The sequence below is a fragment of the Sander lucioperca genome, chromosome 4 (assembly GCF_008315115.2).
Source record: "Sander lucioperca isolate FBNREF2018 chromosome 4, SLUC_FBN_1.2, whole genome shotgun sequence".
NCBI classification, from domain to species: Eukaryota; Metazoa; Chordata; class Actinopteri; order Perciformes; family Percidae; genus Sander; species Sander lucioperca.
Window position 1 is genome coordinate 18,204,857 of NC_050176.1, and position 144,179 is coordinate 18,349,035.

A 144,179-nucleotide genomic window follows, 5' to 3' on the forward strand; every position below is an offset into this window, starting at 1 on the left:
AAAAGGTATTATATTTTACATGTTTACAACATAAATATATTATTCTGTGTAGCAGAATGCACAATTTTGTAAGGGGAGATAAATGTACCAGGGCAAAGTTGGAGATTAAAATTCTAGGGACATTTCGTCTAACTTCTGTCCCAGAACTCCTATTTTCTGCACTGATATTAAAGTCCAAGACAAGTGACAAAAAGTTATGTTCACAGCCCTGGTTCAAAGTAGTATTAACTTGTGGCGAAGGAGGAAGGGGCATAAGGGGATAGGAAGAGGAATGCTTCTGGGTTTACACCTGCAAGTGTGAAGCCAGCCTCTATCTAAACAGTGTTTCAATGTTTACAGCATTAAAACAAAATCCCTGTTTCCAATGCAGACCTTTTTATATGGATTCAAAAGTTGAATTATACAGGAGCAAAGAGACCTCACTGCCATTCCCAGGGAACCATTGCAAGTCTACCGTTTCTCTGCCAGAGGTTTGCATTGAGAGCAACTACAACTCCAAAGGGAGGCAATCGAGAGGGTTGTTCCATAATTTTACATTACTATTAATTTGTGTTATTCAACAAGCCCAATCTTCAAAAACTTATAAAACTGAAATGAGAAACCAAACTTGTGTAGCAATGAGTCCCCAAGGCAGCCACCAATATTGTCTAGAACAGTGAAAAAAACCCATGAATTAGTTTGTGGCGTATAGAAACTATCTAGAACTAGTTCTTAGATTATTAAAAAGCTTGTTGCCTATTCACCAAAGCTGTTCTGCCCAAAGACCCCGTTAATCACAAAGACTATAATCTTAACGTTAACTCAGATATCTCTGCACTTAGACTCTCTGTGACCCCAACTTGGGAAAACAAGAGGCCCAGTAAATGGTTTTTATTATTATTTTGTCCAGAGCAGAGACCATGCCTGATTACCAGTTCCAATGTACTTCTGGGATTCACAGCTCTGGACAGAGAGGGTTTGACACTACTCCTCAGAGACTGCCACAAGTTGTTCCATCTCAATTGTTTCCTGGAGTTTTTTTTTCTGGAAGCCTGAGACTTTCAGGGATTCCTCCACATTGATTCATAATTTTTGTTAATTGGCCAGACTGGAGATAAGACACACAGGCAATCCCTAAGGTACCGTATCTGTACATCCGTCAGTCTCAATTTGTGGCCACTGAGGACTGGAGTCAGACACCCTTCATTGTAAGGAGATCAAAAACCTTGCTGTCAAGTGAAAATAACGTAGATGATTCAACTGTGGATGAATACATTCTTAAGGAAATATATCAACTGAGGAAGAGGAGCAAGGCTTGGCTGTATGTTCTGAAATGTATTATATTAGTGATATGTGCATTTACACAAACAGGGCAGAGCAAAATAAAATCTATTTGAAAAGCAAGTGAATTAAAGAGTAAGTGTAAATAATTAAATAAAAGCATGAGGGTTCAAATAAGAAAAATGGACCATTGGACAGAATGATTAATGATATCAAGCAAATTATGACAATTGGACACTGTGCTTATGAATAACTGAGCTAGTTATTCTTTACATCCAGGGAAAAGCCTTGAGGCTATATGTAGGTAACCTCAGCTCTATTCCGCCCATTCTTCCAAATGAAGCCATTATTTTTAAAAAGCTTCCACCTCTACATAGCCTGTGGTACTAATCTAAAATTAATTGATTGGTGATTCCTTCGACCTAAAACATAGGGGAGCTGCAAGTGGAATTTGAACAATAGGCCAAAATAGAAAACTGGGCTCTTTATAAAAATGGAAGCTGTCCTACTGAGTGCCAAAGGGAATTTGCTCTGTTTTGTTATGTGGTCCCACCCAACCAAATTAAGTTCTATTGATCTGATAGCAGAGTAATGACGCGCCTTGGACATCCCATTGTGAATGCTAGTGGGTCTATCGGATTGGCTGCCACACATGACATAGAGAGCAGAGGGAAAGTCATTATTCATATGAAACACAATGGAATATCAAAAGCAAAAACAGTGGGTAGATCACTACAGCATAATTAAATAGTTGGTTCACCCAAAGTACAAAACATATTTTCTCATTTCTCATTCTCAATTTGTTTTTAGTGCTCACAGCATTGATATACCACAATTTAAAAATGATCCTGGTTACATACGGTAACATACATTGTTGTGGTCAGTTTTTTGCTAGAACTACTTTCTACTTAAGCAATAGAGTGTACTATTTAGGTAAAAGGTCCAATGTGCATGCACTTTATACACATGAATCGTCTTCTGTTACTTCACAACAGATTTATCTTCTAACTTCTGAATAGAGCCCAATTCTGTAGACAGAGATCTTCATAGGTCAAAGCATAAATGCCACCCATCGCTTTCCCTTTCCTCATCAAACTCACACCTTGAACAGCGGGAGAATTCTAGACCTGTCAAAACGATGATATCAAAGTTAACCCAGTGGAAAATCAAATAGAAATGCATTACCTCCAGGCTTGATAGACTGGTCCTTCTTGACCGATCGGACTCAAAAGACAAATAATAACGGCACAGGAGGTTATATCACCTTACCTTGGCCTAATCATACCCTGCACAGTCATGGTGAAGCATAAATCCTACCTTAGTTTTTTTTAGAGTGTCTTACTGAGGACCGTTCCTGGTTAAGCATCTGATGAGGGAGGCAGGGATAGAAGAAAGATAGGCAGACCAAGAAAGCCGTCATTAATTTCAATCAGGCTCCCAGTCTGGCAGAGTTAATAATATCAGCACGCTCTTCTGACCTCTGACGATGGTACGACATCAACCTCTGCAAATTACTCATTAATTTACCCCCATTAAGTTAGACAGAGGTGGCGGGCAGGGGAAAAACATGGAGGAGAATGAATTAATTAGACATTTTAAAACAGAATTAATACCTTTTCAATTGAGATGTATCACAGTAGAGAAAGAGAGGTCAGGATGGCAGTGGTGAGGATAGTAAGAATGGGCAGAAAAAGGAATTCTGACTATATAGTCCAGCTGACATTAATATTTTCACAGAATGGATGTCAATGCAAAGGTAGGGCATAAAGATAATTTATATGGATGAGAAGTAGCCTACTTTTGTAAATTCCAAAGCATTTGTACGGATAGAGTCATCAGCATTTTTGTCTCTTGTGTATGAGAATGTTCTGTGCATAATGTGAGTGAGATAAACATTTGTCTCATAACAAAGTCTCTTTGTTTGGTCTGTAATAATACCAAGCCTTGCTCCTATTTGTTTCAACAGATTTCATTGTAACACCCATAAAGTCAAACCCAAATCTTAAATAATAAACCAAATTAAATCCTTGGGGCTACATTATTCCCTATTAACCATATTTAAAAGGAAAAGCAAATATAATAAATATAATTAAAAAGTTGTGAAATCATACCTCACTTTGGGCACTTTGGTTCATAGCAAGCTCCAGCCCAGAGCAAAGCAGGGTCATATATAGTGAGTGGACGGCCATCTAAGCAGAGTATCCTTTGGGCCTTCACTCTGCTTATCATCCATTGTATCTCACTGTGTAGTGCAGGGAGCATATGACATATTTATCGACTTGAGCTGATATAAGGACCGTATTTTGTCTCTTCAACGTTGGCATGTTCAAAATGAGATGCTGCAAACCTCTAACCTGCTCTCAATCTGCCTCTATTCCTAAATGTGATTACAGGGTTCTTTAATATAGGAGCTAACACCTGTCTTGCCAACCTGCACAACCCACCCTAAAGTAATTTCTGCATGACTTGCACTATTGAAATGTAAATTTCCAACCTCATAGCTTCCCTTCTCAAAAGAAATACGCTACAGCTGTAAATAAGAAATGGGCTAGGAGACAAAAGTGCCTGCCGATCTTGAAGGGGTTTAATTCACGTCATCTAGATCGACAGACAGGCTGGGCCACACACATTCATGTACACACACAACTCCCCAAATGGGAGGGTATCTATATGCAAAACATCTCCACTAAGCAATCCACTTTACTACCGTAGAGGAGGCTGAGAATAATGGACGACTCAGCCTCAACCCAAACCCTATTCTCCCACCCACACACAGACACTCACCCCAGCATGCACATACTGTATACATGCCCACACACCGTTGAACATATGTAGTTAGGTGTTTCGAATCGATAAGCATGCTCAACACACATCCTCCCCGACCTATTCTTACACTGGCTAAATGCCAGGAAGAACAATTAGCCCAATAAGTACCATCGAATGTCCTCCCCCAAAGAGGGATATTCAGGCTACTCTAAAACAAATGCACCTAATTCCTCATCCTGCTCCCTCCCTCATTATCTCCCTAAATGATGCTTCTATAGGAGAACAGGTGTTGGAGGTGCAGTGGAATGATTGTTGTGTGAATGGAGGTTTGATGGGAATAGAAGCTGGGGGGGGGGGGTAAATCATGAATGGAGCTGCTTCTGGTGAGATAACCGAGCTACAGTGTACCAGTATTGAGGTAAAAGGCAGGTAAAAGAAGAGGTGCTGGTTACCACCTCTTTTTTGCTCATTAGTAGGGATTCAGCAGGTCTACGGAAGCTTGCGAGGACCAAGGTGCCCAGTATAAGGTAGCCTGGTGAACAGCTTGATTCTTGTCAATTACTACTTAGTATTGTGGTGAAAACAGACAACCTCTTAAAATGCCAATAGATTGTCATAGAATTGTCATAGAATCAATAAAAAAAAAAATCACCCAGGGAAACGACCCTTGTCACTTGACACCTCACAGGAAATATCATATATCTTGCTACATTAACATCTATTCTCCTTTATTAGTCTGCTGTTGGAATCCAACTTCAGAATCTTCCTAAGAACATTCGACTTAGCTTCCTCTGCTTACAGCTTCTGCTGGGCAGAAACCCCCTTCCAGTAGTCCAAAATATCGTGAAGGTCCTCGTCCTTGGCAAACTGAACCTTCTTACGCAGGGCGTGGCCTGCTGCTATATAGGAGGCCTCCTCTCTGGGGCTTTTCTTGTAAGGCCGGAATCGCTCCCAGATCCGCAGTGTGCTCTCAGACGAATACTCTGGACTGGAGGAGTAGCCAGAGTTGTAGTTGTGGTGACGAGAAGGTGAGAGCTGGGAGTAGGTGGATGTGGCATCCCTCTTGGTGCGGCCCAGTGGCTTCAGGAATGAGGCCTTTTGGGCCTGTGAGGGTGAGTCGTTGCCGCCCTCATAGTAGAGTGCAGGAAAAGAGTGGCGGTGCTCGGAGCTGTGGTAGTCTGGCTGAACTTCCAAGTGGTGCTGCTGCTGTCCAGGGCCAACTACCGCACCTCCACTCCCCTTGTTACACCCCATCCCACCCCCATTCACACTCACCCCACCACCATTTATGTTTCCCATCCCATTCCCGTTGCAGCCTCCTATTCCGCCAGCTCCTCCACTTCCACCCCCTCCACCACAACCCACAGGGCTGCCTTTTTCTGTTGGGTACTTGGGAGGATCGCTGCGCTGCTCAGGGATATCCACACTGAACACTCTGTTGCTCTTGACAGATCCCACAGCGGGGGCACCGCAACGGTTCTTCACTACAGCAGTGTCAGCGCTCAACTGCCTCTGAAGGGGCCGCACTGCATTGGCTGGGGGTGGGTCACGGTAAGGAGGGGAGAGGAACCCCCCACCACTGATACCTGGCCGCTCAGACAGGGGCATGACCAGGGGCACTGGGGCCATAGAAGGCGGGTGAGGCAGCTGATGTAGCTGAGGATGAGGATGAGGCTGAGGATGTGGCTGAGGATGGGGCTGAGGATGAGGCTGGGGGTGAGACTTTAGATGCACCTTTGGAGAGGAGGCCATGATCTGATCTCCAGGGTGGCCTGGAGAGAGGGGCAGGAGGTTGCGGGGGAGGGACGCAATGCAAGTTGGTGGCTGGGAGGAGGAAACAGAGTTGCCGTTGTCAGCCGTGGTTACAACATTAGCAGAGGCATCCAGCTTCAGAGCATCAATGCAGTTGTTGATGATCTGGTTCACCTTGTCCACCTCCTTGGCAATGGTGGAGATCTCTGATGCTGAGCCACGGCCATCGTCATCCGAATCCTCCCCAGCCTCTATCCCATTCTCAGCCCCGCCTCGCCTATCCACAACTACCTCCCCTGCTATCACTGCTCCTCCAGCTCCCACCCCTCCCTCTCTGCCTTCCCCTGCCACTCCCGCCGTCCTCACATCCATGTAGTTGCCCTTGCTGCCCATTGCCTCAGAGAAGGCAGTGGCCATTTTTTCCACCTGCGGCAGGGTGGAGAGGCGAGAAGAACTGGTGTTGGCGGAGCCATGGAGCATGCCTGTGCTAGAGGAGGCAGACGGGGGCAGCTTGCCGCCTGCTCCTCCTGAATGGTGGTGCTGGTGGTGAGCCTGCTCCTGGAGACGCTGCATGGCACCTGGGTCATTGGCCACTGCCGCAGCCGCCTCTGGGCCATACCTGAAGAATAACAGATTCACTTTAACACAGCCAATACATATAGTTTCATTATCTGATCTCATATTATGTACATCATGCACATTATACTAACAGCATGATTGCAAAATGCAGTTGTACCTAATACTTTTTTTAAAGTTCATTTGATTTAATATGTCCTCTCAGTGATGCCATGGGGTGACAGAATATTGCTGTTTTAATTAAAGAAACTATGAAAAATAACAAGGCCCAAAGCCTCAATAAAGAGTATGGTCGGGGAAAATGTTTGTAGTTAGAATAAATGAGACTTTTCAGGGCTTTGAATCAAAACATCTAATGAACTGATGCCTTTAGCAGAACTTGTTCCAAAGAAATCAATTTTACCCAAGGGACACACAGTAGTGTTCATTTCTGTTGTGGCTAAACATCTCAGATGTAGTCACTATCTCTATAGTGGCTCTTCAACAATTCATTGTCATGAAAAAGGGTTATAATGTGGCCCTTAAGACTTCCATTAACATAAAAAATTGTCTAGTACCTCATCTCCAAAATAGTTTTCTTCACGCTTATAGCTTTCTTCTTCTCTTCCTCGATGCGTCGTCGTCTGAGACAGTAATAGACTAATCCAAGCACAATGACCATGCCAAACAGACATCCCAAGATGGTCATGATGTAGTGGGTAGTTGTGGATGGATCGGTTCGCTGGTCCTCTGACCCCATAGCTCGTGTAGAAAAGGTCAGACACGTGTGGTTGTAGCGCTGAGTTTTGCTTGCAGAAGCCACACAATAAGTGTAATTTGTGTGAGGTTTCAGTTTGTCCAAAATGAGTACCTCCTTTTTGTTTTTAAGGGGCTTGATGTCTTCAAAAAACGTGTGGTTGTACTTGGAGAGGATGTACATCTTACTGTATGGTCGTGGGATTTGCACCATTAGAGAAGCGGTGTAGAGGGAGACAGTTTGAAGCTTCATGGAAATCTGATGATTATAGGTAGGGTCTGCAGTGGACGATATGGTTGGTTGGTGGTACAGACCTTGGTCTGGGATGTCCAAACCCATACCTGATCCATCTTGATCTGGTGTCTGGGAGGTCATCCCTGGAATAATCACACCATCGCGACACATTGATAAAAGAGCGTAACGGGCATTTTTTCCGTGTCCGGGCAGCGGGCTCAGAAGTGGATAACCAGTCATTTCCAGAGGGGTTTCGCATTGGAGGCGGTCATAAGTGTGGGTTACATTGTTAAACGCCTCCAGCCAGGTGAGGAAGCTGTAGAGCTCACAGCCACAGTGGAACGGGTTTCCTGCTAGTTCACACACCAGCAGCCTGTTGAGGACAGTGAAGGTAGATGGGTCAAGACGAGCCAACTTATTGGAAGATAAGTCCAGGCTGCTGAGGCTGGGGCACTCCCAGAAGGCATTGGTGGCAATGACCTCAATAAGGTTGTGTTGCAAAAAGAGGCACTGCATTCGACCCAGACCTCTCAACATGCCCTCAGTCAGGTTTGTCAGCTTGTTGTAGCCCAGCTGGAGAACCTGAGACAGAAAAAGAGAGTAGCCCCTTGACATCTTTAATTAACATGACAACAAATCTAATTGCTAATCATTTGGTGGGGGATGTTTTTAAGGAATGCAGTTTACATCAATACGATATGTTTTATTAGAACTAGACACATCATTGAGACGCTTTTCTGCTTTCTACAAGTTAGAAAGTTTTCAACAGCCACCTATGAACAGGTTGAGAGAACTAGAGTTTGTAGTTGAATGATTTCAGAATACAGTATATTCCTAGCTCAACTTGTTCTAACAGATTGCACTGCATTGTTTAAGAAAAACTGCTGTATTAATAAATCCAGTCTCCACTTAATGGTGGTTTGGGGGGGGGTGCTCTCATTCAGATCAGTTTACATTTCCATGACCACCCTCATTTAGCATAGACTTCTAAATGGGATTTCTATTATAAAGGCAACACAAATTATTCAACCACATTTGTAGAAATGTATGAGCATTAAAAATAATATTTTCATGATTTTAAGTTAGAGATAAACAAATACATGCAAACAGTTGTGTTCTTGGCTGCAGACCTGTAGGTTGGCCTGTCCAGCAAAGGCCCCATCCTCGATGTAACTGATCTCGTTCTTGGTAAGATTGAGGTCAGTAAGGTTTGTGAAGCGGTACATGGAGGTAAATAGCACAGCCTTAAGTTTGTTCTCATTCAGCCTCAGGTCATGAACCTACGGGAGACAAGAGAGTGGATGACTTTCAGTTGATGTGTTGTACCCTCTGGCAGCCATAGAGGAGAACCGAAACGCTTTGCCAAAAATAGCTGCCAAGAGCATACACCTCCAAACATACAAGTTTGATGTCTAATGAGTCATTTTCCCAGTTATACATCTGGTCAAAATTTGTTCAGTTAATCACAGCCTGTTTGCAAGCACCTGAGCATCCAGCCTGAGATATCTAGCAGTGGTAAATGTTGATGCTAGAAATGGAATGTAGTTTCTTGTTAATATTAAAGCACCTAATTGTAATTTTTTCGGTTTTAATCAGTTATGCAGCAAATTGCAGATGGTAATTTAAAAACCTGAAACACTTAGTATATTTTAAAATGTCCCTCTGTTGCTTTTGTCCCAAGCACTGTCTTCTCTCTCTCTCTCTCTCTCTCTCTCTCTCTCTGTCTGTCTGTCTGTCTGTCTCCCTCTCCCTCTATCTATCTATCTATATATATATATATATATATATATATATATATATATATATATATATATATATCTTTCTCCCTCCCTCTCTCTTTTTACTCAGGCTTCTCTGTGCTGGACCATCGGCCATTCTGGGACCTCTTTCTCTCTCTCCTGGCGGTCGGTGCCTCATTCCACATGTTGGATCTGGAACTTGTTTCTCTCTGTCCCCCTGTGTATTTGTTTCATTCTCATATCTGTGTGAATGATGTGCTTCAGTTTTGCTTCTTGGATGTGTACAGTATGTGTAGCCTGTCCTACTTCCAGGTTACAGGGTGTAGAGGAGGTTGTGTGTCTCAGGCTCTAGCTGTTTGGTGACACAGAAGCGGCTTGACATCATCCATGATCCATCTTTTTCATATAAGTTCACATTCATAGTCTTTATTGTAATTCTATTATGTTCTATTCTGTACACATGACATCTGTCTGTCCTGGGAGAGGGATCCCCTCTTAGTTGCTCTTGAGATTGTGTAGTAGTTAGGTAGCCAACAATTCCACAAACAACAGCAACACAAAACAATTGGTTTATGTATCTCTTCTATGTCACCAACTTAACATATTTAGCAACTATTTGCTTTAATAATATCATCACAGCCACATCAAAATTTAGATATTATTGCTGCCATGGTCACTATCATTGGACAGATGAATATAACCTTGCACTTGATTAGGAAAATGCAACATGCATTTTTAGAATCTAAAAATTCTTAAATTACATTATGAATACTGTATTGCCATCACTGTCATAGTTGTCACCGCAATCAACATATTATCACAACCATCAGAATCACACAATAAACCACAAACATACTGACTGACCAGAAGATGAGATTTGACTTGCAGCAAAAAGCCATTATTATTAATTATTGTTAATAATGCCATGTGCATGAAGCCATACTGTTTAATAGAGGTGGCTGGGCTCCAGGCCGGTTATTGCAGCACAATGGTGGAAAGAACTTTAAGGGGTTTAAAGTGCCCATATTATGAAAAAATCACTTTTTCTGGGATTTGGGGTGTTATGTTGTGTCTCTGGTGCTTCCACATTCATACAAACTTTGAAAAAAATCCATCCATGGTGTTTAGAGTGAGATACGGTTTCTGAATGTGTCCTGCCTTCAGTCTCCTGGTGAGCTGTTCAAAATCTGCACGGCTTGTGACGTCACAGCCGAAACGAGCAGGCTAACCGCAACCATTAGCTCGTGGCTAGCGTTAGCGCTAATGCTAACGCTAATGCTAACGCTAGCATGCTAACGCTAGCATGCTACCTCGTTCTCAGTAGCAAAGCACTGCTACAACACACACAAGTTCACCATAATCTACAAAAGAACTACTTCCATGTGCGCCCTCATTTAGAAGTCTCCCAGCTAATCCTGCCTTGTAACTGACCGAAGTTGTAGAAACAGCCTTTCTTTTACTGTCTATGGAGCTAGCTAGCTGACATGATCTACATCTGAGCTACTGGGCATGTGCAGTGCAATCAAAGATAGTACAGAAGAAGAAGAAGAAAAGAGGTCTCACTCTGTAGCTAAAACAGAGACCAGCTGAAAAGAGGATCTGCAGCAGTGAGAGAGACCACTGCAGTACAACAACAATATGGTGTTTTTAGAAAATTAAACCATGTAAACCTATTCTGGTACAACCTTAAAATACAATTATGAACCTGAAAATGAGCATAATATGGCTGCTTTAAGTTTGCTAAAAAGGACTGGTCCTATAGCTCATCTTGTTATTATAGAAGATGGTTCCCAAGCTGTTGATAACTCAATGACTCTGTCTACATTCAACAACTACATTTTTGCAGATACAGCTGCACCTGTGAAAAAAAACTACTAGGCTCATGGCACAATGCTTATGAGAGTACTTATCAAGAGTACAACCATTTATGCAAAGGCTGTGTTTAACTATAACATACATACTAGAACATACATACTAGGGGTTTCTACTAGGGATGTAACGATACATTAATCTGGCTCGATATATTGATTCTATCCTCAACAATTCAATATTATCGATATTATTTAAGTATTGATACATCTTTACAATGCACCTTTATTTTGCAATTCCCACTTATATAATCATTATTTTGCATCAAAACGTGTAGTTTGTTTTTAATTTAAATGTCTGGAAGAGCTTAGTAATGAAATTGTCAAATCATATTTTAGGTGCTTTTTTGTAAATATATATAAATGTAACTGATTATGTTAAATGCGCGTATGTATTGTTGCATATCGGTTGCAGGCCTCTGAATCGAATCAAATCGAAATTGTATCGTGTCAGACTTTGTGATATCCGTAAATATTGTATCCTTGTCCAAAGAATCAAAATCATATTGTATCGTGATAAAATGTGTGATTTACACCCCTAGTTTCAACCACAGTATAAAAGGCCTACAGAAAGATAAGTTCATACTGACCGTGCTGTTGATGTGCTGGGGGATGGTCTCGTATGGAGGCTGGTTCTGACTGCAGATAGCCAGCCAAACATAGCCTTTGTCCCCCTCTATCAGCCAGCAGTCCCCTTTCACCATGCCAGGCAGGTGGAGGAGCAACAGTGCAGGGAGCAGGAGGGAGAGAACCAGGGAGGACAAACAAAGTCTGCTGGCCATGGTTTGGATTAGGAGTGTTTGAGAAAGGAGGGGCAAAAAATAGTAGTTGAAGGCGGAGCGGTAGCAAGTAGCAGTTTCAAATTAAAAAGGATTGCAGGTCAGGGGCAAGCAGGTTAAATCTATGTAGAGAGAAAGGTGAACGGAAGGGCGTCTTCACGGTGATTAGAGCTGAGCTTGCAGCATGGCAGCAAATCCTGTCCCCATTTTAGGTGTTCCACGTCAAAGGGTTTTGGAGACTGTCACCCCAGCAGCTACTCATGGCCCCTGCCAACCGTATGTCTCGACAACACAGATGAGGAAATACTCCCTCTCAGAGAAAGGCAGAAGGCCTATATAACAGACAGAGAGAGAGAGAGAGAGAGAGAGAGAGAGAGAGAGGGAGGGGGGGGATATTAACATTATTAGTGATAATGACAAAATGATTAAGACTATGCAGAAAATTGTAATACAGTTCACATATCCCCAGATGATTTTGAATTAATTGAGTTTAGGTCTGATTTCTAAAAGCACTGTGTAAAAAAAAGGTATATGAATCTAATACCCATGCTACCCAATCCCTTCAAGGTAATGCACCACAGTAATAAATCCATTAACTGCCATGATTATTTTCATAAGTCTTAATAAAGCCCAAATAAATATATTTTGACTTTTTAATTTAAACCAGGGTTTTAATGTTCTGTAATTATTCATGTTCATGAAAATAACAGCCTCATATGAGAACAAATTGCAGCTCTTCTGTTCATACATTAGCATATGATGCACCAATAAAAATGGAAATTGCCAAGACTATGAAAGCAACACCGCTTTTCTTTGGGTTTATCATTGTTTACAAGGTTCGCCAGCTTGCAGCTGTGGTTCTATTATTTCAACTTTGATGTACATAATAAAACAATAAAAAATGTAATAGCTGCAGTTATATAAGGGTGAAAACGGGAAGATGGGCTAAGTGGAAAACAGAGCAGGGCTGTTGTAATTTGCATGTTTTAACAGGATACTAGCTGACATTTAGCTATTTACCTTTCTCAGGGGATTAACTGTGGATTAGGCTCTAATCCAGCATAAAATAGCATGTATCTCATCACCCCAGCTCTGACGCTTTTAATTTGTTTTCAAAGTTTTGATTCCCTTCCCCAGGGAAAAGGTATCTGGCCACGACATGAATGACAGGGAATTGATAGGAAGAACAACAACTGGGTAACAGACTTTTCTTGAGTACTCCATCTCAATTCCAAATACATTTCCCTCTGTGCTTTATAGGTTGTCTCAGCCAGATGAAGAAAACATAACCTGCTGCAAGAAATGAAGCAATGACATGGTTCAACCTAGTCTCGCTTTGCCAGACCTTCCTCCACAGCGCTGTGGAGGAAGGTCTGGCGAGTACACACAGCATTCCGGGATGGGAGAAAAACATGATCTGGTTTATTGGCATTTTTTTTAAACTAATCACAATCGTCACTAAGCGCCGAACAGAGAACCGAACGGTGCCTCTGCCAAATAGCCTCGGGAAGGAACTTGTTTGGGTGGAACATGTGTACGTTCAAAAGTTCTTTTAGTCGTGCAACAGAAAACACAGATTGGACAGATAGTCTAGCTAGCTGTCTGGATTTACCCTGCAGAGTTCTGAGGAGCAGTTAACCATAGTCCTCACAAATCCACCAGAGTTCAAAATTCCAACACAAAGAAAGCGGAAGGTAACGTACATCTGGCCAAAAAGAGCGACATCTGGCGGAATTTCCGGCAGCACCAGAGCAATCCTGGAAGTGGAACATTGTTGATATAGACCAGGTTCAACCCAATCTACTCAGGTGTAATGGAAGCCAACTTTGGATACATTTGTTAAACTGGTCCTTCCCTAATAGCCTGTCCTCCTCCTTGCCTTCCTTCTCATCCACTGCCCCAACATGCACCTCAGTTAGCCTTCAAGTCACTTCTCATTTTTGCCGCACCACACCCCCAGCAGCTCTCAGTCCTCTCTTCAAATTGTTCCATGAAATTGATATTGACAATTCAATTCCTCCACCACAGGCCTTCAATTTGCCTTTGACCCAGCACCGTTGTCTTCCTTACGTGCGTCCACCCACAACACCCACAATTACAAAACAAAGCAATAACAGCTTTAGCTCAGTGGAACAACAGCTAAAGTAACCCCTTTCCACCTTGATAATTATGAAAGTCATTCATTAATCATTTGTTATGTACTCAGCTTTGAAGCAGATTTATTCCACTGATTTAACTGCTGCGTAGAGCCGTGTGTGTGTGTGTGTGTGTGTGTGTGTATGTGAGCATTAGTTCACTGCACGTTGTGATGAGAAGAAGCAAGCAAACTGAATTATATATCAAACAACAATTTGGACATTGATCATACTCATTCTTTTTTCATCCTATTTCTAAATTCCTTCTCTTCCCACACTTTGAAGACAACTCCAAGCCTAGTGTCATCGTGTAGTGATATATTCCTCACTATCTATTTTTTTTGTACTAGGGTTTAAGGGAATGTACACAGTCTCTGGCACACTTTAGCAATTTAAGATTTTGGAGACCACAAAAAAAATACTGTGTCGTTGTTGTGATTACCGTCAGGCTGTTTTCCCCCTGTCAGCAGCTCATATTTACATCATATCTAATACGAAATGAGTGCTACCCTGACATGGTATATACTGTGCTCTGCAAACATAAAAGACAAGTCAGTCAAGACTCATTTCAAAGCTAGTTTTTACTTCCGTGTCCAGTCACAACAGCTTAGACCAGCACTATATATATTTCTTTAATATAATTGCAATGCTGTAATGATCCAGACCACGCTCTTCCAGTCTATCTTAACATCTGGGTCAGTCTCCTGTCTCCCTCCATCTCTGTCTGTATTTCTTTTCATCCGCTTACTCCTTTTCCTCTTTACTGTCCCTTTCTTTATTCTGCTGACATTGTTTTAAGCCTGCTTATCTCTGCTGCCTTTTAACTAGAAACACAAATTAATATGCTTCATCGCCAAAACACAACCTGACACCTTTTGTGTGCTCTCACATCCCCTCCTCGCTGCTTTTATCACCCTTGCCATTGATTTAATTTTGACAAGAAGCCAGAGGAAGAGACAGCCTTATTTTCCCCCTCTGTTTCTTCTCCAAACCAGGCTCTCTTTGTGTTTAATTAATGTTCCTGATAGCTCGGCTTTAATTAAAGCTTTGCATCTGACAAACCCTAATGAAGTCAGGTCACAGAAACAAATGGAAAGTTCCCAAAGTAAGACCAATAGAGGATAAGGGCCCCTGGTTTCCTGGTGTTTGTCCTCATGGGAAAATACATATCTCAGATTTAGGTTGAAAGTAATTATCAGTAATTTGTAATGACTAAATGTGTTTTTCTACATTCTGTCAATTGTTGATTCAACCAGAGATACTACAGGGAGTCAGTGTGCATGGGTAATGAAAGCCTTTACAATCAAAACACTTTATATTTGCAATTGATGATAGGCTCCATGGTGGAATAGACACGCCCGCTCGCACATAAACTACAATATCATCTTTAGAAATGAATACTAAAACTCTCAAAGGCATTGTTTAATCAACATGAGTGTTGGAAAGTTCAGTGAATGGTTAGCATCATTTTTTTTTCTTTCTTTCTTCTGCAAAAAAAGGAGCTTAAAACTGTCAATCAAACAGTACTGTCTCGGTTAATTGCCAAAACAGACACACAACACAGATTGCCACTGTGTGTGTGTGTGTGTGTGTGTGTGTGTGTGTGTGTGGGAGGGGGGGGGGTATGTACCAGATATGTCTGATTGGCCATTCAAAAGTTGTTTAGACATTTCACTTAAAACCACAAACTAGACTTTGCTAAAGTCATTAGGATACATCTGCTGGAACCTTGAATATATTTACAAAACTTTGTGATAATCCATCACGGAACCTCTTAAATTAAACATCTAAGTTTCCCTTAAGCATGATTGGTCAGGTATTTATTTGCCATAATTACCTTCCAAATAATTAAAGAATCACTCATTTGTTTTGCATTAAACATTCAAATAATTGGATGCTCCATTTTCAGTCCAAGGGTGAATTATTTCAGCTAAGATTCATGAAGCATGGAGAAATAAAGCAGTGGAACAGAGTGACTGTCACCTGTACTCTAATACCTTTGTAGATATATGCTTGCTTTTTGCCACCATACTTTTCTTATCCATATTAACTCTATCCACCGGTTCCAATCATGACACAGCTATTGGGCCTGACTGATAGCACAGTCTGAAAACAGAAAATAGGAAAAACTTCATTAGGTTTCCAGAGAGTGTTTAAAAAGTAAAACCTGAAGAAAAATGGACAAAAAAAAAAAAAAAAAAAAATATATATATATATATATATATATATATATATACGTATATAAGAAGGAATTGCAGATTTTTCTATGAAGGTATTATTTTGATTGCCAGAAATACTTTCAGTACTGTAACAGTGAGGGAAATGTGTGGACTCTCATCAGAGGATACACATTGAATTCCTAAAAGGTTAACTATTGGGGGACCAGACCATTTAACCATGAGTCTTAAGTATTATAAAGATGTGTTTTTAAGGTTAAAGCTAGAATTGGGCTTAGATTGAAGTTAGGGTAATGGCGGCTTAAAATTCTGTTTCCGCCCAGTCTGAGCTGCAAGAGTTGAAGAAGAGCAACAACAATGAAGACAAGAGTAGCACAGCTACCCTGGAGGTCATGAACCTTTCTACTGAGTGAGAAAAAAGACAGATAGATAGACAGAAGGCAAAACAAACAGACAGCAGATAGAGGGAAGCGCGAAGCAACATGACACCCAAGCCGGTGATTCAGAAATCCAACAGACCATATAGGAAACCCGTCACCAGTCAGTCAGACAGACAGACAGACAGACAGACAGAAAGACAGCCTCCTAGTTTGCCAGCCAGACAATCAATCAATCAATCCAGTCCATCAGCAGGCCCAACAGCCACCCAATCAAATACATAGCCAGTCAGACAGACAGCGGGTCAATCTGTTGATTGGCTAACAAGCCAGTCAGTCGGCTAGTCAGTCATTGAGAATTAAGAAGTATGCCTAATAGTGCTATCTTTGCGTCCCAGCCTGCCAACCAGCCTGCCTGCCTGCTCTACCTTCAAAGCTGCTGCACTGTTCCTTCAAATCCATTTTCCTCACTCCTGTCTCTTCTCTCTCTTCCTTTCAAGCTTTCATGAAGCGGCTGCACGGTTCCTTCAAATCCTGTGCGTACAATATATCCCCTCTCTTCACATGTCTCGTTCTGATTCTCTCAGGTTCATTTATTTCATGTCTTTCTGTTGGTCTCCTGTTAGTCTCCATGTTAGTCATTACTTTATTTTTTGTGTCTCTAAATATGTGTCCCTGGCTTTCTTCCTTTTGCATTGTCACCCGTCTCTTTTGTTTCTGTTGCGATTACATGAATGAGTGGTCATCGGTCATTGCTTTTAAACGGTGCATGGAAAAACAGTTGTCCTTTTTATGAAAAAGAACACATACATGCTAATTACAATTAATGACAGTAAGTACATTGTTGCAGCATGAATACAAAATATTACAGGTTCATTTTGAAGAAACCCCTCCTCTAACAATACTCCAAAATAAAGGTTCTGAATTTTTCCACCATGGTGTCTTTGTGGCAATTAAAGTTTATTGAATTTAAAACCCAGTGAAACACTGATGTTTACAACTGATATATTAGCAACTTTGATCAATGTAATTCCTGCTTTTCTTCATTTCCTCTCTCTCCAACCCACTCTCTACTCCATCCCAGCTCAACATCTCCTGTCTCTCTTTCTCTAGTTTTTTTCCTGTACATTGAACTCTCTCCAGTTTTGTTCAAAGTGTATGTTACATCTGTTGGCTGTCTACCAGACAAACTCCCACAGGGAGAGCAGACCAGAAAGGAAGTTTTTAGCTGCTGAGTGCTTTCAGCCACTTGCTGTGTTTCTGTGAAAGCCTGGTGGATTTTACCAATACAAATTGGACAAGTGGAGCATCATGGGACACCACAGCGTTTGAGACAGTAACGTTTTAGGTCCAGCTGCATCAACAACTGAACATTTCTCCTGAAACCATCGCCCAGTCCTGTGGAAGGTCTACAAATCTCACTATGGAATATTTTCATTGGAACTAGATTCTACTGGAAAAAAGGTCCCGATGAACTGATGCTTTAAGTCCTTGGATGGACTATTAAACATCACCAATTTTGGCACAGATGTCCAATTTACGTAATTGACTTGCACGCTCGAACTTAACCTACTTCATTTACTTCAGTCAGTGATTTCCTAAATTTCCAAGAACAACTTTCAGCAGCCTCCAGAGGCAAGCATTAATGTTTAGCACAGCAAGTTATGTACATAGAGGTTATATACAAACGAGCTGAGAGAGCAGGGGGTTAATGAGGCTGTCTTTACACTGTTTGAGTAAAGAATGCCAGATCTGAGCTCTTGAGGCAAAGCCCTAACTAGTGCTGGGCTGCAGTTCTCCAGCTGCTTGTTCATTTATAATCAAAAATTCGGATGTTGTTTGGGCTTGTTAGATTAGCATGGCCCCAGTGGGGGTCTATAACTGTCTGATGTTCCTGCTATTTCTCTGGATGAGGCTCAGCCATGCTTAGTTGTGTTCTCATAAACTCAACCCAGAGGCATGCCCAAAGCTATTTTCCTCAATAACTTGTGAAAGACTGTGTGAGTCATAAAAGAACATATTGCAGACAGGGCTTTCTTCATCATACTGTACAATGTGTGTGTGTTCTTTTACTTCTATCTTTGTGATGACCAATTGAGATTTAGACTGTAATGGTGACAGCATTTTTGGAAAGGCATACCTTGGCCGGTTTTTACTGCTTCTAAGGGCTGTTTATGGGTTACTACTTGATTTACACATCTCCTAATAATGGCCTGTACCCAATAGGCATGCTGCATCAAAAACAGAAATGACTGTCAGATGCGACAAATGCTTGTTTTGTTCTGTGTGTGTGCGTGACAGTGGAAGGTGACTAATGCAGCAACTGGAATGCCTGACGACAATGCATGTTGGAATTTTTTCCCCTTCTCTCGCCAAGTTGGATAACTTCTACGTTGTGTTCCATGATGTTGACCCATTGGAGCGCAGAGCACCCTTAGTGCACGAACATGACATGATAAATCTAAATAGGAACGATGTTGGAGCTCTCTGGTAGCACAATGAAGTTAAGTCCCTGTCTCCTCCGCTCTGATGTATGTCATAAAAGTTGTGAAGGAAAGCAAGCTATGATTGGTCATAGTCCATCGACACAATGATGATCTCCAAAGATAAAAATAGAATGTAGTCTGATACTGGCATACGTTGTGAGGTACAGCATCTGTCTCTGACTTCGCTCACAGCATTGCAAAATGACTTAACGGAATCAACAGCATTTTGTCTTTTCTGAAAAAATGTCCTTGTTTCTCGAAATAATCCTCGGCCTTCACTCTGAACAGTTTTCATTGGAACTAATCAGAGGCCTATGTTCTGATTTCTTGTTAGAGCAGAGCTCCCAAGTGTAGAAAGAAGGTTGCAAAAGATGTGTGTGCAGATTCCTCGGTGCGGCAGTGAACGCGTTCAATCCAAACGTACACAGTTACCACCAACACTTCATTATAGTGACTTTCTGTGCTTGTGTGCGTACAGTATGTGCCCTTGTGCATGTGCGTGTACACGTCTGCTATACCTCTGTGTCTTAATTACTTTTAAAACCCATGCAGAAGCTCTCCCCTCCAGCTCCACTCAGCAGGTATATTGAAGTAACAGCCCTCTATGGGATCATCACTTCCTTGCCGGGAGGGAGGCAGCAAGAGGAAGACAAAGAAGGGGAGGGAGAGAGAGAGAGAGAGAAGCAGAAAGGGGATAGCAAACGACGAGGAAGGTGGAATAGAAGAGGGATTGTAGTGTGAAATAATTCATCAGTTTTAATTCCGCTTCTCAGTCATTCCAACAGGTTAACCCAACTGGGGTTTGAATCTCTTTTTCAAGGTTGACCTTTTCATGGAAATGAGAGATGAGGATAAGGGGGAAGTGGATGCTGAAGGGATGATGGAGAAGTTTTTAACCTTTATTTAATCAGGCAAGTTGAAGGAAACACACGTTTCCCCGAGACCCAAATCCGCTTCCATCTAGGGAGGAGAGGATAAGGAGATTTCTTAGGAGGTACAACAACACTCTGTTAAGATCAATAACTAATCCATTACGAAATGCTACTTCAGTCTTTTTTCACAGTGATACCAGAAGGAGGGAATGGTTGGACATATGCACACATTCACACATGGAAGCCGTCCAGTGTAAGTGCATCCTCTTCTTTTTTGGCAACTGGAGCAGCTCAGGGCCCAGTGACTGGCTCAGAAGTAGCTCATTTATGAGTAGAATGAAATGCTGCACAGTTTGGTGTTGACATACACTATGCTGACAACTGACATATTTACTTGATAGCTGCCAATTTAAAGGGTCAGTCCATCCAAATGACAGAAAAACACTGGTTGCCACTTATCCCCAGAGGTATTTAACCTCCAGTCACACAACAGATGCGCTCTCATTTTAATCTACACAGCAGTCATGGGCTCCCTGCAGGCTATATTTACATGGGCGTGAATGCAACCTGAAGCTTTTATTTATACTTCAAGTCTAGTCAAACACTGCTGCAGACTATTAGTATTTGCATGTATTCTTTCTAAGCCGCTGATTGCCCTGGATGGCAACATTACCGGTGTCTTTGCACACAGATGACCCATCACACAGAACCTTACTTCCTCTGTTAACTGAGCTGTATGCATTGCTTTTGTGTGATTGGTAAATGCGTATATTAACTGGATAATGTATTTTTTAAATACAAAAATAGAAAAAAGGGGGTAGGACAACTTCTTCCTACTCCTTTTTGAACATGTGAATCCTTATATGAATCATTTACAATAATTGTGGAAGATATGTTTTCTGGGGACTTTGTTTTTGTTGGTTTTCTTGCCTGTGCTGAAATGTAAAAGTTCTTATTTATCTTTTATTTTTTAACATGTTCAAAAAAAAATATTTACTATATCTTTTTTTCAGCTATCTAATCCATAGACTGTTAATATTAATGGACAGGGATGTGACGTCACCCACTGGTTTGTGGAGATCTGCTATGAGTCGTCGAGTTTGCCGTTACGGGCGCAGCCATCCTGGTTGCGGATGTGACGATTTTAGACGAGAGGGAGGAGTGAGGGAGGAGCTGCTTACACTCTACGTTATGTTACACACTTTCACTGGAAATCACATCATAGCCACGCCCTAAAACACCCCCTGCTTTATCGGCGATTTTAAAATCAACGAGACCATAATTAAAAAAATGAATATCATTCTGTATAGCAGAATACTTAAAACTAGCGATTGAGACCATAAACTCATTATGAAAATGTTTACTGAGGTAACGAATCAGGTTTTAGGCACTTCCGCATTTGCAGTACTTCGCCGAGCTGGGTGCTTTTCTTTCCTGTGGTGTTCTGCACCACATAAAATCCTTGTACCCATGTAATTGGTTAGTAAAGTCTGATTCTGTGTGAATGATGACTGTCCTCCCTTGGAAGCAAAGGGGCTCAAAAATGACATGTTTACATTTAAGTGACGAAGCCCTCCAGTGGCCCTATGACTCTTATCCAGCGGCAGCAATAGGGAAGCAGGGTGACGTTATTATATAGAGCCATAGAGAGAGGAGGACATGAATCAATGTTGGACTTTGACATGGTAGACCAGTGTTTGCTTCCTGTTTCTTACCAACAGTCAATGTTAGCTTCTCTTACAATCTTTCCCTGACCATAACTAACTCATTTTCTTGTAAACCTTCCTGTCACAACTGGAAATAGGTTTCTGTTTGTAACTGTAATTTCTAACGCTTTTGGAAGACATTGACGAGTGATCCTATCCTGCCTCAGAAAACACGTATGTATCACTCCGGAGGACAATTACAAACAATGTTTTTTGTTTAATTTTGAGGAATTGGTGTCATGTAATTTTTCTTTAATCCATTAAGGAAAACTTTCCTACACCTTAACCACACATGTTAAGCTCGCTACACTTAAACAGACCTCAATACCAGTTGTGGCCATGCCCGTATCCAGGATTTTAGCAATACAGAGGTCCACATTTTTTTATTTCCCTGATCTAAATATGCACGTTAAGACTTTTGGAGAGCAACTATTGTATAACAGTAACTTCAAATGTGAGACTAGTTGACACTATACCCAAAAACCACCGTGTTGACCAAAGATTGTATAGTTACGACAAAATAATCTACTTCACCGCCTACGCAATCACCCATCACCCACAAGCAATGACAGTGATGATGATCAGACAGAGGAACAAGTCAAATCTTGGTGTTGTACAAGTTTATTTTTGGCAGTTCTTTTTGGAAAAAATAATACCGAGGTCCGGACCTCTGTGTCCTCAATGGTAGATACGACCATGGTTGTGGCATATCAGTAAAAGCCATTATTTCTCCATTACAGTATGGGTAATTCAAAATATTACTTACTTTTTGTCGGTATAGCCATGCAGTTAGATTTACTTGAAAAATATCTGTGACAAGCTATTTTTCTAAAGCATCATAGAAAGAAAAAAGACAAGATAAAATATCTATAAAACTGTCTGCAAGTTTTGCGCCATTGTTATCTGACTACATACTGTGTAAGAACAGTATTCTGACAATTGTTCACAAGCATCAGCCTGTCAGCAAAATCATGTCCTTGACAGCAAACGAGGAGCTTGCACTGTAGAACTGAGTGTTCCCTACAAACTGTCACAAATCAAGTCATGCGGGGACAGAGCGATCGAAGTGATCGCTTTGGTCTGTCACGCAAGCGTAGATAACAATCGAAACCATCGGGAAAAAGTGGGCACATACAATCACATCAGCAGGGACTCGCACAGCTGCATATGCACTTCGACTTTTTCATACACACAGAAGCTCAGTGGAATACCTAGAAGTGGAGACACAGGCACGTGTAGATATATACTGGGAGACACTGATACACACAGCGACACGATGGGGTGCAGGTTGTGAGTCATCAGTCACAGTAATCACCTTTAAACAGACTGAGGTGTTTTGTCTTGTCCTGCTAAACGTGTGGCAGCGACAAATGCAAACACACCATTCTTCACCAGACCGCATCTGTCTGAGATGAATTACGAGGAAAGGCAGAGGCTTTATAGAGAGGAAGTGGAGGTCCTCCAAACCAAACGACGATATAGGTCGTTTATTCCTATTCTTACCTTCTAATACGACCCACAGGAGCGTTTCATAAATCATGTACAAAAAAAGTAAGTAAAAAGCTAGTAAGAAGTAGCTGTTCCCATTAGGGGTGGGAATCACCAGTATATTATTACGATACTTATGTCACATTGCGATATTATTGCGATTTTTGCGATATATTGCAATTTATAATTGTTTTTCCAACTTCAAATCTTGCCCCAAAGAAAAACTTTATCAACATCTGTTTAATCTAAAAAGACAAATTTTTGTTTTTGTTTATCTTCAACTTTTTTTTTTGCTTTTAATTGACAGGACAGCTATAGACAGGAAAGGGGGGGAGAGAGAGAGAGAGGGGGGGGGGGGGGATGACATGCAGCAAAGGTCTGCGGGTTGCAATCAAACCAGGGCCGCTAAGGTAAGGACTGGGCCTTGGTACATGGGGCGCACGCTCAACCAGGTGAGCTACCAGAGCGCCTCTCACAGTTAAATTCCCATGTGCAATATATATATATATATATATATATATATATGATAAAAGATTGATACCTAAGAAATACCGTGATACTATGCTGTATCGATTTTCAATCTTGTCCAATGCAATATTAAAATCTCTCATTTAGGGATCTGGTGAATGTTTTTCATGCTTTTATCTCTCCCTGTGTGGAATTTTCTGGCTCTCTCTATGAAGGACTTCAGTTCATATTCAGCTGCATCTCCCCGGCAGCTCCACCACAAGACTTCTCGCTTGTGCCAACAAAAGAGGCTTTACAGTGTGTCCTCCGTACTGGCCTCTGTTACCTGGCACAGCACTACAGACGCCCAGACATCTCTCACTAAGGCGACTTAAGTATGACTGGACTGCCTATGGGAAATAACCGAGGGTTTATCAAAATATGCTGAAGTGGAAGACCATTCTACGAAGCCCCTAAAGGGACATAGGACATTTTTAGAGATACTTTCTGTTGCGCACAAGAAACCAATCTGAGTAGCAGTGAAAATGGCTGCCGAGGAGGAGGTATTCATCTTCCTGAAAACGCATGAAATGTACCTGATAGTGTCATCAACAAACTCAAAGATGATACAGCAACTGTTAACAGATCTCATGCTGTGAATGTGAAATAATAACTTTAATGTGAAATAATGGAACTTTAGCCACATAACGTTAGCAGTACTTTGTTAGAATAATTTTCCTAGCCTTAGATTGGTTTCTCTTGAGCACGAGATACTTTTGCGTGCGCACCAGAAAGTATCTCGTTTTTAAACAATGCAAACTTTCTGGTGTACACACCAGAAACCTTCTCATGTGCACAAGAAAAAAAAAAAGTCATGTCCCCTTAGGGGCTCCGTACCATTTAAGCGAATTAGATCTTTGTTGTTTTTTTTAAGATTATTTTTGGGGCTTTTATAGCTTTCATTGACAGGATAGCTTGAAGACAGGAAAGGGGAGACAACATGCAGCAAATGGGTCTTAACTATTTTACTCTAATGCAGTCCTTTTATTTGTATGTGGTCTGTGTAATGTGCATTTCTATTAATTTAAACTTGAAAGCTTAAAATATATATTAAATATGATTTTTTGTTTTTGTTCTTTCCTCATCATGAATTGACACAACTTCACAAAAGAACAATGAACACTATCATTAACAAGAGAAAGACATCAAATTGAGAGAGAGCTGAGATGTGCCAAGGGAGTGAGTTCTGGAAAAAAACATGCATGCTGTTGCAGAGCAGGGTGGTCACACACTTTCCTGACATCACGCCTCATCACTGCTGTTGTGCAGGTCTAAAAGAGAATACAGGAGCCCCTTTTAGTTGTTCACAATACATTACAATGTAGCAGGGTCTTTCACACTCATTCGCCACTCAATAATCCTGTCAAGCTGCACTTGTGTTGATGATACATGAATTCAAAAGTGGTAGCTGTGAAGTGAAACTTTGCTATAAAAAAAAAAAACTTGGAAAAGTAATACATTTAATAGGTAATAATAAAAAGAGAATAAGAGAGTGACAGAACATAAAAGCTTATTGGTATTTTTGTTTTATAAGATCTCTTTAAGAGAATAGCTGGGCTCGGTGTGTGTGCGCGTGGGGAGTGTGTGGTAGAGCAAGTGAGAGGGTGACGCAGATTAGCTTCGGAGAGTATACCGACTGTGCTATCTGACCAGGGTGGGAAATCTGTAGCAGGACAAGTTAACCCTCTCCTTGATTTCATGTTGTTTATGGAGAAGGAGAACCCGGAAATGAGTCGGGGGAAATGCAACGCTACCAAGCCACGGCAGAGTCACGTGCGTAGTATTTAAAGACATTGGCAGCTTCTACTTAGATATAGTTTTCCGTCAGATTCCCATCTGCAACAGCGCCACCAGAATTATGGATGCTGGACTTTCTCTTTACAGTTAAGTAAAATTCGCACTGCACGAACCACTGTTAAATGTGCATCAGGTGTTTGACGATGACCAGCATTGAAATATTTTCTATTATCAATTCTCTGATCTTTTCTCTTCCTATTCAGAGTTGGACCATTTTCCAAGTGCGCAGTAAAGGTTACTAGCATACTTTCTCTTTCACAAAATCTAATTCAAAAACTTATCTGCGTCCTTCTCTTTGTGACGAGAATCTAGCTGATGCACTGCTTTCTCTTTTATTTGGTTTCTATTTGGAACATGGACTGGAGAAATTACCTTGCACTCACAAAGAATGGTATCAGCAAGATCTGAAAGGAGGTAGATTATCAGACTTTACGTCAGTAAATAGTGAATGAGATTTCTTTAATATCAGAAAATGATGTGATTCCCACTCTGACAAACTGACTCATTCTTTTACAAAAATAGTAATCATGCACCCGGCTCCCAGACCTGATCTCACAGAATTCTGTGAAATGAACATGGCCCCTTAACTCACAATCTGTGACAGTTTCACAGAATCGCCGAAAATTCCATGATCGGGCCACGGAATAGTTCCATGAAATGAACATGGCCCCTTAAGTTAAGGAAAAGGTTGTGGGTGGGCGGGACAACAACGGTTTGTGTTTAGGAAAAGAAGAACGGGATGGTCGTACAAGCGGACGGGTTGAGTTTAGGAAAAGAACAACGGGACGGTTGGGTTTAGGAATCCTGACACACGGGACACGATCCCCGGTCTCCTGGGTGAAAGTGTTGTTTGAGCATATAACGTGTGTGCACTAAATGTAGCCTGTTTCGTATGTCGTTTTTATATAATGTCGTTTTTATATATTTTAATTGTGTAACCACTTGAGCCACGGTGAAACATTGTTTCGTGTATATGGTTGACATGACAATAAAACACAGTTGAGTTGACCATCTCACTGTCTGTGTGTCTGTAAACGGTAGGCGTGGCTTGGGAGTGGACTCAGAGCAGCGAAGCAAGTGCATTCTGGGATTTGGTGTCTTTCATCCACTTGAGCCAAAAACACATTTCCTGTCTTTTCTCGGCCTAGAAGGCACCAATTTCAATTTCTTTTCACATTTATACTACATAAGTGACCCAATTTAAAGATATATTCAGCTTTCCAGTGGTGAAATATCCCTTTGCTACGTCATCTTCTCATTGACTTTACTTTGGCATTGTTTTCCGTGGTGGCCACACGGAATTTTTACACATTCCGTCCCACCACCACGTAATGCGCTGTTAACAGTTCATGATCATTTCACGGAATTCTGTGAGATCAGGCTGCCCAGACGGTCACATCCATACAAGAAAGCAACAAAATGGCATATCATATGTCATATTGTGTTCATATGTTTCTTCGTGTCTGCTCATTACCATTAAAAAAACGTAACCATCAGTGACCTTATTGGACTTAATACAAATTGTGTGTCCTTAGGGTTGGGTAACGAAGTCGGTACTTTTTTGGGTACCAACCGAATTACCTCAGTATTACCGAGGACTGATTCACGTTAAATCAAACGGTGCCAAATTTCAGTACCTAAGAGAGCATAAGCGCAAGTTTATCTGTCCTCTCTGCATCTTGACAGAGAGCGGGTCTCCGACACACAGACACACACACACACACACACACACACACACACACACACACACACACACACATGCGCAGAAGTGCGGACGGAGCAAACTCGTCTCTGCAGTTTTGTTTAAGTCACAGTGAGTCACAGCAATGCCGATAAAGTGGTTGCAAGTGTGCTTACAGTTTTCAAAACTTATGATATGACTTATGACTTATGATACAATGTACAGCTTGTCTCTGTATCCAACTATAACAAAACCGAGCAGAATAACGTCACACAGTGCCACAATCATTGATAACATTTTTACTAACATCATGGGGAATCAAATCACAAGTGGCCTATTTATATGTGATATCACTGACCACTTACCTGTTTTTACTTTGTATGACTGTAATCTCAAAAAAACAAAAGACGCTATGGTAAAAATCTCTAAACGAATAACAACTGAGGAAACGATCCGTGCCCTAAATAGTAGTTTGGCGCTCCAGGATTGGACTTCAGTATACAGAGAACCAAATGTGGACAGTGCTTATTGTAATTTTCTAGATATCTTCACTTCCCTGCATAATAAACACTGCCCGGTGAAAGAATATTTTGTAAAGGAAAAACATAAAAAAAGCCCTTGGATTACAAAAGGAATAATCAATGCCTGTAAAAAGAAAAACAATCTCTACAAATTGTTTATCAAAGTAAAAACAAAAGAAGTGGAGCAAAGATATAAGAAATACAAAAATAAATTAACTGATATCATAAGAACAAGCAAACGGTTATATTATCAAAAAAAACTATATGAAAATAAAAATAATATAAAAGGAACTTGGGATGCTTTGAATAGCCTAATCAAACAAGGCTCTTCAAAGTTGAAATATCCCGATTACTTCATTGATGAAAATGGTGAAGATTATAATATGAACAATGTAGTAAATAAGTTCAACAATTTTTTGTTAATGTTGGCCCTGAGTTGGCTGCTGATATTCCAGACCATGGAGTTGTAAAATCATCTATTGAACGGAATCCCCTGTCTTTCTTCCTCTCACCTACAAATGAGCAGGAAGTAACAAAAACTGTGCGGATGTGTAAAAGTAAGTTCTCCACTGATTGTCATGATATCAACATGGCATTAGTTAAAAAAGTTATACTGAATATTGTAAAACCCCTAACTTATATTTGTAACTTGTCATTCCAGACTGGCTGCTTTCCAAGTAAAATGAAAATCGCTAAAGTAATTCCACTCTTCAAAAATGAAAACAAACACGCTTTTACAAACTACAGACCAATCTCTCTTTTGCCTCAGTTCTCAAAAATTTTAGAGAAGCTTTTCAATTCTCGACTTGAAAAGTTTCTTGAAAAACATCATATAATTAATGAAGGCCAGTATGGTTTTAGGTCTAAAAGAACTACCTCAATGGCAATAACTGAAGCTATTGAAGAAATTACTAATGCACTGGAGCATAAAAAGTATGCAGTTGGTGTCTTTATTGATCTAAAAAAAGCCTTTGATACGATTAATCACTCAATTCTACTAAATAAGATGGAAAGATATGGACTTAGGGGGCTGGCTGGGGATTGGTTAAAAAGTTATTTAACAGAGAGAGTACAGTTTGTTAAAATGGGTCAGTATTTATCAGATACTCTTGGTGTTGCTTGTGGTGTCCCCCAGGGGTCAGTGTTGGGGCCAAAACTGTTTAATGTGTATATAAATGATATTTTTAATACGTCCAAAGATCTGAAACTCATACTATTTGCAGATGACACTAATATATTCTACTGTAGTGATGATTATAATGACCTTGTACATATGGTAAACAGGGAACTAAATATAATAAAAAAGTGGTTAGACAATAATAAATTATCCTTGAATATAAACAAAACTAAGATAATGATGTTTGGTAATCGCAATGCTATGTCTGAACAGAAAATAAGTATTAATGGTACCCAGGTTGAAATCGTAAGTGAGACTAAATTTTTGGGCGTAATAATTGACAGTAAATTGTCATGGAAACCCCATGTCAGACACATTAAAACAAAAATTTCAAAAAGCCTCTCAATTATAAATAAAGCAAAATTATACCTTGATGGAAATGCACTCCGTACTCTATACTGCACCTTGGTACTCCCATACCTTACGTATTGTGTTGAAGTATGGGGGAATACTTACAAGAACACAATTAATCCTATGATTATATTACAGAAAAGAGCAGTGCGGATCATTCACAAGGTTGGTTTTTTAGACCATACTCATAATCTGTTTATGCAGTCAAAGTTGTTAAAATTTGATGACCTTGTAAAATATAGTACAGCAATAGTCTTATACAAAGCATTCAACAATTTATTACCGCCTAACCTACAACGTTTTTTTATAACTCCAGTGCGAGCTTATGACTTGAGAGGTTTTGGATATTTTTCATTGCCGAGAGCTCAAAACACTCGTAAACGTTTCTGTGTGTCTGTATGTGGAGTGAAACTCTGGAACAAACTGGACTTACAACACAAGCAATGCCAAACTGTCAATCGATTCAAACTGTTATATAAACATCGGGTCTGGTCAAAATATAGAGATGAGGGTCTTTAATTTAAATTGCTGTTGTCTCATAGTGTTAATAAGTGCTCAATGTTTCCTTACCATTGTTGGTTTAATTTGTCTTTTACCATTATTGGTATATTGTCCATTACCATTGTTGGTTTTGTTCATTTTCTTTATATTGTTGGTATACAGTTTGTTGTAATGTAATAATTATTGTTACCTGTGGTAACGCCACCATGATCTTTCATTTGTAAAATAATCCTTGAACAAGTAACAGTGAAGCTGAATGTAGTAAGCTCTGAATGGGGAACTGGGGGTGGGATTAAATAAGTTTTCTTCTTCCCACTCCCTTTCAGGTAGAAATTGATCATTTTATTTATATATTGTATAATTTTCTTTTGTTACTATTGTCTGCCTGAAATAAATGAATAAATGAAAAAAAAAAAATGAAATATGATATTAATGGCGAGGCGAAAGCGGTCGCAGTGCTGTTGACGTTACACTTCCTCTGAGACAGGCAGGCACAACAGTGGTTTCTATGCCCTTGTGACTGACTGACAGGCTGAGGTTTTAAGGCAGAGCAACTTTATTTCTATAGATTTCAGGTACCGGTACCGATAAAAATGTGAATGGTACCCAACGCTATGTTTCCCTCTGATTAAAACAGCAAGAATGTGTGCTGTGCAAATCATTGTTTAAATACCAGATGCCCTGGGTATTACACTGAACACATTCAAATGATTTCTTGTCATCTTTTGCCAAGCCCTGTTTGCTCCCATCTGCTTTGATGATCCCTTCAGACCTTGTGCAAATAAATCATATGACTCATCTCAGTTATTTTCTTGTGAAGTTCTGTAAATTTGCAACACCATTCTAAAGATTCAGGGTGCAGCACTTTCTTGCAAATCCTTATAACAATTCATGTTCTGTTGAATGAATGAATGAATGAATGAATGAATGAACAATATCTTTGTTCCGAACGATCTAAAAACACACGTATATATATTGAATAAAATAATGTTAGGGAAAAACTCAGAAGCAGCACCACTCACTTCACATATGTGAAGGAGGTTTAGGAGACTTTGATAAATTACACAGGAGCATTTAATGAACTCTCAATTGAGGAGAGAATTAAGCAGGCAGTACATTTTAACCATGATGTGTTATCGTGTCGTGCTGTCCCAACTCTCTGAAGTTCCTGCCTTCCTGAAGGAGTATTTAAACTCCTGCTGGAGGCGTTAAGTTTAGCTGAACCTTTAAGTAAACAAAGATATTGCCGCCGCCCATTAATCTCAGCACAGACAAAATGTGTTACGTGTTTACTTTCTCTATGGCCTTGGCAGGGTGAGGCAGCATTGTCTTATCATACAGCTGCTACATCTCCCATCATCTATGGGTGCACAAAGTTGAATTATTCCTCTGCCTGGAAAGGTTATGAGGTTATGTTGGACACTGACCTGAATGACATCTGGGTAACATTGTCTCAATTTAGCATGAGCTCATAAGCTTGGCTTAAACAACAGGATTTCAGTTTAGTATTTATCAAGCTCTTGACACATAAGCACACAACAACAAGCATAGGTTTATGTCACAATGTGTGCCAGGATGTAGACAGAAAGTACTGTTGTTTACCATTTGTCTATTCACAAACCGGTCAGCCCCATCTGACAGCTGACATGCTAAAGTCTTACGGTCAAGATTGTGGTATGATGGTGGATGGTTGATTTGGCTAATCAACACAGCATTCCGGGATAGGAGAAAAAGGTGCTCTGGTTTACTGGCATTTCTTTAACCCAATCACAATCGTCTTGGGCGGTGCTAAGCGCCGGACGGAGTTCATATTCAATGGATTCATTTTAGGGCACTTCAGTTTTTCTCTCTTCTTCATTCCTCTGTATTTTTCCATAAACACCCCACTGTTCTTCATCTTGGCCTCAAGAGTTACTACCTGCTTTTTTCTTTTTTCCAGTCATCTGGCGCATCCTTCATCTTGGCCTGAAGTCTTCTTCACTTTTCCTTTTTCCTTTTTTCTCATTCCTCTACAACATCCATAATTACCCCCCTATCAGCATCTTAGTCTCAAAATTCATGACTTCTTTTTCTCCCCCTCTATTCCTTGATTCCCATGAGCCTAAAAAAACACTCTTTTTTTTCAGCCTCAATTTAGATGACTCTACTTCTCCTCCTTCATTTTTCCTCTAGCACCTCCCTCTCTCCTCACATATTGACCCTGTGATTCACAACGCCTTCTCTCTTCCTTTTTCCTTTCATCCCTCCACAGCTTCCATGAAAGCATCTTTCCTCCCTTTACTCGGCCTCAAGATTCCACCAAGACACCTCTGATCTGTTGTTCTGCTGTTCGGCTCCTCATGAAAACGTTCTTCCCTTTGCTTTGGCATTGAGACATCTTCTGTTCTTTATTCTTCCTTAATCTCTCCTAACCCATTTTCCCATCAATAGCTGAGCTGCTATGCTGTCAACCACCAGCTACCCTTCATTTTGGGGACTGACTGGTTTTGCAATTTTGTCCACCTCATGTGAAGTTCCATCTCCAAAAAGTCATTCACCCTTTCTGCATGGTCTGCCTTCACATATCATACACTCAGCGTTCTCTGTCTCTCGCACACTGTTGCTTTCCCTTTTTCCCGCAGACTTTGGCAATTAGGTACACTTTGCTTGTGCTCTTTTCTCTCCTCTGTTCCTCTACTTCTCGCTCCCTCCAGGATTTAATTGATATTCTGGTTGTGTATGAAAAAGCCTCATCTGCCAAAGTGAACTGGAGAAAGACTCAGGGCTTGTTAGTGGGGCAGCGGAGAGTGTCAAAGCATGTATGCATTCATCTGATTAGCTCATGATAACTTTTTACTGATCCACCCCATAATATTTAGAACCAATCTGGTGACAAAAGGGGTTTCCTACTTACTGTTGCCTAATTGCAGATGGCGATTAGAGGATACTTGGTCAAGATACAGAAGGGGCAAGAGTGAAGAATTCCAGAATACAGTCATATATGCCACTAATGTATGCATCTGTTGAATGTAGCTCAAATCTGATAAAAAATAATAGGATTTACCTTTTTATATTTGAAAGCCAGGTTCATGTGGATTACTGGTTCTGCCTCATTAAGCAGGAATTGCAGACGATGCTCTAACCAATTCCCAATCCTATCCACTAGCAGAGGGAGGACACCAGGCTTAAAGACGAAGAATGCTGGATGGACTCTTAATCAGGCCCTGGCAACCCAGATGTTGCTGTACAGTTGTGTTTTGTGCTGGCTGGATACAGCTCTGCCATTCATGAGTAAAGCTGACCATCCGGAAATGAATGAACAGCTGTTCCTGCAGTCACATGAGGTTGATCAGACTGGACTTATACCACTTTTAAAGTATGCTACTCAGGCCTGGCAGACTATAAATGCTACATGTGCATCTGCAACTGCAATCAATCCACCTCTTTGTTTCATGTTTGTGTGCTGCTGCACGTCCCTGTGTGTGTAACAAGCATAGTGTGTGCACGCCCTGCACAAGCATAGGCGCATTTTACTAATGCGCTGTTAAAATAACTATAAAATGCTGCGTTATTGACTCTAGATCAGGTTTTTGTTCGTCAATGGCACGGTCACTTTCTGCTGCCTCAAGATAGCAATACGCCAAGAATGCACCTGAACACACCTCCCTGTAAGACTGGCACGCCCATGAGCGCACAGATGGGCGCAGGTGCATTTGCTATTTAAACAACTTGGGTGCCGGACGGGAATTTAAACTAGCTTAAACTAGCAAAGACACTTGCGTCGGGCTTTGCGCTGCGCGAGGTGCAAGATAGGGCCCTATAACCCTGTCCTCTGCCAGTGTGGTGCTGGTTGTTATTGTAAAGGCTGAGGGACTTCACCAACTTCTATCCTCTAGGATGCTGTAAAGCAGAGATCTTCAATAGGGGGTCCGCAACCCCTAGGGGGTCCTCCGAGTCCCTGCAGGGGAGCTGCCAAATTATTGTTCAGTACTTTTTTTTTTAGAGTTTGTTACCCCCATAATTAAAATATCAGCAGCACGGTGGCCCAATGGTTAGCACTGTGGCTTCACAGCAAGAAGGTACCAAGTTCAAACCCTGGTTGTCCCCGGCCTTTCTGTTTGGAGTTTGAATGTTCTCCCCGTGTCTGCGTGGGTTTTCTCCGGGTGCCCCGGTTTCCCCCACCCTCACTAAAAACATGTTCCCCTCCCTCTCTACCACGCTGATGTGTGGTGAGCGTCTGGCACTGTAGAGCTGCCGTGCATCACCCAGGTGGGTTCTACACATTGGTGGTGGTAGACCCCCCTGAAGTTCTTCAGTGTCTATGTTAAAGCACTATATAAATGTAATGAATTATTACAATTAAAATATGTCTGGAAATATACAGTACATTAAAGTGATTCCGACATACTATTAGCAAAGATCAATCGGCCTCAACAACCTCAACATTGATGATACGCTTACTGGCCTATAGATAAGGTAGCCACTATAGCCATCCACAACACATTCTCACTCCCATCTCGTAAAATACAGATGCTTGGTCAGGTGCCTTTGGCGTTGTGATTGACACTAAAAGTCTCCTTTATTGTCATATCTCAATACGCTTGGTCGAGACTATTGTTGTCACTTTTGGCACAGTTAGGTTAAGGAAAAGATTGTGGTATGTTTCCGTGATGCGCGGGACAAGAACGGGACAGTTGGGTTTAGGTAAAGAAGAGAGCCACAGTTGGGTTTAGTAAACGTGACATTGACTGGCTTGAATTCCATGAACTCCGCTCTCCAGGGTGAAAGTCCTGTGTTGTTTGACCCATCCACCACCCCAACCATCCTACTACTCGCTACCGTTGTTGCTCTTAATGCTACGTCATCTTCAAGCGCCGCGTAGCTGTTGCTCTGCCCGGTGCGTTCTACACACACGCTGAAGGGACCTTTTTGCATCGTATCTGACGCTGAGAGCCACTGCCCAAGCGTCCTCATTTTATGATTTCGGGGTGAGAACGGGTTGCCACCCAACAATACAGTAAACATTATGATTCACTTTGCCTTCAACATGTATGTTTGACATTAAAACATGATGATATATAAATATGTAAATACAGTTGTAAAAGCTATGTGTATAGACTTTATATTATATATTTTATTTATTTTTATTAGGCCACCCTGCACATTATTGTAGGCCTAGTTTATTATGCAACCAACTTAATTTTTATAAAATATGTGTAGTAGGGGGTCCCTGCTCATCTCTCTTTCAGATTATTGGTCCTTGGCCTAAAAAACAGTGAAGACCCCTGCTGTAAAGGATTATTCAATGAGGTCTGTGACTCCACTCAAGAGTGTTTGTGGAGAATCATGCTCTTGTTGACCAATGGGATGATGACCAAGAGAGCATTTTTCCCATTCATGAATGCCCCTTGTGCTGTTGAGTGGTGAGTGATGGCAGGAGGAAAAAGGGTCTCCTACTTTAACTGGCCTAGTTTAGCCCTGCTGGGAAGAAACAGTTGCATCATAGTTGAGGTAAGATGTGAAACCAAAGCTCTTTGACAGGGAGGAAAAAGTCATAGACTCTAGCACTGCCTATTACTTTCACAAACTGACACCCTGGCTCTCCTATTGGTCCACTGGTGTCCCTGGTGAAAAGGCCAGAGGAGACCTTTACAGGGCTACATGCCTGCTGACAGACTTATGGAGAAATGCTCTCATTACATTTTTCATTTTACCCCCAAAAGACACAGTTAGGATTTGTTCAGGATGAATTAATTGTCCATTATGGACAGCTAGATCCAAAACAGATAGGGGGTTAGGGGTTGACAGATATTGTCATGAACCAGGAGAGGCTGCTGGCTGACTGGCTCAGGGTGGAAGATGCATATTATAAACTGACTGATAACCCGGAGACCTTCAGAGATGGGTGAGAAATTGTTGGCTCTGGGCTTCTGATTGACAGTTTAATTGGTTATCTGCGTGGGTAGGTATGTGAAAGGATTATGGAAAGTAGATGTATGAATAGTGAATGTACGCGCACTCCCTATGTGTGTCAACATCTTTCCTATCAGGACAAAATCAATTTGCCTACTATGGTACTGTACCCTCTATCCCTGGTTTTATCACGCACAAACACAAGCATGGAGCTGTTTCTAAAAGTAAAAGGACATAAGGCCAGTGGAGAGACAGGGTCTGTCTGTCTGTCTGTGTGTGTGTGTGTGTGTGTGGAAAGGGACTCCACAACAGACGGAGATGACAGCAAACAAGTAGAGCTGAGAAGCTGTGTGTGTGTGTGTGTGTGTGTGTGTGTGTGTGTGTGTGTGTGTGTGTTTGTGTGTGTGTGCGGAGAGAGGGACTCAGCGACAGACGGAGATGACAGCAAACAAGCGGAGCTGAGAAGCTGTGAGGTGGTCCAGAAGATTATTTACCCAGATACCTCTCCACTTTACCTTTTGGGGGTCTTGTTTCTTTCCTTACATCTCTTTCTTCTGTCAAAATTTTTCCTTGACTTCTGACTTGACACTGCTTAACCTGATTCTTTCTTTCTTGCATCCCTTTTCTTTCCCATGCATTAATCCTCTTTTGTGTTGTCTTGTACTTCTGACTTTCCCTTTGTCTGCCACTCTTCTTCTGAGGTTTGTTTTCTACTGTAAAATGAACCAGTTTACTCAAATAAGAAACCAATAAATAAAGTAGTATGTGAATATGTACTGCAAATGAATATATTCTGTCTCTGCAATGCTATTCGTTTATGCAATATATATACTGGCTGAGTTTGAGTATTTGTATTACTGAACGTGTGTTTTTTTCTGCTTGCAAATATGTCTGTGCTGGAAAATCTGTGCAAAGCCCTGGATGTAATTATAGAATAGAATTACACTAAATGGGATTGAATTTAACCCTGTCTAAACTTATTGCATGTCTTAAAGACTTTAAAGTTAAGGCGACTCAATTTGGGCTTTTAAAGTTGACATTTTTACAATTTAAAAGTAGTTAGCAAAGTGAATTTGCTCATCACCTCATACCTCCAGGTGCCATACAATTAAAGGTTACATTGCTAATGCAGGGATGTGCTGGCCCGTATGTGCACAGCAATGGGAGTAAGTGAACAATTCAAAAGTCCAAACGAATAAACAACAATGGCTTGAAAAATATGACTGCAGAGTCACTGTGAGCAGAGCTATTTCGGGTTTAAAAGAATAATCCCTTTCCTACGTTAACATTTTTTAGGTGGAAATGGTTTCACTGCTGGTGATTGAAACCTCCATTTAAGTTCAGTCTTTAAAACAGGCTAGGGTGAAGTTGTGAGGTTTAGTGAAGTTGTCCAAATCCTGTCCAAACCTTCCTGCCACAGACCGACACTCTTCTCTCCATAGATATACAAAAACACTATAGGTCACCATACAAATGATTATAATATAATGTATATAATGTAATAATATTATCGTAGCCATAGTTTGAGATAAGCTAGACAGTTGTATAATATGATGAAAATAGTATTTTGAAAAAAAATTCTCTATTAGAAGACACTCAATATTAAATGACTCGGATGAGGAACATAGACAGAAGAACCTAATCAGGACATCCCTACTTATCCCGTCTCAAATCGGGCTTAAAAAAACAAAAAAAACAAGCGGTTAGATTGTTGATAATTGTTGATTATGATCTTAATCTAAAGAACAACAAATGAGCTAGAGTCTTTAAAACTAATTTTTGGCCAAATTAGCAAAAACAAACTTGTGCTAAACCCCCAGACAAGAGACAGTGTGAGGTCCTGCATATCATCGTGAAATTAGCAGACAGTAATAATAACATAATAATCAGTCAGTGTAGTGCAGAATCCGGGGTTTACAAACAGGTTTCATGCATGTTAGTGAGACCAATGTCCGGAATGAAAGTGTTTATATCTGTTTATCAGTGTGCGTCTGTGTGTTTTTTTGAGGCAATGCATTTATATGATGAGCAATGAGTATGTTTTCTCTGTATGAGCATGAGTGTGTGTGTTTGGAGACTACTAAGTCATCTCTAAGCCATGGGTGAACTGTACCATCAACACTGATTTGCATTACTTATCTCGGTCATTATGAATATGTTGAGACACAGGCTAAGGGGTGTGCGGGTTGATGTATGAACAAGCATTTAACAATTGTGTGCACATTTGTTTATGTGTATGTGTTTGTTTCCTGCATGACTGTGATTGTGTGCCGGTGTGTGTGTGTGTGTGTGTGTGTGTGTGTATGTGTGCCTGTGCATTCTTTGTTTTCCTGCAGAGAATCTCAATGCATACGCTGTGGTCTCTGTTCTCTAGCTTTGCTCGTGGACTGATATTTGCACAAATACATGCATCAACTGTTATTCTGACAATCCAGGGAGAAATTAGAAACCTTTCAGGAATTTGCAATTTGAACAAATGTGTTGTAATATGGGCCAATTGTCATTGTTTTGACATAGAATGATCCAACCAAGCCCAAATTTGACTTAATGGTACCAAGACTAGAAACTACGCCCAGTAATTTCAGCTACAGGTTTTGCAGCCCGTTTGAGCTTATCACATGTATTGGGTTGAATCCAGGATGGCCAATGACAGGTGTCCTAACCGGACTCCTCAAAAATAATGCCCAAAATTATTACTTTGGATTTGAATATTGGTTCTCTGTCCATGTTATTCATCTTATTTTTATACTAAGTTTATCGGTATTCATGAGACTGGGGAATGATTTTTTCCCTAACAATATCCGGTAACACTTTACTTGAAGGTATCTACATAAGAGTGACATGACACTGTCATGACATAGTCATAACACATTAACCCTAACCATAACCATAATTTGTCATGACAAAAACCGAATGACACTTACTAAAAGAAGTGTTATGTCATAAACATTTATGACTTGTTTATAATGTTTATGACACGTTCATGACAGTGTTTATGTAGATACCTTCAAGTAAAGTGTAACCCAATATCCTATAAGCAATATACACCAGGTTTACAGCTACTGGTTTCAGATTCATTTCTGAGGATATTATTAGTTGATATCATAGTCATTACCTTACTGATTGAGTCACCTTGTGGTTTTGATCCTGAAGGGGTGATACCTATGTTGAGCTAAAAAAAGACAAATATATAATTCATCATTATTCAATAAAAAAACACATTTATCATATACTGCATGTGGTCGCACCTGCGACAGTGTTTTTTGCACTCTTTGTATGTTTCTTCATGATATGTGTGTGATTATGCCTATATTATTGTATGTATGAATATGTTACAGTTTTTCTTGATTGCTTTGACCTGCTTAAAGAAACTGGGATCCACTCGGTTTTCATCATCACTGTCTCAGCAGAGCAGAAGACACCTCTTGCAAATGTTTTAACCCTTTCTCATTGGATTGACACATTTTCCACACCCTTTTTCAGAACAGTTAACACGGATGTCATTCAAGCAGTCTAAACTCCATTGTTTTAGCTATGGTAACCAAACAGAAACCATCTGTTCCTAACTATTAGAAACGACCTGCATCAGTATGAATGTGTTTGATTCATTCAATTAGCAATCAGTCTGCAGGCCTTAAAGGTGCAGTGTCTGTGTTGTTCTTTGCCAACATGGATGGAAGAGGTCAAAGGCAGATGAAAGTGAGAGGAAGAGGTAGAGGGGTCCGAGGAAGAGGAGTCCGAGTGCGAGGTGGAGGTATAGTTGGAAGGGATCAGGTTGCTGATGAAATTCGGGCAACTGTTATTGATCACGTTATCAATCATGGCCATGTGACCCCATCATCAAGACAAAAGAGACTGAGTATCAATAGTGGTTATTTCTTATACTCTACAGTAATAGATGTTTATACTTTACTGTAAGAGATTACTTAATTTATTATACTCTATTTTATTTTGGTTTACATGTATTTTGTGTAATATTTACAGTATTTCAGTTTTCAGCCACAGTGTGAAAATAAGAATCAATGGAATCAATAAAATGTGCATCAAAGCATTTCTGATTCTGGATCAAATTCTTTGCAAGAAGGCAAATTTGACAACAAATGTCACTGGCATGAAAGCTACGTAGAGTAATAGGCTACCATGACAAGCAATGGTGCACTGATTCCCACTGAGTGCTGTATTTTGTATTTTATTGTCCACTGTGTAATGGTTGATTGGAAGAGCTCATACACTTGTTTGCAAGTTTGAAGGCAAAATTAGCTTTTGTTGCATATTTTAAATGTTTTGGCACGGTTAGAGCCTTTTGCAAACAAAATGTGTCATTTTGACCATGAGTGCCACTGTTTTGGCCTGTGTGTTAACTGTTTTGAAAAATGTGGAGTTTGAGTTGACTGCTGCATCAAAACAATCAAGAAAAACTGTAGTACCATAAAGCCCAGTCCGCAGAGAAAAGTCACAGCGGTCTGAACCGGTCCGTCTCAGCTCGACTCAAACCAGCTGATGGTGTCACTGCGATTCAGCTGGTCGAGTGCAGAGGCTGGTTTTTGAACATACGAGACGTCACCAGTTTCAACATCCAATAGCGAAGTCATCTGCTAAAGTCAGCTACAACAAAATGATCCGTAATCCATTTTATTTCTGTTACAAACATTTCTGTTCAACGTGCGCCCGCAAGCACGTCTGCTGGAGCGAGCTAGAGAGTGACTGAAGAGATTCAGTCTCAGCAGATTCATCGCTAGAAATGTAACTGTAGCAAGCATCTCACCATCACCAACGTTATCCACATTTATATTTAGACGCAACAAATGATACATTTAGCTACAAATAGCCTGGAAGTCGGAAGTTAGGAGATGATACACCGTCTTGTCTCGACGCATTGGTGTAAACTGGCAGGTTTCAGAACGTTGCAGACTGACGCGTTGAGAGCAGTTGCAAGTTTCAACATGCCATGTGTGTTTGTGTATTTTAAATTTCATTTTTGCATCAAGATGTCAAGAGCGATAGTATGCATTCTCTCAATATGAGTTTGCATTCTAGGACAGACCAGCATGGATTGCCTAGGGTTTCTCTTTATAAACCAGCCATTGAAATGTCAGAGCACTGGGGGAGGTTTTTCACCACACATCTGATTACTGAAAATATCACCGCAGAGGGTTGAGTAGGCAGCACAGTGTGACACATAGGCCAGGGACTATACTGATGCTTTTTTCTTACAATTTACACACATTTCTTGCAACTCAGTCTCTGGTATTGCTATAGTTCCATCACATATTTTAATTTTAATCCAGCAATACCGCAACCACGCATATGCGGAGTATTTATTATAGTAATTAACTGGTGAATGTCTTGAGCATTTTAAAGGGTTGTTTACTTCAAAAGGTGTAATTTAAATTCTGTAACTCCAACTAAACACAATCATATTGTAATTTCATTCAACATGAATTACCCATATACATAACAGCGAGAACTATGTCTATTCATATGCATCATTCATAATGTATTATCTAGAAACAGCTTGAATTCATCAGTTAAGTTTTCACATGACGTAAAGTACACAAACCTGTTCCTGTGATGTTCTTAAAATTATAGGGTATGTCCTGTCAGACTAAAGCTGGCCGCATGTTCTTGTGAACTGTATCCAATCTGGTAACTGTGCAATATCCTCCCCACTGTGAGAGAGTTTTGATTGCTCCTCGTTTTTAAATGTGCTTTTCCTGTGGATTCCGGTGTAACACTTTAACGGGAAAGCTTATTTTAGGTTTTTATTACCATTTTCAACAAATCCTATGAAAAGCAAATGGTAGCCAACAATGAATGTATCCTATACTGACAAGTAGTCTCTATGACTCAGTGCCAATTAACTCTGTCCACAAACTGTTAAAAACTGTTGCCTTAGATATCATAACAAAGTGGAGTTTATTCTTCTCAGCTCGTCGCAACGTGAACACATCGCAGAGCAAGCTCAGTGAAGTCACATATGTATGAGTTATTCTCTAGTGTATGAGGGTACCATTAAACAGCCCTCAAACTGCATCATTTTCTCTTTTACTTTGAAATGGGGACGAGCCAAGAGAGTAAACCCCACGATGGAACATTAGAGCATCTATCTATATTTATACCCCTCCCTGCAAAGCATGATCTGAAAATGTTAGATTCCCACAGATCTAGTCTCACACTATTGCTACAAAGTGTATGCGTCTGTGAAATCTGTGTTTTTGCATGTGTGTTGCTGTTGTATGTGCTTTCCACAATATATACTTACAATGTCTAGAGGCAATTTTGCTTTCCAGTGTTATGGACAAGAGATGAGTACCCGATGAGTGAATGTATGATCTGAATTTCTCAGTGGATATGCTTTATGCAATAGCCAAGCTATCACACCAAGCACCATCATTTCTATTGCACTGATTCACTGCTTGTGTGCGCTACAAAATGAGGCGTTAGCTGCATGACAGATGATCTTGTTTACGTTCACATCAACACATGCACAAACATACACACACACACACACACACACACACACACACACACACACACACACATATCTCATAAGCTTGCACACCCATGCACAAACACAGGCATCAGTTACACACACAAGCAAACGCATACATCACACACGCAAACATCAGTTGCACGCGCGCACACACACACACACACACACACACACACACACACACACAGCTTCCATTCATATGCCCCAGAGCTCTGAAAGTGAATCATAGAGAGAACATTCCTCACAGGTTTTAAATCTAATCCAGCTAGCATGAAATCTTCAAAGTCAAACAGCTACTGAAAGTATAAGCAAATGGCTAGCGTATAGACACCGCCTGAGGCAACAGGTGGACAATACTCCAAATTCATTCATACCGACAGTGAATGAGGGTAATTCTTATATATTCATAAAAGATCATTAGACTGTGTAAAGGGCATTTCACTCGGCTGATTCATAATTTAGTTTGTGAGCTAAATACTGCAGCAAAAATGTCTCCTCAGGGGTTTCAATTACACAACCGAAAGCAGAGCTAAAATTAAAATCAGCTTAGTTCTGGGCAAAGTACTTTACAGAGGCAACGTCTCAAGTAAACACAAAACCATAGAAAGGGTGGGTGGTGGTTGTTAATGGACATGTGTTGGCTGTAGAGGGGAAAGGACCTGTCACTTTTAGTTAAAGGACAATCTCTGCAAAGACTACACCTTCCTGCTGCACACTTCACAAGTTTTCAGTAAACTGAATCACTTTGCTGTTTTTCTTTTCCTCTATCAGAGAGCTCAGGTAAGGCTGTTATGAAGCTGTCACACTAGAAAGAGAAAACCCAATGAGCAGACTATCAATAATCCAAGCGCTCCAAGGATAGGGGACACTGTTGAATATTCATGCTGGCATAATGAATATTCTCAGAGTGATAAGCAGACAGCAGCTCAAATGACACTCATTAGCAGGCATCAAAATCACAACTAAGCCACATCAATGAATACAGATGAAGACAATGGGGAGCTGAAATATACTGCAGCAACTTTTTTGTTAGTTTTGGTTCTGTCCTATGGAATTTTGATTGAAATGTCAATGTAAGCACGTCATTTGGAAATGTTAGCACCACTAAAAAGGAAAATGGTGCTAATTTTAAGCATGCAATCTTCATTTTCATTGTGTTTAGTTCTAAGAGCTATATATGAGTTAGGCCTAGTTTTGTTATATTAATTTATTTTGGCACGACCTCTAGGTCCTATCCTCCTCCACCTTTTATGATTATGTTGAAAATAAAACACTTTGGGTGCCTGGGCAGGTCACCTGGTAGAGCATGCGCCCATATACAGAGGCTCAGTCCTCACTGCAGCAGCCACAGGTTCAGTTCTGACCTGCGGCCCTTTGCTGCATGTTATTCCCCCTCTCGCTCCCCTTTCATGACTAAGCTGTCCTATCGAATAAAAGCCTGAAATGCCAAAAAAATAATCTTAAAAAAAAAAATTAAACACTTTAATTTTCACTTCTACTGTAACACACATTTAATCGTTCCTCATTCCAAATAGAAAGGAGAATTAACAACTGTTACACTTTTGTATTTATCTGATTATTTCACTCTACACACCTGTAAGTTGACCTTATAACCACAGTAACATAATACACATGTATGTCATTTGGTTGCCAGATAAGACTCTCAGGTGCTGACCAGAATTACAACAAACCTGATCTATGTTTCCATTTAACTTAAGATAACCATAAAGGGCTTGTCTGTGCTTAACACTGTAATTCCCCTTGTGGTAGTGCTCTGATGTTGATATCAGTTTAATAATCAGAGTATAAGCATTAGTCCAGACTCCTGTTAATTTTGTTACAATAGGCTATTTAAGCACAGGTAACTGCTGGCTTTTGGATATTAACATCTCCTATACCCACAAAACCTTATGAAGAGCACTGCACTTGATTTGAAGGGGATCAAGATAGCTGGTTTCAATGCTGCTTTTTGATATGAATGACTGTGTTCCCAGCTGCCTAAATGAGCCTAATTAAAAAGGACTATACAATCCAGAGTTCCAGTAAATCTCCTGTGCCATGCAGTGGGTGGTAAGCTTTGGTGGCAGATTCCCATTTTACAAAAGCTAACATGGTGGCAGAAAAGGTGTTTTCTTTAAGTATTGGGAAAGTACATCACTGTATATATTTGACTTGCCATGCTGTAGTAAATGCTCAAAACTCAACAGCCACAACTGACATATAAGTGGTGGAAAATTAGGCTACATTGTTCTTGATCGTGAATGTAGGCTCAAAAAAACAAACAGACAAACAATGGATACCAATATGGCTTTGCTCACTCTGGTGCTACTTCATGGAAAAACAGCCTACACACAAAGGCTTAATGGGAGCTCAGCGTTTCCCACAGGTTGAGAATGTACTTGTGGTGGTGGGTGGCGCAGGATGTGCGGTTGCGGTGTGGTTGGGGTCAGTAATAAACAAGTCAAATGAAGGTTTATGAACATTTTTTTTAAAACAATGACTACATTACATTAACCGATAATTTAGAAAGAATCATTATTTACATATTAAATAAATTAGACTTAGCGATGATACAGATAAAATGATTGCAACACTATTCTGCATCAGACACAATTTCAGGGTAGTTATTAGGGCTGCACGATATGAGGAAAATATGCGATATGCCATAACGTTGTTGGATATTGCAATATTACTTACAATAAATAAACAGATATTATAATGTACTCAGTTCTGCCTTTCTGCTGCTTTCAGTATTCTGCTAAAATACAACAAATTGCTTGTTGAAGTTAAAACAAATGAAAGTGTAGCCATGATGATTTTTGCCAAATGTTAACGGTTCAGCAGATAAAATACCAGATTACCTGGAGTCCAAATGTTTTATGTATGTTAGGGCTATCTGAAGTAAATTCTTTTTCATTTTGTTTGTTAGATCATTGTTCGTTTTTCAGAGCACATGAAGGGCAAGAGTTTAGTCTCAGTGAGAGATAAAGAAATTGAAAGATGTGAAGATGAGGGTCATAAGAGGTTGATAGCGGGTAGGAGGAAGAAATAAGCTATTAAACAGCTCTGGGTTGCGGGTGATACAACAAGATATTCCATAAAGAAGGTTGATAAAAACAAAAAAATAAAGTAACGTCTACCTTCCCAGAAAGAGAAAACAATGATAGAGAAGAGGTAATTATAGAGTTTGATATAGGAAAGAGCGGTGCGGTTTGGTTTGGGTAACCTTTTCTTTGAAATTGCCAGAACCATCTTGGCCATCATTTTCCCCATCTGCAGATATTATTTAAGTGTCAATTTGATTAAGGTGAACACGACATACACTTAGGACTAGGACACACAGAGAGATGGGTTCTGTTTGTAATGAAGACGACATAAAAAAGAGGGACCAATGGGAATTCTCCCTCCAAGGTCTAAAGCTCTGGGCTTGGTGTGTGATGGCACGCCCCTGTCTCATTATTGGGTAAGATGAACAAGTTGGGGTGACGGTGTTTGAGGTTCGATGTCAATTGTAGTGGAGGATTTGGTATTGTAAAGAAAGAGAGGGCAGACGTGGAGAACACTTGTGGTTTCCCCAAAACACAGGATGACTAGTTTTGAGGATGGCAGACGCGACTAATGAAGAACAATTCAGAATCTACTCTCTGCCTCCATCTTTCTACCTGTGTCTGATTTACCAGCTACAACTAACCTTTTTACAGACAATGATCTAGCAGCCAATACAACATCAGAACATATTCACTCATATTTACACAACATATCCAACTAGAGCCTGGGCCCCGTTTCAGGAAGGAGGTTTAACAAACTCTGAGTCTAACCCTGATCTCTGAGTTGATTTACCCTGAGATGGAAAACTCTGAGTTTTCAGTTCCAGAACAGCTGATATGAGTTGGTTCAATCAAGTCAGAGTAGGTTCACGTGCATCCATAACCACAATAAAAAAAAAAAAAAATGAGCCATGATACTACGATTCACCATGGTAACGGCCACAAACAAACGGGTCGGCGGAAATACTCATGCGCACATACAGCGAGATTGAACGTGTATTTCGTTTAAAAAAGCAACACAGCAGCTGCTGCAAAAGAGAGAGAGTTTGCGTGGGAGAAAATTGCTGCAAGAGTAAATGCGTATATTCCAATATAGTGTATATCATATTTAATCATAAGTATAATATTACTGGTAAAATGGTATTGGACCTATACTCTATTTCATTTAGGTGCAATTCTGCGGGCGAAAAAGTCCTAGGCCTACTAATCCCATTTTGAGGCTGCAGCACCATCATTAACAGAATTATAATTCAACATCTTTTATTTCAAAGGGTTTACATGATTCACCTGCAATCCTGTGGAACTCCTTTTTAATGGCTCTTACTGGTTTGTGCCCAGGGAACACTTCAGAAAACGTTTAAAACACGTTTCAGAGCGAGTCACACTACAATGCTCCGCATCACCAATGTTGTAAAGAAAACCGCCATTTGCAAATAAACTTAATGTGACACAAATAATCTACTGCGATGTAGAGCATGTCCACTATGTGTGATGTTAGTGATATGAGGACAGATAAGGTTCTGTAGGCTACATAACTGATAGACTGGGAAGAAAAACGATACCGCTCAAAGGGGGGCCTCAATATCATCTCCAGACGTATGTTTAACTCCCTGTTAAGTAATACAGCTTCTTCATCAACGGGACCATCGACAAAAGGAAATGCCCTGTTTTGAGAAAAACATTTTTTTATAGTCTGCCTAACATGGCTAATAAACCAACACTGTTTTTTTTATTCATGCAAATAACAAACTGCGCTAAAATGCGCCTGATACAGACTGAATGAATGAATGAAGAAATGAAAGAGCGTTGTGTCAGAGGGAGGAGACTGAGAGAAACTTGGTTTCTTGAAGAAAACCTGCTCCCGACCAGGTTAGGTTCACAGGCTCAGTTACATTAGTAACTGCCTCTGGTGTCTTAAAAATCTTGTTTTGAGTCATAAGTGGCTCAGTTCTGCGTATTTTGTTTACGGTAATAAACCAAAGGGACATCTTTTCTGACTATTTTTAAACCGTGTGGTTATATTCCTTTGCCAGTAGTTACATAAAACACAAACAATAGAAGATATTTTTTTATTACAGTTATATGACATTTCTTGTCCTTTATTTATTCAACACCTTGCACAAGGCCCAAGGTGTATGGCGAAACCAAAAGCAAAGAGGGATTCATACTTGTGTGTGGACGGACTACGACGTGGAGTTGCTGCTTTCCGGTAGTCGGCCATTGTTGTTGCTGTTGCAGGCGCATGCTCATTGGCTTTTTGCAAATCAGTGTATCAGAAAAAGCAATGGTCAGTTGAAAATATTGTGTCACTATTTTATTCTTTTACTCCATAAGCAGCTGCTTGAACTAATTAAATTATTTTTTTTTTCAAATTTAATTTACTGAAAAAGAAGGCTGTAAAACATATGTAAAGCAGATTGGCTTAGATATTCGTTATTGTAGAACACAAGTATTTGACTGCACAAAGATTTTCAATAGTTCCCATCTGGCTCTTCACTGTAAAACATGCAAGGTTACAACTGTCATTTCACCAATGTGTTTTCGAGTGCTATAAAGAAGGAACATCAAAACACAATAAGACGCTAAAAGTGATTTCCTCTCGAGGGGCTTAGCTTCCTCTCCTCTGTTGCTTTCTTGTTTCTATATTTGGCTTTAAGGCATATTTGGGAGCCTGGCACACACTAATTAAGGATTAAAGTGTCGGTTTGATTTGGCTATCAAGCTAATTAGGACAAAACCTCCTCCAGTACAAGTGCTCATCACCATCTTTCTGGCCAATTACCAACGGGAAGGAGGAATTTGTTTCTGAGTGTTTGTGGGCCTGTGATTCTTTGTGTGCTTATTGATTTTGTATGCATCAATGCATATTTGTGTAAATACAAAAACTACAAGTCCTCTTTTTGTTTTGGGCTCCCTAATGTATTCAATCTCCCTCACCATCCCTTTGTCTATCTTTCCATCGCTCTCACAGCTGCTTCTGTTTCCTGCAGCCACATACTGCAGCTCTCGGTTGTCACTCATAGCCTGGCTTATCGCCGATGTCAGCCGTCACTTTTAGAAGCTCAAATCTGATTGTTTAAAAGGAACACACAGCCCTGTTTTTTTTTTTTTTTTTTCTGTCGTATGGAATATCATACTGTAGTGCAGCTGTGTGTCAATAACATCTTCCAGTCACAGAAGAATGCACTTCTTGACTCCAAAAAAAAAACATGTTGTGCAATCTCAATCTTGAGAGTGAAGTTTCAAAATATAGTGGCTGCAAAAAACTTGATGATCAGCCGCATGTTATCTGCCCAAGGGAAGTGGGGAAATTAAAGTTTCTCTGCTAAAGCATCATCCAATTGTAGAAGAACTGGACAGTGTTCTGGTACATGTGTCTAAAAAAAAGGTAAGAAAGTGAGACTGTAGTTCTTTAAAAAAAATGCCCAGCAAACTCCCTGGGTCTAAAACGGTATGAAGCTTATCAGAGCAGACAGCGGGAATGCTGCAGATTTTTACCCATGAATGCTTTCTCCCTGTAGAGTAATAGAATATGATGGCTGAACTTAAGATGCACATCTTGCTCGGCATTTCATGCCAATACAGCCATTCTAACAACCAACCATTGAATACCGTAAGTTCATGTAGAGCCTGATGTGGTGGGGAGAGTAGAATTCATTAGGCTTTGTGTGTCCGTGTATCGAGCAGGTGGCAGTGTGTGGGTACAGGTCCAGATTATTGGAAATGCATCTCCATAATGCAAATACACACACTGAATGACAATGTTTGTTTCAGAAGTACAGAAGGCAATGCCAATTAGAAGGCAACTCCTTTCCCAATTAAATATCAAGTGATAAGTCAAAGAATAACAGTGTAATAAAAAATGTTTACTGAGTGATTTAGATTCAAGGTTGGGTAAAATGCCTGCCAATTTATTTTTCCCTGTAAAGCCTGAACATTGCATTTATTTTCTCTCTGTTGCTCTTGAGAGACAGTGGAAAATAAGAAATAAGAAAACCTGACATCTGTTACAGAAAATTCAATAATTAAAGTTTTTCTGGTTTCCAAAAGAACATGAACTCATTGATGTCCAGTGCCATTAACTCCATTTACTTTGATTACGTTATTTATTAGAGGATAGTTAAGATGCCAGTATTGATGTTATTAATGACTTTTTGTGGATGATGATGTTTTTCGATTATGACTTGGCATCTTGTGCTACATTTTATATCCTTTTGTTGATGTATACTTGTTTTTATGCTTGCTTTCATGTGTCTGGCTGCAAAATAATTTGAAAATGAATAGAAATTATTTAGCTGTGGGTTTACTTCTGGGGTTACTCGTGCCTTTACACGGAAACATTCTTCAAACAAACCTGTGTGTTTTTGTCCAATCACAGGCCTGGATAGTCACCTTTTATCCTCCATCTCATCCTGTTCTCTCCCTGCTGACCTTTGTTTTTTTTACTTTTCATCCATCTCCACTCTTTGATTGCTCTCTCTCAGTCTCTTTATCTCAAACTCACTTTCTTGCATCATGAGGTCTTTTCATTCACACATACACCCCTTTTGATTTCACACAAACTCTCCCCTACAGTACGTATATACTCAAAACACCATTATGCGTCTGTCTCAGCACAATCACGCATCCATCTATCTGTCCCTCCATTCATCAAACCATCTTTCATCCCGCTGTGAGCTAAACATCTGTTTATCCATCCATCTCAGTACCCTATTAAATCTCCATGTATCTCTGTCATGTTCCAGATTTACAACTCAGTCACCTTTCAAGGGATCGCCTGCCTGCACACAAAGATACACACGCTCACTTTAAGGGTACAGGCACTTGTACATTCATTTTACTTACACTGAATTGCTTACACGCACCATATTTCCACAGATGTGCATCAAAACAGCTATTTACACACCTCTAGTTCTGTGTTACAGTTTAACACACACACATACAATGTACACCGTTCCCCCCCATACGCACAGACACCCACTCAGCCACTTAGAAGCAATAATGCATCTACAGATGTGGTTATGGTCAGGCTGAATTGTTTCTTAAGTAAAAACAAATGTAAGTAAGTGAGTAAGTAAGCGTATTTGTATAGCACTTATCACAGACAGAGTTACAAAGCAATTTGCAAGCATAATAAAAAACTACGTTAAAAAAAGGTTGCTACCCAATTTAAAAAAAATAAATAAAATAAAATCACAATAAATCACACAGGCAAGAAATATAAAAAAAACAACAACAACATAGTAATACAGTCAACAATGTGGCAAATCGAATGCCTGAATAAAAAAATGTGTCTTTAGCTGCTTTTTAAAAATATCAGACGCCGCTCATAAAACATGAGGCAAAGCGTTCCACATTCTAGGAGCCACTGTTTCAAAAGCTCTGTCACCTCTAGTTGCTGCTCTTAGTGAAGGGAGCTTACTCCCAAGTTAAGGCAGAGAAAGAATGCAAAGTCAAAAAATGCAAGGCATAATTGACCACTGTTACGGCCTCCATTTAAAGAATCAAACCAAGGCTCAAAAGGGATTAGAGGATGCAACATATTAAAAGGATGCCAGATACAAGGTTAACAATTAACCAACAAGCTTTATTACATTATTCAAAAATATTCCCAAAAGTAACAACCAAGGAGAAACAAAAGGGACTGGAGACCCTGGCCGAAAAGAACAAAAAATGTAAAGATGCTGGACCAACCTCTCAATTGGCCGTCGCTTCCCGCAACTCCCCCCTAAATTACCTAAAAAGGATCAACTAATCCTAAAAAACAAACAAACGAGACGAATAACTGAACTACCAGTAACCTCCAGCCCAAACTAACACAATAAACTAAAATAACAAAACTCCAGCACCTAAGGGTGCATAGAGGTTGGGAAAAACAAACTTGCTTGTGGAGAAAAAGTGAGGAGGAAACTCCTCACAAGTGTGCTGCTGTGTGCTCTTCACGTGCCTCTCTCCCTGCACTCTCTGCCTTCTTATCACCTCCCCCACTTTACCTGAGCACTGATTACACTCAGGTGTGTCACAGGCAGAGGGAGGAAGGTGGAACGAGGGACAGAGAGAGAGAGAGAGAGAGAGAGAGAGAGAGAGAGAGAGAGAGAGAGAGAAAGAGAAAGAGAGAGAGAGAGAAAACAAGCTACAGATGGTAGAGGCACATGTAACTACCACAAAGAAAGTAGACAGCAAAACAGATTTCACAGTAGATGAACCTTATCACTCATTAGCATGTTGCAGTTTGATAAGTCATCCATGCTGTGCAGATCCATCTGGCCGTGCAACGCTTCTGTCGCGCCGCACTCCACTTTATTCCTATGGGTGACGTCAAGTAACTTTAACGCGCCCGCAAAGCATCCCGGGAAGGCGGCGCTGCATTTGAAAAAATCAATCAAAAATAGTCAATCTCCGAATGCGAATGAACAGACTCCATTGGAGGAAATGTCATTCTTATATGAGGCTCCTTTTTTTCAACTACCAGGTCAATATTGTTTTTCACTAATGACAAAACAACGAACTATCCGTGAATTCATATGGAACTAAGTTGTAGGAGTATTAGGAGTTTTAAAGTATGCTGAGGAAAACTCGGGTGAAAAAGCTGCGATAGATTTCGACATTGACCCCAGGAGACCCTGTAACGTTAATCAGATACTGGTGTGCTGCAACCCAGCAATGTGGTTTACAAAACTACTGTATGCTCTTATTGTAATCTACCAGCAATACCGTAGTACCGTATTTGAAATAAATACCTGGTACATTTACAGGGTTCAAACTGACACAATGGTGGTGTTTGATTAATTCTGACCCAAATTGCTTTGTCGCCCTTCTGGCTGTTGTTGTATATGGTGATATTTTTGCAAATGTTTCTTAAAAAAATGAATGATCTCTGTCCACTTAAAACAGTTTATTTAAAACAATCATACTTATCAAACAGATGGAATTAGAAATAAAGGCCTGCCTCTAACAAAAGCCTACTTCAAATACAAGCCTGGTACCTTCTGCAGTTCAGGTAAATAAAGGCCCTGGCTTTTATTTGAGGAATTACAGTATCTAGTTGTTGGCACTTGACCCTAAACACGTTCACAGCAACTCAAATGACATGAGGGGATACAGTTAGAAAAACAGTTTTTATGATAATAAAGAGGCCTTGTTTACTTTTTAGGCTGTGTATTGGTGTTACTATATTTTCTGGGTCACATAACAGTAATATAACAAGACGATGTATCCTGGAATTCATTCAAAACTTTAATTTGTTTAAAAAAGTAATAAGTAAATAAATATTTTTACATTTGACTGAAAGACACAATGATATTGTTAATCACAATTATTTATGAGACAATTAACTGTATAGCAACATTTGGAATTGTTACAGCTCTAGTGCCGATGAAATGAGTTTCCTTCACAGGTGTCTAGGCTCCCATTGTAGGGACATGGTGAAGGTATCCAGAGGGAGGTTAAGTAGAATGCAATACCAGATACAGTATCTTAGAGTTAGTTCACATTCACTAAGCCAGAGACCTACATAGATTAAAGTCAGACCTTTTTGTTTTTCTGCAGTGCATACTACAAATGCATATTTAGACGATTCCAATGGGGGCATGATGCCATAACTCTAAACTTGGTTTGACTCCCATTCCAATTACTTGTCGGTCGCCTGCCTGAATGGCATTGCATTTAGAAGACATGCTGTGGTGGAATTTCCTGAAACACCTTGTAGTGGTATGATGAGACTAAAGGGAAAGCTTAGACATCAGATCATCATAGGTCACAGGACAGGGGATGAGAGTATTCATCCAGTCTCTGATATCCAAACCTGTTCTGTCCTTGCCTCCCTGTCTCAATTAGGGAGCCTATGTAGACAGCTGCATGATAAGGGGATTTTTTGTCTCAGGACTGTCTCCTTTTGGAGGTCGGTGAGCCAGCCACACGATTTAGTATCTGTGTCAACGGCGCCTGCAATATCTTTGTTCAAGGTTCAGCTAACCGAACGTCTCCAGCAGGAGTTTAAATACACCTTCAGGAGGACAGGAACTTCAGAGAGTTGGGACGGCACTGCACAATAACACATCGTGGTTGTACTGTACTGCCTGCTTTACTGTCTCCTCAATTGAGTGTTCATTAAATGCTTCTGTGTAATTCATCAAGGTCACCCGAAAGTTCTTCACATAAGTGAAATGAGTTGTGCTGCTCCTGAGTTTTTCCTTAACACATGTTGTCAGAAAATCAAAACCAGCCAATATAAGCATTAGAGAAGACACAATTGAAAAGGAATGGGAGGCATGATGAAGTACAATGCTCAGAACTTGACTGTGAGATGCATGGAAAAATCTCACACTGTTTTCAAATTAAACTCGTCTACAAGAGTGAAAGAACGTCGGGTAAGATCTTATTCAGGATATTGCTTTCCTTTGTGAGTGCTCCGGTTTTGAGGCTTCAAATCTCTCACCTGAGAACCGTAGAAGCTTCAAATAAACTTGTCAACGAACATGCGTCAGAGTATGCATTCAGTAAGTTTTGGACATTCAAACCTCTTACAAAACAAATCATACGGAGGACTGGGGCAAGTAAGCATAGCATGACAGAGAAACTTTCTCCCAGCAGTCTCAAATAATGCAATTGCAAAGGTGTCAGATATTCATTTATCCTGTCTTGAAATGTTGGTAAAAAGCTCTATAGACATCTACAACACTGTGGATTTGAGAGAAGCAGTTGTGAAAACAATGTCTAATCCTTTTATGTTAAATTTTATTACTTGACCTGAATCCCTAATTTTCTAATAGGCAGCAGGGATGGGTCGAGGTAACAGACTTGGACCTTGGTTTAATTAAGCTAAAATGAATAATTTTGCAGTTTGAAAGCGCAACGGTCTTTCCTGTATACAGTGCACAAGTGTCTGCTAATGAGGGCCTCCGTCATTAACTAGCTCTCAGACAAACTGATGGGAGAGAGAAGTGGGTGAATCTAGTGCAGCTACTGCTCTCTGATCAACAAGTATTCAGAAGGAGTTTCGTTCAAGAGGCAGTTCCAACTGGCTCATTTGTGTGTGGTGCTGCATATGCTTTCCCGACGGTCCTCGCTACTGTGCTGCAGGGTTTTGTACGTGAGTAATCAGGTGTGGCTCATTCCACCTTGAACACACCGCAGGCGTAAGTGTCGCATAGTGTAGATACGAGCCTGATCGTGCGCCTGGCCTTTCACACCAGACGCGTATTTCTACGCGCCGGTCACAAAGCGATCCTTCTCCTCTCTCTCGCTCTCTCTCTCTCTCTCTCTCTCTCTCTCTCTCTCTCTCTCTCTCTCTCTCTCTCTTTCCAATAGAAAGAGTCTGGATGAGTGAGGAAAACTGGCAATTGTAGTGTGTGTGTGTGTGTGTATGTGTCACTCTCTCTGTCCGTCCTCTCTCCATGTGCCTGATTGCGTGACTCGCTGTGAGAAGTCAAGACAGCCGAAATCACCATGAACCTAGGTGTTTTATTTTGAAATGTGCTTTATTTTTGTAAAACATCCGGCTGCACTGTGGTCTTCCTGTATGTGATTACCTGCCTGGCTTGACACATATGCTTGTGTATGACGTAAAAAATAGATGAGACGCCGAAACTATCGGTGCAGCGTGCAGGCATACACGGATGCTATGCGCCCGGCATGGCTGGACAGATCGGATAACATGTGCGCCGAAATAAAAATAGCTGCGCTACGCTGCTATAGGCAACGCTTACGCCTGTGGTGTGTTCCCGGTGTTAGAAATCAGAGTACGGCTGCACAACAGTAAATCTTTTTTTTTGTCATTGCGATATCAACAGGTGCACTGAACACATCCCGGAAAGCTGCGCCATACCGCAAAAATCACACTTGTTTTTTTGTGTTAGTTGACATAAAATATCAATAGAAAACTGCACTTTAAAAAGTAACTGCTATTTTGTTTAGTGGTGCCTTTTATATTCAAGTCAATGTTCAATTTGTTCAATAAAAGAACGATGGAAAGGATTTCCTCTCATTTGTTTCAACAAGAAATTTGTTGTAGTTTTTGCAGAATACTGAAAGCAGCAGAAATGCTGAACTGAGTACACTTTAATATAACGAGTAATAATGTAATGGCAATATTCAAAAATGCTATCGCATATTGCATATTTTTCTCATATCGTGCAGCCCTAAATGAGGGGGGATCAAAAACAACCACAGACCTGCACTCAGGGGCTTACATTTGGTTTGATGAGTACTCTGAGGGAGAGGGCAGGAACTAATCAGTAGAATCCCCTGCTGAGGTCTTGGCTTGAAGCCCTGGCTGCAGGCTGCTAGCCCTCCATGGCACATGATTGCCCTTAGCTGACTTAAAGGTGTCAGGAAAAGGTGGACAATGGACTTCATTTGAAAAACTGATGAGGATTTTGCCACTGACCCAAACTTTATCAGTTTGAGTTAGTGGGCATTTCCTGGTGTTTGAGTCAAAGCATGATGCAAGCTTGTACATAAAGTGAATTGCCAACAGAAGTTGAAACACAAGGGGGAGTTTTTTTTAATGGCCACATAACATATTGTTAGTACAGCTCTGAGTCAGTCTTCTCAAAGCAATTTAGGCTTAATTGAAAAAACATAATTCAAATGTTTTTGACTGCATCCGTTTGGGGAGGGGGATTAGGAATTAGGAAATAGGAATTATCGTAACCTAAACAGAACTGAAAATCCTGGTTTTAAACCTAAAGCCTTGCCCAAACATGCATCACATTACATTAAGTCATTTGTATAATTTGTGTATATATATATATATATATATATATATATATATATACATATATATATATATATACCGAGGATAAAGGAAACACCTTCAAAACCTTGATGGGTTATGGTCTGAGAATATACGTATGTCCTGAACATATGCCATTTTGACCAAACAAGGTTTTCACCCATTACAACAGTGAAAATTGACACTCACAAGTTCAGTTATGCCGTTAAGATTTTACTAAAATTTACAAACTTTAACTCTGCTTTGTTTCAGTTAATTCCCTCCTCGATCATTTCTCAAGTTTTCTCTTTCTCTCTCTCACATTGGACAAAGTGGTAGAAGTGTGAAAAGCTTCGGTGTGCAACATGTTCGTCTGTAAATCCAAGTGTTTACCATCTGGGAATGCCTAGCATGGCAGCCAAACCCTGAAGTAGCTCACAGTACATGTGCCCTCAGAAGGTGAGATGCAGGAAGAGGAAGCAAAAATAGATGGAGTGGGCAGCCTGCTCTCATGAACCCTACGTTCAATAAGATACGAAAAGTAAAGCACTGTAATTCGTAAGCATTCCACATTTTATTGTCTGTCAGTACGACATTGACTGCTGCTGTAAAAGCGGGTCAGGTTGGATGGGTGGGTCATAAAACACAGGACTTTCAAGCCAGGGAGCAGAGTTTGCTTCCCGGGGGAAACAAAAGACTTTCACCCAGGAAAGGCATGTCCCTTAGGAGTGTTTTAATCCAAACCACAATCTTTATCCTAAACTTAACTAGTCGTTTTGGTGCCTAAACTTAACTTTCGTCGCCCCATAACGCTTACATTTTGTGGCCTAAACTTTACCGTAATGTCCGCCGAAACGACCGGCAGCTCACGGTGCTCGGTACCTGGCTCAAAGACACCTCTTCTCAGGTTAACGGAACCACCAACTACTGCTGACACAACAGAGCACCATACAGAGCACTGTAGCCGGTATCGCAGAGCTCTGTAGCAGTCAAACACATCTACTAACTGCCGTTGATAAGACCGAGCTATGACGGAGGTCTGTAGCTGGCGCCACAAAGCTCTTTAGCAGCGTAAACAACTAGCAACTGCCGCTTGGCGTCATGGAGCTCGTATCCGGCCACTTTAGCCAGCGTTACGTGACCAGCCTGCGGTCTACTAGTTTCGTAGGATATCTTACTTTTTGGTGTGCATACATTTTTGTACTATATCATACGGACCTGTTCATGAGAATGCGTGGTGAGACAACGAAACAGAAAGAAAAGACAGAACTATAAGAAATCTGCTAACTACTAAGTAACTTAAATTCAAAGTGCACCTGAAACATTTGTAAAAACGTATACATTTTCAACTGAGAAGTTGTTAGTTTTCGGAAATAATAACTGAACAGTTTAGCATCCAACTATGGAATTCTAAAAATGTACGGTTCAATCAAACATTTGGCAGTTCAGAGGCTGTTTCCAAGTTAATTGACTATATATCTGTTCTGAGAAATGAATATATGTTTGACATAATAAAGAAAATAGTTTGTTGCAATAGCCTTATCTAGGGTAAGAACCCGGATGAATGAGATGTTTTTGTGGGGTCAGCCATGTAGTACATAGACTACAGAGATATACAGATGACACCTACGGGTGGAAAAATGAAACCAAGGAAGTACTTACAAGAAAGACGTGTACCCTGTACTGTTGGTTTTTACTTTTTCGAGTTTGAGTGAAATGTCACCATGACAGACGGTAAAAAATGCAAACGGCTGGGCTAAATGTATTATGGTAGAATGTGTCGAAACAATATTGTTCATAACATGGGAAAGCAAAAGGTGTTGAAAGTGAATGATGGGCTGTTGGCAGCGCTATGTTGCCTCCGTCGCAGTATAATTATGACGTTATGACAGTATAATTGGAGTAAATCTGATGTGGAAAGCTGTCAGTTCTTTAACCTGTTGCCGTAATTAAATCAACTTTGCTCATAATCGAGCTGTTGGTTCATGTCGGTTGTCATTCCTACTAAAAAAGACTTGAGGAAAGTGAGGACAGGTTGTGAAATGAAATACTGACAGTTAAGATGACGCATGGAAGGTGGCACAATAGCCACAGCATTACATTATTTATGTTTATTGTATACAAATCTGAAGAACTGTGACATTGGCAATGTATATGTGAATTTATATTATTTGTACATGTTGATGTAAATGCAACATGTCCATTCAGCTGTCTGTGGTCCATTTCCACCTTTACCCCTTCAACCATTCACAGATTTAAACAGAGACCAAAGAAGAAGAATCCCCACTTTCCACCATTTCTTTCGAGGCGTAACAGCATTAGCTAAAGAAGTGATACTCTTGAGAGTGTAATTTGTTATAATTATAAATACTTTGGTTGTGACAATGGTACTCATTTCTTGTAGTAACCTGAACAATATACAGTGGCACTCATAAGTTTATGAACCCACGCTAAAGTTGACTAAAAAGAGGAATACAAAAATCATCTTTTGGAAATTGATCTTAAAGCCCTAATTAAAAAAATGAGGAAAAATCCAACCTTTAAGGACAGCAATTTTCTTTGTGAATGAATAATGTATCGTAAATAAATAAATGTTCTTCCTTAAAATACAGGGGGCATAAGTCAGTACACCCCTATGTTAAATTCCCATAGAGGAAGGCAGGTTTTTATTTTTAAAGGCCAGTTATTTCATGGATCCAGGATACTATGCATCCTGATAAAGTTCACTTGGTCTTTGGAATTAAAATAGTCTAAACTCTTTTTAGTCAAGTATAGCATGGGTTCATAAACTTATGAGTGCAGTAATCCAGCTTTATTTTGGATGATCTACTACAGGGGTGTCAAACATATGGCCCGTGGGCCAGAACCAGCCTTACAAAGGGTCCAATTTAGAATTGGAATTGTATACTTCTCTGCAAAGTGTGAAAACTGCAGAGAAGTAAATAATTCCAATTCTAAATTTACCACTTTAATCTCAGAGAATATCCGAGTTCTTTTTCCATAATTTTACGAAGCAACTTGCGTTTGCCAGCACCAAGCTGATGAGAAACTCTGTAGCAGATAACATTTCTGATCTTTCTGGAGTGGTTTACTGGTCTGGCCCACTTGAGATCAAATTAGGGATATGTGTCCAATGAACTAAAGTTAGTTTTCACACCCCTCACATCTACTGCTAAGAGTTTCCAATAGACATTATTTTGAGGACATTTAAAAAAAAAATTTAAATGGGGAATTAATCCAACGGAAAAGGTGTGGACACAACTGGAGACTGGAGTCGTAAGACAAACTGGAGAGAGTCATCCAATTGAAAGTTTTGAGAAGCTAGGAGAGATCACAACACATCTGTGTTTTAAATCATTAAGATTGGTGACTCTGATCATGACTTGGATAACCACGGAGGTTTTCAACTGTGAGCCAAAGAGTAGAAAATGCAATACCTGATTTTTTTTTTTGGCCAACAGAAGTTATGAACACAACATTGACATATTATCACCGTTTAAGTTAATATAGCAAACTTGTTAGCAAAGTTTCTTATTTACACATCCAGCAGTCATTGAGTAACTTCATACATTTAGACTAGCAATGGTTAGCTCTGCTCATGTGGTAAATGTAAGTCCAATACGCACTTTCTATCAACTCCTGAGGGAATTATCGGGCTCCTTAAGCTTGATTTATGCTTCTGCGTTAAATCTACCGCGTGGATACGTTCGTAGATTCGAGGAGACACCTCTCGATTTAATAAGACTGAGACTGTATTGCTTTTAGCTTTGCTGCAGTTCCATGCCTTCCAATTCGAAGTAACTGTTAGCTTGTAAAACTAGACTTTTCAAGTAGCTTAACCAACACTGTCACTCTCTGCAAGAACATTGTATGTAGGTAATTGGTGTGTGTGTGTGTGTGTGTGTGTGTGTGTGCCAATGTGCCTTCAGGGATGCTGTGCAGCACTGATTGGGTTGGTGGCCTGCTCTCTGAGAATCCGCTGTAATGGTGCCAGGATGATTTATACCAGGTTTAAAATGGCTGTTTCATGAAAACACACACAAGCACGCACACACACACACACACACACACACACACACACAAACTTTCTCATGGTCTTTCCTATTTTTTTTTCCCCTTCCCTGCTCAATCTTTCCCCTCATCTCAATCAGTCGTCCACTTGTCTCCCTCACCTTTCTCTATTTCATCCTAGAACAGTGAGTAAAGGTGATTTTGGATTTCTGGGTTTCAGAGAGAGGCCTTCTCTTTTCTACTTTTCTCCTCCCTGACATTTTAATCTGCTTCTCAGTCGATCACTGACCTTTTTTTCTACCCACCTCTTTTCTTTCTTTATTCTTTCCCTCTCCCTTCACCTCTTTTCGGTCTCTCACTTTGCTCTTGTTTCCTCATTCAAACATCTTCTTTCCCGCTCCTTTTTCCTCTCATTCTCAGTATTTCTTTTTTCTCTCTATCAATCTAACACTCTTTTCACTTTAAATTGCCAATTCAATTCAATTTCCTCTCTTCTTCTTCTTCTTTAGTACCATCCTCTTCACCCTATCCAGTCCTCTGTCTTTCATCCCTCTTGGCATTTTACACAATGGCAACTGACATTTCTGGCTAATGCTGCCTTCTTCTCCCTCTTGGCCTTTGCTACTTTTTTCTTCTTTTTTTACATTCTTTTTTATAGCTCTTTTTTTCAGTCCATCTCCGATTCTTCTTTCTCCATTTAGTCATCTCTCCCTTCAGACTTCTCTCACAGGAGGAAACCTTTGGCTTTCCCTCTGGCTTTTAACCTGCTCACGATTCAGATCTTTCTTTTTGATTCTGAATGTCTTTGGCTTATCACTCCCTGTGCGCATATTGCTTTTCATTCTTTCCCTCTTCCAAAAATGTTTCTCTTCCCATCTCCCCTTTTTGTGCCATCCTTAATTTGACTTTTTGAATTGTGTCCTCATGTTGTCTTTTATTATTTGGTATTTGTTTCTTTTTTCCTGTATTCATGACTCCCTCCACATACACACCTTTCCATCTATCGCACCTGCAAACTGTGCGTCTCTGCTACATCAAAAAAAAAGTGTAAGCAGCAGCCTAAATGACTATTATTTAAATCAAAGAACACATTACTGTGTTACTTTAAACGTTGTAATTCAGTAAAATACCTACACTTTTAATTGAAAAAAAACAAAAAACTAATTAGCTAAAAGCTAACTGAACTGTGATGGATTACACATGCAGATTATGTAACTGTAATATATGTAACTGTAATAAATCCAAAAATGACCCCAATGCGTCATCAGATATTAAGGAAACATGCTTAGTTGAAATACTATCTTTTCTGACAACAATGCTAATGCCAGTATTTTCTCCTTATAAAATTTCCGTTCCATGACGGAATTTCTGTTTGTGTATTGGCCTGTGTGTTGTTATCAACTGCCCAATTTGACAGCCAGGCTGGGTTGCCAGATATACCTGTAAAAACGTAAACCCAGCGCGTTACAGCTGTAACGTTAGTACAGCCATAAAAGCAACAAACGAACGGGATCAACGGAGATAAATTCTACCCGACCTAAAAAAACCTGGCATGTTTCTAACAGTTGCGTGACCAGAGATGTAACAAACCCCGGATAAATATCGGAGATGTATTTGAAAGATGGACAGAGCTTAGAGTACAAAAAGACGCCGAGTTGGCTAATTTTCTCCTGAACAGGTAAGCATTAGCTTCAGGCTAATTTATCATGGCTTCAAGGGACGGGCATTTTATGTCATTTCAACATTCGTGTGCTCACATTGAATTATATAGCTAGTAATAGTACCCAAGTTGGTTATTCACAAAAACAATTGAGACACAGCCAGTAAAGTGATCCCGACTGGTCCTAGCTAACGTTGCCATGCTAACCCTGCTAACTGCTAACGTTACCGGAGGACCAGGCAAGCGACCACGGCTGTTTACAACGTGTAGCCTGTTCAGCGGCCGTCACCGATAATGGTGAGTTATTTTAAGTCAAGAGAGGGGGGCTGTAAATCAGAAAGAGAAGACCTTGAGTTTGCAGTGTGTTTAGCGATTTTTGCCGTAATTCTAAGCCAATAAAGTGTGTTCGTCGGATGCAGAGGATGCAAGGTTATGTTTTAAGCGGTTCCTACCGTAATTCTAAGCCTAGGAAGTGTGTCTGTCCGTCGGGTGGAGAGGACAGCGAGGTTGTGGTGTTTTTAGGGGTTCCTACCGTAATTCTAAGCAGAAAAAGTGCGTCTGTCAGTTGGGTACAGAGCTCTTCTTGAGCACGGGCTTTTATGACAATATAGCCAGCATCTAATGCTACTCCGCTGTGCTAGTAATGTCTGGCTATGTGAGACAATCGTGTAGCAACATTGTTGTGGATGCTGCGGTCTCAGCCTGGCAACCTCTGTGAACTTCGAGTCTGGGGAGGAGGGGGCGGGGGAGACAACTCACTCCAGTATTTTGAATTTGTACTGCAGTAACTATTTTAAACACTAGCTGTCAGTATTGCATATTGCACCTTTAAGTAGTGTGGCAACACTAAAAGGCCAGAGGCATATTTACAGAATAAAACCCATCTAAATGGTTCCAGAAGGACTGGTGACACAGAATAAATCTTCTGCCTGACTTCTTGACGAAACACAGCGCTGCGAGGCAACAGCCAAGCGATGCTTTCTCGCCTCTGCCCTGTGGCGCTCACGGCGGCTGTTTCTAGAGCAGGGATACGCCTTGTACCAAAGTAGGGCAGTGTGTGTCTGCAGGCGGTGCTGGAGAAGAAGCAATGATGGAAAGCAAGTGACAGAAGGGAGGACTAACAGAGCAAATGTGGATTTTGTACAGTTGCATTCGTGGTTCGATGTCTTCTTATTTAAATCTGATCTCATCTAAGTGGCTCCTTGGTTCTAGTTTACCTTTTGTCTTCAAAGAAGAAAACTGCAGTTTAATTTCCAAGTCTTACTTGGAACTTTAGGCATCAAATTAAAAATAGGCTTCAATACCGGTATTGTAGTCTCGCAATGCCAGGCCTTCATCCACAGCGCTGCAGAGGAGGGTCTCACTAGTCAACACAGCATTCTGGGATGGGAGAAAAATGTGCTCTGGTTCATTGGCCTTTCTTTAAACCAATCACAATTGTCCTTGGCGGTGCTAAAAGCCGAGCGGAGCCACGGTGCCGCTGACAAATAGCCTCGGGAGGGAACTTGTTTTGGTGGAACATGTGTAAGTTCAAAAGTTGTTTTAGTCGTGCAACAGAAAACTCAGATTGGACAGAGCTGTCTGGATTTACCCTGCAGAGATCTGAGGAGCAGTTAACCATAGTCCTCATAAATCCACCGGAGTTTAAAATTCCAACACAGAGAAAGCCGAAGATAACGGACATCTGGCTGAAAACGTCGTGGATATAGACTACCGGTATTGATACCAATACCGTGACTTTTGATACTGGTTCCTGAACAATACTTTTTTCCGATACCAATTTTAACAAAAGAAATTACAATATTACGGTACACAACCTTTTATTTATTTTTCAGATCCTGCTAAGTGAGCCCCGTTTCTGTGCGTAACAGAGTTTTTCTGCACACCTTAACCCAACACCCAACGTTAGCAGCCAAACAGTAGCTTGCAGTAGCTGACAGAACTTGCTAGAAGCATACTGCATGCTTATTGGCTCATTGATCAATTTCTCCTTAAGTGTTGAAATTTGGTATTGAATGACGAGGCACTTTTTGAAACTCAATACTTTGGAGGCATCGAATTCTGTACCCAGCCCTAATTAAAATGCCTATGTAATGGTCAAAGGTTGGTATATGTATAACATACTCAATACTTCTTCATGGTGTTTATATTTGTGCTGTCTTCTGACATAGTTTGATGTCAGTGGACAGTGCACAGGGAGAGTGTGGTTTAAACGTTGATGTTTTAGCTTGGAGATTTTGTGTTCAGCTCTTCTCGTGGTCATGACTGCTGTACAGCTGTGTCTGCTAGTGGAGTTGAACAATGCATTTTGGAAAACCAAACCACAGAGTTGTTCAAACAAATCCACTCTGAGAACATGTTGTAACATGTAAAGTAATCCATACTGTCTAGAGCCCCTCTGAAGAAATACAAACAACAAACTGAGGTAGAGGATGAGGCTGCCGTTGATACCACCCAGCTTTCCCTTCCCCGTCCCTCTTGGCAGCAACAGCACCACAAACCTGGACAAAGTAAGAGCCGCTGTAAGCCAAATCGGTAGAGCTGTCGGTGCCCGCCAGTGCCAGAGATGGCAGAGTAAGTGCTGACAACATGGGGCTTGAAAATTATATTTGACCATAAAGCAAGATAAATAACCAGTTCCAAACTGCATGAGAGGAGGATGATTGATGTTCTGAAACTTAAGCAAGAACTATGTCAAGTTTCAAATTATCAACAGTAAGCTGGGACAGAATTGTGGGATTTACACAATATATCAGAATCGTAGAGGATATATTTACTATACCAACCAGGTAAACAAGTTCCCAAGCTGAGAGTTTTCTGTTGGAAAAACCTGTGTGCAATGCATCTGGCACATGTAGGCACAGTGCGACAAACTCTTCAAGCAGGATAACATTGATTTCCCAAGATGTAAATGTACAGAGGTAAAGCAGGTGAGCAAGCATTTGGTGCAGCAGCGGTGATGAATAACTTCCTTGTAACAGGCAGAACAGCCCAGTCTCATGGCAGTTCGTGAAATGGTCACGTTATTTAATCTATTGATACGTGTTCACAGGGACGTTTTTCTCATTTTTTTCGTGGTGGCCAGCACGAACATGTGAAGTAATGTATTTCAATGGGAAGCATATTTCGTGGTCACAGCACGAAAATGGTAGGGAGTAGTATGAAAATCCGAAAATCCGCGTAGGGAGGTTGGTTGGGGTGGTGGATGGGTCAAACAACACAGGACTTTCACCCAGGAGACCAGGGATCGTGTCCCGCGTGTGGCGTTTTGTTTTCCCGTAGTCTTCCTAATCACAACCGTCCTGTTATTATCGTGCGTCCCCAGCCGCCGTCTCCCGCCGTATGAGGCGTCCTTTCCCCGTAGTGTTTTTCCTAAACCCAACCTCCGCCATCCCGTTATTGTCACGCGTCCCCAGAGGCCGTCTCCCGGCGTGTGAGGCGTCCTTTCCCCGCAATCGCGGCCGCCTCCCAGCATATGACGCGTCCTTTCCCCGTTGTGTATGTCGTGCTGGCCACCACAAAAAAAACGAGAAAAACGTCCCTGTGAACACGTATCAATAGATTAAAAATAACGTGACATTTACATGAACTTCCGTGAGACTGGGTTGGGCAGAAACCTCGAACGGAACCTGGCTCTTGGTGGGCGGCCATTTGCTGCGACTGGTTGGGGAGTGTCGTTTTAGGTTTTCTAATTTGAATGTATTCTAGACTTAAGGAGTTTGACAAAATTACTTTTAGGACTTACTAGCTTTTTATAGTGCGTGCATCTGCTTTTTTCTGGAGCTTTCAACTGCATCTCACAGCCTTCGCTTCCTCTGAACACACAACTGAGCCAACTCATATGCATTGACAAAGACAGAAATTTTGTCGAAATCTATTACGAAAAAAGCTAATATGTGGAAGATCATAAAAAAACATGTTCTAATGATTTGTTTCTAATTAATTTAATGTAAAAGCTGGAGGAATATGGCAGTTATGAAACTGCAGGCTAAAATGCAAAGATTTGAAAAACTAATAAATCTTTACTTTAGCCTGATCTATTACAGTAGCTACTTGCTAATTAAGGAATGGCCGGCCTTGATTCTTAGAAAATAACGTATTTGTTTGGATCTAACACATTCTCAATTTCCCATCGCGTAACAGACGGACACAGACAGTCATGTGCCTTTGGCGTATGTTATTCATGCTAAAAGTCTCCTTAAGCTTTGGGACTTTTGACATCACTTTTGAAGCTCTGGGTCGGGACGTACTGACTCACATGTGGCACAAGAACGGGACAGGCTTAGGAAAAGATCACGGGTGGGGTTATAAAACGTAGCAAAAGCTTTTTGTGTTGTATCTGACGCTGAGAGCTACTACCCAAGCGTCCGTATTTTACGAGTTGGGAGTGAGAATGAGTTGTTGGATCTGACCATAACTCTTTCTTCCCTCACTTCTTTAGTACAAGGAGTCAGTGAAAACGGTCTAACCTTATCCACTTGCTATATATGTAAGCTATTGCAGTGCAAAGGTGTAGTGTATAGCCTCATCCTCTCATATCTCCTCCCCTATCCCATTTCTTATCAGCCCCAGAGGGAGAGCAGGGATTAACGAGTCCTGGAGAGAAGAGGGTAAGTGTAGTAGAAGAAGTGGGGAGAGGGAGACTTTAATACCTTGTAAATTCCATACTCTTATCTGGTTTCTAGCTTTGTATCAGATATAAAGCACACTGAATGATTCATGCTGATAACAACTAGGTCAAGAGGGAGACATGAGAGGTAACAGAAGACAAGACCTACATCAGTAAAGGATAAAAAAAGAATGATAATGACAGGAGTGGGTTGAAAAGATGACTGAAGAGTTTAGAAGTGAAGATGTTGATGGTGAAAAGGAGAGCATTTAGAAGAAGAGGGGAAAAAAAGCCATTGTGAGAAAAACAAGAAAAAATAACCAATAACTATAGAAAGAAAGTTGTGGGAGCGTGGTGATTAAGATGACGATGTTTCTTCGCCGGGCTGACGTCAAGATACATCAGACTCTGAACAGCAAAGCTGAGATAAAAAGCTTTCTCTTTTTTACTTCCAGGCCTTTAGCTAGACTAACAACGCTCTAATAAAACAACACTAAACACACAATGGGCCGTCATGATGGGTCCAAAAATAAGTGTACTTCAGTGCAAGTGGTCGATGGAAGTGAGTCATTTCACGTGAAACATTGTCGTTTCCAGTAAACACCTGTGATGCCACAGGCCTGCCATTATGGGCTTTGGTATTCAATTCAAGTCACAATGAAATGAGAAAATTATATCTTCACAATGTTAGCTAATTGACACATCATATTATACAACCATCTAACAAAAACGTGTTCTCATCAACGGGTTCATATGACATGATAGGAGAACATATGCACAACTATTTGAAAGATATCTTATGAAATTACAGTAAGAGTTTAGTTTATGAACCAAAACGTGACTGTAAAAGGGCAAAGTGACAGTTTAGGCACCAAAACCACTGGGTAAGATTAGAAAAAAACAGTCCCCTCAAGTAGTACTTACCGGACATGAAGCCTGGTGAAAGTCCTGTGTTTTGGGACCTTCATGCTACTTACAGTAAGAAAAACAATTCAGAACAGAAGTATTTTTCATGGTGGAGTACGGAGGATGAGTCAAGGAGTCTTACAGCCTTAGGAAAGAAGCTGCTCAGTAGTCTGGTGCTACTATCGTTTGCCAGACAGCAGCAGTGTGAACAGTGTGAACAGACTGTTACCAGGGTTTGTATTGTCTTTTAATATCCTTTGGGCTCTGTGCAGGCACCTCGCCTCACCCATATGTACCAATGATGTTCTGGGTGGTTTTAATCACCCGCAGCAGAGCCCTTCTGTTCTGGGCTGTACCCAAACCATACCAAATTTGTAACAGTTCCAGTCTGGATGCTTTATATTGCTCCTTTGTAAAAGTTGACAAGAACTTCGCAGGGGGACTTACTTTCTTAAGTTTCCTTAAGAAACACAGCCATTTCTGAGCTTTCTTGAGATAACTATGTCAGGTTATCTACATTACATGTCATTTTAGCTGACGCTTTTATCCAAACCGACTTACAATTGCTATATATATGTCAGAGGTCGCACGCCTCTGGAGCAGCTAGGGGTTAAGTGTCTTGCTCAGGTTGATGTATCGCAATGGGAATTGAACCCTGGTCTCCCACACCAAAGGTATGTGTCATATCCACTGCGCCATCACCACCCACCACCCCTGTTATCTGTGATGTTGATTCAAATGAACCTAAAATTGTCCACTTGCTCCACTTCAGCTCCATTGATGTAGACAGGTGAGTGGGTCATCCCTTTTTTTCTTCTAAAATCAACAATCACCAATAGGTTGTTCTCTGTGCACCACTCTAAAAGATTAATGAACATCCTGTTATTCTGCAGGTGTGCGTCAATAGTCCACAGTTAAAATTGAAGACTTTACATTTGGTGTTGACAACCTTGAGTAAATAAACAAGAAGGATCCTGTATGTCTGTGGCAGCTGCAAAGGTGGCTTGATGGGGATGAATAGAACATGATGCAGGAGTTCCCTTGGACAGCAACACCCACTGTGACTGAACAGAAAAAGAGCAACTACTACCCCTCCTTACTGTTAGAGCTTGAAAATCTCAAGAACTATTATTAAAGATTGTCATGACATTTTGTACAGATAGTCACGGTCACAACAGGATACAGCCTACTGATTTTGGTGATTGCCCAACGGCACCTCAATGAGGTTGACATTTTTGACTTTAAGTGAAATGTCTTGAAAGCTACTGGACGGATTGCCATGAAATATTGTGTTGAATGGACAACATTTGAAACAAGCGCAGTCGAAGAAGTAACTTCAGTGCGCCCCAGGAAAACACCAGTTTGCCGGTGCAACACTGCGTTCCATGCCCTGCATTAGCACAAAAATAACACCCTCCATATCATGCTATCATCAGTTCATAATTTCAATCTGTCCAATACTTTGATTGGGCCAAGTACCTGCAAAATTATTTTAAAAAGTCCCATTAGCTATAGCCCTACTTTTTGTTTGGTGCAAATTAGCAAATGTTTGCACAAAGAAAATAAACTAAGATGGTGAACATGGTAAACATAATACCTGCTAAACATTAGTAACATCGTGAGCATGTTGTGATATTAGAATTTAACTGAAAACATCACTGTGAATCAGTATAGCTGCTCACGCTGACAATTTTATCCAAAGACACTTCCAATTAACATTCACACACTGATGGTGCAGTGTCGGGAGGTTTTTGCAGGAGTGTCTTGCCCGAGGACACTTCGACATGGGTAGCAGGACCATGGATCGAACCACTGACCTTGTGACTGTTAGACAAACGCTCTGCCACCTGCGCCACAGCCGCAACAACAAGCAACCATAGTTAGTCTTGTTTTTTTTTAATTGTAGCAGCGGTTCAAAGGCATAAACGCCATAGTAATGTTTACCAAGTGATCGCTGGGTGCAATAGAGAGCAATGAATTGTTTCGTTCAAAACACAAGATTTAAAGTGCCGATATGAAAAAAACACTTTTTCTGGGATTTGGGGTGTTATTTTGTGTCTCTGGCGCTTCCACATGCATACAAACTTGGAAAAAAAACATCCATGCTGTTTTGAGTGAGATACTGGTTTCTGAATGTGTCCTGCCTTCAGTCTCCGAGTGAGCTGTTCAAAATCTGCACGGCTAATCCTGCCTTGTACTGACTGAAGTTAGAGAAACAGCTAGCTAGCTGATGTGATCCATACCTAGCTACTGCGCATGTGCAGCTCCAAACAAAGATGGTACAGAAGTTAGATGTCTCACTCTGTAGCTAAAACAGAGACCTGAACACACAGGGTGAAAAGAGGAGCTGGAGCAATGTGCAGTACAACAAAAATATGGTGTTTTTTGAAAATTAAACCATGTAAACCTATTCTGTACAACCTCAAAATACGATTATGAACCTGAAATATGGGCACTTTAAGACCAGATTGTGGTGCTTTTTTTAAAAGATGCAACATGAGATCAAGATTAACAAACTGACCTGTATCGTCTTTTATTTATCCAGGGATAGTTGAATGTGTTGGCAGCTGCCCACTACACCCACGGCATCTACTGTCGGACACTAAACAGCCTCACTATGAGTGTTAAGATCTCAAGAGACCATTTTGGTTAACCAACGGCCAAATAAAAGAATAAAGCCTAATGCAGGATTTTGTCCAATATCCCACACACATATTCACAGTCTGGGGACTTGAGCAGTCATCTTCCAGTCACAAGGCCACTTCTAAAACTTTAGACTGCCAACCCGTATTTCATACTTTTTAGAGAAATGTAATGATATACATAACTACAATGCATACTCTGTATCTATCTAGGGAGTAAACACGTATGTTTAGAATTCTACAAATCAACTTTCTCTCAAAACAAACTAATTAGCACCAATACAGAAGTGTAAATGTGGCTACTTCAGCAAGTGAATGGATGCTTTCACACACAGTATAACTAAATGTTACCCACATTATAGTGTGAATTCTTTCAGCACAGCTGTGTGCTGATAATGAAAAAGGGAAGTGAGGATGAATGGCTTTGTAAGTATTTGGCTGGGGAAGATGGGAATGGAAGGGTACATTCAGACAAAATGTGGCAGGTGATGAAGTTTGAATAGAACAGAAAAGTAATGTACCAAACAGGTAGACTGACTCACATTGTATTCTTACAAAGAGCACATGCAAATGTCATATTTCATATGACGAAAGTTTATTTTGTCTTTTTGACGTTTCAGGAAATGTACTGTTAAAAAAAATATTTGTTTCATCATGATTGTCATCGTGTTGAAATGTTTGATGAAAATATTAGTATTTTCTTTATTTTATTTTCTGTATTTGACTCCATTCTTCATACCTGTTTTTTATATGTCAGTTATACACACATTTATAAACCTTTCTTTCCTTTACGGCCTGATTCACAATTTTGAACTGAAAATCTCTTTCCTGGCTTGTGCAGTTGATGCTCCTGTCAACAGGTAATACCACAGATGCCTGACGCCTGTGGTTGTCAACATTGTTCTGCAATGTGGATGTCAAAACGCTGGTGCTAAGAGTGTGAAAAGTGCAGACTTGGTAACCTCTGGGGCAAAGATCCATTGCAAAGAGGGGCAAAGATCTCCCTCAGTGAGCCTTACTAGGGCTGGGTACCGAATTCAATACTTTTTAGGCACTGACTGAATTGCCTCCAAAGTATCGAGTTTCAAAAAATTCCTCGTCGTTCAATACCCAATTTCAATACCTAAGGAGTAAATCTAATCAGCGTCAGTGAGCCAATAAGCACGCAGCATGATTCTACCAAGATCTAATGATGTTTGTGATTGGCTGTCTAAAGTTACACGTCACAAAGACACACAGGAAAAACTCTATGTTACACATAGAGACAGGGCTTACGTAGTAGGAGCTGAAAAATAAATAAAAAGATTTGTTTTATAAAATTGGTATCGAAAAAAGTATCGTTTAGGAACCGGTATTAAAGTCACGGTATTGGTATTGGTACCAGTATCGAATATTTTTAAACGATACCCATTCCTAAGCCTTACGCCATGAATTCACACTGAGCAAGTGTTATGTGGACCTCACACATAGGCCTATGTAATGTATGAATTAATCCACAGTCTCTGCTCATCATCATTAATTCAATTTTAAAGTCATTTTAGTCATGTGGACACAGGGGAAGGATTTTACCTTACTTTCACGTTTAACAAGCAGGATTATTAGCCTGAGTATAGTTATTCCTAAAGGCCAAAACACACAAGTATACCACAGGCTAGCTACAGCATCACTTGCATCCAGACGTTCTATTGTGATACTGTATGTTCAATCCTCTTTAATGCTGTTTATAGTTCTGTTTCTCTCCTGTATTTCTTTGGCTGTTGCTGCAATGTTTTCCCAGTGTTCAACTTTTCACCTCGAATCAGCAGCCCAGTGTGTTGAAAGTCCCACCTTCATCCCCCTCAAGCCCCTAAGCTCCTGTCTCATCACTTCTAACCCAACACGTGTCAGTCATCATGAGGAGCTGACTATCTTAAGAGCATCTAGCCTGAGGCTGAGGTCACTGGCAGACATGAATCCAAATTGGAGCTCTGGAAGGAACATGGTAAACCCAGTCAATCTAGAAATAAAATCTAAGTACTAAAGTACTAATGTTTAAGATGTTTTCGGGTATTGTCTGCTTTAATTTAAACATGTGAGACAGGGCTTTTATGAATTTTCTCTTGCTATTTTACGCATTTTGATGCATATCTGGATCAAGATGCAGATCAAAACTGCCGAAACTGTATTATTATTTGTTCTTATTATTGTAAGGAGATCAATGTCCAGGCTGCTGCCCCTGGTAATTGCATCAATAGCACCAATGGGCACTATTATTATGACCATTGGCCAACATTGTAACACACACACATCAACATGAACACATACTATACATACAGTGTATATATACATATATATATATATATATACTTGCCCATATCATACAACTTAAATCATGTCAAATAACAGTCTGCTATAAATAACCTGACCTGAATCATATACTAACCCACACCATGCTAACTATCAGAGTTGAACTCCTGCATTTCGGAGAGCGATTGACTCCGGATGCATCTCGTTATCACGGCCCACGGGAGGCCTGTGCTACTTCAAACACCTCCATGCGCTCGCCTGCTACTGCTGAGCCTGCTGCTGGCTATAAATAGAAACCAATCTGCAACCCCACCTAATGAGCACAATCCACTTCAGACCTAACTGTCAACAACCAGCCACTGTGTGTGTGAGTGTAAAGATACAGCTGACCATGCTGTTTTGATCATGGTTCTGCTACAAATAACTGCTCTGCCATGGAGTGAGTGTGTGTGTGTGTGTGTGTGTGTGTGTGTGTGTGTGTGTGTGTGTGTGAGAGAAGTTATCTTTTGTTGCTAAATATAGACGAAGCAAAATTCGGAGTTGCCTTGGCAGGATGACGGCAGCACAGCCAGCAAATTGCCCTCTCTCTCTCTTTCTCCCTCTTTCCCTCTCTCCCTCTCTCCCTCTCTCCCTCTCCCTCTCCCTCTCTCTCCCCCAGCCCTTGCTCTCTCTTCTTTCTTTTCCTTTCTCCGTTTCAAGTCCTTTTATTTCTTCGCCGTCTCTCTTCTCCTTGACTTCATCAAATCCTGCTTACCTGTCTTAACTCCAAAGTAGAATGTGTGCGTGTGTATGCGTGTACAGTAACTATGGCAGTGTAGGGCATTGCATAATTGCATGTTTCTGCACATCTGTTTGCATTAATATGCAAATGTATTGTGTGTCTAGTTAGCTTCTAGTTATTTTCTAGTTCTAGTTTTAAAAGAAATTCCAGAATTCGTAATTCTTGTGACTTCAAGATTTTGAGTGTTGAGACTAAATAAAATTCTCAAAAAAACTCACTAGCATATCTCTCAGCATTATTGCGCAGGAGTCCTATGATTTTTTTTTTTATAAAGGTTAGTAGACAAGTCTTAGATGTCCTACCCATGTCTTTGTACTTGCAGTAATATGACGATGGCTATAACTTAAGGGTTATCAGATTATGTAACGCTTGTCAATATGACTTAATAGTAGTTTCTTTAACTTAATGGCCCTAGTTTCCTGGCAGTAAAATGGTGCAATTGGGCACAATGATTGCATTGATGCCATTGTACAGCTCTCTTTTCCAGTGCTGATCCAGTCCTTTCATGTATAAGCATTTCGCAAATAGCATACCACTTGTTTCGAACACACACCAGTAGCCTGGTTCAAACAAGTGGCGCCCTTTTATTTTGTTATCGTACATATAATGTCTTTATTACATCGTGAATGGATAATCCAATCCAAACACAGTACTGCTGGTAACCTATATCGAATTTCCTATGCAGTCCTGCTGAAATATAAATCTGTAGCGTTCATGAAACACAAAAAAAAATATAACTTCTTTAGTAGTTATTATTTTGCATGCACAAGGGAGGGAAATTCATTAAATAAGTTACTGTTTCCCCTGAAAAGCTCAGGTAAATCGGTTTGTCTGGAGGCTGATGGATTTCAAATGGTGAACTGAAATTCTACAGCTCTAAAATAAAGTTATGTGTAACCCTGATGATATCGGTGTGGCGGGAACACACACCCTTTACCCTCTTAACGCTGGCTTTGGCCATAACGTCTCTCTTTGCACTATACTCAGTCTAAATGAATGAACTTGAGAACAGTTCACTTTGGACACTGGGCTTTATTTTCACAGCATTCAATGAGAATTACAGCTAATAAAAAATTTTTTTAAATACTTTTGACAGAATTCTGAACTAGATCAGTCAATTGACTATCGTAAGGCATCAGCATAACTTTTGTTTTAGGGTGAAATGGCATGAGAGAAGAAATGACCCAAGGTACAGTAGGTCTTTCTTGTCTGTTTCATAGTCTGGATCTTTCTTTTCATTTTTTGTCCTACTGCGACTTTTATGAAGCACCTGCCCCCTAAGATATCCACGCCAGTCCAGAAGGACATCTTTTATCATTTGAAATAGCTTAAAAGTTTCTACCGTGTTTTGAGGTCTGTATTTGCCTCAGACCTTTTCTTGTTATTTTTTCTTTTATCTCTGCTCATATGGTGACATCTGATCAGCCATTGCTGGCTCACAGTTGAAAGCCTTCTTTCTTTCTCTCTCTTTCCTTTTGTGGATTGTGTTTTTAAACCTACACTAATTACAGCGATCATGGCTCAATTGCTGCAGATCGATGGTGCTCAGCTGCCTGCTGGGAGTGACACACTGGGGGCCGATACACATCTGTCGCTGCCGGGAATATGACACAACAGAAGGCCTGTCAGCACAGGTGACAAAAACTGTCAAAGCTTCAAGGGGAAAGAAAATTATAGAGATCAATGTATAAAGAGACTCATTCTGAAATGCTACATCTATTTTTCACAGGGCAGCGGGGTCATTATGCCTCATTTGCATTACCACTTTTGACATTTGTACTCTGTGAGATTCTCACTTCTTTAATATTGGAAACATTGTATTAACTCCCAAAAGATCACTTGTCAATCAAATACAAAGGCCTATATGACCTTTTACCGTTCATGTTTGTTTCTTAATTGGATTTGCAAAAATATGTCTGCTTTAGTGGCTGTCCCTGTTCACGTTAACAAACTGGTTATTCTTTTTTTGTTGCTGGGTCGGCCAGTCAGTCCATGGTCCCCAATAGATAATACTTAATGACTTGGCTGCTCCCCTGACCTTCCCTCCAGCAACTCCATCAGCTTGACATGTTTGTTTCAGAGTCAAATGTTAAAAAAAAAACTATTGGATGGACTACCATTAAAAGTGGTACAATCATTCATGTTCCTCACAGTATACATTCTAATCATTTGGTGAACCTCTAAGTTTTCATCTACCTCTATCATCAAATTCAAATTAGTAATTTGTCCAATACTTATGACCAAAAACCTGCAAAACTAAGGACATTCCCATTAGCCTCAGCTGTACTTTGTGTTAAATATCAAATGTAAATATGCTAACGTGCTAAACATCTCAGAGGTGCTAGGAGGACTTACAACACATTTCCAGACACACAGTGTCAAAGAGATAACTTTTGAGTTGCTTCAAGATGGATTAATTGTATTGATGTAAATGCATACAGTGTATCACTGTCTGTCAGTGTGCTAAAATCAAAATTGTCATTTGTGGATGTCCAGGAACATCAAAAAAGTGCCTTCCCCCCAACAGAGGTCTGGACTAAGCCCTTAATGTCATCAAATTCACGAAATGCCCCTGCACACACCTGACCTCAGTTAATTTGAAAATAAAGAATTGTAAAGAAAGATGAGGGGCTCCAGACATTTCAGACAGAAATACTGTCTGCATTTCAGTAAAGTCAACTGGCCTTAATACTAATCAAGTAATTAAAGAATTCAGTCTTAATTTTCTTAACATTCATATGGTTTGCAGTAGTCTTGCATTGCCAGACCTTCATCCACAGCGCTGCAAAGGAGGGTCTAGCTAGTCCGCACAGCATTCCAGGATGGGAGAAAAAACGTGCTCTGGTTTATTGGCATTTCTTTAAACTAATCACAATTGTCTTGGGCGGCGCTAGGTGCCATGGTGTTGCGGCAAAATAGCCTCGGGAAGGAACTTGTTTTGGTGGAACATGTGTACGTTCAAAGGTTGCTTTATTCGTGCAACAGAAAACTCAGATTGGACAGATAGTCTAGCTAGCTGTCTCAATTCTGTCTCAAATTGACATATATAAGAGTTTCAAATTCCAACACAAAGAAAGCGGAAGATAACGAACATCCGGCCGAAATGTAAGACATCCAGCGGAATTTCCGGCGGCAACTGAACAATCCCGGAAGTCGAACGTCGTACATATAGACTAGGTTTGCAGTGGAGACTGAAAAGAGCAGAACTGTGAATAGCTCTTTCTTAGCATTAAGTAGGCTATGGCGTCAGTGAAGCATGCAGATTCTGTGACTGATTTCCTGGACTTGGTCAGTTATTTAGGTATGCATTAAGAAGGAATTCAAATTCAATTGAAAGATAAAACTTCCATCTCCCCCAACACGAGATATTCAGAAATAAAAGAAAAACATTTAACCATTTAAATCTTAATGTTAAAAAGGCGGCACGTTATGGCCTCAAGTAATAACTCTCAACCATTATTAATGTCCCCAAACAGACCACAGGATCAGCATCCCCACAGCAGCAGGGCCCACATGTGTTTTGGTCAAGGACACACTGACAAAGATGGACGGTCTGCCTACTGTGGGAGCTGACCTGATGATCTCCAAGTGTGCAGAATGGCCACTTTACCCGCCATCATTTACTTCTTTCGGTATCAGTTAGTGTGCATCACGGAAACACGATGTCACTCAGCAAAACTCCTATAGATGTTACGATATGTCGCATATGGTGGATAGCCCATAGTCCTGAAGTGTGCCTCTGTGTAATGCAGGTGTGTGCCATCTTCATGCATCAGGCTGTGCCTCTATGGAGCCCAAGACAATGGGAATAATTACCTCGGGTTTGATGTCCTCAGATCGTCTGCCAGTTGTTAGCGACGAAAGCCTGCAATAAAACAGAAAAGCAGAAACAGGTTGAATAAACCATCAGTGTCATCCACGGCAGAAGGGGCAAGTCCCTGCCTGACACAGAATGGTGGGTGGAGGATAATTAGAAGAGAGTGTCCCTGATTGGTGTATTTGTCTACATCAAAGAGTGCTAAGTAGGAAATGAAGCAGCTGGGCCGGCTTTACATGGAGGAACAAAGCAGCAAAACACAATCACAGAGATATCACATTGAATTTAAGATTTTCTCCTAAGAGTCAGCTCATATGGCGAAGCAGCTTAATAGTACCCAGTGACATTTAGTAGTGTGGAATGGCATAATGTTGTCCATTATCAGGAATAAGTCAGTTCAAGCTGCAAAAAAGGTTTGCGTTGGTGGCGATAACCGAGCGGTTAGAAAAATCATGACGAAAAGACCATTGGTTGGAATCCCAAGCATGCTGGGAAGCTGTGGGAAAGTAAAGCGAATGCATAATTCTGATAATTCTGTTACTTTGCTAAACAAGCACCATCGGTCTGCTCAGCGTGAGACTGCAGCAGCAATGAGCTGCTCCCCAGTATGAATCAATGTAACGGGATCAGTGTGACACAGAGCACGAGGGCAGAAAAAGGCTGAATACACTTCACTTGTCCTCCTGTACTGTACATTATTTGGTATTTAGATATTACTTTCTTCTTTCTAAAGTACAACATTTGTCTTGGGGTAGATTTGGCTGTCGGAGATAGTTGTAAGTGTTGTGAAAGCAAAAAAAAAAAAAATGTGATTGCTGTCCATGGTGCTGATTTCAAAGCCGTTCCGGCAATGGTGGCATCAAATATGTCATAGTATCGTGGCATTATATCTTTGATTGTTGCCAGTTGAAACATTCAAAACAGCTGAAATTCTGAAAGAGTTGTAAGCACTAAATGAAAGGAATGAAGTGTCTGGGTTCCCAGTTCAAGAATATGAAATGAAAGCTGTGAAACTGTCATTTGACAGGGAAGGTGCTGAAAGCAGTTGGATTGTTATTTGAGGAGAGATAAAAGCAGTTGAACTGTCTGTTAAAAAAAATTTAAAAAAATCAGTTCACGACAAAATCAAGAGTCACAATGACATATAATGGGTGAAAGCAGTTGAAGTGTCAGACGTATAAGTGTAAGTTAATAAAAAAGATGGTTTGAACATTCCCTGCAATAAATACAAATGACTAAATTGTCCTCTGACCACAAACTGTACTTTTACAAAGATTTGCCGCTTGCTGCAACTCTATTTCTCTTATCGCCACTGTGAGCAGAATTTGGATGTGATAATAGCATCATAATTCCTTGTTTGTTGAAAAATGAGACCACAGCAAAACAATTGGTGCACGCTATATGTCGCTTTCAACCCATTCACCTTTATTCATCTCGGTCAATCTGTGGGAATTACTAAAATGAAAATTACAAATGGTTTCTTTCTGTGAATTAGCTTTTTAAATGACTCAGTTTCGTCTCCATCATTACTTCATCGTTTGAGCTATAAGTGACATAATGTCATGCATCAAATTACCCCAAAACCCAAATAGTCAAACTCAAATCTCATATGTATCAGCGAAGGATATCACACAAACTGAGAGAGCATTGCGTCCAAAAACAGTTGTTTGAATCTCCATGTTGTAGTTAAAGACATAATAACAGAATAGCATAGGTGAGTCCCTTATTAATACTTAATATCCCCTGGTTTCTAAACAACAGTGGTAACTTATAGCGTGCGTCATCACCGTAGAGGTGTATGCTTGTCGACTTGTGTTTCAAAGTTGGGGTTTTAGTCAGTCGATTTGTCTTCCTGAAGGTTAGCCATGGTAGAAGAATATCGTATCAGACAGGGATGCTGGGAATTGATGAGTCTATATGGGAATCACTGATCAGCCATCAATCAACAACCATATGTCAGGCTATCCATCAGTTAGACTGAGTGGAAGTTAATGCTGAGTTCATTTGTCTTCACTGGACTTAAATGTGAGTTTGGCATGCCGGTGACTTGAGCAAACACAAGATGAATGGAGATGAATGGAGAGGAACCACTCACACACACACACACACACACACACACAACCACAACCACACACACACACACACACACACACGCACACACACGCACACACGCACACGCAATTCTTGACCTTACATACCTTACTGTCCTCTACAACTAGCTGAACTACTGCTTACATTGGCAGGTGATCTGTAACAATTACTGCCATTTTATTTTCACCTTGATAAAGTTATTTGTGTAAGCGCTAATCAAGACTTTGAGATGGTCGTGTGTAGTGGTGTGTGCGTCTGAGTGTTCTTTTTTTTCCTACAGGAGACTTTGCGAGGCCCAACGTTAATCCTTAAAAGTGAAGAGATATTTGGAAAGTGAAGCCTTTTTGAGGACATCTTCAAAGTCCTGCTTAAGGCATTACACCTTTTTTGAGTGCAGAGTAGTGTTAGGATAAGCACAGCATATTTCTCTTTTTTAACTGTGCGCACACACCTTATCTGTGCATATTGACAGACAGAAAAAGACACCTGGAAAACAAAATGTTTACCATATCTGTGAATTTACGTGATGCTGAACAGGTAGCATATAGTGTGTTTTTCAGATCTTGTTTGGTCAAAACAACTGCCTCCTGTTTTTTGAAACAAAGTTGATGAGAGCGCCAAGAACAAACCATGCAGTCAATGTGTCGTCAAACCAAAACAGTGTGCTAAAAGTGGTTAATCAAGCTGCAGAGTAGGATGATCATTGTCTTTGGGTTTAATCTCTACAAGTAACACCTTTCACATTGCATACAGTAGGCTATAGCCCATTAATCCACCACATGATATTAATAGCACTGAGCTTCCCTTGGTGTTTACGTCAAAGATCATGCTGAAGCGTGGCTCTAAATTTGTCCAGGTGTAAATTAAATCTAACACAATTACCAACAGTGACTCACCAGTAAGTTGCGTGAAACGTACATGTTTTATCTCCTATACCAAAAGCTCTAATGTTGTTTGAGGACAGGGCACACTGTCCAAAAAGTCAATTTATGTGAGTTTTGAACATCAGATCCTTTTTTTTGTTTTGTTTTTTGTATTCGGGAGTTGTGAGCTTGTTGAACTTGAAGTTAACTTGTTTTACAAAGAACAAGCAACCGTTTTCTCACAGGAACAGAAGTACAACACCACACTCTAATGTGTTTGCCACATTCACACACTTTACTCTTGTTGTCTATCTAACCTCTGTGCTGAAAAAGGATGTCCACCACAAGACGTTGAAAGGAGACACAAAGATCATTTTCTCAGCAGGTGGGGAAACAACGTGACAGTTTGACTGTGGCTGCGGTGTGGAGTAGCTCATCCATAGACAGTCTATAAGAGTGGACCAACAGATCCCGTTGCTCTGGGCAGAGACCAGTGAAGGCCAATAGAAGCACTTTTCTGGTGATGGCTAGGATTACTGCGCAGCCTCCAACTGAGAGAGACGACGTAAATGTGCCGTGAGCAACGTGTCTGAAAGTTGTAAGTCTTCTGGTAGCTGTGCCAAGAGAAATCTCAATCATTCCCAATCTTGCAGAGACGGAGAGCGTAGGTATATGTAAGGAGATAACATGGACACAGGCTAATTATTGCTAACTAAAATGCTAGTTAACATTAGTAATTGCACTTAAACAGCTAATGTGAGACGAAACTGCCTGCGAGCTTCTCCTGTACTATACAGTAATTCCTCTACTGTGCGACAGTAAGTCGCGTGGTTATGACACAATCGTTAGCCTATTTTTATAAAAACGTCTGCTACGGAGCCATAACGTGAGGTACAAGGTAATGGAGCCTTTTATACATTGTCGTGTTTCTTTAGAAATAAACAATGGACAAATAAAGTCTTTAAACGCTTCAGATGTAAAGTTATTCACTGTCAAAGTGACGTCAAAATGAATGGCAGTCAATGGGATGCTAACGGGGGGTGATGGCTTTGTAGCATCAAAATGGTGCCATAGGAGGTTCGCGGTCCGAGGAGAAGCTTACCCCCTTGAGCTCATCCCAGTAAGGTGATGCTTTAGATCATAGCCTATTTAATCACAGTTCAATGGACACCCTACTGCTCCTTCACACACCACCACTCCAGGTGCTGCAGACACTAACGCCGGCTACACACTTGGCTGTCTGGCGTGAGCGTGGCATTTCTGTTGCGTGGCGGCTGCGTGGCGTTTTCGACGTCTTTGCACACCAGAAACGTGCCTGATGCGGCGCTGCTGCTGCTAGCCTTGTCTGTACATATGTATGTTTCCCATTGATAAACTGCACTCAATCAGTAGTATTCTTCATGTTAAACCGATTTGATTACAGCAAAGACAACGTCGGCAAAATAGGCTACGGAATATTTTGTTCTGTATTGACGGGTGCAATATTTTAAATTTTTTTTTTTTATTACATTTATATCTGCATTTATTTCAAAATCTAGAGACTTTCAGACATCAAAATGTCATTTTTTAAATGTTTTAGTGTCAAAATCACATATAAACATCTTTTCTATTTTGCGTGTCGCGTGAAAAATAGGCATCGGTTCTATTTCTAGCATGCATGCGTTTTCGGCGCGGCTCGAGGCGCGCCTGAGACATGCGTGTCACACAGGCAGTATGCAAGCTCTAACCTGTTAACATGGGAGCTGAAATAAAAACGGACACGGATACAGCCAAAAAGGGATTTACTGGAGTTAAGCTGACATGCTTCAGTGTTTTTGATTTTTTTCTCAACGTCTTTGGGAAGGACAACCCAGGGGGCTGAGTTTAGGTTTTATTTGATAGATGAGGTGATATGATAAGTGATGATAGGTGATAAAAAGAAATATGATAGGTGATAAGACGGAGAGAAAAAAGTATAAAGAGAATATAAAATAATCTTTTCTCATTAACAACATACTAATAAAGGCTGACATGCATAACAGAAACTGAATGTCAAAAACTGGAGACAAACAAGAAGTGAAGCAAAAATGAACATTTCAAATAGAACAGGTGTGACAGAGTTTAAGTTAAATAATGAAACAGCAGAAACAGTAAAAGCAGCACCTCCGCAATATGTTGCAATCCAATACCTTAAAGCTTTAGTGCGTAACTTTTTGATATTAATGAAGGCCCGTTACATTCAAGCCATTGCCAAATGAGTTGATACAAAGCTATTTAAGACTATCAGCTCCACACAACTCTCTCTGTATATCTCAGTATGGCTATGTTCAGAAGACTGTGTCGTCCGGCGACTTTCCCGCACAGAAACTCATGTGCGCGATCACGGAAGGCTTGTATCGTGTGGACGCGGTGACAGTTTTGTTGTCAAAACGTAGAATTCCTCATGGAGGAGACAGAAACTACGCACTATAGCTTTAATAAGTAGTACCTGTGATTAGTGAATCAGATATCCAAACAGCTTTTTATACTTAAAAAAAAATCAAAAGAGTCATGTTGTACAGCTTTATATTATGTGTTCAATCAAACTGCCTATAGAAATTCAACTGACCTTTTCAAACATTGTCTACCTAATTCCCCCCCTTCTATCTTTTAGGTCTATTAAATATAGTTAATTTATGGATAGAAATATTTGTCCTCCGTTATGGACAGAGCTTCAATAATTCTTTATGCATCAAACAGATTGTCCCTTTATTGATGTTGATGCTCTCATAGACTCTAATTATGGAAATCGCTGACCTGTTTTCAAACAAAGTTCAGCTTTAAGCTGATATGACAAGACCACTTTAGCCCATTATTTCTCTCCAGCACAGTGTGAAATGTGAAAATTACAAACACTGTTGAGGTTGTTTTGCGATGTACTATTGATTCAGGTCGACAATTAATTCGTGGCACTTACTTAAAACTGCTTTGTAACCTGAACTAAAATGCCGAATGTTCATGTTGTTTTGAGTCCTGTCACTAAATTATTAATTATAATGATAAACAAGTTGTGATCTCAAACAAACTGCCCATTAAGATGCAGTATGTCAATATCTTGAAAATAAGCTGCTCAATTTGCTCCCTTCCTTGTAAAAGAACAAAACAAAACAGAAGAAGAATATTCAGGTTTGTTAGCGTCAGGAGAAGATTACCGTCATCTAACTCAGTGTTTCTCAAATCGGAGTACGCGTACCCCTAGGGGTACTTTGGAGTATTGCAGGGAGTACGTACATTTTTTTTTTAAATGTTAATTTACAAAATATCTGTAATGCATGATTGCTAAAACAATTATACACTACGGTAATGGATTGATTGAGTTATTCTTCATATTTGACATGTATCTTTTAAGTGTTTCTAAGTAACCATATTGTTGTTTAAATCAGAAAAAACAAATACTAAAATCCGACATTGATGGCACAGTTCTGTGTTGTGCCTCTTTATATAGCTAGGCTTTTTTTCTAACAAAAATGTTTTGTGCTGGCTGGAGGGGTACTTGGATTAAAAAGTATTTCAAAGGAGGTACAGTAATAAAAAAATATTGAGAACCACTTATCTAATTTAAATGGAAAGAGTCTCTATATGCTCATCCGATCGATTACCTACTTGGCGGGGGTATTGCTAAGGAGGCAAGAAAGTGCAGTGCCATCTCTTGAGATCTACAGGACATATTTATGTAAAGTGTATTGAGAGGGAACCCCTAATAACTGTTACACCGCTGAGCGGCATTCTGGGTACAGCTCGCTCTCCGTTGCTCGCGGCAGTAAATTCAAGAACAGATGAAGAAAGAGAGACCGCAGATGTTACAGTGTAGCAAACTGGAACCTTTCAAGCATCAGGGATGTAACTTTCGGAATGAACTCTTTTGTTTCCTGTATATAGCCTGATCCCAAATAGCTAGCTGTTCGCCAATGACAGCTGGAAAGCAGCACATTTCATCTTGTTTTACAACCTTCACATTATTTATACCCACAACAAGTAATCTACTTCTCAGAGCTAATGCACATTTTATGAACTGTTGTGGCAGAGTGTTTTGCAAAAAGAAACAGACTGAACCATGTGACTTCACTGTAAATAAGTGAAACAAGTTTTGAGACAGCTACAGAAAAGCTCCAACAGAGCCAAACATCACGTAGATACTCCTACTGTGTCAGACTCATGAAGTGCTGAACCCCTACAGAGCTTTGGGTTTGTTTCATCCTTCACTGAGCCATCCACACACACACACACACACACACACACACACACACACACACACACACACACACACACACACACACACACACACACACACACACACACACACACACAGGTTTGTGGCACTATCTTTGTGGGGACCCGTCATTGACATAATGCATTCCCTAGCTCCTTACCCTAACCTTAACCATTACAACTAAATGCCTAACCGTAACCCTTACCCTCACCCTAACCATAACCTAATTCTAACCCTAATCCTAAAACCAAGTCTTAACCCTCAAACAGCCCTTTAAAGTTGTGGGGTCCAGCATTTTGGCCCGACAAAGCTGTCGGGACCCCACAAGTATACTGGACTCGCAGTTTTGGGACCACACAAATATAGTTAAATATTACATTACATGTCATTTAGCTGACACTTCTATCCAAAGCGACTTACAATTGCTATATATGTCAGAGGTCACACTCCTCTGGAGCAACTAGGGGTTAAGTGTCTTGCTCAGGGACACATTGGTTGATGTATCACAGTGGGATTCAAACCCAGGTCTCCAACACCAAAGGCATGTGTCATATCCACTGCGTCATCACCACCCACACAAGAACAGACACACACACACACACACACACACACACACACACACACACACACACACACACACACACACACACACACACACACACACACACTTTGTATTGCTATACATCTCAGAAGCTTCCTCTAAAATTCATCTCTGAACCTTTATCCTTTAGTGTACTCAAACAGGAACCCAATCTAACCAGCACTTTGACTTACACCTTTGAAGACTAGCCACATCTTCTCTTTGATGAATATCTGGCTTTATAATTAATGTGTGGCTCATCAAGGAGGCACACACCTGGCAACAGATGGAGCTGCTGATGGGTTAAAAGCAGACCTTTCCTTCCTTGTGTGCAAAGAGCAAATCGACTTAGATACTTCATAGGTATTTTATGATTAAGCTGACCCCCTCCCCCAATGCCTCTAAATGTTGTGGTTCAAACTGTGAGATTATGATAACAATCTGCCAGTAATAGAAAACAAAGAGGAAAGATTGGGCTAAACATTTTGCTGTTGAGTCCCTCTAAAAAGTGGTTAAATTGTGGTTAACTTGCACATTGTCATTTTATAATGCAATTTTTATTCAGAAGGTTGTATCATTGATTGTGTGTTATCAAAACTGCCATATTGGGTGAATATGTTTGACTTTCTCTAAGGGGGTCATTAGAACATTTAGCTTTTATTTTAGTATCTGCTTTACAGTTCCCACTCTCTCCACGTCTTTCACATTCTCCTGACAACAGCTTTTCTTTTTTTATACAAGAGCCTGTGTTTGATTCAGTCCCTTTGTAAAGTATCCTACCGGCACCATATCCATCAAATTTCAAACACAGAACAACCAATGTATTTGGTTCAGCGGGAGTATGGAAAGTAGTCACATAGCAACAGCTTTAACCGCAAACATCACTTAGGCAAAGTGTTTCTCTTCTGCTGCTGCCTTAAGAAAAGATTTGCCATGTGAAGCTTTACACTTTCTTTCCACGTGGTACTTAATCCATAACTGAGAAGGTCATTATAAACACCTCTGTAAAAAGACATACAATCAAACCATTAATACAGCCAAGACACTTTGCCGACACATTTAATCACATCAACAATAAACTTTGGATACACGGTAATAGCCAAGCATGGGGAGATGAACATTTGTCTGTGTTAATGCGATTTGAAGTCTGGGAACTTCACTTCAATCCATTTAAGGAGAGAGAGAGAGTGTCAACATTTGAAGATTGGAAAATGTTCTTCAAGTTAATGGAGGTTTTTAGTCGCATAGCAACAGCGGCTCACAAACAACTTGTCCTTTAAGGGTAACTACCGTTTTTTTCAACCTGGACCCTATTTTCCTGTTATTGTGTCTAAGTGACTGATGGGAACAACAATCTCTGACATTGGTCCAGTATTAAGCAAGATCGCTGCAGTCGGCAGCGGCGAAACAAACTACAATGTAAGTTAATGGAGCAATTGTCCAGCTTGTATTTACCTTCTCAAAAGTGCTTGTTTTGCCGCTGACAGGCTCAGATTAATATTCTAAGTGTCTGACAACATCAATATTGCTTAATAGCTTAATATTGGAGCAATGTCAAAGATTCTTGTTCCCATCAGTCACTTAGACACAAAAACATAGGAAAACAGGGTTGAAAAAGGTCCAAGGTCCTGTTTTTTCCAGGTTGAAAAAAACAGTAGTTACCCTTTAATGCATTTGTGTAGCGCCGCTGGCTAAAAAGAACAACCCTGTGGACACAGAGGTTGAGACACGCTTGTAATGAGTTGGCCACATGGGCCGCGGTGATGACAACAGGCAGCCTTGACGTCAAGATCCCCCCACCACCTCCCAATACAGTATGTACAAGAAATAGGGTTGAACTGCCCCCCCGCCCCCCTACAGAGCGAGTAGAGAGTAGGGCTGCACGATATGAGGAAAATATGTGATGTTGAATATCGCGATAACTTACGATATTACTTGAGATAAATGAATAGATATTAAAGTGTACTCAGTTCTGCATTTCTGCTGCTTTCAGTATTCTGCGGAGACACAATTCATGGGTCAATGAAAGGAAGAAAAGGAGGGAGAAGAGAAAAAGAGAGAGACGATACGAGTAAAGGATAGGATTTGAAGCTGCAGATTTGGTGGAGCTTTGGTGCAGAATTATGGATGTTGGTGAAAAAATACACACCTAATTTTTCCCCCGCTTTAGCTGTTTGGTTCCCTGAAAAACTCAAGGATCACATGTGAGTCATCGCCCGTCACGCCCTCTACAACACACACTTATCCACTGTGATGATCCCAGTCACACACCAGCTCAACACACACAAACATCAATCACTACTGCAGTCTAGAAGGGAAGCCAGCGGTGTATTTCCCTCAGGGCAGCAGTACTACTCTTTCAGCTCAGCACCCTCACTGAGTAAATGTAGCTTCTCACCCCGAGACACAAAAGACTTCTGTCTGTGTTTGTTTGAATAGCAGTGTATCTTTGTGTTGCTGTGCTGTGTGCATGTATTGTGAATACACTGTGTTCCCACTATAATAAGCAGTAATACATGTCCTAAATTCTATAAACAGATTCATCATTCATCATTCATATAAATGCAGAAATGCAGAAATGCATCTGTGATCTGTGACTCTGTAGGCACCGGTACAAGATTTGGGTATTGGAAGCATTCTGGTTTCCATTTGTTGTCCGAGTAGTACTGACCAATCACGTTAAAGCGGGCTTTGGTTGCATATAAGTAAACAGTCCATGTGGAGATCAAAAGAGGCGGAACGCATTGGCCGAAATGCAACCTCGTCTGACGACGGTTTGGCTTTTCATTAGCTTTTTTTATTTAGCCTATTTATCTGCATTTATACAGTATGCAGATATCTTTTTAGAGAGATTAGTCTTCTTTCAACTCCAACTCCATTCTCTTGTCTCAAGTTGCTAATCGGACTGTGAACAATGACTGGCACATGGAAGAGGAAGTCTTGGCCCTGGTAACTGTTATCTGGATATCCGCGGCTAAACTGGAACCCCAAAAATATATTTGCCATTGCCCCCAGAGGCTAAATCGTCGTCACACCAATAGCCAATGGGTTCTGAAACAATGAGAAGCTTTTAAAGGACAATTCCGGCGCAAAATGAACCTAGGGGTTAATAACACATGGGTACTGTGTTGACCGTTCTCTGGGATATGTTTTCATGCTAATCGAATGTGACCAGTTTTAGCGTGAAGCGCTAATTAGCTTGTAATGCTAGTAGTCGGGGCACTGGTAAAGTAAAATCACTATTTTATACCACTAACAAGGCTCAAAATAGCACCACACTTAATGAGGGTCCCAACATGTAAACCGAAGCATTGAGAACTTTGTAAGTGTTCAGACAGTTTATTAAAAAGACAGTACCGTTCGCGTATACAGGCAGGCGCCATCTTGGGAAAACAGTCATGACCAGTCGAACCACGAACACCGTGCAACCAGTAACCAGTAACATAGCTCAAGCAGGGAGTCTGTGAGCCCTCTCACCCTGTCTCAGCCACAAATAGCCCATGTAGTCTGTCTCTCGCCTCCTCTCTGACAAGAGTCTCTTCTCAGCACTAATAGTCAATCAAAGTCCTCAGCCGCTTCTCTCTTTTTGCCACTGCTCTGTTTTCCTCCGCACCTTTTCTTGACCTTCCTCTGCTCCCATAATCTTGTACCACACTGTGCCTGTTCTTTCAGGTTACAGAGTACATTAAACTCCACAGACTCTGGCTTTCCCCCCTTTGTTTTGTTTTTCACCACATTTACCATCCTTCCTCTCTTTGTCCTCCTTTATTTCCCTCCTCTCCTTCCCCATTAGGCTCTTGCTGCACTGCAAGGTCCAGATGTAATGTCAGCCCATTCACGCACCCCATCCATTAATTTTAATTTCACTTTCCTCTCTTTCTCTCCTCTTGTAAGTTTCCTCTCTCCTCACGTCACCATGTGATTTAGATCCACATCCCCCTAATATTCTCCGCTCCTATTCCGTCCTCTCTTTTTTTAGGAGGTCTCCTATTGGAATTTTATGTGTTTGAAGGTATGTCTTATGTCATCTATATCATATGCTACAGTTCAAATAGTGATCCTGATTTAAAATATTCCATAATTGGGTGTGGGTAGGGGATCCGAAAATGCTCATATGATAAAAAATTTTATTATCAAAGGCAGTACCCAATTACCTATTTTTTATGTGGGTATGAGGACTAGTGGAGCAAGTACTACCCGAAACGGTTGTGATTCCTTTGGGCAAGGCATTTTCACTCCCAACTCATTCATGTTCTCAGATGCAAACAATGAAAAGAGAGGAATACTGTTGCTTGTGAAGGTGGGGCAGATATTAAACAGAGCAGTAAACAAAATGTGCAAAACATTTGTTTTGGTGAGCTGTCATATTTCCAATATTTCTGTCATTCTCCCTTTCACTAAGAAAAGGACTCTCCAATATGGCACCATCCTATCAGATTTCACTCCTCATTACACTGTGCTCCCATCCACACAAAACTGGAGGTTTGGGTGCTGGGCCAAGACGTTGCTTTCAGTGTAATTTTTGCTACATATTTTACAGCAGGCAGCCCCAGGCCATAAATCATCTTCTGGCAGTCTAGATGTATGAGTGTGCTCACACAATATGATGCTGCTTGTGTGTATTTGTTTTTGCTCACAACCAGCAATCCAAAGGTCAGGCCTATCAAAATTATTTAGCAGTATGCCTTTAGCAGTGCCATCAACACACATTTGGAGTATTTCCAGTCATCACATTCAGAAAAGGCTCAAAAAGAGTGTCACTCATCAAGTTTGGAACAGTGACTGTATTCATATTAGAAAAAATGTGTTGACACTTTCAATTACAGCCACTGCATTTCATAATTACAGCCTAATTAGAGAGTGAGAGGATAGAGTCTGAAGTATTTGCCTGTTAGACATTTAACTGACACTGAGAGAAGGCCTAGAAAGCCTATAGGGACTGGCTCTTTGCAGCCAATTCAACACACTCAGCAGTCAGTTTGTAGTTGACTCCAGATGAATTATATTGTCATGGCCCATCAGTCATGACAAGTGTGGGTCAGATTTGATACGTTTTGTGTTGGAGGCAGCCCAAAGTGTAGAGGGGTGGGGTTAAAACAAGTATCCATGCGCAGTATAAACTGAGTAACAATGCCTTTTGAGTAAGTGGACCATCTGTCTGTCGAAAACTGTGATTACCTTGCCTCTACTTTTGGTTGTGATGCACAATGTTTCTGGAAGGGAAATCCATAGGGAGTAATCCAGGAGGCTTACGAGTAAGACGTCTAAACCACCTCAACTCCTGAAGGAGCAGCTGTTTTACATTAAGTTCCCTTCAGACGTCTGATCTCCATGGCTGAGCACAGACACCCTGCGAAGGAAACTAAATCTGGCTGTTTGTATTCAATGTTCTCATTCTTTTGGTCATCAAACAAAGCTCATGGCCATAGGTGAGGGTTGGTTAGATCCAGAGATGAAGACTCGAGTTTGAGACTCAAACTGAAGTCGCACTTAAGTTGCACACACAGTGACTTCAGACTTGACTTGAGACTCGTCCTCAAAAGACTTCAGACTCGACTCTGATTCGAGATGTGGAGCTCGTGAACAATCTTTATTTTTAGGAAACGTCTGATGAGCTGACCGTAACCGATATCCTACCTACATAACACGTGATACGTAACGTATCTGCTGTGCGCGGCCACACGTGAGAGAGGACAACCATCAGAAACTTTGGCTTTACAAACTTTATTCAGCAAGGCCCTAACAAAAGAAGCACTGAATGCAAAATATGTGGACTCTAGACTTGACTTGGACTCTAGCTCAGAGACTTGTGAGCATCTCTGAGTAATACCCAGTGATCAAGAGCTTCACCATCAGGCTCAGCTCCTTCTTCTTCGCCATGACAGTCCGATACAACGCCTTGCATTACAGCTGATGCAGCACCAATTCAGCATGCTGATTTTGCTCCATCTTACCCCCACTGGTTTAGAAGAACCTCCCAAGATACTTGAAGTTGAACTTCACTTGGGGCAGTGGTGTTCTTTTGGGTATTTTTGCATCTTGCCAACTGTTTAAACTAACGTTGTGCAAAGACCTGTTGTGCAGATGAGTCATTTCAGCATTCCCCACTTGTTCCCATCTCCTAAATCAATATCTGATCAATCTTAAGTGAATAACCTCCCTACCCTTGGCATTATTACTTTGGATAATAGAGGACTGATGAAGTCAAACATATCAAATACTAATCAGGCACAATTTTACATCTGGGATACACATGGTAATCCAAGTGCAATTAGCTACCTAACAGGAAATAAAACAGGAAGCACTCTAAATCCTGGGTACCAACACTGACCAAGCAAGCAGCTGCACGTATAATACAGCTGTTACAAAACCCATGATCCATACATCCAAACAAAAATTATATGTTAAGAAAATCAGGGAACAACGGATATAAATAACATCATAATAATTATGTGAAATGTATTAAAGTGCTCATATTATTTTAGTATATAGTTTATTATTATAGTTTAATTTTCAAAAAACACCATATTTTTGTTGTACTGCACATTGCTGAAGCTCCTCTTTTCACCCTGTGTGTTGAGCTCTCTGTTTTAGCTACAGAGTGAGGCATCTCACTTCTGTTCCATCTTTGTTGGGAGTTGCACATGCGCAGTAGCTAGGTAAGGACTACTAGCCAGTCAGAAGCAGAGTATGAGGGCGTGCCACACTAGCAGCTAGGCAAGTATTATAACGTGTGTTACAAAGTGACGCACGTTTGTCACGGTAGTAAAGGCTGGACTACAATAGAGCTGTTTGGAGCAGTTTGTGAACAGTGTTTTCTGTTGGAGATGGTAAGTCCCTTTGGGGTGGACTTTGGGCTTTATTACACTTTGTAAACCAATTACATGTACACAAAAGATATAACAAAGTAAAGGGAAAAAGCCAAAAATCATAATATGAGCACTTTAACCCTATCATCTGTCACCTGCTGATATTTAGATGAGGAATTCTCTCAACAACTTCATGTGGAGCTTTCTGTCGCTGATCTTTTCACTATATGGCAAATTTCACAAAAACAAGATGTACTTTAGCATAATGCAGCATATTTCCACCATCCATCTCTGACTACAATCTGACAGCGGGAGGACCCTGGAGATGGCATTATGTTGGCGGCTGTCCACTTCTAAAGCAGCTTCTCTTTGACTCTGTATCTTTAACATTCATCAGGCAACACTGATGAAATTTGGAGGGCCGGCCTCCTTAACCTTGTGAATAATAAACTGACGAAACCGGTTTGTTTTGGTTTTGGGCTGTCTTGTTAAATCGCACCCTATTCAGTCTCATGTGTGTCCGTTCATCCACACAATACCACACAGTCATCTTGACAAGGGGTCAGACCGCTACTGGGCAGCTAATAGCTCGCCACATTTATGATTTATGTTGGTACCAATGTCAGAGCACATAAAATCCTCATCTGTGTGTGCATGTGTGTGTACATGTGACAGACTGTGTTAGCATAAGTTTATGGCTGCGTATATATCACAAATTTATCTCCGTCCTTCCTACTGTGACTGTGAGATAAAACATGAAGCAGAGAGGAAGTTCTTGAGCTCTGAGTACACAACTCAGGCAGTTGGAGACAGCCAGACAGGCAGGTTAAGAACTACCACACTCTACTAGGCCCTCTTTATCGAAAAATGATGTCAAAACAGAGGCAGATTTCTCAGTGAGTACCTTGCATCTCTGCACTTTCCAGGATAAACAAGGCTTGCAGGGACAGCACAAACAGATCATGTGCTATAAATATTATCCTCCTCTCACAGTTTGGTGTGTCTGTGACCCAACGAAAATGCAGGAAACTGCTGTGAATAAAAAAAATTAAAAAAAATACCCAGCACTGTAGGATCCTGAAGCACTGTAGGATCCTGGGCTCTGTTAAATTCTGAATGGAGGTGCCAACTTGAATCATGAAACTTGATAGATAGTGAGAAACTTTCTAACAACTACTAAATACTGTATACCTTCCCATGACTAAGTGTGCCAATAAATTCATAAAAAACCAATCTGTTCGTACGAGTGGTTCTTGCATTTAAGCCCAATGTCCTGATAAAGAAACTTTGACTAGAATGACTGCAATTCAGCTGTGTGAAAAGACATAGTCTACGCTGGCAATCTGCCATTCCTCGTGTTGTAACCCCTAATTTCCACTGTGCTGCGTTTCGGGAGCCTGGCATTCACCAGGAGCAATCATTCATTCTCTCTCATTCAACCATTCAAGTCAATGTTTGATATTCCACCAGCTGCACCACGGTACGTCCCAGAAGCGTGCATGAAGCGGCTCTACGCTCCGCTGCGCTAAATATATGCGCCAGGCATTCAGACAGCCAGGCAGGCAGTGAAACAGCGAGACTATCCAGTCAATTTACCAAAACACACCCCCCAAATATCGTTTACGTCTCCTTTACAACACCATGGTCAATGAGAGATTCATCTTGGACGTTGAAAAACATAATACCACATCATAGACAGATAGAGGACAATGCCAGAAAAGAGAAGGCATGGAGTTTAACTGCAGGAGTGCTTGGAGTGGAAGGTAGATACTAGCTTAATAGACACGTGATTGTTCTGTAAAGTACTTGTAGAGTCAATATATCCTGCGAGTAGGGCAGCAAGACGCTCCGCTCTCAGGCGCGCCCGCTGTGGTATGGCGCGTAGCGAAGGACGGAACAAAACAGCGGCGCAACCGGAACGCAGCCCAGTGGAGAATCCAGAATAGTTTTTTTTTTTCAAAATTGGTATGGATTAGGTTTTTGCGGTCGCACGGTAATATGAAAATATTTTTCTCTGACACAAACTTTGGTACTTAATTAGTTCCACAAATCTGGCTTGTGTATAAGTCCTTTAAATAACCACTTCAGTCTGTGTTAATTTGGATTTAGTCGATGAAGCCAGACAAATAACTTCCCTGCACATTTTAGTCTGTTACACTAAGATTGACAGGAGCTTCAAAAAAAAAAAAACATTCCCTTAATTTTTACAGAGCAACTTGTGTGTAATGTGACTCAGCAGTTTTCTTCAGAAGTAGTTTTACTACTCTACAGCAGTCAGCGTCATGGTTGTTGATGACTCTCTGTGGACCTTTGTCAGGGATATGTGTTTCTATTGATGTTTCTAGACTATTCTGTTCTGTCAGTGCTTTCAGATATTGAATGATCACTATCCATAAAATGAATGATACACTTCCAGTGCGTGGCATAGCTTAATTTCAATATTGCTCAAAATGCAATTTCATCATCCTCAAGAAAAGAACTATTGTCTGAGGAATAAAAAGAAGAAATAGAATTTTCTGGGAAGCTACTTCATTTTTCATATCCCTGTTTATTGATTTTTCTTCCCACCAAAAACTTCAGTTTCTCCGTCTCTTCTGTGAATGTGCGTGTGTGGGTTTCTCTCTGAAACACCACTCACTTCTCCTTCTCTCTTTCTCTCTTAATCACATACTCCACTCTATTCATTTCGTTGTCCATCAAACAGGCTGATACACGCCACCCACCTCTCCTCTCCGTGCTGCAAGTACTCATCCTCAGAGAGCACAATAAGCAGAAGCGCCAGCTAAGTAATGACATTTATATTCACACTGCCCTCTCCCCAAGCAGCCCTTGTAACCTTTGTCAATATTTTCTGCTATACAAAAAGGCATTGGTACAATATTTGAAAGACACGTTGATGAAATGCATGAACATATTAACATATTGTCTAAGCTGGTCACAGGTTGGAGGCTGGATGGTACACTGCATGGGTATGAATTAATGCACTTCCCCAGAAATGAGCATAGGCAAGACCTATGACAACAAAAAGCAAGGAAACTTAGTGATATAAACAGTAAATATTTGCTCTTCAAAATCAATATGTTCTAGCTGGCAAGGGACCTGCGATTTCCCATGTCTGGGATGCAAGTTTTTCCAATACTTACACATCAAAAGACAAAATAATTCTTTATTTTTATATTTATACATACAAGGTACAGTATGGATTATATTTTAGCTGAGCTAGGGCCAAACTAGCTTTTTATCATTGACTGTTTGAAGAGGATCAGTCCTCTGTTGCCTTAAATGCCAGGATACACAAACATGTTAAGTAAGAACTGCAAAACATTATAGCATAGAAACAGGATGTGGGGCCAGAGGGACAATGTATAGGCCTTATACATTGAAACACCATTCATATTTCACAGACTATCATGTTATGTCCATATGTGACTGTTTATAAGCCTAAATCTTCCATTTGTCACATGTTGGCTTCTATTAACTCAGTGTGAAATAGTCAGAGAGCCAAGAAGCTGCCTTAAATATAAGTCATTGCACAGGCTTTTAGTGTAAGGTGCTATTTAAAAGAAAGCTAACTCCTCTCCTTTATTACAGTGCAATGTAATTTTACAGGCCCTGACCAAGTATCGATTTGAGTCCAGGCTGATTTGTTATGTTCTACTTAGGTCTTTCAGGTTGAGTTTGGGTATATATTCACATGGAATGTATTTAAACCTGTCTTTCTTTCTCTTGCTGGCTGAGGTAGAGAGCATTGCCTCACCTTGCTAACCTAACAGTCAGTCAGTAATTTTATATATATTTTTTTTATTATATATAATATAGCAAATTGTATATAGTTAGATGGGAGCGTACGACAGTACTAAGGGTTTTGATGAATTGATAAACATTAACTACTGAGCTGTGGAGAAGGGTTAGGATTAAATAAGTGTATACTTCTTCCTACTCCTCTTCAGGCATGTCTATGCTGATTAATAGATTTCTTTTTTTGCTTATTTGTGAACTAATTTGTAATTCTTTTGGTGTTTTTGTTTTATTTTATTTTGATATGTCTGAAATAATTGCATTCATTCATTCATTCAGTGTAAACAACTTTGGTTGGTTACCAATGAAATGATCCCTACCCCATACTACACCCTTGTAGTTGTGGACGTAACTTGATATGTCCCACTTCAAAGCTTTCTCCCATTTCCTGATGGGTGCAGGTGAAAGTGCGTCGACCATTCTGTGCACATTATTGACATATAGTAATAATAAAGCGATGGACGGCGAGGGTAAATAAACTCGGTTACAGAGCAGCCGTCCACAACAGATGTTCTACCATAAAGCGAACGCACCCTCAAAGGGCAGGGATCATTTCAATGGTCAACACTACAGCTGGCATTCTATTGGTTGGGGAATTTAGATAGGGTTGTAACACAAACAATCTGAGAGCGCAGGAGAGATCCGAGAGCAGAAGATTTTGCACGCGTGCAGAATCAGCCGCAGAGTGCGAGGAGAAGCGCCAAAGCTGAGAGCAGGAAATCTGTTCCAGCGACAACATATCCGAGCCCAAGCAGAAAGTTTGAGCACAAGCAGAGCAAATCCAAGTGTGAGCAGTGACTATTTGAGTGTGAGAGCAAGGTTTTGAGGGAAATTATTACAAAATCTGAACGTTAAATCAATGAGAAATGCTCTCAAATTGAAAGAATGCGCTCTTGAATAAAGATAGGAATATAACTCCATATTATTGCACCTTTAAATGCAGCGGTGCTGTCAGCAGGGTGAAATCTAATGCTGAACCATGAATCAAAACCTTCCCGAAATCAAAACTCCCATCGAGGTTCCCACCCTGTGTTCCGTAAAAATAAAGTTTTACGGTCACATCCAGACACAGAACTTCTACTAATTGCAATTATTTCTTCTGAGTGCTTCTCACTGGACACCTGCCACGTCATTAGCAAAGCTGTCAGTAAGCCAGTTACACACATACTGTACAGCAGGTTTACAGTTAATGAAGTACTGTTCGAGATAGAAATGTCTGTAACAGATCATTTGATGAAGTCGGTAAACAATTAGCCAGGGTGTGCTGCTTTGGTGGGTGTTTCCACAGCCATAGGAGCTGGTGTTAAAGACTTAATATGCCCTTTATAGGCTGGTGTCTGAGAGGTGGGCCAGCAGATCGTGAGAGGTGATGGTTGTGATATAAGGGTGGCAGCATGGCAAGCTGTGATGAGGTAAACTAACATATACAACTCTGCTGTGCAAGTACTTATACTGTATTAGATGGTGACCAGGGTGAAAAGTGGCAATAGGTACCAACATTTATTTTTATTATGTCAATAATAAACATGTAAAAATATTGAAACTGCAATGGAGGAACACAACCAAAAAGGTTTTTGTTAGTTTACAGTCAGTAAGTTTATGTTATAATGTCTTGTAGGTTTGAATTGGACAACCACTGCTTTTATCATAAGAATATAATGTTTATACAAACATACAAAGTAATTGGTAATTGTGACCAATTAGATGCCATTCTGTCCTTATACTAACTGGCCAATGTTCCCAGCAGTCACTGCAGCAGCACCAATGCACAAGTCTTACATTCTACTAATTTCACTGCTGCTATTTTCGATATATTGTTAATACTGTACTTTATATAGTTTAAAGCTTTAGTGTGTAACTTTATGATATTAATCAACATCCGTTGCATTCAAGCCATTGCCAAATGAGTTGCTACAAAGCTAATTAAGCCTATCAGCTCCACACAACTCTCTGTCTGTCAATATGGCTATGTTCAGAAGATTGTGTCGTCCGGCAACTTCCGCGCGTAGAAACTCCAGTGAAGATAATTACCTCTTCTGAAGAGTCAATCGTGTTTTTTTAATCCTCCGTGTCCTCCTTGGTTACAAACAACTGCGTGGAGGAGGGGTGGGGGGTTTGCGTGATCACGGAAGGCTTGTATCATGTGGACGCGCCGACAGTGTTGTTGTCATTACTTACAATTCCTCATGGGGGAGACAGAAACTACGCACTATAGCTTTAAATCAAGCCTGATGTCAATATATCATTTTTTTTATAATTTCTAAAAAAAAAATATATATATATATATATATATATATATTATATTAATATATTATGCGATCGTTGCAGAAAACCATGATCATCGTGTCGAAAATCGGTAAAATCTATGTTAAGATGTGTCTTTTCTGTCCCACAGGCACGTCCAGAAACACAATGTCTCCAAACACACACACACACACACACACACACACACACACACACACAGTTTCTGATGTCTCTTTTGAACAGAAAGCTAGGAAAAGTATCTCACATAGTGCAATATTAGCAGGTAAAAGTGGAGACACAGGTACACGGTTCCCACAGCTTGACAAGAAAGTATGCTCCAAGCTCTTCCTTCATCCATGCAAAAGTTTTCTCAGATCACATTTGTATCTGCATCGGAGCGAAGGAAATCGTTGAGACTCGCACGGTTATTTGCTTGGGCATGTTAAACGATCCCCTGTGATTTCTGCCTAGTACTCGCCCGCTGATGCACTTCAACACAGCCATGCGTTGTTAGCAAAAAAAACATAGGCGCAGCACTGCAATGTTTCCTATGAGAGCAGCACGTTTCAAGGCTATTAAACATCGTCTTAGGCACACAGAGAGGTGCAATTTATTCACCAACGTGATCAAAGCTTAACCAGTGAAGCGAGATAACAGAGGGGAAGGAAGAAGAGAAAATTCAATGAAGGGCACAGATTGACTGAACTCTAACAAGCAGACTGAGTTGCGGATAAAAACAGACCCTATTAGATACAAGAAAGATCCAATTGTGCAGGAAATCAAGGGAAGACCTTTTTTTCTTAATTGGGTAACATCTAGCCAAACAGTGTTCATTACATACCTACTGTACCTGTTCACATATAAGTCTCTGTCTGAGTAATTATGTTTGTCCATGTGTATACAAGGTATTGACATATTCTCTATTAACAAAATAATATTTTCTTATGGCTGGTACAGAAGTAGTACCAGCAAGTATTATTAGGCTAATTTACAGTCGTTTCCTCCATCCTGAACATTGGAGAAAATCCAAATCCAAGGCTATGTTGTGGTAGGAAGTGTGTACAAATTTTAACACACTTTTAAGCAACCACAATGATGTGAGCTGATAATTAGGCATCAATGAAGCCTAATGATTTTTGCATTGCCAAGTGTCTCACATTGCCAGATCTGTCTCCACACGATGTGTCAGCGCTGGAGTATGGTCTGGCTGCTATACTGTAGTTAGCATTCTGGTATTGGGGAAAAAAACATGCTCTGGGTTGTTTGTATTTCTTTAAACCAATCACAATTGTCTTGGGCAGTGCTGAGCCCCGGATGCAGCAACGGTTCCCTTGCAAGTAAATAGCGGAGATAGCAGAAGGGGAAGAGAATGCCTGGCATCCAGCCCGTCAGGCTTTATAACCACATCTGGTAGGCCAGACAACTCACAACTAGAGATGTTCCGATACCGATACCAGTATCGGAAAAGCCTCCAATACCGCCTAAAATGCTGGTATCGGTAGTACTGGAGTACCGATCTAATACCACGAAATTTAGCCCAGAAGAAAATCTACTTGACAGTAGTTTATTTTCCATTATGACTCGCTATCAAGCTGGATAATAAAAGAAAGTTCTATGGCATACATTGTTTGTGTTTGTTCATGTTTCACAAAGAGTTTAACCCGAGCCAGGCCAAACAACAATGATAGCAATCATATCACATCCATACAGAGATAGTAGGATACAGCGGTTTAAATATAATAAAATACATGTATTTTTTAACACACTGGTATCAGATCGGTACTTGGTTTTGGCCGATACGCAAGTTCAGGTATCTGAATTAGTATCAGGAAGGAAAAAATGGTATCGAAACTCACAACCTGATAAGAGAATGCCAGGCAAACTAAATCTCTGTTAACACTAGCAAAACAAATAATAACAGACACTGGGAGAGACACAACCCTTAAAAGGCTCAATCGGATGCCTTCAGGTGCCACATCACTGAGGACCTGACACCCCAGCAACATCGACCTGCTGCGGTCAGGAAAGTTACTGTCATAATAAGTCATATGGACAAAGTCATAAGGCCCAGTAATGAGGGGCTCAGGAGGAGCCTTGGGCCACAAGGATTCTTAACTGCCAATACTCTATTCTACAACACTGGATCAGTATTACACTATTGTACATTTTAAATGCACACTGGGCTAATAACTATGATCATCTGTAAATTAATTCAACATCTGTTCATTAACACTGCACCATGTGTACTTTTTATAGCTGGTATTATAGTCTAATCAACATTCTCCATTATATCATCCTTGCTTATCTTTCTGCATATCCACAGTGGACATCTCTACCTATGTTATACTGTATATGCCATCTCATCTTGGACTTGTACCTTTACTCAGAGATTCTCAATGACCATGTTCACCTGTTCATCCAGACCCACAGAACAAGTGCTGGGCTTTGAAGTTAATTTGACATAGCGGACAAAACAGTGGAATTATAACTTCCGTGTCCGTCATGTGATGCCCCAAAAACACTTTTCCCCACAGACTTAAATGGCGACAGAGACATCTGTAAATCAGTGGATACATTTTTGTGAGGAAGATAAATTGTTTCACTGCCAGAATTTGATCCATTCCAAACAACCCAGAGCGATTTTTTTCTCCTATCCTGCAATGTATGCGTGGAGGATAGATCTGGCAATGAAAGACTATTTTACCCCGTTTCCAGTCTTCATGCTAAGCTAAACTAACTCTCCTAGCTGTAATGTATGTAGCAGACATGAGAGTGGTATATCAATCTTCGCATCCAGCTCTCCCGCAAGAAATTTCCCAAAATGTCAAACTATTATTTTAACAAACCAAACCTGAAGTAGTGTAGTGAATACTCTGAAATCTGAGTGGGGTGATTAAAAACCAATACACTTTTAACTTTTTCTAAACTAACATTGTTCTATCAAACCCAGGAGTGGAAGAGCACTTGTGTGCATTAAAAGACCCAGGGCTGCAGTAACATGAGCAAACTGCAACGACAGCTAAATTCACCAAACAAGGATTGGCTCATTGCCCAAGAGCCTGGATGGGAGTTGACAGCTTTTCGTAAATATATTAAGACATCTTTTCCAATGCTGGATTACTGCTGTCATCGCATAATGGTATTCCACTGTGGTCCGTCTGGGTAAAAGAAAAGAGAATCTGTCCGGTGGTGTCAAACTTTGATAACGGACAAAGGAATGGCCGCTCTTCTGAGGGTTCAATCTTCTTATAAAATGAACAGCTCTGAAAAAAATAATATATTCACCAGTTCACAGAAAGGAGAGGTACGAAGGGAGGTCACACAAGGAAGTTGAAGGAGAGTACAAGGTGTAAACAAGAGTCGTACACAGGGGGGTTATTTGCAGATCAGATGTGAGAACAGAGGCGGGTGGGGGTGGTAAAAGCAGATAAAGAGAATGAATAAATAGATGGCAGAGTGATGGACATGTCCCTACAGATAAAAAAGTGAAGGGGTGGGCTTTAAAAAGGGCAACAACATCAAGAGTGAGGAGGAGGGAGAAGGGAGGAGGCCAGGAGAAGAAAGGAAATGAATAGAGGGGAGAAGAGGGGAATGGATAGTAGGAGGGGTGAGAGGAATTGAGGAGAAAAGAGGAGAGGTAATCACGACAGACAATAGTTCAAGAGCGAGGAGAGGAAAAGGAAGTGCAAGAGGAGAAAAAGGGGAGCAAAAGAACAGAAGTGAAAGGAAGGGAGAAGAGAGATGTGTAAACAATAAAAAAGGAAGATAGGGAAAACATATAGAAAAGAGAAGAAGAAAGGGACAGGAGATAAAGGGAGAAGGAGATCAAACACGAGGGGCGGGACACGGGAAGATTGTGAGAAGAGAATAAAAAAGTAACAGGAAAGAAGAGAAGGAAAGGGGGGTATTTGGAGAAGAAAAGAGAATTGGAAAAAAAGTAGATGAAGGGAGAGTAATTAAAAGATAAATGGTGAACAGAAAAGTAGGGAAGAGAAATTAGAATTAAAGGGAAGAGAGGAACAGAAAGAAAAGGAAATGAAGGTTTATGGTAGCAATATGGTAAATAGAAGAAAGCAGAAAGGAGGAGAGTGGGGGGGCATTGGAGAACAGGAAATGAGAAAAGGTAGAGTAGAGAAAAGACAAGAAGGATGAAGTGAAAAGGGAGGAAGAGGCAAAAGAAGGAAGGAGGATGGATAGGATAAAGGGCAACACATTCTCACTCCCATCACGTCAATAAGCCCCGCTTGGTCGGGACTCTTTGCGTCATTATTTGACGCTCTTGGGACTCGTGTGTAGCTTTTTGGCGTCATATTTAGACACGCTTGGTGGGGAGTCTTGCCGTCACTTTTGACGCTCTGGGTCGGGACTATGGGTCCCTTTGGCGTCATATTTAGACGCACTTGGTGGGGACACTTGGCGTCACTTTTTGACGCTCTGGGTCGGGACGTACGTTTAACTGACATGCGGCACGAGAACGGGACAGTGAGGTTTAGGAAAAGATCTTGGGTGGGATTGTAAAATGTATGTTTCAGTGACACGCGGGACACGAAAAGGGACACAAACCGCAGTCTCCTGTGTGAAAGTCCTGTGTTGTTTGACCCATCCACCACCTCAACCAACCTTACAGATTTTACAGATTTTCGGTCTTTCATAGTACTCGCTACCATTTTTGCTCTTTATACTACGTCATTTTACAGTGCTGCGGCCGAGCTGCTGCTCTGCCCGGTGCGTTCCATACACATGCTAAAGGGTGATTTTTGCGTCTGTATCTGACGCTGAGAGACACTGACCAACCAAACTTGGTCAGTATTTTACGAGTTGGGAGTGAGAATGAGTTGTCAAGGGAGGTGGAGTGCTAGGAAAGAAAGTTCTGGCTACAGCAATGAGGGTGGAGGTAAATGGAGGCAAAGATGGGAACAGAGACAGAGAGCAACAGAGAAAGAGAGAGCCAAGTAGCATCAGACAAGAGGTGTAAATAACTATAATGAGCCTGTGCAGAAAATAGAGAGCGGGATGAGATTGAGCGACATAAAGGAAACGAGGAGAGAGGTAGAGCCGGATGACAAAAGGGGTTTGAGTAATGCCATCTCTGTGCCATGCGCCCAAAAGTGAGATGACAGAGACGGAGGCTGTGACAGAAATTGCAGCATGTGGGGAGGAAAAAAGTGATCAAACGAAAATGAGGAGCGTCAAACATGGTGACAAAAGCAAGTGAGAAAGTGAGAGGGTGAGAAGGGAGAGGAGAAAAAAAAGGAAATGAGATTGGAAAGACAGTGAAAGAAAGACAGACAGAGGTGGGGTCGAGGTGTGAGTAATGTTGTCTCTGTGCTGTCACCCTAATGAGACAGGTTTCTTTCTTTATGGATGCATCGTGCATCTCCCAGCAACTTCTTCTGTTGGTATCAGCCTAGATTAATGGACACACACACACATTCATAAACACACAGAAAGCAGTAGGTGCAAATTGCAAGAGGGGAAATTGCAACCACTGTGAGTAGTGCTTAGTACAAGTACTGCAATAAAGCTATGTAATAATCAAGATGGGATAATTTGCATGCTTACTGCTGTGCTGCAGGGTTTTGTTTTAGTTTAAATTACTATGCTGGGTGAGAATGCAGAATATCAAAATCATGGTTTAAAGTGTTCATATCACCTGCATATGGCCCCAAAGTGCTGGCAGAGTACGTACTAAGTAAGTCTACGAAAGCAGGTGTATGTTGTCTTTTGGAGTCCTGGAGAAGCGTTCTCAAATTTGAGACAATAACCCTGATTATGCCAAATTTTGTCATCAGGGTATCATCCTTTTGGGCTTAAAAACTATGGCATATGGTGTGGAGAAGTGTTTTCTAACCTTTTTTGTCTGGAGGTACTCCCACAGCCCTGTCAGATGAACTCATGTACCCCTTCACCAATTCCAAATGTATGTTCCAAATGTATAACACCATTCATTATATAAACGGGGAAATTGTTAATTTCATACTTGTTGAACTGTCAATATTCAGACTGCTTAATGTTTCAACCATACCAATTACTTTTAGCTGATTTTTTTAACTGTTTAGTCAGTAGGACTACTTTTAGCTAACCATTTCAGCCGCTTATGCATTACTTTTAGCTACACATTTAATATTATGTGTTCGCTTGCTAAATAGTTTTCAAACACTCTTACATAACAGCAACATTTTAATAATAGTTGAGAATAGTCTTCAATCTTTCCACGTACCCCCTGGCAAGCAGTACAAGAAACCCTGATTGCGGAGTGTGGAGTATGAAAGACATGGGTGTTCACCAGTCAGCAATGGTCTAGTTTATATCCTTGACTTTCCACTTCCGGGATTGCTCTGTTGCCGACGGAAATTATGCCAGATTTCACTCATTTAGGCCGGATATCTGTTGCCTTTGGCTTCCTTTGTGTTTTTCTCAGATCTCTGCAGGTAAATCCAGACAGCTTCAAGTTTGTAAGTTTATTTGATTAGGACAACGCACATTAATCAACATTTCTGTAAATGCGCCAGTGTTAGCCAGTCAGCTAATTTTCAACTGTAGTCCTAATTACCTAGCATGCATGTTTTTTTGGTGGGAAGAAACCGGAGCACCCAGAGGAAACCCACGCAAACACGGGGAGAACATGCAAAATCCACACAGAAAGGCCCAGAACGACCGGGATTCGAACCCAGAACCATTTTGCTGTGAGGCAGAAGTACTAACCACTGAGCCACTGTGCTAGCTAGACTACTTGTCCAATCTGAGTTTTCTGTTGCACGACTAAAACAACTTTTGAACGTACACGTTCCACCAAAAGAAGTTCCTTTCCTGAGGCTATTTTGCAGAGGCACCGTTGCTCCATCCGCCCAAGAAGATTGTGATTGGTTTAAAGAAATGGCAATAAACCAGAGCACGTTTTTCTCCCATCTCGGAATTCTGTGTGGACTAGCAGCCCTGCGGCGGAGGAAGGTCTGGCAAAGCGAGACTAGCAAGGGTCTAACAGAAAACACTGTTATCTGTTGTTTCAGCCAGTGCCCCAGAACGACATACGCTGACGTAACAAGCACTATAGCAGCAATAGTAATTATAGGAACACAGGAGGAAGTCAGTAAACACATTTGTTTCCTCTCTCCTTCTGACAGTCAACGTTGGTTTCTTGTAACCCTGATCACAATTGTTCCCCAACCTTAACCAAGTGTTTATTATTGTAATCATGACAATGAAGCACCCCTAAACTTAAAGTAATAATTTTTACTCAAAACCATCAGCTTTCCCAGACCTAACCAAACTTAAACCATGGCATTGTCGCATCATAGAAAGAGATGTTTTTAAAACATGACTTGTAACTGTTTTGGAAAGCAGACAAATTATGTTGTCCTGATGATACAGGCGTCTGATGAGAAAATTAGTCTATGTGTAGTAATAAAGGGCATTTACTGATGAAGTATTATGTTGTTTAATTTGTAAAACTTGTTGGGTTTTGAAGATCAATTTCAATGGATTTTAATTGTTCTTGTTTTATCTGTTTCTTTCAAGCCATCCCACTCCATGCAGGTGCAATATTAAAATGTTTTAGAAGTAGATCTTTGCATGAGGCAATGTTGCCTCTCCTCCATTCATTCCAACTGAAACAAGGATGAATAAGTGAATTGTATGACCCTTTAAGCCACAAATTGAAATACTGTGAAATGTCGGTATAGGGAGTGGCAAAATCATACATCTTATGTAAACTGGCTATTTAAATACATTTTTCCAACCTGGGTATGGTTTGTGTTTTGTGCTTTGAGGCATTATTCAACACATTTCTAGGGCGACCCTGTATGTCCTAAAAATGTATTGAGACCAGACCTACGATCTGCTCCGTATCTGCATGCATCGTCTGTCGTGTATCAGGCCTGTCACATGGGACAGCACGCTTTGTCAGTTTTTTACTTTTACTTTCCTACCATGTGTCAAACCCATGAGATTGGAAATTATGAGCTTTGTGCACTCAGCCATCTGACTTGGCAAGCAACTAACCCTGTCTGCATTTCAAGTTATAGTTTTTAAACATTTATTTTAATTTTACAGGAAACTGACAACTTTCCCAATGTCGTTAATGCAGATTATTTGGTTGTCTTAATATGTTAAAACTAAAATGTGCATTTACTTATACTGCCTATATTAGCTCCTATTTTACAAAGAATGGCAGAATGTTCTGTTTACCCTGATATTGTTACAATTTAGGCCTTTTAAAGTACTCATATTATGCTCATTTTCAGGTTCATAATTGTATTTAGAGGTTGTACCAGAATAGGTTTATGTGGTTTAATTTTCAAAAAACACTGTATTTTTGTTGTACTGCACATTGCTGCAGCTCCTCTTTCCACCCTGTGTGTTGAGCTCTCTGTTTTAGCTACAGAGTGAGACATCTCACTTCTGTTCCATCTTTGTTGGGAGTCGCACATGCGCAGTACCTAGGTAAGCACTGCTACCCAGTCAGTTGCAGAGTATGAGGGCGTGCCACGCTAGCAGCTAGGCGAACATTATAGGGTGTGTTACAAAGTGACGCACGTTCGTCACGGAAGTAAAGGCTGGACTACAATAGAGCTGTTTGGAGAAGGTAGTGAACAGTGTTTTCTCTGGAAGATGGTAAGTCCCTTTGGGGTGGATTTTGGGCTTTTTCACTTTTTAAACCTATAACGTGCACAAAGAAGATATATAACACAATAAAAGAAAGGGGAAAAGCCAAAAAGCATAATATGATCACTTTAAGAGATATTTGCTCAGGAAAAAAGAGAGGTAAAGACAAGTGTTTCCATCCTCATTTCCATTGGCCAAAATTAAGGGACTCCTGTTACACCGCAGAGACTGAAGGCGTGACAAGGCCAGACATCATGCACAGGCGTTTCCAGAATCCATTCAGCAGCACTGGGCCATCTCAGCATGAATGGGAAATATAAATCTATATAATATATATAAATGTGCCTTTTCTTTACTAATTAGTATTTTGTTGTTTTTGTTTTTTTTCGTGATTTTTTCTTAATCACCTTATTATGCAAGAAGAAAACTCCTGGAAGCTGCTTTGGGATCTACTGGGTTCAGTCTTTCATCTTTCACATTGTACTTCTACTTTATAATCCCAAGGCACACGATCAGCAACTGTTACACTGACCCAGATATTCCTCTGCGATTCATTCGGCTTTGTTTTGTGTTTTGTAAACTTAATTAAGTTAAGCTCTTTCTAACTATCAAGTGGCTTCTTCAAAGTTAAGCACCCATGGGGACTAAACAGGATTTTGTTGAAACAGGGGTGCTGCATATTGTAGACTGTACCATAGAGGCTGAAATTAATTTCCATTTCATCCGTCATCAAAATTCATGACAGAAGAAAAGAGAAGCAAGCTGGAGCTTTCTCTGTGGCCACCAGCAGAAGGCTGGTTGTACTGGGCCGGTCCCAGGTGTGAATGGCTGTAGCTGTATGAATTTAAAGCAGAAGAGTTCTGTGAACGAAGTACATGCTCAGCAAAATCCTCCCCTAGATAAATGAGGATAAGAAAGAACAAAAGAAGTGCAGAAAAGAAATAAAGTGTTTGTAGCAACTACAAGGATTTGTTGACCTAGTTAAAAAGAAAAACAAAAGGAAAGACCGAAGAATAGGTTTGGGCATTGAGAACCGGTTCAAACTTAGAATCATTTTAAAAATTACAATTCCAATGGAATCGTTTCTTTTTTGGAATCGTTTCGAATCTGATCTCGGTTCCAGATCGCACAGGTTTTGGATCCCGTACCGGCCATCGTACTTCCAGCAGTCGCTTGTGCTGTAGAGCAGAGTAAGCAGCACTCTAAAGTGTGGCTCCATTTTACGTTGAAAAAGCCTGGTAAAACTGTAAATCACCATTGAATTAAACCGTGTTCTGTGAAATAAGCATGTGACCCATTTCAACTCCACCTCTCAAAGAAAGGAAGTTTATTCCCCCTCAAAAATAGGTAATTGAGCACTGTAGTGGTTATGTCCATATCAGTGACTATGTAACTACATGGAAACGAGCCAAATGATGTCTGTGGCTTGCACACTGATAGCGTTAGAGAAAGCTAGCTGTAGTCTCACGCAGAAGTCCCGGTGTAGCAGGAAAAGGTGTGCAGATCGCTCCGAGAAGCCATCCTTGCAAGCCACAGCCACATAATTTGGCCCGTTTCCATGTAGTTACTTAGTCACTGATATGGTCATAACCACTACAGTGCTCAATTAACTATTTTTGATGAGGAATAAACTTCACGTTTTCGTCGCGAAGGCATGACTTGTGCTCTGGAGGACATAGCCAGACCACCGGGCGCTCACTGCATTGTTTTCGGGAGCAGGAGGCAACGAAGGCGGGGAGAAATCAGAAGCAAGGATCCCGGTCGGCTAAGGGAACTACCACACAAATCGACACTGCCAAGCCTCCTACTCACCAACACCAGATCAATCACACACAAAATGGATGAGCTATAAATACACACGGAACTGTTGCGTGATGATTATTCACAGAATAAGCCTGGCTGAACACATTTATCACGGACGGCAGCTAGCAGCTAACAGCTAGCAGCTAGCAGGGCGAGCTAGCTACCGGCAGGATAGAGACAGGGTAGGTGAATTTAAACAATGTCTGTGTTGAAAACGCATTTGTTGTCACGTAAGGGCCCTGTTCATGTTGCACAGACATTTTAATTGCATTTTGTGTCTCTTAAGAGGCACAAAGGCACTCTAAAATTTGCCCTGACAACTGCTATTTTAGCTAAGTGAAAGCTCATAGACGTAGCTGCAGCTACTCCGTGTTGACCGCACCGATTCGGCTCGTTTTTTTTCTATCGACTATACTCGCGTATTTATAGCGATCAAGATTAACGTAAAAATTGGCCGGAATTCTCCTTTAACCAAGAACCCTCTCAAAGTATTGTATTACGATAGAAAAATTTTTTAAAAAAAAGGTGTCCAATGGAAACATCCAATAGATTGTGCATAGCTAGATCTTGGTTAAAGTTTCGACAAACTGTAGTTACAGTACTATGCACACAATCTTTAAAAACAATCAAACCAAATCGTGTGGTTTTCATAGCTGATTATATGGGGATTCTTTTTCAACCTGTTTTCCTGATGGACAAGAAACACCACAATATTTTTTACAACATCTGAACAACTATTGAGCAATTTGAGTAAAATGTAATGGTAATCAAAAGCAGTAAAGTATAACAACTGGAATTTTTCTTTTTCTTCTACTCAGAAAGATACTACTGATAGCATTATCTTAAAAGGTGCCCTGCCACACAAAACCATTTGTAAACATATAAAATATGTTAGGTCCATATGTGTTTGTGTTATGTCGTGAATGTGAAAATGAACTGCTACCTCCTCTGTCAGCTCTAGCCACTGAAAATAAATAAGCGGAGAAATCAGGCCAATTACAAAAGCTGATCAGTCTGACGTGGTGTTGCCTGAGCTCATTACTATTCATGAGCTCGTCCAGTTGCGCTGGGTAAAGGATGCTGATAGCCAGGCTCTCATTGGCTAGCTGTTAGCCAATCAGAGTCAAGCAGCTTAGCTCATTGAATATTAATGAGAACTGGCACAAATCGAGTCTTCGAGTCTTCCAAGGCTTTCAATACCACACTAGAATGGCTTGAAACAAGGTAACCAAGGCATTTTTTCCACAAAAATTTGACAGAGTCCATGGTAGAACTTCAGACATTACCACAAAGTAATGAAATACGTGTGACAGGGCACCTTTAACTGTAATAAAATGAGAACTTGTACTAGCCAGAAAGCTGTAAAGTGAATTAATCTTGTATGTTATGGATCACAGTCTAGCAATTTACTGTTAGAGAAATCATGACACATATATCTGTTATGAACTTCCAGATTACTTTCACACAGCAAAGTTCTCAGACTGTGTGAGACTGTTAAGATTAAATCGGTATGTAGTTCATGAATACCATATATGGGTACCCACCTGAAATGCTAAAAACTAATCAGGGCTACATTAGCTGTGTTTACTTAATATTTATAAGGATGTATAATAAGTCAGCGATAACTTGTAGAACTTTAATTATAAGTTGAGAAGTAAAGCGAGTAGTTCATCATCACTCAACAGTGCACACAGTGTTGACGCTCAGCCAATGATATTTGGGGGACACATGGATGATAATGCTGTTTATGTTCTTGTCAATTAATCACTCGAGTAATTTGTTCTCTTTTAATCTGCCGTTTTACTGTGACATTTAATTACCTTTTTATCAAATTGATTCTGTTATGGCTTCATTGTGTGGTTATTGATCTTTTTGTAGTTTCATTGTGATTTCCCTTTTTTTGCAACCTTGGGGGGGAAAATGGCTGATGCAACATGAGTCAATTGTGAACAATCCAAAACAATTGTATTTATTTTGAAGAGTTGTCTTGAAAAATGTATTCAGCAGGTATTTGGGAGGCTCAGGGTTTTTAGATATAATGTCAAGGCGAATGTCTTCAGTTATTCAAATGTGGACTTGCCAGCCACAGGGCAAATATCGGTCTGTATATTCATAAATAAGCAGGAGAAAAAAAGATGAGGGATGTTAACGTGGAAACAAGTAAACAGAAGCAACTAATAGCACACAGGAGGAAGGGAATAGATAATAAAAAAGCATGCGTTGCAGGACAGAGAAACACTAGTTTATGTCCACGACGTTCCACTTCTGGGATTGCAACGGTGCCGCCGGATATTCTACCGGATGTCCTTCTTTTCGGTTGGATGTCCATTACCGTCCCCTTTCTTTGTGTTGGCATTTTAAACTCCGGTGGATTTGTGAGGACTATGGTTACCTGCTCCTCAGATCTCTGCAGGGTAAATCCAGACAGCTAGCTAGACTATCTGTCCAATCTGAGTTTTCTGTTGCACGACTAAAACAACCTTTGAACGTACACGTTTCACCAAAAGAAGTTCCTTTCCTGAGGCTATTTTGCAGAGGCACCGTTGCTCCATCCGGCGCATAGCGCCGCCCATGACGATTGTAATTGGTTTAAAGAAATGGCAATAACCCAGAGCACGTTTTTCTCCCATCCCGAAATGCTGTGTGGACTAGCAGCCCTGCGGCGGAGGAAGGTCTGGCAAAGTGAGACTAGCAAGGGTCTACCCTCAGGCGGAAGAATATAGTACTTGGGTGGAATGATTTGCTTTGCAGCAAACCTGTCTGAGAATATAGTTCCCGGTTTGTTTACGGTTAGAAGATGGCTGTGTCTCATGTTACGTTGTTTTTGTACACGCTGTGACTCTACAAATCACAACATGTAAATAGGAACATGTTGGTGTTATTTTGTCACTTATTGGGAGCAGTAGGCTAGATGGAGCCGGTTACCTCCATGTACTGTGACGGGCTGCTGCCTCTGGAGCCGTCAGACAGCATTACAGCACCCACGGAGATGAGAAGGGTATGTATGAACTTGTCTAACTCTTGGGGTTAAGGTGAATAAGCTAAATTCCCAATAAGTCGGCGTGTTCCTTTAAAGAAATGCCAATAATCCAGAGCATGCTTCTTTCCCATCCCGGAATGCTGTGGGAACTAGCCAGACCTTCCTCTGCAGTGCTGTGGAGGAAGGTCTGGGAATAAGCGACTAAACACTACCAAACACTACGTTGGGATGGAACGCGTTGTTATAGCAGACAAAAGCAACATGTGGAAAAGTAAAACGGCAGAGACGGTGGCGACGGATGGTGTCAGAGAGAGATTAATATGCTTGGCCAGTGATACTAATGGAGAAAGAACATGCAGAGAGCAGGATGGCAAGGGAGAGTGCAGCACAGACAGTTATTATGTATTTCCATACATTGCGGTACAAGATTTAAGCAAATTGCATGTTTCCATTACATCCCTTCATGTGAACATGCAAATTGCATGTTTCCATTACCTCCCTTCATGTGAACATAACCAAGACAATGTTATGAAATTACAGAATGAACCTGGCAGAAGTGACTGTGATGCTTGTAGACACTTCATTGCTGTTGCATTAAGCAGAACACACACAGGTGGTGTTGTAGGATGTGCTGGTTGATGCTTGTGAATATGTCAGGATACACATCCCGGTTGTATTTTCTAGCACATCAGGCCTTCAGAAATGCAGCAATTTTGTTACATGTCAGTCAGCCAAATCACATGGAAAAACAGTGTTAATGACCTCGTCACTCTGCACTAGAAAACAAGCTCAGCACTAAGCGAGTGGGGAGTGATGATTACTTTGCCCCCAGCGGAACATAGACTCAGGGCCTATAGGTGAATGTTGGGGAGAAGGTACAGTAGGGCTAATGAAATTCTATGTGAGCAGCAGACGTAAATGACTTAAGAACTCTTTGATACATTAGGCTATCCTGTTGCTAAACCAAAATCAGTTTGCTGCCAATTAAGATCTGGATCCGAGGATATCACAAAACATGTTTCTTTGCTGCTCGGGAACCCAAAAGGAATTTCAGTGTGAACTGACAATAAAGTTTTATCGTATTGTATCGTGACAGTGTTGCTTTCAAGAGAGTGGTTTGGCAGCTGTCATGCCAACTTTTCCACCTCTCACAAGCATACACACTTTTTTTAAATATTTTTTTCTCAAATTTGGCTTCATGTTTTTATTGTGTATATTCCCGAATGAAAGAGAACGGGGATGAGAGAAAAGTGGGGAAGTAGAAAGTGTCAGAATAGGAAAGGAGGGAGCAAATGTCAAAGGAAAGGGGTCTCGGAAGCTAATCGTCCATCCCACAGTTTATTTATTTAATTTATTGGCCCCTTTATACTCCTACATTCCTCTTTTGATTTAGTTTTTTGGACAGCATGACATGAACACACTGTTCAAATCCCTGCTTCTCCTATCTGTTTCTGTCAACCTTTGATGCATCTTCTCTTTTTCAATATACCAATATTTTAATTATAACATTTCAGCCAAGCATACACACTTCGTTGAACTTTTTTTTTTTCTTATTTCGGGGGGTTTTTGTGTGCAAATTGAAATGTGCAGAGATAGATAACAGGTAGTTGGAAAGGTACGAAATGAATGAAGGAGAAAGAGGATGTAAGTAAAATCAAGTGGAGAAAGTGTCAGGCAATGGTAGGAAAGAACAAGTTACAAAGAAAAAGGGGGAGAAGGTAGAAAAAGGGACAGGGACTAAAACAAAGTGACAAAATAATGAAATAATGATGAGTCTTATTTAGCGACTGAATGACAGAAGGAATTCCATGCGTGGATTAAATATTAAAACAGCAAGTGGCGAAAGAGACTAAGCCCTGTAACTCTCTCTACCTCTTTCTTTCCTGTTGTCTCTCCCTCCTTCCCCTTCTTTATCTCCCTTTCCCTCACTCTGATGCTCTTTTTCATCCAAAATGGTGATGCACAAGAGAGGGAGGGAGAAGATGAGGGGTGAAGTGAGGAATGGCAAGAGCAGAGGAGAGTGTGAGAGAGAAAGATAGTGGCTGAAAAGTCTGTGCTGCTTTTTGGCAGCTTCAATGTTTGATGTAGCAGAGTCATTAAAAGTGGGCTAGTCACCCGGCTCCATGTGGGAGCCCATTACACCAGATTGGTTTATAGTGGGAATAAGACTCATTTTTACACTGGCTCTATCTCTCCCTCTCCCTTTCCCTCTCTCTCTCGTGGAGTAGCGGACTGAAAATTTAATTTAAGGCATTGTTACAGGATAAGAAAAGATTTCCTCTGCAGTTGAGAGAGAGAGAGAGATATAAAGAGAGAGACAGAGAGATGAAGAAGAAGAAGAAAGCAAGAGGCTCTTGGGACTTATCTTTCCAACAGGCTTCAGATGCATGTTAACACATGAAAGGAGGCCTCAACCCCTATTCTAACAGTCACTGACACATGTACAGTAACACACATACACACACAAGCATGCACTCAGTGATGCAAGACTGCACCTTTGTGGAGCTCTTTTACATCTCCAAGTAGTTCTCCAACACACGCATAACCACATTTCTATTCATAATGCTAACATATGTATACAAACACACACTGGCATCTTTGTGTTTCTGCAAGTACCTTCCGTGATATAATGTACACCCGTTACCTTTTTCTAATCTTAACTAAACAGCCCTTTAAAGTACTAAGGACTAAGGTTGGGTATCGTTTGTTTTTTTTCTAATACCGGTGCTAAAACGATACTTTTAAAACGGTGCCTGAACTGAAATATATATAATATATTTATGATGTATATAATATAAAATATTAAAAAAGGAGCACAAAACGACAGTTGGCGAGATTAAAGAACGGCTTGTTTATTGCTAAGTCCATATGGTCAAAATTAAATGATTTATTAATAATGTTATGACAATAACTTGTGACTTATGACTTATTTCACCAGTAAATTGCTGGTAAATGACAAAAACAAGTAGCAGATGGGAAAAGGGTATTTTCCAATAACTTTGAATGCACCACAAGGTTGGCGAGTTTCAAGTAAACGTCTGTGTTGTTTTTCCGACAATGGCAGCTGCAGTCAGACTGTTACGTCCCGGTGTTGGAATCCTCTACAGGGAAATACAGTCACACTTTACACCGCTTAACGTAAGCTGTCAGCATTTTAACCATTGTGTTTAATCCAGCTAATAGCTAATGGTAACGTAGCGTCCCGTGCAGCGAAGCTTCTGAAAAAAAAAAAGTCAGGCTCCGAAATGAGGCACCGAAATTTTTGTTCTTATTCGGTCTTGTTACTACCGTTTACGTCGGAACCGGTGCCCTATTGGCACCGCATTTCGGTACCCAACCCTAGTAAGGACCCAATAAAATATCCTCAATTCCCCACACAAAAAACAAGTTCTCAAAACTTAACTACAAAATAGGTTGTTTGTCACTGCCTTTGATAATGATGCATACAAGTGTGGTTAAATGGGTTTTCAAACCATTTAGTATTTCATTCATTTTCATAAAGTTGAGAGTCTGAAAAGAAAAAAAAAAAAAAAAAGGCCGGTCGTCTTTCAAGCAACAAAGGTGGGGATCACACGACTGAGTTAAGATCAAGCTCTATAAACAGTGAATCCTACATTTCCAATAATGCAACTTGATTGCGTCTTTCATTATACGCAGCCCTGCCTGGTAAGCACCAATGTCTTTTAAACTAAACCCCCCGTTTGCAACACAAGATTTTTGTTATAAATATGGAGCTTTCAAGCCCTTTAAAGTTAGGTAATGATGGTGGTCATGGTTAATGGAAAACAACATTGGCAGTGAGATGCGATGTGAACCACGGCATCCTCTGTCAAAGTCACACACTTTGTGGCCCATCCATCCTTCACCTCCTCGTTATGACATTTGTTGCACAATGTTTCACTATACGCGAACCGTCATTCTCCACATGGCCACAAGAAGTGGATTTTTAGGAAACCTAAAGACGTTTTACGTAAATGAACAATCAGTCCTTTCTGGTTTTGTTTTCTCCACAATATAGTCAATATAGTCTAGTCTTATAGTCTAAAACTCAAATTGGTTCTCACAGAGATACCAAAAGACGTGCATATTTGCATAATTATGTATGTTTTGTTGCTGCATGTGTAAAGTGCTCTGGCATTGTCTACATCGTTCCTTCATTAACCTCGTGGTTCCAGTTCTATTAAGATGGAGGGATCCATTTAGCCCAGCTCGGCTCCACCCACACACACACACACACACACACACACACACACACACACACAGACTCGGGCATACAGTCAGACATGCACATATCTAGCAGCAGAAACCATCCTTAGAATACACACACAGTCATCAGCACACACACTGTGACTTCATGAATCCCGGCAGATGAATAAGAACACATTTAAAAGGCATCATTTGTCGCCAGTGGAAACACACACACAGAATATCCAGCGAAAGGGAGCTCTGCATTTAGCATTTCTATCACTTCATAACTCCTACGCACACACGCACGCACGCACGCGTGCACACACGCACACAAACACACACACACACACACACACACACACACACACACACACACACACACACACACACATACAATCTCATGCCCACAGAACACATGTAGTGGTGCCTATGGGAGCTGTGTATGTAACATCTCTATTGCCTTGCAGCAGTATTATGCCGTTGTGCACATGCTGCGCTGTCTAATCCGGTTAGGCGTGTCGCAGCACGAGAGTTTTTTTCTCTCAGTGAACAGCAAGTTAAAACGGCCACATAAAGGCCTTACTACGACAGGGATTAGGCACTTTTAACCATTTACGGGATTACGGGTGGTATTGAACACAGCCCTCCCTGTAGGTACAAAACCACTGAGGGTTTGGTTCCTCTACTGTTTGTAATTGAATGCTAAACTATCGCTCGGAGCGTGTCATTACAACTCTATTCAATATCTGTCAGCTTTCGGTTTGACAGGAAATTGTGTTAATGGAATATTGTCAGAAATAAGAAGTAAAGCCCCTAGGAGAGAAGATGCAGTTTTTGTGGAAGATGATGCTCAGAAACATGAGCCTTTTTTTATCAATTGTTTATTCTTGACCTATCACGGTTGTTTGTTGGTTACCTGTTGACATCTTCATGCAAGTTTCCACCTGGTTTTAAAATATGTCCTGAATGATCTGATCACAAGTGGACAGCTCTAAGTACATGTGTTCACACCTGGCAGCAGAATGTGTTTCTAAATGCGTGTTGATTGACAACTTGTAAGCAATTTGCCGCTCTACGCAAATAAACACGTACATCTTTTCTATTTGCGTATAGGCTGGTTGTGTGTGTGTGTGTGTGTTAAGTAGGTGGTCCTTAATGTGGCCGATAGACACATACAGGTACGCGTATCATATGTGGCCCAGACCACCTACAATTGTGGTGTAAGTGATCGGATCTCAATGCGTCCTAAATACAGTCCTGGGTGCATTCACACCTGTACTTAGAGCTGTCCACTTGTGAGCAGATCACTCAGGACAGATTTTAATACCAGATGGAACAGGCCTCGGCTGACAACAAATTAAAGATGGATGTACTGTAAACGGGCTCCAGGGCATAGTGTCTATGAAGTCCCCCTTGACTACCAACATCAATCTGTTGCAGAACACCTAGTCTCTCATGATCCACCACAAATCTTATTGACATCTGAGTGTCTTCTTTCCAACACAACCTGTGTTCAACTTGAATGTGTTAGGGCTTAGTGCTTTTCCCATCCATCTATTTGGTTATGCTCTGTGCTGGTATTTTGTATTCTGGAATTCTTTTGAGAGATATTTGTGCTGGCCCTGGATCAAGGATGATTAAATGTGCTCCAGGGCGTAGTGTTCGTGGAGGCGCCTTTAATTATCCCACTCCAAAATGGTAAACCCATCCAATTAAACATCTGACCATTGTCACTATGTCAATTTGTAGTGAATCCAAAATAAAAATGCCTGAAATGTATAATTTTTAGACATATACTGTATGTGTCTTTTTGGGACAGCGCACATTAGTGGTATTTCCCAACCCAACCTGTGTTCAAGGCCCAACTTGACAAATACTCTACCTCATAATGGTCCTGTATGAGGTCTACATTACAGTGTAAAACCTACAGATGGGAGTAAACTAGTCTATATCCACAACGTTCCACTTCCAAGATTGCTCCTGTGCTGCCGGAAATTCCGCCGGATCATGCTCTTTTCGCCCGGATGTCCGTTACCTTCCGCTTTCTTTGGGTTGGAATTTTAAACTCTGATCGATTTACGAGGACTATGGTTAACTGCTCCTCAGATCTCTGCAGGGTAATCCATACAGCGAGCTAGACTATCTGTCCAATGTGAGTTTTCTGTTGCACGTCTAAAACAACTTTTGAACGTACACACGTTCCACCAAAACAAGTTCCTTCCCGAGGCTATTTTGCAGCGGTCGAGCGCTTAGTGCCGCCCAAGACGATTGTGATTGGTTTAAAGAAATGCCAATAAACCAGAGCAATTTTGTGTGGACCAGACAGACCCTCCTTTGCAGCGCTGTGGAGGAAGGTCTGGCAATGTGAGACTAGGAGTAAACCGACTGCATTCTTAGAGAACCTAAGATCCTCCAAAAATGGAGCATAGTTCAGATTTCCTCAATAGAAGTGCAATATGTTATCTTAAACATGTTAGGTTGTGAAAGTTCTAGCTTCAGTACAAGTCTGAACTTGAGTCACAGTTACAGCTTGGGGACTATGTCATTTAGAAATAAATATTTTGCCAGCACTGGACTGATTGATCAAAGCTAACTATTCTTGCAGAAGCCTTTGCATTGTGACCTCTATCTACATATTTGTATTTTACTGACATTAAAATGCACTTTGCCCATCCATTTGGCATGATTGTACCCTGTGTGCAAATACCATGGTTGGATGATAACAGGTCCATAGAGATCAGAGTTCTATGCAAATGTAGCTCAAGGCGAGGTGTTGGTGATTTGGTGAAAACAGGGTCTTTAACGGCTTGTCACAAGTGACTGGCTGAGAGAAAATGATTAATCACAATAAACTCTGACTTATATTCTAGTTATGCATAGCACACTGTGGCTATAAGACCTAAAATAGAAAGCATGCTTGGGTATGCCATAATTGTCCTTGTGCACAAGACACTTTTAAACCCTTATCGGTCATAGATTGAAAGCATGTTTTGAGTATATTCAGTACATATCTAGTCTGTCTTTTGAGTTCCATTTAAAATAAAATGTATTATTATTATTATTATTAAAGCTTTACCTAACAGGGGATTCTCCAGTGAGAGTGAAGAATCCCTACCCTCCCCCCATACTGCTATGCAATGCTAAAGGTGTCATTAGTAAATTAGCAGTATGGTTGATTGATACTGTAATAGGCTATTCAATAACACTGCATTCCCTTCTGGTTACTGATGCATAGACTTCACCATATGCCAAGTTTCTTCATCTCTCTCCAACTCTTGCTATCTCTCTTTCTCTCTCCTTACTTTTTATTAAGCTTTATTTCTCATTTTGCTGACTATTTTACAGTCGTATCTCTCCCACAACGCTCTGCTTTTCGTCACCGTTAACGCTCCAAATCCCTTGAGTTTAGACTTAAGTATACTTTTAAATAAAACTGATAAAACAAACATAAAAGATAAAAAGACTCCTTTGTATGGAGGAAATATTTATTCATAATTCAAATTGAAAGTCCAAAGAGAAAACGAAGCAAGGTCAAATTAAAAATAGTATTATTTTACTGCGCTACTAGGAAAAATCATGCCATAATTAAATGTGAAATGTAAAAGCTTAAATGGAAATACTTAAATTAAAATCTCAAATAGAAAAAAAGAAATCATTTTATTTTAGCCTTTCCCCTTTATAATTTTCAATTTTCAATTTGACATTTTATCTTTTGAATTTTATGTTTTACATTTGACATTGACATTTTAAGATTCATCTTTTACATTTCGATTTAACATTAAGCTTTTCATTTAGAAGTGACAGATGTCAATTTAAATGAGGAGGCGTGGCCCAGCGGCTGGTGGGAGGGTCTGAAACCACTTCCAGCTGACAGCGGGCGTTGTGAGTATTACTGGCCGCCGGTAAGCAAGCGATCCCGGCCACCGCCAGCTGGCTGTCACCTAAGACTGAAGCTTCCAAGTCCGACAACATATCGGAGCAAATATGCAATTGGCCATACATTTTTGTAAAACTGCCCATATTCAAACTGTACACAGTTAATTTCTCGCATAAAACAGTCTCAGGAATCAATTTAGTGGTGAAATAGCAGACGAAAAAAGCAATCAATTCTAGAATCTCCCGGCTCGTCTGCGGCTCATAGAGTTTCGGTGTGTCCCCTTTTTTTCGTCTAGCCGTCACACATCCAGGTAGTGATGTGGCCCGGGCGGGGAAGGGAGGGAGGGAGGAAGCCGGTTCAGCCTGCTGGAGAAGCCACTACAGTGCGTAGCGATGTGCCCCGGCCCCGGGCAAGGGAAGGGAGGAAGGGAGAGAGGAAGCCGGTTCAGCCTGCTGGAGAAGCCTGTCTCCTTACCTTGCCCGGGGCCGGGGCACATCGCTACGTGCTGTAGCACGTACGTGATGATGCCGAATCTCTAGATGACCCGCAGCTGAGCCTCTCATGATTGAAACGTGGTGAAATAGCAGACAAAAATTGTAAAAGGTTTCCAGTTCTTGCCTGCCGCTACTACGGCAAACTCCCGATCTAGATTCTAGAATTGATTGCTTTTTTCGTCTGCTATTTCACCACTAAATTCATTTCTGAGACTGTGTACAGTTTGAATATGGGCAGTTTTACAAAAATTGATGGCCAGTTGGACATTTGCTCTGATATGTTGTCGGACTTGGAAGCTTCAGTCTTAGGTGACAGCCAGCTGACTTCTGTTTTACAAACTGGCTCCTGTGCTTCCTGTGTTTTACAAAAAACAAAATATGTTGTGTAGACTGCAAATTAAAAGGAACTGATCTGGATGACAATGAACAGTGCATTTGAAGTTATTTGGATGATGATGATGATGATGATGATGATGATGATAATGATGATGATGATGATGATGATGATGATGATGATGATGATGATGATAGGAAAACCAAGTACCTTTCAGCAAAATAATTCTCATGCAAAATCACCCGCTTCAACGTTATCAGCCAATTGAAGGGGCGTTATCAGTTGTTATCACTACCATAAATATGAGGCGGTAGGGCCCTACTCAACCTCCTAGTTGGCTCAGTAGGCCGTTTTCGTTTTGCTTTAGTTTCCACCCTAATTACCTCATTGAGTTCACCACTACTCCTTATTTAAGACTGCATGGGGCGGCAGTTGGTAAGATGGAGGTTTACTTTGCGCCTTAGTTATTTATAACATGTCTGATATTTGAATGACAGCTTTATTTATCTAATTACTTTATGATGAATGTGTTAGAATATTGACTTTAAGTTCTAGTTTCTATTTCTTTCTTCCAGATTCTCCAACCCATGTCTGTTATGTTATCCATTATCATTTGCCTCACCCTTTTGTTAAATAAGTCTTTGTTGAATGGACTGACCGATGCCCCATGATGATGGCATGCAACATCTAAAACTGAACCCTCCTCCTAACACTGATGTCAAAGTTTTTTTGTGGCACTTTTAGGCCTTTTAGGACAGCTTTAGACATGAAATGAGAGAGGGGGAATGACAGGCAGTGACGGGCTGCAGGTTGGAACTGAACGGCAGCCACTGCGTCGAGGACTGATCCTCTGTATATGGGCTGGCGCTCTACCAGGTGAGCCATGTTGCTTGTTAAAACTGTTGTAAGGTAACTTTTGTATGTAATGTTCCTTACCTATCGTTCTTAAACACCATAAACATGTTAACCCAATGCAAAATCTTTTGCTTAAAGTGATGGTTCGGAGTAACACTTGCCTGATGGATACTCGTCTCGGCAGTAGCAGACGAGAGGAGTATCCATCAGGCAAGTGTTATTTAAATATACTTCTGGTGTAGTTACAAACTTTCTAATGCCTCGTTTAAGTACAGAAACTATTTGTACTACTGTAGAAGTTTGGTATAATTCCGGGCATTATTAGTGGGGTAATTTACAAGATACAAACGTGGATCCATTAGCGCCTGCACTAAGCTAACTAGCTGATAACGCTAACTCGACCAACGTTATAACAAGGGAAAAAAGCTTATGGGGGGTTGTTTGGCTCGAGGTCAAGGTGCAAAGCAGCCTAGGCTGAAATTACTCCGAACCATCACTTTAACCTAACCATATTAGTTTTGTTGCCTAAACCTAACCAAGTAATGTTTGTTTTGTTTGAACTCAAAACGGGACTCCCAGAGCATTAATGTGACACCAAGGGGTCCAGCTAACGGGGCAGTACCATGTGAACAGATGATAATGGCCTTCTGAACCTATTAGTAGGTGTAGCGGCCACGAATCAGAATCAAAAAAAGGATTTACTGCAATAAATACACTAATATATATACTAAATAGCTGTTTAACATAACAAAAGAGGCTGAATGGTTCAGTGCAGAATATGCAATAGTATACAGTGACCCTTATCTATGAGGCTGATAACCATTGATAACGCCCATTCAAAGAAGTGATAACGTTCGAAAAGGGTGGCCAAATGACGTTCATGTTTTCTTTCAGTGCAGCATATTCTAATACCTAAACATTATAAACAGTCTTATTGCTGGTATAAGGCAACTCACCCTGACAGCTTCTTCATATTAAAAGCATTTTCTTGCTTTCTAATGCTGCAAATCTGAGATATCTGCCAACCTGTCCCTGCGGTGTCTCCTCCTATGGCACACGGTAAGTATGACATCTGTACTGTAAAACAGCACAAGAAGGAAGCTTTCTTTTATCTAGGATGCATAGTATGGGCTTTTTCGTATATTGTACCAAGACAACAATATCTGACATGTGACGCTTTTCTTTGTGATGTACTGATGGAAAAGCAGCCATCGTTTATATAAATAGTCCAAGGGCTCAAGTTGTAAATGAATTACAGAGAGGCTCTTATAGAGAACAGGGGGCGGGCATTTCCTGCCTCAAGCCCTCTGCAGATGAGCAACTCGTATAGAAGAGATAACAGGAATAACTAAAACTCACCGTGGCAACAGCATGACAAGTAGCAGCATCAGATGAATATTAGGCACTGCTATCATGAATTGGAATACATACATTGATATCAGGAACCGTATTGAATGTGGGAGAGTGCAAAATGTATGCATACGGGGAAATTTAGAGCAGGGAAGAAGATGAAGAAGAGAAAGAAATTGAAGAACCCCCCACAGAGACAGATTTCACAGCAGCGGCTTACTTGCAATGTTTCACTTACAGCTGCAGTCACATGTTGGTACATCACAAACAACAGCCCGCACACGCCCACACACGCACACATTAACACACAAAGGCCACTTTCCACCAATCATAATAGTAAATAGTAATAGTAAATGTCTGCTCAGGCATGGTGGCATACACAAATGTCTTCTCTGCTTTGCTATCATCACCCACACACAACAAACAAGCCAGCATACTTTAAGTCCATTATGATGAATTACAGGCAGGCCATTTGAAAGGCATAATCTGTTCTTACAACATAATCAGACAAAATCAAAACATTACGTTCAATTTATTCTAATGTCCTCAAGTAGACAGCTGTCGCATAAAGGATTCAACTCACTCCGTTTGGACGATTTGTTTTTATTGCAACTCAGGATCTAAATTAGGGTGGTTCCCATGCACTCACAATTGGTTTATTTTGAAAGTGCGATGCCTCATTGTCACGAGCACCACTTCAACTAAAGTGAGACTGGTTGAGATTCTAAAGGCAGAGACATGCTTTCAACCAGCTGAGAGGCTTTTTTTTCTGGACATTACTGGATTTATGTATGATTACCATCATGTATGGCACTTATCTAGGGGAATGGGGTGCTAATCATCAGGTATTGTATTATGTGATTTTGCTTATTGGGCTAATGATTTCATTCAAAACTAGTTCTCAAGCTGCTTTCTGTTTTACAAGTGGTTTAATTTATGTAACGTTTGACCTTAGAGGCTACATTGGTCACATTTGTGCAGATGACTGGTTTTTATGTTTCTAATGATTGTAGTTACAGTTAAAGACCGTTCACCCCCACACAGATGTTTTTTTTCAGTTCAATTGCTTAATTTTATCTTCTTAGGTGGAAATTGGACTGAAATCAATTTATTTAAAAATGATGATGATGGTGAATGGTGAATGATTTTACATACAATTGAACTTTATTGAACTGCAAACAATAACAAATAAATACACTTTTTACGACAGACATGTGGACTTGTCATAGCATGATAAGGTCAGGTCAAACTAATAAAACAACAAAGAACGATGGATCAGAAAGCCATAGGAGTAAAAAAGTATGCCCGATAGGCCTTTTGACTTGTCATAGTGGGAAAAGCACAGGCGGTGCCAATTGCATTAACAGTGGCACCATTCAACTCAAGTGTCCCAGTATGCCACAACATTGTGACAGTAAGCCAGTACGCAAAATATGAGGACCATGACAATTTTGCGGGTAAATGGAATTCAACCATCATTGATTTATTTTCCACGCCTGTGCTTTTCCGAGGGCTGACATGTTTATATTCCCTCCGTGAAAAAGGTCTCTACCCCTGCATAACAAAATGGGATGCAGTCATAATGTTATTAATCACGCCTGTGCTTTTCCTGCAATGACATGCCAAAATGTCTCCTGTAAAATGGGTATATTCCAGTGGGACACTTTCTGGTATAACCGAGTAAAACCAGGTGCAAGAGGCACGTGAGGCGGGTGCCAATCAGGCACAGCATGTACACGCCCACAAAATGACACAGACAAAAAGTGAAAACACCTGTGAGGGTGGACCACTGGGTCATTAATATAAACTATGTTCAATGGACTGAAAATATGGATCCAGATGCAGGAGTTCTATATTAGAAAAGGAAAAAAAAAATAATAACGAGGAGGGTGGCAGACCATTATCACGCTATTATTGACAGGCAAAAGCATAAGCATAAGTTTCAGTTATTGTAAGACCTGAAAGATTGTATGCTGTATTTGCATTTCTATTTGTTTGTAATAATATGATATTGTGAAGTAGGGGCAGGACCTAATAAGCTATTTGCTTCTACATGCTCCTTCTCAAACTTATACTTTTTTATTTATTTTTTTGATTGTTTGCGTTTGAATTTTGGGGTTTTAATTTTTTTTTTTTTGTTGCAACATTGTTGATTGTTCGAAATAAACAATAAAATGAAAAAAAATTGAAAATGAAATAAGCTAAGAGCGTGCAAAAGCAACTGCAAACATTTCGCAAATCTCAATCCCAAGCTAAATTCAAAACACTGGTGATAGTAATGGGCACCGATCAGAGAGCTGTGGTGCTGATGCTCTCCCCCACAACTGCACTTATGAACATATAAGAGTATATCTGGGACAGGTCACCATGCCTGACTTAAAATATATGAGTGACTAGATAGCCTATGGTAAGCTTTCATAAAAACATGCCTCTGATGGATGCCACTGACTATTTGAATGTGTATATGAATTGGATCTGAGCTGGTGTTTCCGCTTTAACTCTCAGACATGTTGTGGTTTTATTGGGATTATTTGGTTATACTAAAAAATTCAATCTGATAAAATCACCTTCCCTTGACATTTTCTCTGATTTACAGGACGCATTTTCTTAATTTCCCAGCAGCAGGGGTGTTCTTGCTAAGGTGGCGCATACAAAAATCCGTTTTTAGTATTTCTGTGCAACATGAGCCTTAAAAATAATCTATCTTCCTCCCAGCGGTAGGTGTAAACACACTGTTAATATGGTCAGTTGATTGCATTTTCTACAGTCACCCAGTTAGTAGAGGAGTACGCTTGTGTTATGTAACTTTGCAACACTTTTCAACAGCTTTTGACTTCACACACTTCCCTCAATTCCCTGTCGCTTCTTGCTCCTCCGCCTTCTTCTTATCCCTTTATCCCCTCTGCCTCGCTCTCTGTGTCCCTCACTTTTGTTCTCTATCTCTGGCTTTTATTCACCCTCAGTCCCTCTCTACCTCTCTCTCTCTCTCCCTCCTCCTCCTCACGCATCATTGCGGCCACAAATCTTTCACGGCTCTGCTCTTTCTTGACTTTTCTCGACTGTCTCTCCTCTCGCACCCGCTTTTCGTTGCATCTCCTTCATCTTCGCCTCTCTAATCTCCATCTGCCCTTCCTTCTCTCCTCTGTTTGGTTCAGACGTTACACAGACTGTATACTTTTCTGCCAGCGGTGAGGGAGAACAGGACAGACAGCCTGCAGCCACCCTCTCGCTATCTTCCTTCACTCCTTTCTGTTTTTTTCCTCCCTCCATCTCCAGCTGCCATGATACACCTCAGTCTTTTTATCACCGGGTTGTGGCAGCTGCTGAACCCATCTCATCCCAGTATGCTTACTAAACTGCAAGTTTATAGTGTTTCAGTCAGTATATCACATTGACTAGGAGCTTGGTTGTTTTTTCTCATATCTCTTAGATTTTTTTTTAAGGCATCTGCTCAAAGGAAGGTCTGGAGGGGTAGGTTTTTGTCTGTTGACGTATGACTTCTGCTTCCTGGATAGTCTCTCTAATTGGCAGTTAGAAAATTAAAGCTACTGTTTAGCTGATGAGAATTCAATTTTAGTAGCATTTATAGTCTTGCAGAGCAAATTCAGTAATTGGAAGCAAAGTACTTAATGCTTTAATGTTAAAACTGGGTTAAACCATTTTGTGGTAAAAGTCATTTTGTATATTGTATAACTTGGCTTTTTATTGGACGGTGTATAATTAATACAATAGAGTAGAAGCTGCATTGTTAATGTACTTCAGCTATAAATCTTCACAGCTAATTTCTTTGCCTGTAATTGTCTTAAAAATTAGTTTTGGCAACAAATTAATCTTTCTTTTTATTAGTTGTAGAGAGACTGCTGTGATGCCCTAAGCAGTGCATTGAACAATATAGTTATGCTCAAACAATATACGCTCGAGTTAGAGCTAAAACCAGCTGATATAGTACTACTGTAGGTTCAAATTAAATGGTAATTGATTAGGCTCATTAACATTGTGTCTGTTTTCTTTTAAATAATGCTGTCATACTTCCTCATTTAAAAACTTCCTCTCTCTTCCTCCTCTACCCACCACCTCTCTCTCAACCCTCTGCGCTGTCTTTCCACGCAGGCTGGTTTCATTATGTGCCAGGGTCTGTCAGCTTTTTAACTGCCCATCTCTTCCCTCTCATCTGTCTTTCCCATCTCTCTCAATCCCTTTTTCCATTTCCCCATACGTTTAGTAGCATCCAGTCCCCATCACATCTCATTTCCTCCTGTCATTTGCTTTGATTCCCCAAGCCAAACAACTGATACTCGGCCAGTCATCTTTCCCCATCTTCTCTTCCTTTTCTGTGTCCACCCATCCTTCACTCTCTGAGGGAAATGTGCTGCACTGATCCACCACTGACCAGGGCAGGAATTTATTTGGGCGCCAACTTGGCACTTCCTTGATATGTGCTCAAGGGGTTGGTGGCCATCTCATTTGGACATATTTCTGTCAGCTTTTCCTCAAATCCTCTTATCATTAAGATTCATTACTAAAACAATATTGTTGACCTGCTTGCAAGAAACCTCAGTAACCTATCAATTATTTTTTTAATGTAAGGTGATGGTTGGGTGAAGACCTCTCTTAGTCCTTGACGTAGGACTTTCAGGACTTACACTCAGGAGACAGAGGTTCGTGTCCCGTGTGAAACCAAAAGTCAATGGTCACTTTTTGAAATGAACCGACTTTTACGGACCTAAGTCTGTGAAGTAGTGACCTTTTTCTGCAGTTTAATTAAGTTTAAGTTTTCATTTCCGTAGTTTAATGGGATTCATTTTAAGCCTATCCCTGATGATTTCCTAGGGCTAACTAAGTATTTGTGTTGCCTAAACTTAACTAGTTCCCTTTCACAACGAGAACTCTAACTTTAACCAGTGGCTGTTATGTTAAATAATAACGGTCACATGATTAAAACTGCCACTGTCACGTTTAAAACGGCAACACATTCTCATGAACGGGTTCGTACAATAACGTATGAAAACTTATGCACAACATTTTGTATGATAGCCTACAAAATGACGTCAGCTGTCCGTTCATATGTCGATAAGTTTAGCGGTCTTTGCAGTTAAATTTACCTTAGAAAAGGTTATTGTGAGCCGGTATGGGTTACTGTGAGATGCTGGTCGTTTCAGAGGCTGTTGCAGTTTGAGTTTAGCACCTAAACAACTAGTTAAGATTAGACAAAAAGATTGTGGTTTGGTGTAAAACACACACAACACAAACACAAACACGTACTTCCTGGGTGAAAGTCTTGTACTTTCCCTGGGACACAAATTCTGCTCCCTCGCCTGAAAGCCCGGTGTTTTATGACCCACCCAGCCACCCCGACCTCGTTCCTACGCGGACCAGAGCGCTGATATACAGCAGCAGTCAATGTGGTGCGTACAGCAATAAATATTTTGAATAGATACGAATTACGAATCAGAATGGTCACATATGTTGTTTTGAGAGTTACCTATTTTGACAATTAGATATGAGGATGTGTTGTCTCATTTTAACCCTTAGTGAGCAGGATCATTTCTTAGGCTATCGTAGAATGATTTGCTATGCCAGCTGTATTTTCTCTTTCTTATGCAAAGCTTGTTTTTAGTTTTTTTTGTCAAATATACCTCCATTTCTTCGCAAAATTTATTATAAATGTGCACCTTATAGCTCTACTAGAAAATGCATTTCCTGCAGAAAATGCGTGGGAATGCTGAATAGCTGAATTGCTAAAGCTAAACTGGATGAATAGCTTAAATCAGTAAAAAGAAGTTGAAGTAGTGAGAATAGTTGAAAAAGTATGAATGGTTTCAATTAACATGAATTTAAAAATTAAAAAGTTGAATAACACCACTAATATATAAAATAATTTATTTTCTAACTGAAATTATGAGAAAGTCTGGAAGGCTTACAAATGCTATGAGAAACAGAGATGAAAATGCGGAAATATGAAATAAATTGTTTGAAAAATCTCAAATGGATTGCACTGCACTGCTGAAAAACTTGAAAGTTGAAATGTAAAATTGTCAGTTGGAAGCTGAACTGCATTACCTTATTAACCTAAGAGCTGAAATACATTTCTAGAAAAGCTGGAAGCTAAACTAATACTGTCAAAAGTGGAAGTTCAAATAAATTGACTAAAAAGGCTAAAAGTACAAATACTTTGTATTAGTATTAGACATATCCATTGCATAGAATAAAAAACCATGACCCTAAAGAGCTGGGAGGTGAATATATTGCCTGAAAAGAAATAGGATATATACATGGATAAAATCACAAATCACAAATGACACGGGAGGGAGGGAGAGAGAGAGAGAAAGACAGAAGGAGAGAGGGATAGAGAGACAGGAGGGAGGGAGACAGAGACAGAGAAGGAGGTAGAGAGACAGAGACAGGGAGAAACAGAAACAGACAGACAGACAGACAGAGACAAACAAACAGAGACAGGCAGACAAACACAGACAGACAGAGACAGAGAGAAACAGAGACAGGCAGACAAACAGACAGACAGAGACAGAGAGAAACAGAGACAGGCATACAAATACAGACAGACAGAGACCGAGAGAAACAGAAACAGACAGACAGAGACAGGCAGACAAACACAGACAGAGACCAAGATAGAGAGAAACAAACAGACAGACAGAGAGACAAGAGACAGATGGAGACAGGGAGAAACAGACAGACAGAGACAGGGAGAAACAGACAGAGACAGACAGATAGAGACAGGGTGTCTGTCTATCAGAGACAGACAGACAGACAGACAGACAGACAGAAGTGGGACGCAAAAGATGTAGACTAATGTTCATATTACTGCCTGTAGTATTCAATTCAACTGTCTGTGAAAGTGTTGTCATGGTAACGTATGACCAGTGAAAACACCCTTTGAAGTCTGTGATGAGATCTCTTTCATATTTAATCAGGTTAACGACCTTGTCACCTGCTGAAACTGTCACCTGTTGTGCCACACTGTAGCTATTCAAAGACACTGAGAGCAAGCTCTCAAATAAAGGCTCAGACTGCTAAAACGATAAGGGGTATCAGTGAAATGATGTAATCGTGACCACCACAAGGCCTTTGTGAACGTATTCATGTAAAGTTTATGTTGATAAACTTAAAAATGTGGGCATATCAGCGATTTAAAAAAGTGGTTCTCTCTGCGTTTCGCTCAGAAATGTGGAGAATGTTAAACAGGGCAGCGAATGGAGGAAGATGTGGAACTCTTGTCATTTGGAAGTTCACCGAGCCGAAAGTATACATCATATCGCATAACTGAGCACATTGACTGAAACTAGACAAAAATACCTACGTTTTGATATATAAATTGTGTATGACAAGTAGATATTGTGGGCGTGAGAGCAATTTATAGAGAAGGAACAAAGAGAATTTTTTAAGGCTCTGTGCTCTGGCGATGACATCATCCACTCTAGCTGGCGCAACACACACTCATTAGAAATGCAGAAAAATCATGAAATGATCACTAAACTTAAACAGCTTTTTCACAAAAACTGTAAAACATATCAAATTGAAAAGATATAGCCTAATACATGAAGCTTTTGTGAACATTTTAAAGTTTGTTTGGTGTCTGTAGGTGAAAGTACAAAGGAGCTGAATCTTTTGGGAGCGGAAGAAGATTTTAAGGATTTGCAGCATGCTCTCATTGAGTTTAATGTTTATAAATAAAATGTTTAAACGCTTAATATTTAAAAAAGTATAAATAGTAGAAAACACCTTGAAGAAGTCCCATCATTAGCTGAAAGAGCTGAACATTTTAAAAGTTGAATGGTTTTAATAGCTGAAAGTATGCAGACGTTACAGAGAGTCAAAAAACGTACGGAATAAATAAGAAGAAGACGACAGAAAAATAAAGAACAGAAAAACAATAGTTGGAATGCTGCTGAATCAGCATTTCCACTAATTATGGCTCAGACTTGCTATTGTAAGATACACGGATAAGAATTGTGGGAAAAAGAATGTTCTTTTTGCCCCCAATTTTCCCCATTCAATAAACTAAAACTATCATGAAACATTTTAAAATTAGAAGCCTCAGAAGCCAGCAATTTCCATTAACAGCTGCATCATTCCTTAGATGGAAAAAAGAAAGAACAATGGGTCTCTCTCTGTATGACTTTGTTGTTCCATTGATTTTCATAACACACAAATACATGTCCACCACGCCTCCTGCTTTTCCCTCTCATCCAGCTCAAACTGGCCTTTCCCAAACTTTCCCTAACTACTGTTCCATCGTTTCTCTCCATGTTTTTATGGTCTTCTACATTTTCTTTTTTTTTTTTTTGTACTCTCAGCAGCTACAATTAAAGCAGCTGCCACAACTTCATTTGCCAAGGAGACCTGTTGGAAACATTTACACTTTGAAAATGATGGAGGGAGAGGGCAAGAGACAGACAGGGGAAGAGAAAGGTGAAACTACAATAGCAAGAGGAAGAGAGACAAAACAAGTTAGAAAACAGGAGGAGACAGTTGAAAGAGTGCGTGGGAGAGTGATGGTCTAGGGAAGTGTTTCTCAACGGGGGTGGTACACCCCCCCCCTCCCCCATGGGGCTATAATCCTAACCCTAACCGGGGAAGCAATATTTTGGAAAGGGGGGCATTGAGGTGCTGGTGGGGTTTTTTTTGTTTTAAGGCGAGTTTACCCCAAAGATTCAAAACAATACAAGTTTACAATTTAAACTACTTGCAAAAAATAGTTGTCTGCAACATTAAAACCAGTTTGTGCCACTGCGACTGGACAAGACGGTCTAGCGAAGCTCTTCTTCTCTTTAGTATTTCTGTCAGCTTCGTTTGGCCCAGCTCCGGTAAGAGTAAGAGTAAGAGACCTGGATAATGGATAGGGGGCCACTGGCCCAAAAAAGTTGAGAACCACTGGTCTAGGGGGACCAAAAATTCATAGCAGACTAAAAAAAAATTGAAAAATGGATGGAACGTAGAGAGCATGGCAGCGATGGAGGAGGGTGGATAGAAAGATTTGAACAGAGAAGAATGAGGCGGTAGGACAAGCTCTAAATTGGCTGGAGGAGAAAACGGATGGACGAACGACACAGTGGGGAATCAGAGGAAAACCACAAGTCAAAGCCAAAATATTAAGGACTAGAAACAACCCTGTTAACACCACACCAAAATCCTCATTCTTTGCATGAATCAACTTGAGCCTTTTAGCTTGTCAAAACAGGCGGTGTTTCAGGCATGTTTTCTAGTCATCTGTCTCATGTGAATCTTGATAGATAAACTTTTATTTTAACCAATACAGCAGTCTACACCGGATGTGTAATTTTTTGCTTTTGACTTGCGCTTTATGCATGTATTGACCTGAAACATATTTTATGTTCAAGTCTTGTTTTTCCCGTTTCACACAACTATCTTCTGTGATTGTGTATTGGGCACTGCCAAAATGCACGTTACCGCCACCCAGTACTGTTCCTGAATGCATCCTGTGGAGACACTGACAGAGGACAAAAGCAGCTGCTGCGCTGCTGATGTGCTGCTTTAACTATGGCACCTGTGTACACACCGTGTTTGACTAAATGGTGTAAATCCAGTTCATTTTTCATACTGCCAAGTGCCATTTTATCCACCAGTCTACATGCTCAGCAATCAGGAGTTGGAACAAACTTGTGCTATTGCTGCTGGCTATGTAAAGATCATTAAGTGGACTTGTATGGTTTAGTATTTTTAAACGTATAAACAGAAATATGTGCTTCACAGATGATAAAAAGCAAAAGATTGTTGGAAAAATTAAACTCAGTTTTTTTTATTATTAAAGAAATATTAATGACACTGCAATCAAGCTCACAATTTTTATCTTATTGGCAATCAACATTGCACCCATAAAAACCATAGGCCTTGGTTGTTTTAATATGACCAACTGAAAGAGAATCATTATTATTATTTTTATCATGAATTATTGATCCATAATATACATTACACTTTTAGCTTCATTAAAGATTGTGAGAATATCGCACAGCTAAGTGTAATTGCCTTATTTGGTTTGGTACATGGCACATGGCAGGCTGTTGTAGCCTTCATCAAATAAACTAAATGCTTATGCTCTGAGGTATCACCAAATTAGCTTTGGATAATTAGACACCTCAATGCCTAAATCCCACTTTAACCCCTGGATATTGCCAACATTGTTACTCCGCCACAGCACAAAGCGCATACCTTACCATATCCTTGGTAACTTGCTACTTGCTGCTTGTAACAGAGTCATTTCCCAATTTGGGATTAACCCTCCGGGTCAAATTTGACCCATTTTCAAAAAGTTTCTATATCAGAAATGTGGGATTTCTTTCAAACAAATTGTCAAAAAGAAATAAGGTGGATGGTTCCCTACAATGCTCGTCACAAGTAAAATAAATGATCAGTTAACTACTTTAATTGAATTTGGGTGTTTTATTCAATTTTATAGCATTTAAAGAAAATAATTGATGACATAACGTTAGAGCTTCAAAAACGTCGAAAAAAGGGACAAAAACATCTGGAAACTTTTGAAAAACATCGGGTATAGTGATAAAAGTTTTGAAAAGACGACCAAAACCCAGAAAACCCAGACCCAAAAAAATTAAAAACTGCATGGTCGATGGGAAGACAACACAAGGGTTAATAAAATCTATCTATCTATCTATCTATCTATCTATCTATCTATCTATCTATCTATCTATCTATCTATGTGGGAGTTTCATAGGCTTGTTGATTAATTCCAACAATCAGCCTTGCTGTATACTCTGTTTTGGAAGAACTCTCTGCTTTTAGGAGTTGATTACTGTTATTGAATTTGTTTTTCTTCCACCGTAGCTTCCAAATTGGATGCTGTGTGGCATCTGACATTTGGCATGTTGTTCCCCAGGTCTGACCGCGATCACGACTCAGGCTTGGCGTGGCTTCTATATATGGATCAGCCCCTGCATATTATGGACTCAGCTCAGGCCAATTAGCTAGCTTACTTGTCTCCTATGTAAAAATGTGACTGTGCTATTTAAGTCAATTACAGGTCACTGTACCGCAAAATGTCAACTGAAGAAAGAAGTTGCTGTTGTTGCAATACTGGATGGTAACATTGACCTCATGCTTCTTTAATACTTGTGTCCTCTTTGACTAAACTGAATTCAGTAGGAGCTCTCACATTTAGTGATATAATTACAGACCAAAGGCAGCAGGCCAGATCAGAGCTTAGAATATTAATGTTTAAACTATTTGCTTCCATTGCAGCGTTCCAGCATGACCAAGATACTGTTACTGCTTTTTTTAAAGAAGGGTGACAAAAACACAAAGAAGCAAAGAAACCAAATAGAGTTTGCATGCATAGACATGGGTGTGTATATTCTTACCTGTGTGCACACATGCACCTTGGTATAATATCATTTAGTAACACCTGGACTGGCCACCAGCAAAGCAAGTAATCAGCACCTGCAGCAAAAAAGAGAAATTAATAGTTGGTGAGGTAGGAGTTGAAATAGATTACAGGCAGTGCTGAATGAATAAGTCTTGAGTTTAGACATAAATACTGGGACACTGCACCAAAGTTTGTCCTGCACATTCATCATAAAACTAAGAACTAAGTTTGACTTTAGACTTTATGTTCACATTCTGCACAATGATGTACGCTTTCTGCCTTCTTTATAGATTGGAAGGGAGGGGGACTGCAGATGTACAGAGGGAAGATGGATGAACGAATGTCAGCCATCCTCTGTTGGGGTTATCCGAGGAGGCATCTGAAAAGGCCACCCAGAGAAATGGGTCCTAAAACTCCCATCGGTCATGGTCCAACTATCTGCTTACAAAACAACCCAGTAACCCAAATGGTATACAAATGTCAATGTTGTCACTTCATCAAAAATATTGATATTAATATCTAGTTTGGAAAATTGATCGAAACACCAAGAAGAGGGGTTTCTCTTTTTTGAAGAATGGTGCACTGCTGCACAGGACATTTGGGGCCCTATCTTGCACACGGCGCGGCGCAAAGCCCGACGCAAGTGTGTTTACTAGTTTAAGACCGATGCAGTTGTCAATATTTCCCGTCCTGCGCCCACGTCGTTTAAATAGCAAATGTACCTGCGTCCATCTGTGTGCCCATGGGCGTGCCAGTCTTATGCTAGGCCTATTGCTATCTTGAGGCAGCGGAAAGTGATCGTGCCATTGACCAACAAAAACCTGGTCTAAAGTCAATAACGCAGCATTTCATAGTTATTTTAACAGCGCATTAGCAAAAAGTGCCTAGGCTCGTGCACAGTGCGCACACACTATGCTTGTTACACACAGGGATGCGCAGCAGCACACAAACATGCAGAAGATTAAACATAAAAATATTACAATGTGAAATAGTATTATGATATGATCTGCTCACGCACTTTCACTTCACACAGGAGCAGATCAGTTTCTTCTCCTGAAAATCTCTCCTTCCTGCTTAACAAATCCGCCATCATAATAGCAATGCGCCAAGGTACAAACACGCCTGACTTTTAAAGGGAATGGGAGATGACACTCTGGTTTATTGCATGTTACACCCAAAACACACCTACGATTAATGAAGACACTAAGTACAACCCTTCTGAACCATGCGCCTGGCGCACGGACCCTTTTTCCCAACATTAAACTAGCAGAAGTGGATTCGTACACGCCCTAAACGCACCTGCGCCAGGCGCTTCACGGCGTGCGCTTAGATCATTAAAATAGGGCCCAATGTCTTTATTGCTTATGTAAGCAACAATAGCAGTTCATTTAGAAGTACACTTTGTTAAATTGACCATCTTTATTACTGTACTTTGGCCCAGTGCCCAACTGACCACAGGTTGAATACCGGCTGGCAAACTTTAAGGTAGTATAAAGTATAAAGAAATGAATACCAATCAGTCTTCCTTTTCCTCAACTCCAGTGGACCAGCTCATTAGCAAATGATAGAAAGCTATAGTTGCACTGAGCAGCTCCTAAATATACTGTATGGAGATCACACACATGTAGTTCAGGGGAAAGTGTAAGCCATTCTTCATGCTCGGGAAAGCCTGAAACACCAAAGTCAACTGTGGGTAAACTAAAATCTGGACTGCTGCTGATTTCCATCTATTTCCCCCTGTGTTCTAAGGCATCCTGAGGAACTGTGCTTATAAGTCAGTCATGCTTAGCTTGAGTTACAAGAAATGGAATCAGATTGAGTTTGACTCCCCCTGACTGCAGAAATGTCAAAGCAGCCAGGATGACAGGTTCACAAACCATCTCTCCATTAAATGAGTGACTTGTGAGTGCATGTGACCTTTGTTTACAGGCCTTGAGTTAATCGCTGCTCTCCACAAAACCGCACCGGCACAGTGCCGGGACTGTGGGCAGAGTCTTCATTCCATCAATCTATATTCTGAACATAAAAAGACATTTGCTGTTTGTGCCAACCTTAAAGCACAGGACTTTCATCCCAGGGAGCGGAGTTTGCTTCCCGGGGAAAATGCGTACCTTGATAGTGTTTTAATCCAAACCATGATCTTTTTCCTAAACTTAACTAGATGTTTAGGTGCCTGAACTTAACTTTGTTGCCGCATAACGCTCACTTTTTGTGGCCTAAACTCAACCGTAATGTCCGCCGAAGCGAACGGCAGCTTGCGGTGCTCTGTACCCGGCTCAAAGTCACCTATTCTCGAGTTAACTGAACCACCAACTACCGCTGATACGATGGAGCACCATGCGAAGCACCATGCGGAGCACCATGCAGAGTACCATGCAGAGCACCATGCAGAGCACCATGCAGAGCACCGTAGCCGGCGTTACAAAGCTCTGTAGCAGCCAAACACATCTACTAACTGCTGCTGATGCGACCGAGCTGTGACGGAGGTCTGTAGCCGGCGTCACAAAGCTCTGTAGCAGCTTAAGCAGCTACCAACTGCCGCTCTGCGTCATGGAGCTCGCAGCCAGCATCATGTGACCAGCTGGCGGTCTCTTAGTTTTGTACGATATGTTACGTTTTGGTGTGCATACATTTTCGTACGATATCATATAAACTCGTTCATGAGAATGTGTTGACCCGTTACATCCCAGTGAGCATTTATTTACAGATTTAATGTTCAAAGGACATCTAGTTTAAACCAGGCTAAAATTGATTGAGAAGTCAAAGTTTTTTAGATGTCTAGGATACATTTCATTTAACCCTTGTATGGTGTTTGTGTCTGTGGGACCCGTTTTCAATGTTTGCTAAAAGAAAAATTATGCTATTTATTATTTCTTCTAACTCAAACTCATTGGCCTTGGCTCATTTTCTGTGAAGAACATAAAAAATGACTTATTTTCAATGACTGCACACGGTACACCCCCCCTACACATAACAATTACATATGAGGTGTTCGGGTCTACTGGACCCGAGTGTAATAATTGTGTAATAATTGTAGGTGCTATGAAACTTAACTGTGTCCTCCTCCTAACTGGGCCTGGTGTGTGTGTGTGTGTGTGTGTGTGTGTGTGTCGGTGTCTGTGTCAGTGTGTGTGTGGGAATGTTGTCTTTCTGCACTTGCTATTCCCACACACAGTTACAAAATTGTTACATTTCAAGCACTTTTAACTGTTCTGATTAAGTTCTAAGAAATCAGCACCAAATATGATCAAAAATCTTGTTTCTATTTTTTTTTTTACCTTTTTTATAATTGAATTTCCTTGTTTTCTCACAAAAAACGAAAATGATCATATGATCATAAATCTGATCTCACGGGGGTGAATGGAAAATATGAACCATAAATGATACGTGTCATTGGTAATTGAGCTAAAGTAAACATCTGTTAAGTATTTTTTATTTAAATTGTTATGGCTGTATTGATTTAAAAGCCTAATAATGTGGTGGGTCCACCAGACCCGGGAACATTGGCTGTGTAACAAAAATATGAACACCACACAAGGCAGCATTTCAATGATGTAGGGAATTATGTCTAAAATAAGGCCCTAAGGCCCTAAGGTACAATAATAGGCCTATATAGCCATTGTTTCTTCATCATAATTGTTTATAAAGGATTTATGGCCTGTCAATACACTGTTGACAATAAGAAGCCCATCCAAAAGCAACTAATTTGGTGTTTGTTAGTGCACGGCTGTGGCACACCAGCCTCATTAAACAGTACTGTCACTTCCAGTTGGGAAACAGGAACATACCCAAACAATGAAGGTGAACATTTGCTCCTTGGTAAGGACCAAACAAAACAAAACTGTGATCAATTTTTTTTTTTTTTTTTTTAATGAATTCAACATGACTTGGAGTGCTCCAGTATCACTATGCCTTCTTATCAGTCGTCTGTATATCCCATTAGGATTCTGTCCCTGTAATCCCCAACTATCGTCACAGGTGGATGCTTCCTTCCCGTTTTCACACAGAAACAAGATAAGAAGTTTGGGAGTGCCTCATCTCTATTTTCAAACACTCTCCTGGCTCTTAAGTGCTCAGTGAACAATCAAGATCGTCCGCTGATAGCGTCGCCCCAGCCCGATTTATCTTGATTACCATCCAAAAGCTTGTTTTTCTAATGGGAGTTGGAATTAATTTGTATTCCCGTGTAGAGCAGAGCAGAGTGAAGCAGAGCAGGTTGGTTGGCTTTCAGATAAAGAAAACCTAAAAAAATCTTCAGAGGCTGAGATGGAGGAAGATGGTGACAGGAAGCAAGAATCAGCGACTAAAAAGGAGACAGGAAAACAGAAAAGCGATTGAGATGGGTGACAGAGATTAGAGGGTGACTATCAGAGAGGAGGCCGAGTGAGGAGCGACTCATTAAATTGTGTTTAACTGATTTGTCTCGTTCCCTCCATTTTGCTTTCTCCCGTTGCTGTGAGAAATGTTGTTTCTTGCTGCTACACGACTCCCTTCAAACTCTTCACATCAAGACTTGTTTGATATCTGACAGAGCAGCCCTCTCTCTATATATACCTGTCATGTCTCATGTGCTTCTTAATGTCTCCCACTCCCCTCTCTCCCATTTAACATTTTCCCGCTCAGCTTTTATCACTTTTCTCCTCACATTTCTGTTTCTCTCCAATTCTCTCTCTCTCTCTCTCTCTCTCTCTCTCTCTCTCATTTGACTCAATCTAGTATACTCTATCGAAGCAAATGTTAGATCAAGGTATACTCCTGGAGTACACAACTGATTCAAATTGATTGATTTTTCATTTAGCATATCATTTTAACTTGCTGTGTGTGTGTGTGTGTGTGTGTGTGTGCGCACGTTTCAAGTAGGGTGACCAGACGTCCCCAGTTTCGGTGACCTGTCCCCAGCTGGAGCTGTCCCCGGAAATGTCCCCGGTTTTCACTGTGACTGACAGACGCGAAATTGGAATGAAAGAAACAAAACATTGACCAAATGTATAGTCGTGCACCCTACACACGCAGGCTCAGCCAGAGCAAGCGCTGCTCAGAGATGTTCTAGAATGCCCATATTTTACGATGCTAAAATTACTGTTTATTTACATGGTAGTACTGGTAGGTTTAGCGAACGCAATTTCGCGGACTTGTTATGTTTAAAAAAAGGATCTTAGTCTTTAACAGACAGGTGGACCTACTTAGAAATCCTTTCCATAATGTTGTCAGACACTTAGAATATTAATCTGAGCCTGTCAGTGGCAAAACAAGCACTTTTATGAACGTGAATACAAGCTGGACAATTGTCCTATTAACTTACTGTACATTGTAACTCATTTCGCTGTTACCGCAAATTATAATGTATTCTCATGTAAACTATTTATGTCAGCACAGACATTTTTGTAAATTGCTTAGCCAGTGTATCCCACCATAATGGTTATTATATTGCCAGATTCCAGACAATCCCACTTACAGATATATATCCCACTTACAAATATGAATATATATATATATATATATATTTCTACTGGTATGCTTCCGAGTGACATTAATACAAAAATATGAAGAAAAAACTATTCAACCTGTGTGTGCATAGTTAAAATTCTGAAGTGCAAAATAGTTCAGGCTACAGCACAAATACAATATTTCCATCCATAGATAAGAATAATCAAGTCTTACCTCTGAATTGAAAATCTGGTCACCTTATCTTAAGGGAATCTTAGTGGTTCCCAGACGCCCAGCCAGTTTTTCCTTTCCAGCCACACCGGTTACAATCCCACATCTTAACTCTTGCCACCCAAAACCTTGCAGCTAGGTGGCTTGCCCAGGACAGCAGCAATATGTGTTCCTTTGTAGGAACAGATGTCTTTGACGCTTTGGGTGAATTGGCCCACACTGCACTATGTAATGGCAGCCATTTCCAGACGGAAAGTCTATTAAAAAAAAGGCGAGCTGGCTGCTGCGAGACGCAAAAGGATTCTTTAACCTGCCACCATCTGTCACTGTCTGGATCAGTGGAAAAACCAACACCTTGGCCCCATAAACACTCTGATTATACTTTCTGTAATTAATGGTAGCAAAGCTTTAGTGACCAGTGGCAGGGAGCCAGTGAAGTCACAAGAGAGTCTGGAAAGTTACAAGAGAGATAACATTGAGTACTTTGCTAAAACAAGGCACTTTAGAGAATGCACCACTTAAAGGGTAACTACCATTTTTTTCAACCTGGACCCTATTTTCCTATGTTTTTGTGTGTAAGTGACTGATGGAAACAACAATCTTTGACATTGGTCCAGTATTAAGCGTGAATGCTGTAACCAGCAGCCACAGACCGGGCTGCAATGTAACCCTATGGGGCAAATGTTCAGCATCAGTTTGGTCCACTAAAAGTGCTCATTTTACCACTAACAGGCTTAGATAAATATTCTGACAAAATTATGGAAAGGATACCTTCAGAGATAGACCTTTAAAACCTCTTTAAGACCTTTCTGTTTAACCAGAAACAGCGATGAGGTCGCTAACGCTAAACCCACCAGACTCCATATAAAAAAACAATACTTTTAGCGTGTATAGATAGAGTCAACATATTTTCACATGTAAATCGGTAAACTATCTGTTTATTTCAACCAAAACTAGAGTAGTGATGGGTGGAAAAGTGGAAAGACGACCCAAAACGTCTTTTCATAATTTTATTTTGTTTCTGTCGACTTGGAATGAAGTGTATTTATTTATTTCCATGGAGTCTGGTGGGTTTAGCGAACACAGTTTTGCGGATGTTTTTATGTTTAAAAAAAGGATCTTACTCTTTAACAGAAAGGGCAACCTCCTTAGAAATCCTTTCCATAATGTTGTCAGACATTGAATATTAATCTGAGCCTGTCAGTGGCAAAACAAGCACTTTGTGAAGGTAAATACAAGCTGGACAATTTCCCTTTTAACTTACATTGTAGCTTGTTTCGCCGCTGCCAACGGCAGCAATCTCGCTTAATACTGGACCAATGTCAAAGACTGTTGTTCCCATCAGTCACTTAAAATAGGGTCCAGGTTGAAAAAAAACTTTAGTTACCCTTTAATTAAGTTGCCATTGTCCTCTCGTTTGCTAGTTAACAAGACCCAACCAAGAGATTTTAGGTAGGGTCCAATTCTATTGCTGTAAGTAATAAAGATTAATGTGGAATCATAAGTGCTGATCACCTGTTTGAAAATGTGTTTTTGAGGCAATAGTGTGAATTGTGACGTGCATGAAAAATGACATATTGCTTCTCTTTTTAACTGCAGCTGCTCATTTATTGGTGACACAACGCTGTTCCCAATGTTGTCTTTCTTGTGATTGTGTATTAATATCCTTGGGTCTAATTTGGGCTGAGTTTGGATCCCTTTGAGATTCAGCCTCTATAAACAAAGTGACTGAAAACATCATCTGGTGTGGTAACAACCAAAGATGGAGCTAGATTGCCACACACCACATTATACATGATAACTCATGTTGTGTAAGGAAAGCATTCGGTAGTAAGTACATAACAACCTTGGTTTGAGGATGATTAAATGTCAAATGTCAAATAGAAATTCAGCAGTCTGCTGAATATTTATTCCAGGCTGTGTGGAAGATGATGACACAGATCATCCCACGCCTTACGAGTGGAGGAACCCCGGGTTAACAAGACCTGCTTGTAGACTGTGGATGAGTAATTTGGCTCTAAACCTAAGTGTGTGATTGAGCGAGGGTGAGGTCGCAGGGCGGTGTATACGAGAGAGATGCAAGGACCAGTTTGTACAGACGTTGATGAGATTTGTTAGATGTAATGGGAACCAGTGACCCAGTGAAACCATCACCGAGGGGCAGATCGATACCCAACGGGACAAATGAAAGCAGTGTGTATTTGTATCTGTAAGACGTCGCAACCTGTCAACAAGACACTGAACCCCAAGTTGTTCCTAATGGGATAAGGTAGAAAGTTGCTATATAGATACAGTCATATTTACAATCCATTTACACCCATTCTATACATCACCAAATTCATCTTTGCCCTCCCTCTCTCTTCGCTCCTTTCATCTCTGCTTCTTACTTCACATACGTTTTTCTTCCACTTGCTCTCACTCTGTGTCCTCTTCTTTCTTTCCCACCACTTCATAACTCCAATCCATTATACCATCTCTGCTTTACTCTCCCTCCACCACTCTTTTTATAACAACCTCCATCAATAAGCCTCTAATCCCATCCTCTCCCTCCATCCCTCCCACCCTCTTCTCGCCACCATCCCCTCTCCAGTCGTGACTGAACCCCCTCTCCCCTCGCCTCCCTTCATTTTTCTTCCTTTCCTATAGTTTCTGTCCAGAACACGACTCGCACGACTCTCTGTCCAGAGGGAGCCGGCTCTGGAGACCTTGGGCCATATGGCCACATGGAGGAAAGGAGGAGGTGGAGGGGTGAGAGGAATAACAGAAATGTTGAAAGGAGGGATGGAAGAAGAGGAGGAAAGAAGGTAGTGAAAGCGGCTCCGTGCTTAGAGGAATAACAGAAATGTTGAAAGGAGGGATGGAAGAAGAGGAGGAAAGAAGGTAGTGAAAGCGGCTCCGTGCTTAGAGGAGAAAGAGAGGGATTGAAAAACAGTGAGGAGAAATAAGAAAAACAATTATGAAAGAATGGCAAAGTGTGGGAAGGAGAATGCAGGAATGAATGGTGGAAGAAAAAGAGAAGAGGAAATCAAGGCTCCTTAAAGAGTAGTTGAAGAATTGAAGGGGGGAGAAGATGGATAGAAATAGATTAAAAACAATGGAGGTTATTGTTTGGGGAAAAAAGAAATGAGAAAGAGGTCTGTCTGTCTGTCTCCACTTTTAACTTTTATCTTGGTTAATTTGCTGTCTTGCCCAAGTCAGGAGACAGCAAGTAAATATTGGAACTGTAATGAAGTACACGCACACACACACACACACACACACACACACACACACACACCTGTGTACGCTGAATTTTACACACTGAATATTCAGAGTTCAGTCAAATAATGTTATCATGCATAAACAGCAAAAGTGGCTCTGCTCTCACTCTACTTTTCTCCATGTTTCTTGTACTTCCTATGCTTCATCCTTCTCTCTGGAGCCACCTCTTCTTACACACACTGTACATCCATGCATAGACTCGCTTTGCCAGACCCTCCTCCAAAGCATGCCGACTCCACACAGCATTCAGGGATGGGAGGAAAACGTGCTCTGGTTTAATGGCATTTCTTTAAACCAATCAGAATCGTCATGGGCGGTGCTAAACTCTGCACAGAGAGCAGCAAAATAGTAGTGCGAGAGAAAACTCAGATTGGACAGATAGTCTAGCTATCTGTCTCAGTTTACCCAACAGAGATCTGAGGAGCAGTCAACAATAGTCCTCATTAATCCATCGAATTTAAAATTCCAACACAAAGAAAGCAGAAGGAAACGGAAAATACATGCATCCGGCGGAATTTCCTGCAGCACCGGAGCAATCCCGGAAGTGGAATGTCAAGGATATAGACTAATCCATACATTACTTATGAGCACTCCCATTTACATAATCCATCACCCATGAACATAACCCTGAATCTGCCAGTACACTACGGTCCAATACCTAGTTTAACCCTAACCTTAAATGGGTGACTTTGTGAGGAGCTAACCATGAGAAAGGAACGTGTCAGCAGCAGAGGGATTTTCAGAAGCAGATAGTGGAGATGCAGCATCCCTTCAAGAAGTACTTTCGGATGTCAGGAGACCAGTTTGATAGGTTACCAAAAATGCATTAACTGCGATCCAACTGATCCTGCACAGCAGCTGATAGTACATTGACTGACACACAGCTACACTGTTGTTGCTCACATATTCTCTGTATTCTTGCTACAGGTAAAGTTAATTCATGAATGCAGAGTTCAGCACTTTGGAGCATCCTGTTCGATGGGACAATCAAGAGGACGGCCATGCAGTTTGGGGATGGTCTGTGACATAATGGAAAAAACAACAACCTTGAAAGCTCACAACTCGCTGGTCCTCACAAAGATAGAAGTACAAAAGCATACCCCTAAGACCCCATTAAAATATAAACTGTAACTTCTCGGCCTCTGTTTCACACACACACACACACACACACACACACACACACACACACACACACACACACACACACACTTCCATTAGTTAGAAAATCAGTTTAATCACCGTCCCCCCTGCAGTCCAGAGAAGCACAGCTAGTCTTGCATCTCTTTAACAGTCATTACCTCAGTCATATCAACATCAACATTTAAACATGTGTGCACATACATGAACAGATGCGTGTAGCCTACTCAAACTCCTAACAAATAAAATCCATGAGCCGAAACTCATAAACACATCCATAAACATGTGCACACATTGGCTGTGAACACCAGCACACATTGTAGCCACACACAGTAGCCTTGTTGCCTGGTAATAACACTTTTTTTTTTTTTTTTCATTTTTAGGATAATTATTTCTTTGAACAAAGTGATGAGAAGATATGGAGATGTGAAAGAGAAGGGGAGGGACAAAGAGATAAATTAAAAACAATCAGAAAATGAGACAGCAGCAGATGAGCAGAATGCAAATGATGGGTAAGTGAAAAAGTTTGAAAAACTCATTATGGTGACAGAAAAACAGACTGAGGAGAAGTGCAATGCGTGTGCAGTGACTGATGATGTAGACTTGAAAGAAAGTCTTTTTTTCTCTCGTATTGACGTGAGCTATTCCCGTCATGTGTGCACTGTACACAAAGAGAAGTGTCACTTTCAGATATTGACACACTGCCAAAGCTGTTTCAACAGAAACCATTACGGCTGAGATTTTCTATTCAGCTCAGATTTTGAATTAATGGTTATCGAGTAGCAAAATTGAAATAAACTCTTAAACAGCCCTTTGAATTGAACTGTTGGAAAAAAAAAAATCCTCCAAGTCTCAAATAGGACCACACACACACACACACACACACACACACACACACACACACACACCCACACACCTAAGAATAGAGAGTAATTGGTTGAATTTGCCCAAAATTGTTGTTTGGCAACTGACTAATTCCTCACTGACTTCAATTCAGTGGTTCTATATCAATTTGGTTTTGCCACATTGCCAATTTTGCGATAGATAATTGATAACTCTAGACACAGACACACACACACACACACACACACACACACACACACACACACACACACACACACATACAGTATTTTTAATGGATGAAAATCACACACCAGCATTTAAAGTATCCCTCTCATTATTTAACTTCACAAACACCTCATGGGAGACATTAAACTGCACCTGCTTTAGTCCTGACCTTTACTCAATCATTTCCACACATATTAACTTGGCCCTCTGTGTCTATAGATTTGAAGTCTAACATATTGATTAATTATTCTTAAGAG

The 144,179-nt window shown here is 40.6% G+C and overlaps 1 protein-coding gene and 1 long non-coding RNA gene across 2 annotated transcripts; both read right to left on the reverse strand.

The window, feature by feature from the left end:
- Positions 1-1,257: 1,257 nt before the first annotated feature.
- Positions 1,258-76,395, reverse strand: LOC116043028 (protein phosphatase 1 regulatory subunit 29-like). The gene is made up of 5 exons (XM_031289524.2): positions 76,344-76,395; positions 11,522-12,042; positions 8,455-8,604; positions 6,912-7,906; positions 1,258-6,397 (listed from the first exon to the last, which is right to left on the reverse strand). The coding sequence occupies exons 2-5, from the start codon at positions 11,711-11,713 to the stop codon at positions 4,822-4,824; spliced, it is 2,913 nt and encodes a 970-aa protein (XP_031145384.1). The 5' UTR covers positions 11,714-12,042; positions 76,344-76,395; the 3' UTR covers positions 1,258-4,821.
- A 4,344-nt stretch (positions 76,396-80,739) lies between these two features.
- On the reverse strand, positions 80,740-95,011 carry LOC116042562. The gene is made up of 3 exons (XR_004103255.2): positions 95,000-95,011; positions 91,056-91,063; positions 80,740-80,904 (listed from the first exon to the last, which is right to left on the reverse strand). It is a non-coding gene; the product is annotated as an uncharacterized LOC116042562 (long non-coding RNA).
- Between the last annotated feature and the right edge of the window lie 49,168 nt (positions 95,012-144,179).

Excerpts from the sequence above, each read along its gene's own strand:
- LOC116043028 (XM_031289524.2), bottom strand. The coding sequence starts at position 11,713 with ATGGCCAGCAGACTTTGTTTGTCCTCCCTGGTTCTCTCCCTCCTGCTC. Across the intron at positions 8,605-11,521 it reads CCCAGCACATCAACAGCACG|GTTCATGACCTGAGGCTGAA; the intron begins GTCAGTATGAAC and ends TGTCTCCCGTAG. Across the intron at positions 6,398-6,911 it reads AAAACTATTTTGGAGATGAG|GTATGGCCCAGAGGCGGCTG; the intron begins GTACTAGACAAT and ends GTTATTCTTCAG.